This window comes from Bufo bufo, chromosome 9 (genome assembly GCF_905171765.1).
Source record: "Bufo bufo chromosome 9, aBufBuf1.1, whole genome shotgun sequence".
In the NCBI taxonomy this organism is placed as follows: domain Eukaryota; kingdom Metazoa; phylum Chordata; class Amphibia; order Anura; family Bufonidae; genus Bufo; species Bufo bufo.
This window is the reverse complement of record NC_053397.1, coordinates 162,888,754-163,032,932: the sequence shown is the minus strand read 5'-3', so window position 1 is coordinate 163,032,932 and position 144,179 is coordinate 162,888,754. Positions and strand designations below refer to the sequence as shown.

At 45.3% G+C, this 144,179-nt stretch overlaps 1 long non-coding RNA gene across 1 annotated transcript; it reads left to right on the top strand.

The window, feature by feature from the left end:
• Positions 1-83,720: 83,720 nt before the first annotated feature.
• Positions 83,721-142,584, top strand: LOC120978655. Its single transcript, XR_005774154.1, has 3 exons — positions 83,721-83,818; positions 83,918-84,021; positions 142,502-142,584. It is a non-coding gene; the product is annotated as an uncharacterized LOC120978655 (long non-coding RNA).
• Positions 142,585-144,179: the final 1,595 nt, after the last annotated feature.

Here is a 144,179-nt window from a genome sequence, read left to right as displayed (position 1 = left end):
ACCCCTTCCTCTGTAAACCCCACCCCTTCCTCTTACACCTTACACCAGAACTACTACGTTTAGCTGTTGTGGTTCTGGTGATTATAGTGTACCTTGAATATAGAGAAGAAAAAGAATCATCACAAATGTATGTATGAAATAAAATACAATGTCTATCATCTAAAAGTTATTTAAAAAAATAAACTATGCACATTCCTAGTTTGACACAAATATTTAGTATTTTGCAGATGTATAAAAAAATATATAAAAAATCTGTAAAATACTAAGTATGTGTGTCAGAAGTTGCGCTTTTTTAATTTTAGAATAAAAGGGATACAGGCAGCCATTTTATTTAATACATTAGTGCTAATTTCTGTGTTGGTTGGAGGGGGGTGAGGGGCAGTATTACACAATCTGTATATGTATAAAAAAAATATATAAAGATTGTGTAATACTGCCCCTCACCCCCCCTCCAACAGCACAGAAATTAGCACAAATACATTAAATAAAATGGCTGTATCATTATTCTAAAAATTAAAAAAGCACAACTTCTAATACAAATGTATTTTACAGATTACTTTTTTTTTTTTTTTAAAAACAATGTGCAGCTAGAGATAGTACAGTATTAACCCCCTTACCTCATAAAACAACTAAGTAATTAATTTTTTGTGAATTACTGTAATTTAAGTACTTACAGTTTTTGAAGACAGCAGGCTCAGGGATCAGTGCATTGGTGGCCGGGGCATGGCCTCAGTGTTCACGGTGACCGTGTGCAGGATCCGTTCTGCACTTGTAGGAGATAAGGCTCACCCTAGCGCTGGCCGGCCCGTGACTCCACCTCCCTGTGACGTCACGACGGCAACGCGCGGACGCAAAAGGCAGGGGAGGTCGGGAGGAAGTCAGGAGGAGGAGGAAGTAAGTCTTTCAACTCCTTCACTATGCGGCGCCGGCGATGCAGCTCACATAGTGAAGGATCGGATTGGACAAGGGGCAAATATTTTTTTTTGCATATTGTGTAACTATTACTAAGCAAACAAGGCATTTTGCCGCCCCATTGGCAAGTGCTGCCCTAGGCGAATGCCTTGTTTTCCTCGTGATAGATACACCCCTGACCCCAGGCACCTCATTGACCACCATCACCAATGTCTATGCTTAGACAACCTCTTTGCCAAGCCAAGCATGCATATGTATTGGAGGATCAAAAGAGACAGCTGTTGGCCCAACGAGCATTCGTTCAACAACTATATTGTGTGTATAACCTGCTTCATTTACTAATTTAGCATATACTAAATGTCTGCTTGTGCATTTGAAATTTGGTGGTGGGAAGTCAAACAGAAAATACTCGTAACACATGATCTGGTTTGGGAAAAAAAACATTCAGTTAAAATCTTTGTTTTGAAAAATAGGCTTTATATAGTACTTTATCTTGTGCTTTATGTAATCTATTTTCTACAAGCTCCATATGAAATGTGAATTTTATTTTAGGGATAAAAAAATGTTAAATTATTTTGTAAATGACTATATAATTTACAAGCGCTTTCTACTTTTTGTGTCATTCATACAGAATTAAAGTTAGCAAAATCATGTGCAGTAACCATATGAAGTAATTCTGGTCATAGCTCAGTCATTTGCTATGCAAACCTCCTACTTTCTCATTCACAAACATAATAGGTTTGTGAAATTTACAGCAAAGAGGACCTATAACCTGGGTATGTGTATGTGTTTAATTTAAAGAGGAGCTGTCGTCTCTCTTGACATGTCTGTTTTCGTAACTACTTGCATTCCACATGCAATACCAATTCTGGCGCATCTTTTTACAGAACTTTATATTGTGCTGTTCCTTTATTGTTCCTACTAGACATTTATGAATGGATTGCCAGCAATCTGCAATAACAGTCCATATGAGTGTTGGTGGTGTGTCAGTCTGACACTGACAGCACTACTTATATAGTGTCAGGGTGTGCAGGGACACATTCCCAACCCGTAACACATAGTTAGACTCTATTGTAGACTGTTAGCCTTTCATTCATAAACTTCAAGTAGAAATACTAGAGGAATGATACAGCCAGAAACATAAATAAAGTGAGCAAAGGATATGGCTAATAGATCCTGGATATTTTTCCCAGACATGGAATTATAAAATGTATACAGTATGTGTCTGTAGATGGAATTTGCTAGTAAAGAAGGTCCTGTGACTACAGCAGCCTTGACGCTGATTCAGAAGTGTGTAGGAGTGTACTAACAAAGGAAAGGGGAGGAGTGGAAAATTTTATGTGACCTAGCAGGCTTGGAGAAACAGTGACCGTGACCAGGCTGCAGCTCCTCTGTATCTGTAACATGTCTAGACTGGCCAGACATCTAGCTTCCTTGCTCCATGTCCTCCATCCGGCACATTGGGTGTCCTGCTTTTCTAAAGGTACCTTTACACAAGCCAGTTATCATGCAAATTATCATTAAATTGAGCGAAACTGCACGACTATGGAGCAGTGGAAAAGCAATGAACGATAGAGCGACAACCGACAATCGTAGATTTCTCGTTGGTTCGATAATTTGTGTGCGCACAAAAATCATCATTGACGTTGATGAATTCATACATTTAAACAGGAATTGTGTACTACACAGATGATTAATTTGTCCACAACACCATGCAACATAAATCAACAGTCTGCTTTACAAACAATGGAATATGCAATTAAAATTACGATTTTGTGAAGATAATCAGCACATCTAAAGGGTCATTGTTGAAACGTTCACTACACCAAGAAACGGCTCATTTTTCACACAATCGTACCAATCACCGCCTCATGTAAAGATACCTTAAGGCTCCACGCTCGGACAGCAGCATTGTGCTTTCTGAGTATGTGTGAGATTGTGAAACAGCTCTCAATGATCAATGTTTGTGTATAATTAAAGGGGTTCTGCAGTTTGTTTAAACTGATGATCTATCCTCTGGATAGATCATCAGCATCTGGTCGGCGGGGGTCCGACAACCCGGTACCCCCGCCGATCAGCTGTTTGAGAAGGCAGCGGCGCTCCAGCAGCGCCGCGGCCTTCTCACTGTTTACCGCAGGCCCAGTGACGTCATGACTAGTATCAACTGGCCGGGGCGCGGCTAAGCTCTGTTCACTTGAATGGAGCTTAGCCGCGCCCAGACCACTGACACTAGTCGTGACGTCACTGGGCTGCTGCCTTCTTAAACAGCTGCTCGGCGGGGGTCCCGGGTGTCGGACCACCGCCGATCAGATGCTGATGATCTATCTAGAGGATAGATCATCAGTTTAAACAAACTGCAGAACCCCTTTAAGTATTAGGATTGCCATTCTGCGTTTCGGCCAACAGAGGCCGCTGTTTCCCAGCTACAGCTCACTGACTGCTCGGATTGCAATATGCATGAGAGGTGTGGTTAACAAGCTTCAGGGAAGCAGGAAGTCATCACCATTTTAGAGAGCAGACAAGGACACACAGAGGAAAGTGAATCGATCGCCTTCTGTTGCTACTGGAACTGCAGTCAAGGGAAGCAGATCTCCTCCAACACCCGGATCCTGTACTGAAGGAGGATTTCTGCTGCAGATATCGCTGGTGGGAACTGAGGAGCGAAGCAGTGATGCCACTATGCCGCACACGTATGGAAAGGAGATTGTTCATCTAACAGCGACTGCTGTGCGACGCTGTTCCCCCGGTTACAGACGGGGTCGCGGGCGCCGTGCTCTTCTGTGATCGGTGGCCAGTGCTTCCAAGTTACCACCGCAGTCTGGGACACTCTATCTGGGTGAGTGATGTTGCTTCTGAGGATTCCGCTCCACAGCTTCCATTCAGCCCTGGACACAGCATGAGTTCGGCTGGTTTCATGTGTCACTGCTCTAAGGGCGGTATGCATCACTCCCTGGGCTGGGCTGAGTTGGGTCAGGTGACCTCGTTGACCAACCCTGGCTCTCCTACACATACTTAAAGGGCTCAGCCCTTTTCCCAAATGCCTCAGTGTCAAGGTCCTAGTCTGTTGCTGAAGAGCTTGATAACCACTTACGTTCCTGATCTATACTTCGTCCCTGGACTCCGCTTATCGTCTGATCCTTGCCTGCTTGCTTTGTCTCTCCCATTGCCAACCCGGATTGCCTGACCTGTACTTGTGCCGCCTGCCTTGACCTTCTGCCTGTCTGACTACTAGAGATGGCCTTGCGGTTCACCCGGCAGTTGGTTCGCGGCAAACCTTGTGCGTCCGTGATTTGCCGAACATGCGAACATATGGAGATATTCGCGTCCGTCATATTCTTTTACATTGTGAAGAACTTTCACCCATGACACATCCATCAGGTGGTACAGGACAGCCAATTTAGACGTTTCAGCACATGGACATACCCCCTACCTTATGAATAGACCCGATCTGGCCGCCATTTTACATTCAGGCTTTTGTCAGTGTAGGGAAAGGTTGCTGTGTGGAGCAGGGACAGACTGTTAGGGACAAAAACGCTATCAAATAGGTCCACAAAAGTCCTTTTAAGGACTGGTATAGGTGTACTATTGATAGGTGTGCAGTACAGAGGGGTGTAATACACTTATAATATACTTTCTAACATAGAAAGCATATTATAGTGGATTTGTATTGTGCAGCAGTGGTGAGCGGTTCTGCAGTGATACTGAAGCTACACAGAGTGACAAACACAATTAGAAAAAAAAAAATTATAACTGGTGTGCTATACCAGTCGTACCCCAAAAAAACGGATAGAAACGGGGTGTTATATAACAATAATATACTTTCTATATAGTGCATTTGGGTACTGCAGCATTTGTTTGCGGTTTTGCTGTGTTCCCTCTGCTACACACAGTGACAAACGGTATTGGAAAAAAACATTATAACTGGTCTGATATACCAGTCGCCCCCCAAAAAAACTAGATGAAGCGGGGTGTTATATACCAATATACTTTCTTTATATTGCATTTGGGTACTGTATAGTGCATTTGCGCATGCGCGTACGTGAAAATTATATTGCCGATATTTCGCATTGAAAAAAATAATGAATAGAGATCGCAAATTCGAATAATACAGCTGGTATGTCACTGTCCATGTTGTGGGACTATTTGTGCACTTCTAGTAATTATTTCTTGGCTGAAAATATGAGCTGAAGGTTTTTCAGGTTCGCCTGCCATTAAAATGAATGGGACCCGCTGCGAACTTGCGGTTCGCGAACATTTGATCGCGTTCGCGAACTGTCCCGGCAGATGTTCATCCATCACTACTGACTACGCCTCTGCCTCATCCTTCGGTTCCTGCTTTGTTGCTCCTAGTAACGACCCTGCCTGTCTACCACGCCTGTACTGCTGGTACCTATCTCAGGTATCTTCTGGTCTGCCTGGACCAGCTGATATTGACTCTGGGACTGCTCTGGAGTGGAACCTGGCATCTACTCTAATGGCCCAAGTCTAGCCTCACCATCAGAGGCTCTAGCAAAGACCAGGTAGATGCTTAGTCATGCCCCTGCAGGGTACAGCCAGTCGGTAGCACAGTGGGTTCACATCCGCTGATCCGTGACAGTACACTCAGGCCATGGACCCTGATGGTCATCCCAAGGCTGTCGTTCATAATCTGTTATAGGAATTAAAGCGCCAGAGCGAACGGCAGGATATCTTGATGCAGTTCATGCAAAATGTTGCTGCTCATCTGGATGCCATCTCTTCTCCAGCCACTGCAGGGTCGCCAGTCACTGCTACACCTGCTACGACTACACTGGTGAATCCGGATCGGAGTGCCGCTGGTGTGCAACTCCCTCTGCCAACCCCCTATGGTGGTGATCCAAAGACCTGTCGTGGATTCCTAAATCAGTGCCTGATCCACTTTGAGTTAAATGTGCAGAGGTTTCCCACTGAGCGGTCCAAGGTTGCCTTCATTGTGTCCCTGCTGTCTGATGAGGCCCTTGCCTGGGCAAATCCTATTTGAGAACATAGAGATCTCCAGAGACCAATAATCTGCAGTCTTTCCTGGCTACCTTCCGGATGGTCTTTGAGGAGCCCGGCCGCTCGTTCTCTGCTGCTTCAGCTCTGCTGCATCTATGACAAGGTTCCTCGTCTGTGGGTCAGTACGCCATCCAGTTTAGTACCTTGGCTGCCGAACTTGCATGGAACAATGAGGCTCAACTGGCGGTGTTCTGGGAGGGCCTTTCTGACCGTATTAAGGATGAACTAGTTGGTCGCGACCGCCCATCTACTCTGAATGACCTGATCACATTGGCTACAAGGATTCATATGCGTTCCAGGGAACGTTCTAAGCAGTTCGCAAACAACAGAAGACCTCCTCGTTTGGCTCAATCCTTCCAGAGGCCGGTCCTTCCTCTAGTGTCCACCCCACCTGAAGAGTCCATGCAAATCGAGCGCTTTAGACTGTCTGAACAGGAACGCCTACGTCGCAAAGCAGAGAACCTGTGTCTGCATTGTGGAGGCAAGAGCCACTTTGTGCGTAATTGTCCACATAAGCCGGGAAACAACAATGTCTAAGGTCAGTTGGAGAGGTGGTCCTAGACAAGGAGAAGTCATATCCGAAACTTTCAGTTTCGGTGACTCTCTCTCTCACAAGGGAGTCACACTGTCTGTGCCTGCATTCTTGGACTCTGGGTCAGCCAGTAAATTCATTCAGCAAGCCCTGGTCCATCCGTATTGACTTCCCACCATTCATCTAGAAAGGCCTTTGTCAGTGGCCTCCGTAAATGGATTGCCACTCCCTGAACCGGTACTCTGTGTTACTATACCCCTTAAGTTACAGATTTGGGTTCTGCATTCTGAGTTGATCTCCTTCTATGTGCTGCCAGCCTCAGTGAATCCAGTTATCCTTGGGCTACCCTGGCTGCGTCTGCACACTCCAGTTGTGGACTGGCACTCCGGTCAGATAATGCATTGGGGATCATCTTGTCACTCCACCTGCTTAGAGGAGGTCCAACCTGCTTCCATGCCTTCTGTACCTGTAGACCTGCCTGGACTTCCACAGGAGTATGCCAGTTTTGTGGACGTCTTTAGTAAGAAAGACGCCGAGACCCTGCCTCCTCATCGTCCATATGACTGTCCGATTGACCTTCTGCCTGGTGCTACACCTCCTTGTGGTCGAGTCTACCCACTCTCACTTCCAGAGACTCAGGCGATTGTCTGACTACATCAAGGAGAATCTGGAGAGGGGGTTTATCCAGAAATCCACTTCACCTGCCGGTGCCGGGTTCTTCTTAGTGCAGAAGAAAAATGGTTCCTTACGGCCCTGTATCGACTATCAAGGTCTGAATAAGGTCACGATCAAAAATCTATACCCTCTTCTGCTAATCTCCGAACTATTTGACAGGATCTGGGGGGCTAAGGTCTTTACCAAACTCGACCTGCGCGGTGCATATAACCTTATCCGCATTCGAAAGGGCGACGAGTGGAAGACCGGTTTCAACACTTGTGATGGACATTACGAGCATCTCGTCCTGCCCTTTGGTCTGTGCTGTCGGGGGGTAATAATTCAATTAAGAATTATTAATTATGGTCATAAAAATAATTAACCATAAAAAAATTAAATTTATAAAATTTGTCATAAATTCTTAAAATCATGACCTGGTGAATTGTAGTCAACCTAATTGATACAATTCACATCTGAGTCCGACTATTTCCTCAGATAAATAAGTTCTTTTTGACGTGAGATGATGTTAATGATAAAATGTAGTTCTGCATTATACAATAATATACAGGTATTATAAAAATATGCAGATTTATTGGTTACAAGGTTATAAACATATATAAGTAAATAAACACAATGATACATGCAAATGAATATATATAGCGTTAATATAAAGCATTACAAGCTTAACAATACATGTGAGTGGAAATAACTTGTCACATTATAACCAAGCTATTATTAGGTTAGGATATCAAAATAGGAACATAAGTTATATACATTACTTCTTTTCAGAGAAAACCTCATGATATCAAGATGGGCATGTCTAATCCTAGACATCATTATAGAATGCTAAATACATTCTGCCCCCCCCTAACCAACTACACATCACATGACTTCAAGATGGGCAAATCCATTCAAGGATATAACTTAGAAGAGACAACTGTATCCTTCCGCCCCATCCTGGACTATTTTCACATATATAACTTTGTTAAGACTATTAGGACAAATAACAGGGATCTAGGATCTTAAATGGGAAGGATTTGAAATAAGTCTTTCCTGTGGGAATCCATCACTTAGCTTGGCGAAGAATGTTCTATCAATATATATACACTCACCTAAAGAATTATTAGGAACACCATACTAATACGGTGTTGGACCCCCTTTTGCCTTCAGAACTGCCTTAATTCTACGTGGCATTGATTCCACAAGGTGCTGATAGCATTCTTTAGAAATGTTGGCCCATATTGATAGGATAGCATCTTGCAGTTGATGGAGATTTGAGGGATGCACATCCAGGGCACGAAGCTCGCGTTCCACCACATCCCAAAGATGCTCTATTGGGTTGAGATCTGGTGACTGTGGGGGCCATTTTAGTACAGTGAACTCATTGTCATGTTCAAGAAACCAATTTGAAATGATTCGAGCTTTGTGACATGGTGCATTATCCTGCTGGAAGTAGCCATCAGAGGATGGGTACATGGTGGTCATGAAGGATTGGACATGGTTAGAAACAATGCTCAGGTAGCCCGCGGCATTTAAACGATGAACAATTGGCACTAAGGGGCCGAAAGTGTGCCCAGAAAACATCCCCCACACCATTACACCACCACCACCACCAGCCTGCACAGTGGTAACAAGGCATGATGGATACATGTTCTCATTCTGTTTACGCCAAATTTGGACTCTACCATTTGAATGTCTCAACAGAAATCGAGACTCATCAGACCAGGCAACATTTTTCCAGTCTTCAACAGTCCAATTTTGGTGAGCTCGTGCAAATTGTAGCCTCTTTTTCCTATTTGTAGTGGAGATGAGTGGTACCCTGTGGGATCTTCTGCTGTTGTAGCCCATCCGCCTCAAGGTTGTGCGTGTTGTGGCTTCACAAATGCTTTGCTGCATACCTCGGTTGTAACGAGTTGTTATTTCCGTCAACGTTGCTCTTCTATCAGCTTGAATCAGTCGGCCCATTCTCCTATGACCTCTAGCATCCACAAGGCATTTTCGCCCACAGGACTGCCGCATACTGGATGTTTTTCCCTTTTCACACCATTCTTTGTAAACCCTAGAAATGGTTGTGCGTGAAAATCCCAGTAACTGAGCAGATTGCGAAATACTCAGACCGGCCCGTCTGGCACCAACAACCATGCCATGCTGAAAATTGCTTAAATCACCTTTCTTTCCCATTCTGACATTCAGTTTGTAGTTCAGGAGATTGTCTTGACCAGGACCACACCCCTAAATGCATTGAAGCAACTGCCATGTGATTGGTTGACTAGATAATTGCATTAATGAGAAATAGAACAGGTGTTCCTAATAATTCTTTAGGTGAGTGTATATATAAGCAATTATTTAATGCTTTGCTAGATTATGAGTCTAGATTCTTCTGCAGGTAGAATGAAGCCTCACAATATCCTAAGACTACATCTCAATATGGAGATGATCAATTAATTTAATTATTTATTTATTCGCCAATCTAGATGGTATAATTTCACCCACACTATCAAATTAGTCTTATTAAAATGACATATAATTTTCTGTGTCTCTTACCAAGTCCTAGTAGGAATCTCACTTCTGCTCCTAGGAAAGCTGAGTGGTCCATCATAGCGCATCTCATCATGGCTTTAATCTTGATAGTCCCCTCTAGAGAGCTTTACTTCTCTTCTCCTCCTTTTTCTCTCTTTTTTTTCCCTCTCTTCTGTGTATGGCTTATGATCACAAACTTATCAGTTAGACACACATTCCTAGTTTGGAACTTTCCAATCATTGTCGGATGGGCGTGACCTTTGATAAAAAAATGTGACATCATAACCTTACCCAGAATGCACTTTTGCTACTGTTGTAATGTCACCTACTCATACCTAGGTGGCACTGCTGTATAAGCTATTTGCATCATAGTATAAAGGGTTAACTTATGTAAGTCTGAATATACATTTTGACTTTAGAAGCTTTAATTCAAAGCTATAGGGATTAATTCTGACACTTGTAGCAATTAGAGACAGACCTCTAGGCGTCTCTCTGAACGTTTCTCACACTGTTAATTTATGGATCATAAATGGCCTTGTTTTCTCACAGAGATATCAGTACCTCCTCTGTCATACCAAAGATGTGATTAATTGTTACAAAACACACATCTTCACAGACACACTCTTTTTGAGATAGATATTCTGCTAATGAGAAATATATATATAATATACTGGATACATGTTGTCTTCGTAACATATAACAATATAATATAACCAAATATATATATATATATATATATATATATATATATATGTCCTACTGATTGTCTTATGCTAAGGACTAGCTAAGGCTCATTAAATGAATACATACATATTATATATTTTGCTTCATTAATAAATGCCTAATTGTATAGGTAATTATCACCAGCTGCATAGAGCTTATCTTTATCTCCCGTCATAAATTTAAAAGTATACAAGGAGGCGTCTTCTCAGACTGGTACATTCATGAAAAGAATAATACAAAAAAAACAGAAACCTTTGTGTGACCTTACTTCGGCCTACTCAAGACATACAAAATTGCAACTATAGTCGAGCATGGCTTTTAAAGGCAATGAACATCCATCTTGACTAGAATGAATTGGATATCAATGCATTTACCTATGAAAAGGCACAACAGTGCAATGCTCCTGCGGTATTTCAAGAGTTTGTTAATGATATCTTCCGGGACCTGCTCTATATATGCGTGATCGTGTACCTGGACAATATACTGATTTATTCTCAAGATTTAGTCACTCACTGAAGCATGTACATTTAGTCTTACAGTGGTTGAGGGAAAATCGACTCTATGTCAAACTCGAGAAATGCACCTTTGAAAAGACTACTGTACCGTTTCTCGGATACATCATCTCAGATGCAGGATTACAGATGGATCCTGAGAAATTGAAGGCGGTAATGTACTGGCCACGCCCACAGGGTCTTCGTGCTATACAGCTCTTCCTGGGATTTGCCAATTTTTACTGGCAGTTCATTCCGAATTTTTCATCCCTTACGTCTCTGATCTCCGCTCTTACTAAGAAAGGGGTGAATGCCAAAGACTGGACTCCTGAGGCAGAGGCCGCTGTCGCCCAATTAAAGAGCTCCTTTGCCCCTGCACATGGTTAGCGACATCCCGATGTCTCCCGCCAATTCTTTTTAGAAGTGGATGCCTCCTCCATAGTTGCTGGTGCTGTTTTACTGCAAAAAAGATTGCAAGGGCAAGATAAAGTCCTGATCAAAAGTTTAAGACCACTTGAAAAATGGCAAAAAATCATATTTAGCATGGCTGGATCTTAACAAGGTGAGACAAAACATTTTTTGAGCATTCAATTTATTAAAAACAACGAATTAACTGAAACAGGCTGTTTTTCAGCTGATCAAAAGTTTAGGACCACACCTCCAAGAAAAAACTAAACCCCCCCAAAACAGAAATCCAACTTCCAAACATGAACTCAGTAATGAGTAGCTCTGCTGTTATTGTTTATCACTTCCAAAATTCGTTTCGGCATGCTTGATGCAAGCGGTTCCATGAGGTGAGTGGGAACATTTCTCCAAGTGGTGAAGACGGCCGCACGAAGGCCATCTACTGTCTTGAATAGAGTTGAGCGAACACCTGGATGCTCGGGTTCGACGAGTTCGGCCGAACTTTCGAAAAATGTTCGGGTTCGGGATCCGAACTCGACCCGAACTTCATCCCGAACCCGAACCCCATAGAAGTCAATGGGGACCCGAACTTTTGGGCACTAAAAAGGCTGTAAAACACACCCGGAAAGGGCTAGAGGGCTGCAAAAGGCAGCAAAATGTAGTTAAATCCCCTGCAAACAAATGTAGATAGGGAAATGATGAGTTAACATAAAATAAATAAAAATTAAACAATATTAATTGGAGTGAGGTCCCATAGCACAGAATCAGGCTTCAAGTCACCCACCAATGGAGAAGGTCACTTACTATTATTTTGACCACAGCACCCAGACAAAGGAGAGAGGTCCCACAGCAGAGAACCAGGCATCATATCACCCACCACAGGAGTAGGCCACCATTTAGTTACTTTGACCCCTACACCCAGACGGAGGAGAGAGGTTACACAGCAGAGAATCAGGCATTTAGATCACCCACCACAGGAGTAGGCCACCATTGAATCAGACCCCGGCAACCATGTCAGATGGCACAAGCATAAGCTTTATATCAATCAGCACAGGAGAAGGCGACTTTGACAGACTTTGACCCCTACACCCGGACGGAGGAGAGAGGTTTCAAAGCAGAGAATCAGGCATTTAGATCACCCACCACAGGAGTAGGCCCCAATTTAATGGGACCCCGGCAACCATGTCAGATGGCACAACCATCAGCTTCATATCAATCAGCACAGGAGAAGGCGACTTTGAAAGACTTTGACCCCTACACCCAGACGGAGGAGAGAGGTTTCACAGCAGAGAATCAGGCATTTAGATCACCCACCACAGGAGTAGGCCCCCATTGAATCAGACCCTGGCAACCATGTCAGATGGCACAACCATCAGCTTTATATCAATCAGCACAGGAGAAGGCGACTTTGAAAGACTTTGACCCCTACACCCAGATGGAGGAGAGAGGTTTCACAGCAGAGAATCAGGCATCATATCAACCACCACAGGAGAAGCCACCATTTAGTTACTTTGACCCCTGCACCCAGGAAGAGGAGAGAGGCACCACAGCACATATTCTGGCATCATATCAGCCACCACAGGAGAAGCCACCATTGAGTTACTTTGACCCCCGCACCCAGGAAGAGGAGAGAGGCACCACAGCACATATTCTGGCATCATATCAGCCACCACAGGAGAAGCCACCATTGAGTTACTTTGACCCCCGCACCCAGGAAGAGGAGAGAGGCACCACAGCACAAATTCTGGCATCATATCAGCCACCACAGGAGAAGCCACCATTGAGTTACTTTGACCCCTGCACCCAGGAAGAGGAGAGAGGCCCCACAGCACATATTCTGGCATCATATCAGCCACCACAGGAGAAGCCACCATTTAGTTACTTTGACCCCTTCACCCAAACAGAGGAGAGAGGTTCCACATCAGAGAATCAGGCATCATATCAACCACCACAGGAGTAGGCCACAATTTAATGGGACCCCGGCAACCATGTCAGATGGCACAACCATCAGCTTCATATCAATCAGCACAGGAGAAGGCGACTTTGAAAGACTTTGACCCCTACACCCAGACGGAGGAGAGAGGTTTCACAGCAGAGAATCAGGCATTTAGATCACCCACCACAGGAGTAGGCCCCCATTGAATCAGACCCTGGCAACCATGTCAGATGGCACAACCATCAGCTTTATATCAATCAGCACAGGAGAAGGCGACTTTGAAAGACTTTGACCCCTACACCCAGATGGAGGAGAGAGGTTTCACAGCAGAGAATCAGGCATCATATCAACCACCACAGGAGAAGCCACCATTTAGTTACTTTGACCCCTGCACCCAGGAAGAGGAGAGAGGCACCACAGCACATATTCTGGCATCATATCAGCCACCACAGGAGAAGCCACCATTGAGTTACTTTGACCCCCGCACCCAGGAAGAGGAGAGAGGCACCACAGCACATATTCTGGCATCATATCAGCCACCACAGGAGAAGCCACCATTGAGTTACTTTGACCCCTGCACCCAGGAAGAGGAGAGAGGCCCCACAGCACATATTCTGGCATCATACTAACCACCACAGGAGAAGCCACCATTGAGTTACTTTGACCCCTGCACCCAGGAAGAGGAGAGAGGCCCCACAGCACATATTCTGGCATCATATCAGCCACCACAGGAGAAGCCACCATTCAGTTACTTTGACCCCCGCACCCAGGAAGAGGAGAGAGGCACCACAGCACATATTCTGGCATCATATCAGCCACCACAGGAGAAGCCACCATTTAGTTACTTTGACCCCTTCACCCAAACAGAGGAGAGAGGTTCCACATCAGAGAATCAGGCATCATATCAACCACCACAGGAGTAGGCCACAATTTAGTTTATTTGACCCCTGCACCCAGGAAGAGGAGAGAGGCCCCACAGCACATATTCTGGCATCATATCACACACCACAGGAGAAGGCCTCTTTCAGTGATTTAGGCCTTTGGACCCAGACAGAGGAGAGAGGTCAGAGATTAGCTTCATATCCCCCAGCACAGCAGAAGACCGCTTTATTTGACTTAGGCCTCAGCACCCAGACAGAAGACAGAGGTAGCATGGCAGAGGTTATGGCTTCATGTCACCCGTTAGTTTAACCGGCCACTTTCATCTGGTTAGGCCCCGGCGCCCAGACAGAGAAGAGTTTCATTCAACTGTGGGTTTCATAAAATTTGTATCAAATAAAGAAGTGGCCCGTAGCACAACAAGACATGTTTTAGGCAGTTAATAAGGACTACTCTGCACAAGGGAGGGACAGGTCCTGTGGGATCCATGCCTGGTTCATCTTTATGAAGGTCAGCTTGTCCACGTTGGCTGTGGACAGGCGGCTGCGCTTGTCAGTAATGACGCCCCCTGCCGTGCTGAATACGCGTTCAGATAAAACGCTGGCCGCCGGGCAGGAAAGCACCTCCAAGGCATAACATGCTAACTCTGGCCACGTGGACAATTTCGAAACCCAGTAGTTGAATGGGGCCGAACCATCCGTCAGGATGTGGAGGGGTGTGCAGACATACTGTTCAACCATGTTAGTGAAATGCTGCCTCCTGCTAACACGTTCCGTATCAGGTGTCGGTGCAGATAGCTGTGGCGTGGAGACAAAACTTTTCCAAATTTCTGCCATGCTAACCCTGCCCTCAGATGAGCTGGCCGTGACACAGCTGCGTTGGCGACCTCTTGCCACTCCTCTGCCTTCACCTTCCACCTGTTCCCCTGTGACATGTGGGAATGCTCTCAAGAGCGCCTCTATCAGCGTGCGCTTGTACTCGCGCATCTTACGGTCGCGCTCCAGTTCAGGAATTAAAGTGGGCACATTGTCTTTATACCGGGGATCCAGCAGGGTGGCCACCCAGTAGTCTGCACACGTTAAAACGTGGGCAACTCTGCTGTCGTTGCGCAGGCATTGGAGCATATATTCGCTCATGTGGGCCAGACTACCCATGGGTAAGGACAAGCTGTCCTCTGTGGGAGGCGTATCGTCATCGTCCACCGTATCCCCCCAGCCACGCACCAGTGATGGGCCTGGGCTGCCACCCCGCTGTGAACTTGCGTCATCCTCGTCCCCCTCCACCTCCTCCTCCTCCTCGTCCTCCAGTACAGTGCCTTGGCTGGCGACTTGTGAACCTGTCCTCTGCTGCTTAAACAAACCTCCCTCTGAGCCACTTCGAACAGACTGGCCCGAAAGTGTTAGAAACGAGCCCTCATCCTCCTCCTCCTCCTCCACCTGGGCCAACTCCTCTAACATCATTGCCCTAAGTGTTTTCTCAAGGAGACATAGAAGTGGTATTGTAACGCTGATAACAGTGTCATCGCCACTGGCCATGTTGGTGGAGTACTCGAAACAGCGCAGCAGGGCACACAGGTCTCGCATGGAGGCCCAATCATTGGTGGTGAAGTGGTGCTGTTCGGCAGTACGACTGACGCGAGCGTGCTGCAGCTGAAACTCCACTATGGCCTGCTGCTGCTCGCACAGTCTCTCCAGCATGTGCAAGGTGGAGTTCCACCGGGTGGGCACGTCGCATATGAGGCGGTGAGCGGGAAGGCCGAAGTTCCGCTGTAGCGCAGACAGGCGAGCAGCGGCAGGATGTGAACGGCGGAAGCGCGCACAGACGGCCCGCACTTTATGCAGCAGCTCTGACATGTTGGGGTAGTGGTGAATGAACCTCTGCACCACCAAGTTCAGCACATGCGCCAGGCAAGGGATGTGCGTCAAACCGGCTAGTCCCAGAGCTGCCACGAGATTTCGCCCATTATCGCATACCACCAGGCCTGGCTTGAGGCCCACCGGCAGAAACCACTCGTCGGTCTGTTGTTCAATACCCCGCCACAACTCCTGTGCGGTGTGGGGCCTGTCCCCCAAACATATGAGTTTCAGAATGGCCTGCTGACGTTTACCCCGGGCTGTGCTGAAGTTGGTGGTGAAGGTGTGTGGCTGACCGGATGAGCTGGTGGAAGCAGTGGAGGAGGAAGCCGAGTAGGAGGAGGAGGCTACAGGAGGCAGAGAATGATGCCCTGCGATCCTAGGGGGCGGAAGGACGTGCGCCAAGGAACTGTCCGCCGGGGGCCCAGCCGCCACTACATTCATCCAGTGTGCAGTTAGTGAGATATAGCGTCCCTGGCCGTGCTTACTGGTCCACGTATCTGTGGTTAGGTGGACCTTGCCACAAATGGCGTTGCGCAGTGCACACTTGATTTTATCGGACACTTGCATGTGCAGGGAAGGCACGGCTGTCTTGGAGAAGTAGTGGCGGCTGGGAACCACATACTGCGGGACAGCCATGGCCATCAGCTGTTTGAAGCTGTCTGTGTCCACCAGCCGGAATGACAGCATTTCAAAGGCCAGCAGTTTAGAAATGCTGGCGTTCAGGCCAAGGGCTCGAGGGTGACTCGGGGGGAATTTGCGCTTCCTCTCTAAGGTTTGAGATATTGAGAGCTGAACGCTGCTGTGTGATATAGTGGAGACGCTAGTTGACGGTGGCGGTGGTGGTGGTGTCGGTGGCACATCCTCTGTTTGCTGCTCGGCGGGTGGCAACATTCCTCTCGAGGCGGAAGCCGAGGCAGCAGCGGTAGAGGGAGCAGGGGGAGCCTCAGCGAGTGCCTGGTTTTTAAGGTGTGTACCCCACTGCAGTTCATGCTTTGCATGTAGATGCCTGGTCATGCAGGTTGTGCTGAGGTTCAGAACGTTAATGCCTCGCCTCAGGCTCTGATGGCAGAGCGTGCAAGTCACTCGGGTCTTGTCGGTAGGACATTGTTTAAAGAAGTGCCATGCCAGGGAACTCTTTGAAGCTGCCTTTGTGGGGCTGGGTCCCTGTTGGCGATGTCCAGTAGCAGGCGAACTCTGGGGGCGGCGGCTCGTCTGCTTTGGCCCCCTGCTCCCTCTTTGGCTTCGCTGTTGTCTCGGTCTCACCACTACCTCTTCCTCTGAATTGTGAAAGTCATCGCCACGACCTTCAGTCCATGTGGGGTCTAAGACCTCATCGTCCTCTGCATCGTCTTCCACCCAGTCTCCCTCCCTGACCTCCTCCTGTTCAGTCTGCACACTGCAAAAAGACGCGGCAGTGGGCACCTGTGTTTCGTCATCATCAGAGAGTCGGTGACTCTGCTGTGGTGGTATTCCCATGTCCTCTTCATCTGGAGACATAAGTGGTTGTGCGTCAGTGCATGGTATGTCTTCCTCCACTGGGGAAGGGCTAGGTGGACGCCCCTGGGAAACCCTGGAAGCAGAGTCTTCAAACAGAAGAAGAGACTGCTGCATAACTTGTGGCTCAGACCGTTTCCCTGATATGCTTGGGGGTGATGTGACAGACTGATGGGCTTGGTTTTCAGATGCCACCTGTGCGCTTTCCGCAGAAGACTGGGTGGAAGACCATGTGGTGAACGTGCTGGAAGCACTGTCGGCCACCCAATCGATTAATGCCTGTACCTGCTCAGGCCTTACCATCCTAAGAGCGTCATTGGGCCCCACGAGATATTGCGGTACATTCTGCCGGCTAGTTGAGGGAGTTCGTTCCCTACTGTGTGCGCCTGGGGCCGAACGGCCACGTCCTCTACCAGCAACAGAGGCTCCACGGACACCACCACGACCGCGTCCTCGTCCCTTAATAGTATTTTTCTTCATTGTTGCGATTCAACTCGCACCACAATGAAATATATTATTTTTTATAAGCAAAATCCCCTCACTGGAATACTTTCAGTCTTTTGACTGTATGGATTACAGATGGAATGACTGTTATATGTGAGTACCGCTTTCTTTGACAGATTCTAGTATGGGTACATATATGTTTTCCCAACCCCAGCACATTAGTTTGCTAATTCCAGATGTATGAAACGCAGGCCTAACTGTATCTAGTATATTGAACGCCAGATAAACTAACTTGGCCTTTTTTAAATAAATAAAAAATTCCCTCACTGGAATACTTTCAGTCTTTTGACTGTATGGATTACAGATGGAATGACTGCTATATGTGAGTACCGCTTTCTTTGACAGATTCTAGTATGGGTACATATATGTTTTCCCAACCCCAGCACATTAGTTTGCTAATTCCAGATGTATGAAACGCAGGCCTAACTGTATCTAGTATATTGAACGCCAGATAAACTAACTTGGCCTTTTTTAAATAAAAAAAATTCCCTCACTGGAATACTTTCAGTCTTTTGACTGTATGGATTACAGATGGAATGACTGTTATATGTGAGTACCGCTTTCTTTGACAGATTCTAGTATGGGTACATATATGTTTTCCCAACCCCAGCACATTAGTTTGCTAATTCCAGATGTATGAAACGCAGGCCTAACTGTATCTAGTATATTGAACGCCAGATAAACTAACTTGGCCTTTTTTAAATAAAAAAAATTCCCTCACTGGAATACTTTCAGTCTTTTGACTGTATGGATTACAGATGGAATGACTGTTATATGTGAGTACCGCTTTCTTTGACAGATTCTAGTATGGGTACATATATGTTTTCCCAACCCCAGCACATTAGTTTGCTAATTCCAGATGTATGAAACGCAGGCCTAACTGTATCTAGTATATTGAACGCCAGATAAACTAACTTGGCCTTTTTTAAATAAAAAAAAAATTCCCTCACTGGAATACTTTCAGTCTTTTGACTGTATGGATTACAGATGGAATGACTGTTATATGTGAGTACCGCTTTCTTTGACAGATTCTAGTATGGGTACATATATGTTTTCCCAACCCCAGCACATTAGTTTGCTAATTCCAGATGTATGAAACGCAGGCCTAACTGTATCTAGTATATTGAACGCCAGATAAACTAACTTGGCCTTTTTTAAATAAAAAAAATTCCCTCACTGGAATACTTTCAGTCTTTTGACTGTATGGATTACAGATGGAATGACTGTTATATGTGAGTACCGCTTTCTTTGACAGATTCTAGTATGGGTACATATATGTTTTCCCAACCCCAGCACATTAGTTTGCTAATTCCAGATGTATGAAACGCAGGCCTAACTGTATCTAGTATATTGAACGCCAGATAAACTAACTTGGCCTTTTTTAAATAAAAAAAAAATTCCCTCACTGGAATACTTTCAGTCTTTTGACTGTATGGATTACAGATGGAATGACTGTTATATGTGAGTACCGCTTTCTTTGACAGATTCTAGTATGGGTACATATATGTTTTCCCAACCCCAGCACATTAGTTTGCTAATTCCAGATGTATGAAACGCAGGCCTGTCATGGTCTTACCTGCTTGCTGCTCTCCTTCGTTTGACATGTGCTGGCGGCCATCTTGGGTCCTGGGTTTCTTGTAGCCTTCCACCCTGCGGCTCCTCCTTCCCCTGGGAGGAGCTGGATGCCTAGCTCATATATATAGGAGGTCTGTGGCTTCAGTTCCTTGCTTGGTCCTCTTGTGTTCACATGCTTCTAAGACTGCTGCTGCTTCTGGTTCCTGATCCTGGCTTCGTCTGACTACCCTGCTGGTTCCTGATCCTGGCTTCGTCTGACTACCCTGCTGGTTCCTGATCCTGGCTTCGTCTGACTACCCTGCTGGTTCCTGATCCTGGCTTCGTCTGACTACCCTTCTGGTTCCTGACCTCTGGCTTCGCAAAGACTCTGCTCGGTTTCACCATCCGTTTGGACTTTTGCTTTACAGCTTTATTTTCAATAAAGCCTTCTTATTTTCATTTATCTCTTGTTGTACGTCTGGTTCATGGTTCCGTGACATTAGGACCAAGCCATGAATTCTGACGGTACAGGGCCATCCTCGCTACCCACGCTGGTTGCCAGACTTGATCAGCAGGATCACCTGTTGGGTCGGTTCGCTGTGGCGTTGCAAACCCTGCTTGAACGCACGGCTCATTTCGCTCCCGTTGCCGATGGGTCGGTTGTCGCTCCTGGGCTCGCTCCTACTGCCGCTCCGGTTGTTGCGCCAGAGTCTACCCCGACACCTGTTGTTGCGCCTGCGGTGTTTCGGGGTATGACCGGTTCTGCCCCTCTTCCACAGCGCTTTGGGGGAGAGCCAACTCAGTGCCGAGGTTTCCTTAACCAGGTGGGCATTTATTTCGAGTTGCTGCCACATGCCTTTCCTACTGAGAGATCAAAGGTGGGCTTCTTGATCTCGCTGCTCTCGGACAAGGCCTTGGCCTGGGCCAGCCCTTTATGGGAGAACAACAATCCGGTGGTTGCCGAGTTTTCCGGTTTTGTTGCTTCTCTTCGGAAGGTATTCGATGTGCCGGCTCGTGCTGCCTCTGCTGCGAAGCTCCTTATGTCCATCAGACAGGGTTCACGATCCGTAGCTGAATACGCCATTGAGTTTCGTACCCTGGCAGCAGAGGTGGGCTGGAATAATGAGGCTCTGGTCGCTGCTTTCTCTCATGGTCTCTCGGATGCCTTGAAGGATGAGGTTGCAGCTAAGGACCTACCAGTTGAGCTCGAGTCTCTTATTTCTTTCCTGATTTTGATTGACACCAGACTCAGGGAGAGACCTTCCTTTAAGGAGAACCTGCGGAGGTCTTCTAACAGATTGGTGCCTACGTTTGCTGTCCCACCCGTGCCTCCCTCTCCTCCCACGCCTCCTGGGGATGACTTGTCTGGGGGTGAACCCATGCAGCTGGGGTTTGCTCGCCTGTCAGAGGGGGAGAGGGCACTCCGGAGACGCGAGGGCCGATGCATGTACTGTGGTCTCGGTGGGCATTTTCGGTTGGCATGTCCGAACCGTCCGGGAAACGCTCGTACCCTGAGATCCTGTCGGGGGCAGATCTTGGGTGGAGTCTCCTCGTCCCCGGTTTCCCGTGTTGACAAACCACTGATCACTGTTGTCCTCTCCTGGGTCGGGGGCTCGGTGACGACCCAGGCGTTGGTGGACTCTGGTGCTGGTGGTTTGTTCATTGATAGTGTGTTCGCTGCCGCCAATTCCATTCCTCTGCAGGCTCGAGGTTCCCCACTGGCTCTTGAGGCGATAGACGGCAGACCCCTTCTGCCGCCACACGTGACTCATGAGACCCTTCCAGTGGGGATAGCCATTGGTGCCGTTCACAGAGAGTCGGTCTGCCTCCAGGTTATTTCGTCTCCACACTACTCGGTGGTCTTGGGGTACCCCTGGCTCCAGAAGCATAATCCGACTTTCGATTGGAGATCGGTCGAGATCCTCTCGTGGTCACCGCAGTGTGGGGCTAGTTGCATCCATGGGTCTGTCAAGTTGCTGTGTACTTCCTCGGACTCTCTGTTGCCTCCTGAATACGAGGAGTACCGGGATGTATTCGATAAGGTGCGCGCGGTTGCCCTACCTCCGCACCGCCCATACGATTGTGCCATAGAGTTACAATCTGGTGCCGTTCCTCCTCGTGGCAAAGTCTATCCACTGTCGGTAGCGGAGAATGAGGCCATGGAGGAGTACGTGAGGGAGGCGCTTTCACGCGGACACATTCGCAAATCTTCGTCCCCGGCAGGGGCTGGATTTTTCTTTGTGAAAAAGAAGGGCGGTGAGTTGAGGCCTTGCATCGATTACAGGGGTCTCAATCGCATCACGATCAAGAACGCTTACCCGATACCCTTGATTTCCGAGCTGTTCGATCGCCTTAAAGGGGCCACGGTCTTTACCAAACTCGACCTGAGGGCGGCATATAACCTGGTAAGGATCAAGGCGGGCGATGAGTGGAAGACCGCGTTTAACACCAGGACCGGTCATTACGAATCCTTGGTTATGCCCTTTGGGTTGTGCAATGCGCCCGCAGTCTTTCAGGAATTCATCAACGATGTTTTCCGTGACCTGTTGCAGCAGTGTGTGGTAGTCTATTTGGATGACATCTTGGTATATTCTGAATCCATGGAGGCCCACATTCTGGATGTCAGACGAGTGTTGCAACGGTTACGAGAGAACAAGCTGTTCGGGAAGCTTGAGAAATGCGAATTTCACCGATCCCAGGTAACCTTCTTAGGTTACATCATTTCCGCTGAGGGGTTCTCCATGGATCCTGAGAAGGTTTCGGCTGTCTTACAGTGGCCCCAGCCCAGTGGTCTTCGTTCCCTGCAGCGCTTTTTGGGCTTCGCCAATTATTATCGGAAGTTCATCAGGGACTTTTCCATGCTGGCCAAGCCTCTCACGGATCTGACCAGGAAGGGCAGTAATTCCCAGGTCTGGCCGCTCGAGGCCATCCGAGCTTTTGAGGCCCTAAAGTCCGCCTTTGTGTCGGCTCCGATTCTGTCGCATCCCAACCCTGGGTTGCCCTTTGTCCTCGAGGTGGACGCGTCTGAGACGGGAGTAGGCGCCCTTCTGTCTCAGCGTAGAACACCAGAGGGTCCTCTGCTTCCTTGTGGGTTTTACTCCCGGAAACTGTCTTCCGCGGAGTGCAACTATCAGATTGGTGACAGGGAGTTATTGGCCATCGTGCAGGCCCTTAAAGAATGGAGGCACTTGCTCGAGGGTTCGGTGGTTCCGGTTCTCATCCTGACGGACCACAAGAATCTGACCTACCTTCCTCAGGCCAAGAGATTGACACCACGTCAGGCCAGATGGGCTCTGTTCTTGTCACGTTTTAATTACGTGGTCTCCTACCTACCCGGTTCCAAGAACATCAGGGCGGATGCCTTATCACGGCAGTACTCCGAGCTGTCCAGGGAGGAGTCGATTCCGACTTCGGTCATACCTCCGAATCAGATCCTGGCCGCCATTCGCACCAGCCTGACCTCTCCCCTGGGTGAGCAGATTTTGGCGGCTCAATCTGGTGCTCCCTCTGGGAGACCCAACGGCAGATGTTTTGTGCCTGAGGAGTTGCGCACTCGGTTGTTGCGAACCTACCATAACTCCAAGACCGCGGGGCATCCTGGAAAGAATCAGCTGTCCTGGGCTGTTTCACGTCTGTTCTGGTGGCCTTCCCTACGTTCCGACATCGCCGCATATGTAGCGGCATGCTCCGTTTGTGCCCAGAGTAAGTCCCCTCGGCACCTTCCGTTGGGCCTTCTGCAACCCATAGCCACCGGGGAGCGCCCATGGTCACACCTGGGGATGGATTTCATTGTGGACCTCCCTGCATCCCGAGGCCATACGGTCATTCTCATGATTGTGGATCGGTTTTCCAAAATGTGCCACTGTGTTCCTCTCAAGAAGTTACCCTCTGCACAAGAGTTGGCCACGATTTTTGCCAGGGAGGTCTTCCGGTTGCACGGTTTGCCTAAGGAGATTGTGTCGGATCGGGGGAGTCAGTTTGTGTCCAGGTTCTGGCGCGCCTTTTGCTCCCAGTTGGGGATTCATCTCTCCTTCTCCTCGGCCTACCACCCTCAGTCCAATGGGGCCGCAGAACGATCCAATCAGGCCTTGGAGCAATTCCTTCGTTGCTATGTCTCCGATCACCAAGACAATTGGGTTGACCTCCTGCCTTGGGCTGAGTTTGCCAGGAACACGGCGGTGAACTCTTCCTCTGGGACGTCTCCCTTCATGGCCAATTATGGGTTCCAACCTGCCGTGTTACCGGAGGTATTCTCTCGCCAGGATATTCCGGCTGTGGAGGATCACCTTTCCGTCCTACGTGCTTCTTGGGTACAGATCCAGAAGTCCCTTGAGGTCTCTGCGCAGCGCCAGAGATTCCAGGCTGATCGCAGACGAGCGCCTGCTCCTTCCTACCAGGTCGGAGACCGTGTATGGTTGTCCACCCGCAACCTCAACCTTCGAGTGCCCACTCCCAAGCTGGCGCCTCGCTTTGTTGGTCCCTTCCGAGTGCTTCGCAGGGTAAACCCGGTAGCCTATGCCCTTGCGCTTCCTCCTGGCATGCGGATCTCCAACGTGTTTCATGTCTCCCTGTTGAAGCCACTGGTGTGTAATCGTTTCACTTCCTCGGTTCCTCGGCCTCGTCCGGTCCAAGTGGGCAATCGTGAGGAATATGAGGTGAGCAATATCCTGGACTCACGCCTGGTCCGCGGTCGGTTGCAGTTTTTGGTCCATTGGCGTGGTTATGGTCCAGAGGAGCGTTCCTGGGTTCCCTCCGCAGATGTCCATGCTCCTGCCTTGCTCCGAGCCTTCCACGCACGCTTCCCTCAGAAACCGTTTTGTGCTCCGCGGAGGAGGGGCCCTTGAGGGGGAGGTACTGTCATGGTCTTACCTGCTTGCTGCTCTCCTTCGTTTGACATGTGCTGGCGGCCATCTTGGGTCCTGGGTTTCTTGTAGCCTTCCACCCTGCGGCTCCTCCTTCCCCTGGGAGGAGCTGGATGCCTAGCTCATATATATAGGAGGTCTGTGGCTTCAGTTCCTTGCTTGGTCCTCTTGTGTTCACATGCTTCTAAGACTGCTGCTGCTTCTGGTTCCTGATCCTGGCTTCGTCTGACTACCCTGCTGGTTCCTGATCCTGGCTTCGTCTGACTACCCTGCTGGTTCCTGATCCTGGCTTCGTCTGACTACCCTGCTGGTTCCTGATCCTGGCTTCGTCTGACTACCCTTCTGGTTCCTGACCTCTGGCTTCGCAAAGACTCTGCTCGGTTTCACCATCCGTTTGGACTTTTGCTTTACAGCTTTATTTTCAATAAAGCCTTCTTATTTTCATTTATCTCTTGTTGTACGTCTGGTTCATGGTTCCGTGACAAGGCCTAACTGTATCTAGTATATTGAACGCCAGATAAACTAACTTGGCCTTTTTTAAATAAAAAAAATTCCCTCACTGGAATACTTTCAGTCTTTTGACTGTATGGATTACAGATGGAATGACTGTTATATGTGAGTACCGCTTTCTTTGACAGATTCTAGTATGGGTACATATATGTTTTCCCAACCCCAGCACATTAGTTTGCTAATTCCAGATGTATGAAACGCAGGCCTAACTGTATCTAGTATATTGAACGCCAGATAAACTAACTTGGCCTTTTTTAAATAAAAAAAAAATTCCCTCACTGGAATACTTTCAGTCTTTTGACTGTATGGATTACAGATGGAATGACTGTTATATGTGAGTACCGCTTTCTTTGACAGATTCTAGTATGGGTACATATATGTTTTCCCAACCCCAGCACATTAGTTTGCTAATTCCAGATGTATGAAACGCAGGCCTAACTGTATCTAGTATATTGAACGCCAGATAAACTAACTTGGCCTTTTTTAAATAAAAAAAATTCCCTCACTGGAATACTTTCAGTCTTTTGACTGTATGGATTACAGATGGAATGACTGTTATATGTGAGTACCGCTTTCTTTGACAGATTCTAGTATGGGTACATATATGTTTTCCCAACCCCAGCACATTAGTTTGCTAATTCCAGATGTATGAAACGCAGGCCTAACTGTATCTAGTATATTGAACGCCAGATAAACTAACTTGGCCTTTTTTAAATAAAAAAAATTCCCTCACTGGAATACTTTCAGTCTTTTGACTGTATGGATTACAGATGGAATGACTGTTATATGTGAGTACCGCTTTCTTTGACAGATTCTAGTATGGGTACATATATGTTTTCCCAACCCCAGCACATTAGTTTGCTAATTCCAGATGTATGAAACGCAGGCCTAACTGTATCTAGTATATTGAACGCCAGATAAACTAACTTGGCCTTTTTTAAATAAAAAAAATTCCCTCACTGGAATACTTTCAGTCTTTTGACTGTATGGATTACAGATGGAATGACTGTTATATGTGAGTACCGCTTTCTTTGACAGATTCTAGTATGGGTACATATATGTTTTCCCAACCCCAGCACATTAGTTTGCTAATTCCAGATGTATGAAACGCAGGCCTAACTGTATCTAGTATATTGAACGCCAGATAAACTAACTTGGCCTTTTTTAAATAAAAAAAATTCCCTCACTGGAATACTTTCAGTCTTTTGACTGTATGGATTACAGATGGAATGACTGTTATATGTGAGTACCGCTTTCTTTGACAGATTCTAGTATGGGTACATATATGTTTTCCCAACCCCAGCACATTAGTTTGCTAATTCCAGATGTATGAAACGCAGGCCTAACTGTATCTAGTATATTGAACGCCAGATAAACTAACTTGGCCTTTTTTAAATAAAAAAAAAATTCCCTCACTGGAATACTTTCAGTCTTTTGACTGTATGGATTACAGATGGAATGACTGTTATATGTGAGTACCGCTTTCTTTGACAGATTCTAGTATGGGTACATATATGTTTTCCCAACCCCAGCACATTAGTTTGCTAATTCCAGATGTATGAAACGCAGGCCTAACTGTATCTAGTATATTGAACGCCAGATAAACTAACTTGGCCTTTTTTAAATAAAAAAAATTCCCTCACTGGAATACTTTCAGTCTTTTGACTGTATGGATTACAGATGGAATGACTGTTATATGTGAGTACCGCTTTCTTTGACAGATTCTAGTATGGGTACATATATGTTTTCCCAACCCCAGCACATTAGTTTGCTAATTCCAGATGTATGAAACGCAGGCCTAACTGTATCTAGTATATTGAACGCCAGATAAACTAACTTGGCCTTTTTTAAATAAAAAAAAAATTCCCTCACTGGAATACTTTCAGTCTTTTGACTGTATGGATTACAGATGGAATGACTGTTATATGTGAGTACCGCTTTCTTTGACAGATTCTAGTATGGGTACATATATGTTTTCCCAACCCCAGCACATTAGTTTGCTAATTCCAGATGTATGAAACGCAGGCCTAACTGTATCTAGTATATTGAACGCCAGATAAACTAACTTGGCCTTTTTTAAATAAAAAAAATTCCCTCACTGGAATACTTTCAGTCTTTTGACTGTATGGATTACAGATGGAATGACTGTTATATGTGAGTACCGCTTTCTTTGACAGATTCTAGTATGGGTACATATATGTTTTCCCAACCCCAGCACATTAGTTTGCTAATTCCAGATGTATGAAACGCAGGCCTAACTGTATCTAGTATATTGAACGCCAGATAAACTAACTTGGCCTTTTTTAAATAAAAAAAAAATTCCCTCACTGGAATACTTTCAGTCTTTTGACTGTATGGATTACAGATGGAATGACTGTTATATGTGAGTACCGCTTTCTTTGACAGATTCTAGTATGGGTACATATATGTTTTCCCAACCCCAGCACATTAGTTTGCTAATTCCAGATGTATGAAACGCAGGCCTAACTGTATCTAGTATATTGAACGCCAGATAAACTAACTTGGCCTTTTTTAAATAAAAAAAATTCCCTCACTGGAATACTTTCAGTCTTTTGACTGTATGGATTACAGATGGAATGACTGTTATATGTGAGTACCGCTTTCTTTGACAGATTCTAGTATGGGTACATATATGTTTTCCCAACCCCAGCACATTAGTTTGCTAATTCCAGATGTATGAAACGCAGGCCTAACTGTATCTAGTATATTGAACGCCAGATAAACTAACTTGGCCTTTTTTAAATAAAAAAAAAATTCCCTCACTGGAATACTTTCAGTCTTTTGACTGTATGGATTACAGATGGAATGACTGTTATATGTGAGTACCGCTTTCTTTGACAGATTCTAGTATGGGTACATATATGTTTTCCCAACCCCAGCACATTCGTTTGCTAATTCCAGATGTATGAAACGCAGGCCTAACTGTATCTAGTATATTGAACGCCAGATAAACTAACTTGGCCTTTTTTAAATAAAAAAAATTCCCTCACTGGAATACTTTCAGTCTTTTGACTGTATGGATTACAGATGGAATGACTGTTATATGTGAGTACCGCTTTCTTTGACAGATTCTAGTATGGGTACATATATGTTTTCCCAACCCCAGCACATTAGTTTGCTAATTCCAGATGTATGAAACGCAGGCCTAACTGTATCTAGTATATTGAACGCCAGATAAACTAACTTGGCCTTTTTTAAATAAAAAAAATTCCCTCACTGGAATACTTTCAGTCTTTTGACTGTATGGATTACAGATGGAATGACTGTTATATGTGAGTACCGCTTTCTTTGACAGATTCTAGTATGGGTACATATATGTTTTCCCAACCCCAGCACATTAGTTTGCTAATTCCAGATGTATGAAACGCAGGCCTAACTGTATCTAGTATATTGAACGCCAGATAAACTAACTTGGCCTTTTTTAAATAAAAAAAATTCCCTCACTGGAATACTTTCAGTCTTTTGACTGTATGGATTACAGATGGAATGACTGTTATATGTGAGTACCGCTTTCTTTGACAGATTCTAGTATGGGTACATATATGTTTTCCCAACCCCAGCACATTAGTTTGCTAATTCCAGATGTATGAAACGCAGGCCTAACTGTATCTAGTATATTGAACGCCAGATAAACTAACTTGGCCTTTTTTAAATAAAAAAAAAATTCCCTCACTGGAATACTTTATGGCTTTTCACTGTATGGATTACAGGTGGACTGGTATTAGTAGGGGTGACACAAGCACACCCAAGTCCCTGATGTAGGATTTCTATGGCACAGACCACTATTACAAGTGATTAATGGACGTTGGGAGAGATTGTGCTGCAGCACTAGTCCCAAGATGGCCGCCGCCTATCAGCCCAGTAACATGTGCCACAAAATGGTCTGCACAACCTTTAAAAAAAATAGCCTTGGACTGTGCTGCTAAATCGCTATTGGTCTGAATCCCAGGTGTAGATGTCTGACTTGTTTGGAGCTTTGGAATGCACACTGTGGCAGCTTCTGCTGCAGCACTACAAGTCGCAAAATGGCGGCCGGCGGTCAGCCTAGGTACATGTGGATGGAAAAATCACTCTGGCCACTCTAAAAATAGCCAATCCCTATCAAAAAAGCAGCTCAGCTGCAGTTGTTCAGATGAATCACAGGTGGAGGAGAGAAATTTGCTTCCAGTTATTCAATTATCCCTGCCTATTCTCGCCCTAGCATCAGCTGCGTCTATCCCTGTTCTATTCACATCGGGAGTGAGCACGTCCCGACGTGCGCACAAGCTTATAAAGAGGCTGAGTCACATGCTGCACTTGGCCAATCACAGCCTTGCCAATAGTAGACATGGCTGCGATGGCATCTTAGGGCAAGTAGTATGATGCATGTTGATTGGCTGCTTTGCAGCCTTTCAAAATGCGCCAAAATACATGCCGAACGACGAACCCGAACCCGAACTTTTACGAAAAAGTTCGGGTTCGGGTCCGTGTCACGAACACCCCAAAATTCGGTACGGACCCGAACTATGCTCGAACTGTTCGCTCAACACTAGTCTTGAACTGTTGTCCATTTTTGTAAACTTCCCTTGCCATCCATCCCCAAAGGTTCTCAATTGTATTTAGATCAGGGGAACATGCAGGATGGGCCAAAAGAGTGATGTTATTCTCCTGGAAGAAGTCCCTTGTCCTGCGGGCATTGTGTACTGTAGCGTTGTCCTGTTGAAAAACCCAGTGTTTACCACACAGACGAGGGCCCTCAGTCATGAGGAATGCTCTCTGCAACATCTGGACATAGCCAGCGGCCGTTTGACACCCCTGCACTTCCTGAAGCTCCATTGTTCCACTGAAGGAAAAAGCACCCCAGACCATTATGGCGCCCCCTCCGCTGTGGCGCGTAAAAAGCATCTCAGGTGGGATCTGCTTGTCATGCCAGTAACGTTGGAAACCATCAGGACCATCAAGGTTACATTTTGTCTCATCAGAGAATAAAACTTTCTTCCACCTTTGAATGTCCCATGTTTGGTGCTCTCTTGCAAAGTCCAAACGAGCAGTTCTGTGGCGTTCAAGGAGACAAGGTCTTTGAAGATTTTTTTTGTTTTTGAAGCCCTTCAGTCTCAGATGCTGTCTGATGGTTATGGAGCTGCAGTCAGCACCAGTAAGGGCCTTAATTTGGGTTGAGGATCGTCCCGTGTCTTGACGGACAGCCAATTGGATCCTCCGGCTCAGTAATGATGAAATTTTTTGGGGTCTTCCACTTGACTTTTTTGTTCCATAACCCTCAGGATCATTTAAGAAATTCCAAATTACTGTCTTACTGTGTCCCACCTCAGCAGCGATGGCGCGCTGTGAGAGACCCTGCTTATGCAGTTCAACAACCCGACCACGTTCAAAAAGGGAGAGTTTTTTTGCCTTTGCCTTCACAACGTGTGACTACCTGACAGAAAATGACAATGAATCCACATCTTTGCACAGATTTGACCTTTTAAAGGCATGTGGTCCTAAAATTTGGATCAGCCGAAAAACAGCCTGTTTCAGTTTAATCGTTATTTTTGATTAATTGGATGGTCAAAAAATGTTTTGTCTCACTCTCATTTCTTCTTGTTGCATGTTGAAGCTCTACTTGGAACCTTGTTAAGATCCAACAATGTAAAATATGATTTTTTGCCATTTTTCAAGTGGTCTTAAACTTTTGATCAGGACTGTATTTACTTGTGGATTTCTCCAAACTCTTCTCCCCCACTGAGAGGAATTACTGTACAGGAGACAGAGAGCTCCTGGCCATAAAACTCGCCTTGGAGGAGTGGCATTATCTATTGAAGGGAGCCCAGCATCCAGTAATAATTTTCACCGACCGCAAGAATCTTACGTATCTGCAGACAGCCCAGTGAGTTGCACTTCCACCCGGCCAAGAAGAACATCAAGGCGGATGCTCTGTCTCAATCATTTGACTTTTCTGACCAGCAGGAGGAGCTCCAATACTTGATAGATCCTGCTCGCTTGATCAAAGTGGCTAGTGTCCTGGTAAGAGACATTCCTCCCGGGAAGACATTCGTGCCATCTGCCAAAAGGAAACGTGTCCTAACGTGGGGGCACAACTCCAAACTGGCCGGTCATCTCGGAATCCACAAGACCACAGAACTAGTGTCTCACCACTACTGTTGGCCCACATTGTCCAAGGATGTGCGTGACTATGTCTCTGCTTGCACCGTCTGTGCTCAGAACAAAATCTCCAGGAGCAGACCAGGCCTGTTGTTACCACTACCTGTCCCTGATGCTCCATGGCAACACATTGCCATGGACTTTATTACAGATATGCCCTCTTAAGCTGGATGTTTCATTATTTGGGTGGTCGTGGACCGCTTCTCCAAGATGGTGCACTTCGTTCCTTTGATTGGATTGCTCTCGGCTGCGGAACTTGCTAAACTGTTCGGTAAACATATCTTCCGTCTGCATGGTTTACCTGGGCACATTCTTTCTGATCAAGGAGTCCAGTTTACATCCAAGCTCTGGAGAGCTCTCTGCCAACTGCTAGAAATTGACTGGACTTCTCTTCCGGATATCACACTCAAACCAACGGGCAAGTAGAGCCGGTCAATCAGATATTGGAGAACTATCTTCGCCATTTTGTTTCAGCCCAACACGACAATTAGGTAAAACTGCTACCTTGGGCAGAGTTCTATAACAACCACACGAGTGAGTCTACTGGATCCTCTCCATTCTTTGTCATTTTTGGTCAACATCCTTGTACTCCTCTTCCTGTTCCTGCATCTTCCGGGGTACCAGCTGCGGATTCCTTTTTTAGACCTTTTTTGAAGATTTGGCGTGACACCAAGATCTGCATCAACAAAACTGTGACCCGCATGAAGACAAATGCAGACAAGAGAAGAAGGAGACCACCTCAGTTCTCGTGTGTGGATAAGGTATGGCTTTCCTCCAAAAACATCCGCTTAAGGATCTCCAGTTTTAAGTTTGCTCACAGGTTCCTTGGACCCTTTGAACTATGAAGGAGAATCAACGAAGTGACATACAAGCTATGTCTACCTCCCTCTCTGCGTATTCCCAATGCCTTCCATGTCTCCTTACTGAAACCAGTGGTCCTTAATCGTTTCTCATTGGCTCCTTCTACTCCAACTCCAGTATCAGAGACTGGAAGGGATTTGGTCCTGAGAAGAGATCTTGGGAGCCGTAGGAGAACATTCATGATCCGGATCTGATAATAGCTTTCTTTGTCATCGTGGAGTCAAGAAGAGGGGGCGTAAGGAGTGGGTACTGTAACAGCGACTGTTGTGCGATGCTGTTCCCCTGCTTACCGACGCGGTCCCGGGCGCTGTGCTCTTTGGTGATCGGTGGCCAGTGCTTCCAAGTTACCTCTGCAGTCTGGGACTCTGTGTGAGTGATGTTGCTTCTGAGGATTCTGCTACACAGCTTCCATTTAGCCCTGGACACAGCATGAGTTTGGCTGGTTTCATGTGTCACTGTTCTAAGGGCGGTACGCATCACTCCCTGGACTGGGCTTGGTTAGGTCAGGTGACCTCGTTGACCAACCCTGGCTCTCCTACACATACTTAAGAGGCTCAGCCCTTTTCCCAAATGCCTCAGTGTCAAGGTCCTAGTCTGTTGCTGAAGAGCTTGATAACCACTTATGTTCCTGATCTATACTTAGTCCCTAGACTCCACTTATCGTCTGATCCCTGCCTGCTTGCTTTGTCTCTCCCGTTGCCAACCCGGATTGCGTGACCTGCACCTGTGCCGCCTGCCCTGACCTTCTGCCTGTCTGACTACGCCTCTGCCTCATCCTTCGGTTCCTGCTTTGTTGCTCCTGGTAATGGCCCTGCTTGTCTACCACGCCTGTACTGCTGGTATCTATCAGGTATCTTCTGGTCCGCCTGGACCAGCTGCTACTGACTCTGGGACTACTCTGGAGTGGCACCTGGCAACTACCCTACTAGCCCAAGTCTATCCTCACCATTAGAGGCTCTAGCAAAGACCAGGTAGTTGCTTAGTTATTCCCTTCCAGGGTACAGCCAGTCAGTAGCACAGTGGGTTCACATCCGCTGATCCGTGACAGTTCAGTTCACAATCATCAGCGGACACAAAGCAGACCCGGGGCGGTAAGACAGACCGTGCACGCAGCTTGTTCTAGTATTGGCATCTGGAAGATTAAAGACTATGAATCAGCATGTAGTTAGTTAGTTAGGGTTACGTGTAAAACTGCCGCCAGGATTGTGGACTATTCGCCATAAGGATTTATTAACTATAAGTCATTGTTCGCACCGTAGATCACAAACCAACTTCACCGTAAATTTAATCCGGTTCAGTGTTGATCGTGAGTAATACCGGCATGTGCCACAGAACTAGTTGTGGGGAAAGGTTAAGGAATCAATATATAGTTCAGTAGGATTGTAAGCTTTTGTGCTGCACCACGGGCTAACCCACACAATTGTTCCTGCCTTTAGGGTAATAACAGGTATGGCGAGGCAGTGGTATTTGGGCCCGCCATAGGCAAAATATAGTAATTGTGTTCCCCATCAAACATCAGGGGGCGACGTGCTGTGCAGCACAAGGGTCTCAGCACCGGCCGAGTGTATGTAAATTTACTTTCTGCTCTTTGCATGTGGGGTTATGTTTGATATCACTCTTCAGTAAAGTAAAGTTTGTTATACGAGAGCTGATGTCAGAGTCATTCTCCTTGTCCGTGACTTCGCTGTATCCTGGGGAGCCCCCCCCCCCCCCCCGGTACACGGCTTACACATGAGCTACAGCCACAGACTGACTGACTGATGCTGGCTCTCGACCCCCAGTCAGTCCCTAGAGCCGGCTGACATCTCTCTCTGTGATTGGTCTGGTTCACTCTCTGCTTAGCCGATCGAGTGGTGAGTGAATAGCTTGCGTTATCACACTCAGCCAATCACATAGTGGGATGTGACTCTAGTGACTGATTGAAGGTTGGAGAAGCAAGTCGGGCCTGCTTGCAGCTCACTCACTGTAAGGGAAGGGCTCAGCATCCTGAAGAGTCCCCACCGGCATTTCCATTTTATCCAGAAGCCAGGAAACAAAAGCAGCAAGTCAGTGGTAATCACTCTGCCCCCTCTTTTCTTTTCTTTTTCTGGCACCATTACTGCAAGAGGGGGAACAGCTTAGCAGGGTTGGTGGGCATGGTGTAACACCATTGAGTGGTGTTTCCACTCCTGCACCAGGCTACTATCTCTAATGGGCTAACCTGAATGTCATCTGTGTATTTCTGTCCAGGTCCTCTATATGGTGCAATGATAATATCTTTATGCAACTGTTTTATTACATGTAATGTGCCTGGTTCACCAGCAGGTGGCAGTGCAGATGGCAGAGCTATAGTTAGAGAGAATGGAACTTACCATTCAATTCTCCCCCCTTTGGGCATAAGTGGGCCAGTCCTGCTTCCTGCCGGAAGAGTGGGGCAGAAGTTTCCAGTGAGAGCTAGTGAGTTCTAGACAGGAGAGGAGTGTGAGCAGGGGCACGCTCAGGAGTGCCTACGCCAGCCAGAGCACCCTAAGCTCTGCTGGCCATGAAGAAAGATGTCTGAAAGCCATAGGGACCAGAGGAATAGTTCTTTGGCCACAACAAGAGAAATCAGCAAAAGGAAGAGTTTTTCGGCTGAAGATAAGTTTTACTGAGTGTCAGGAGGGGAATAACAGTCAACGGCACCCCATACAAGGATACCAGAACAGTTCTAAAGTACAGTAACCAGAATTAAGCAGAATTTAGTGCAGCTTAAATAAGTAAAGCAGAGTATTAAGCAAGCCTGCCAGTACAGCAGAGAGAGAGAAAGCAATCAGAGTTATTGAGAAACCCTGCCAGTTTATGCTAAAGCCTGCTGGAACCAACACAAAACCTGCAAATCGTTTGGATGAAAGTTTATTCGAGTAAAGATGCTGTTCAACTACATTCAAGGTCTAGACTGAATCTTTCTTTCAAATCCATCAATTATTTCACCTTTTTATTGCTTCGGGGTCCAGCAGTATCCAGGTAGGAGTACCGTGACACACATAAAGAAACATTTAGGCTGCACTATACCACTCGGCATTCCTACTAAACCTGGGTCGCGATGGAGGGCCCTGGGGGTCGGCGCACATTGCAATGGCTTAACAGGGAAAGGTGTGACCTAGGATGTCCTGTTTTTTGGGGTAATGCAAGTGGCCACGCTAAACATGACTGTCAATGAAGTAACTTCCTGTTGCTGAATTAAGATTAGTGAGAGTTCTGCAGGACAAATGGATCATGAAAGGGGCATGCTTCATGCATGTAAGGAGGATAAGCCCTCTATCATTTATAAATGTCACAGGGGCCTGATGAGATACACCCAAAATTATTAAAAGAGCTTAGTGGTGAGCTGGCAAAACCGTTAACAGATTTATTTAACCAATCATTAGTAACAGGAGTCGTCCCGGAAGATTGGAAATTGGCAAATGTCGTGCCCATTCACAAGAAAGGTAGTAGGGAGGAATCGAGCAACTATAGACCAGTGAGTCTGACATCAATAGTAGGCAAATTAATGGAAACCCTATTAAAGGATAGGATTGTGGAACATCTAAAATCCCATGGATTGCAAGATGAAAAACAACATGGGTTTACTTCTGGGAGATCATGTCAAACAAATCTTATAGATTTTTTTGACTGGGTGACTAAAATAATAGACGGTGGAGGTGCAGTAGACATCGCATATCTAGATTTTAGTAAGGCTTTTGACACTGTCCCACATAGAAGACTTATCAATAAACTGCAGTCATTGAGCATGGACTCCCATATTGTTGAGTGGATTAGGCAGTGGCTGAGTGACAGACAACAGAGGGTTGTAGTCAATGGAGAACATTCAAAACAAGGTCATGTTACCAGTGGGGTTCCACAGGGATCTGTACTGGGACCAATTTAATATCTTCATAAGTGATATTGCAAAAGGCCTCGATGGTAAGGTTTGTCTTTTTGCTGATGACACAAAGATATGTAACAGGGTTGATGTTCCTGGAGGGAAACGCCAAATGGAAAAGGATTTAGGAAAACTAGAAGAATGGTCAGAACTCTGGCAACTGAAATTTAATGTGGATAAGTGCAAGATAATGCACCTGGGGCGTAAAAACCCAAGGGCAGAATATAGAATATTTGACACAGTCCTGACCTCAGTATCTGAGGAAAGGGATTTAGGAGTAATTATTTCAGAAGACTTAAAGGTGGGAAGACAATGTAATAGAGCAGCACGAAATGCCAGCAGAATGCTTGGATGTATAGGGAGAGGTATAAGCAGTAGAAAGAGTGAAGTGCTTATGCCGCTGTACAGAACACTGGTGAGACCTCACTTCAGAGAAGAGCTACTAAACTAGTACATGGATTGCAGGATAAAACTTACCAGGAAAGGTTAAAGGACCTTAATATGTATAGCTTGGAAGAAAGAAGAGACAGAGGGGATATGATAGAAACTTTTAAATACATAAAGGGAATCAACTCGGTAAAGGAGGAGAGCATATTTAAAAGAAGAAAAACTACCACAAGAGGACACAGTTTTAAATTAGAGGGGCAAAGGTTTAAAAGTAATATAAGGAAGTATTACTTTACTGGGAGAGTAGTGGATGCATGGAATAGCCTTCCTGCAGAAGTGGTAGCTGCAAATACAGTGAAGGGGTTTAAGCATGCATGGGATAGGCATAAGGCTATCCTTCATATAAGATAGGGCCAGGGACTATTCATAGGATTCAGATATATTGGGCAGACTAGATGGGCCAAATGGTTCTTATCTACCGACACATTCTATGTTTCTATGTTTCTATGTCATCTAGTATGGCTGCTCTCTGTAGCAGTGTGGTTTGTGTGCTTTTATTTGGTGAAGGGGAAGGGGTAAGAGGGAACAGCTCTGAGAAGCTAGTGATAAGAAGCTGGTTTGAGTGATAATGAACTCCTGTTGGCACAGTCAGGGGTAAATAGAGTAGAATAGTTTTATCTTTGGCAGTTTCAGTCTAGTGCGTGAAATACTGTACCTGATCCGAGTGGTATACAGTTTCCTCAAGTGAAGTGCCTGGAAATGTACAGAAACTGTCAAATAAAGCAAGAGTTGAAGGTCATTTAAAAGGATTGTCCTGGTGTTTAAACGTTTTCTTACTACCGCACAACTATATACGGATGTAGCAGAGTTTATAGTCTGAGTCATAACACAATAACTAGATGTGAAAACTCACCAAGTGTATGTGTTAACTCTGCTGCATATGCATAGACTTGTATAAGATGCTCTGATGCAGCAGAGTTAACAATCTCAGTGATAACGCATTAACTAGATGTGATAACTCACAAAGTGAAACGGTTAACTCTGCTACATCCGTACCTTGTGGAGGTAAGTATAAAAGCGTTTTGTTACATTGCGATCTGCCGCCGGCACCCCATGGTTTTGCAGATCTCTTGACCACGCTGTAATGATACTGCAAGCCCCATTTACAGTAACATAACATTACAATAACCATTAATGAAGAAAGAGACAAAAGTTTGGACAAATAGGCCACAGTGCTTCATTAAGTGCTTATAAGTGCTTTGAATCCAGAGGAAACACAACAGGCTGGCTTTGAGAGCTCCATTTAGATAAGCAGGCATATAACGTGAGTTTGCGTGTCGCATGTTTGATTTAAGTGTGTGTTTGTATAAGTGTGCCACTTTAGATTTAGTGACTTCAGATTCAGGGACCTCTGTGGGGGACTGCAGTAAATCAGTTTCTTATTACTGCATTATATTGTATTTTCGCTTTCTTTGTGTAATCCCCATCTAGTATGTGTTCCATTATTGACAGCGCAGTCCAGTGCACATCTTGTCTGATGTATACAGTCCTAGAACAGCCGTTCGTGGGTGTATATCATTATTCAAAATGTGAGCAAATTACCCGTTTGGAATCGCAAATTGAGTATTTAAGCAGGGGAGTTTCAACACTGAGAGGCGTTAACAATTTGGAAAAGTGTTTGCTACTCACTGAGCAAGCACTCTATGGGGTAGATAAGGGGGAGGGTGAAAGTGAGGAGGCTGAGTAAAGTGAGGTAGCTAGCTGGGTAACAGTTAGAAAGCGGGGTAGAGGGAAGAGTGCCAGGGAGGCTATCCCTGATCTGTCACGCCCCAACAAGTTTTCACGATTGGCAGATGAGGGGGATATCAGTCCAGGGAGAGCACTGCTGCAGCCGGACACTTCCTCTGCCAGTCAGGGGAATGTAAGCTCCAGTAAGCAGGGAACCAGGAGAGCAGGGCAGGCCAGACAGGTGCTGGTAGTAGGAGACTCTATTATTAGGGGTACAGAAAGGGCAATCTGTCACAAAGACCGCGATCGCCGAACAGTGTGTTGTCTTCCTGGCGCTAGAGTTCGACACATCACGGATCGGGTTGACAGATTACTGGATGGGGCTGGAGAAGATCAAGCAGTATCAGTACCAATAACAAAGTTAGAGAAAGGTGGAGAGTCCTTAAAAATTATTTTTAGATTTAGGTCAAAAGCTTAGGGCAAGGACCTCAAAGGTAGTGTTTTCCGAAATACTGCCTGTACCACGGGCCACACAAAAAAAAGCAGCGGGAGATTAGGGAGGTTAACAAGTGGCTCAAGAACTGGCATAGGAAAGAGGCGTTTGGGTTCCTGGAGAACTGGGCCGACTTCTCTGTCAGCTACAGGCTCTATCGTAGGGATGGGCTGCACCGCAATGGGGAAGGGGCAGCTGTGTTGGGGGGAAAGATGGCTAGAAGGTTGGAGGAGTGTTTAAACTAGGGACTGGGGGGAGGGTAATTACGTTATAGGATGCGAAGATAGTGCAGATAGAGACCGGGGGCAAGGTAGTGGGACTGGGTGAGGAATGGAAGGTGGGACTAGAACAGTTCAGAAGGAAAGGTGTAGGGTAAAAAATATACATAAACCTTTTAATTGTATGTATACTAATGTCAGAAGCCTGACTAATAAAACTGGGGAACTGGTATTAGTGATGTGTGAGGAGGACTATGACATAGTGGGAAGAACTGAGACATGGCTGGATGATGGCTATGACTGGGCAGTTAATGTACAAGGTTACAGTCTGTTTAGAAAGGATCGTCAAAACCGGAGAGGGGGAGGGGTTTGCCCTTATGTAAAGTCTTGTCTAAAGCCCACACTCCGAGAAGATATAAGTGAGGGACATGAACATGTGGAGTCACTGTGGGTAGAAATACATGGAGGCAAAAATAATAATAAATTACTAATAGGAGTTTATTATAAACCACCTAATATACCAGAGTCCACAGAAAATCTACTACTAAATGAGATAGACAAGGCGGCAAATCATAATGAGGTGGTTATTATGGGGGACTTCGACTACCCAGATATAGACTGGGAAACTGAAAGTTGTACATCTTAACAAGGAAACAGGTTCTTGGCAATAACCAAAGACAATTACTTTTCCCAACTGGTTCAGAACCCAACTAGAGGGACGGCCATACTGGGCTTAGTATTAACCAATAGACCTGACAGAACAACAGATGTGCAGGTTGGGAGACACTTGGGAAATAGTGACCATAAAGTAATAACCTTCCAATTATCCTTCAAACTAGCGTTTCTACAGGGAGGAACAAAAATACCAAACTTCAAAAAAGCTAAATTTAGCCAACTAAGAGAGGCCATAGGCATAACTAACTGGGACAAAGTCCTCAAAAATAAAAATACAGCCACAAAATAGGATATTTTTAAAAGCATCCTAAAATCTAATTGTGAGAGGTATATACCTTTATAGGAATAAAGGGTTAAGGAACCAAAAGAAACCAATGTGGATAAATAGAACTGTAAAGAAAGCAATAAATGACAAATAGAAAGCATTTAAATCACTAAAACAGTAGGGTAGCAAGGAAGCACTGAAAAACTGTAAGGAATTTTTTTTTTTGTAAAAAACTAATAAAAGCCGCCAAACTAGAGACTGAAAAATTAATTGCCAAAGAGAGCAAAACTAACCCTAAAATGTTCTTCAATTATATAAATGGTAAAAAGTATAAAACTGAAGGTGTCGGCCCTCTACAGAGCAATGAGGGGAAAGTTGCAGAGAGCGACGAGGAGAAAGCAAAGCTATTAAATATTTTTTTCTCCACTGTATTCACTGAGGAAAATAAACTGTCAGATGAAATGTAGAATGTAAAAGTAAATTCCCCATTAAAAGGGCCCTGTCTGACCCAGGGAGAAGTACAACAGCGACTTAAAAAGATTAAAATAGACAAATCGCCAGGACCAGATAGCATACACCCCCGTATCCTAAGAGAATTAAGTAATGTCATAGCCAGACCCTTATTTCTGATATTTACAGACTCTATACTGACGGAGTGTTCCACATGATTAGCACATAGCAAATGTGGTGCCAATATTGAAAAAGGGTGCAAAAATAGACCCCGGAAACTATAGGCCGGTAAGTTTAACATCTGTTGTGGGTAAACAGTTTTAAGGTTTTCTAAGAGATGCTATCTTGGAGGATCTCAATGAAAACAAGCAAATAACATCATATCAGCATGGCTTCATGAGGGATCGGTCATGTCAAACTAATTTAATAAGTTTCTATGAGGAGGTAAGTTCTAGAATTGACAGTGGTGAATCAATGGATGTCGTATATCTGGACTTCTCCAAAGCATTTGACACTGTACCACATAAAAGGTTAGTATAAAAAATGAGAATGCTCGGACTGGGAGAAAACGTCTGTATGTGGGTAAGTAACTGGCTCAATGATAGAAAACAAAGGGTGGTTATTAATGGTACACACTCAGATTGGGTCACTGAACTAGCAGAGTACCTCAGGGGTCAGTATTGGGCCCTATCCTCTTCAATATATTTATTCATGATCTTGTAGAAGGCTTGCACAGTAAAATATCCCTTTTTCCAGATGACACTAAACTGTGTAAAGTAATTAACACTGAAGAGGACACTATACAGCTACAGATGGTTCTGGATAGATTGGAGGTTTGGGCAGAGAAGTGGCAGATGAGGTTTAACACTGACAAATGTAAAGTTATGCACATGGGAAGGAATAATGCAAATCACCCGTACATACTAAATGGTAAAACACTGGGTAACACTGACATGGAAAAGGACCTAGAAATTTTAATGAACAGCAAACTAAGCAGTAAAAACCAGTGTCAGGCAGCTGCTGCCAAGGCCAATAAGATAATGGGTTGCATCAAAGGGGCATAGATACCCGTGATGAGAACATAGTCCTACCACTTTACATATCACTAGTCAGACCACACATGGAGTACTGTGTACAGTTCTGGGCTCCAGTGAACAAGGCAGACATAGCAGAGCTGTAGAGGGTTCAGAGGAGGGCAACTAAAGTAATAACTGGAGTGGGGCAACTACAGTACCCTGAAAGATTATCAACATTAGGGTTATTCACTTTAGAAAAAAGACGACTCAGGGGGATCTAATTACTATGTATAAATATATCAGGGGACAGTACAGAGATCTATCCCATCATCTATTTATCCCCAGGACTGTGACTGTGACGAGGGGACATCCTCTGCATCTGGAGGAAAGAAGGTTTGTACACAAACATAGAAGAGGATTCTTTACGGTAAGAGCAGTGAGACTATGGAACTCTCTGCCTGAGGAGGTGGTGATGGTGAGTACAATAAAGGAATTCAAGAGGGGCCTGGATGTATTTCTGGAGTGTAATAATATTACAGGCTATAGCTACTAGAGAGGGGTCGTTTATCCAGGGAGTTATTCCGATTGCCTGATTGGAGTCGTGAAGGAATGTTTTCCCCCTTAAGTGGGGAAAATTGGCTTCTACCTCACAGGGTTTTTTCTTTGCTTTCCTCTGGGTCAACTTGCAGGATAACAGGCCGAACTGAACAAATGTCTTTTTTCGGCCTTATATACTATGTTACTAATGATACAATTATTCACATAGCTCGGCCGTCTTGACTCGAGCTAAATAACCAATTAGCTGAACTAAAGTAAACCTACCACCCAGCCTTACAGCTGGGTGACCCTTCCCTCTAATAAAGCACTTGACAATGCAAAGTACGGAGGTGGTGAGGGATCTTCAGTTTCCAACTGCAACCAAGACTTGAGCCAGCTTGTCTTGCTCTTTTATAGCTCAAATTTCCGCATGCTCCAGGTCCAGCAGCAAATCAGCGTAGGGGTCAGCACAGTGACACTCTTCCAGTAAAAACACTTGTGGTGAGCTTGTGCTAACCAGGCACAGTTTAACCCCTAAAACTCATATATGAAAGAAAAGTGCATTAGTAAACTAATATTATTAAAATACCATTATTTCCAGCGCCACAATCTCATGGGCCTTTAAAGTCCAAAATGCCCAGGGGTCCCCCACTAGACAACTGCGGTCACAGAAAGTATCCCAGAGATCATGCTGGCTATGAAATTGTGAGTCTGCAGTCTGTGACAGGAAGGGGTTAATTCACTTTTTTTATTAAAACAATAAAATAAAAAGTAACATATTTTCCTCTTTTTTGTTCATAAAAAAAATAAAATACATTGGTTTTAGCAATAGTATAGCAGACTTTGTGTGTGTAAAATATACAAAGTACACATTTTTTCCTCTCATTCCTGCTTGCTTGGGGCAGAGCTGAAATAGGAGATACAAAGCACAGCAAGCAGCTTGTTCATGCTCGCTCCTGAGGCTGTCACTGTAGCAGAATCAGTTTCAGCCTCTGGGATAGAGGAGCAGAGCAGATCGTGACATCCAATGGTAAGTTGCTTGCCACGATCTGTTCTGTGTGAGGTGAAAAAAGTTCCCCCTCCATGTCATCATCATCCAGTTTCCTCTTCCCCGTAATGCCTGAAATTTCTTGTTCAAAACCTTGCCCTGTCAGCTGCGCTCCAGAGACTGCTACTGTAATAGAAATCATAGCAGCCTCTGGAATAGTGGAGCAGAGCAAACCGTGACATCCAATGCAAATTGGCTTGTCAAGATCTGCTATGTGAAAAAAGTTCCCTCTCCATTTTATCACTATCAAGTTTACCCTTTTAAGTAATGCCTGACATTTATTTTCCCAATCCCTGTCCCAATCATGTCCATATAATACATAGCCCCCTCCCCCCAGTAATCATGTACATATAATACATTGCGTTTTCACCCAGTAATCATGTCCATTACCTCCACATAGCACAGCTAATGGGGTGTAGCGCATGCCCTGTAGCTGTGCTATTGATCCGTGCAGCTTGGATGAGAGTTCAGGCAAGGTGGTCGTGGCTGGAAGTGAATGCACATGCGCAGTAGTTGGTGCGTGCTCACTCCTGTGAAACCCAGCCACCGCAGCTGCCAGAGCATAGTGTAGTTGTGTCCCTGCGCGGCCACCGCTCAGAGTGCAGCGGGCCGCCCCCTGGGGCCCTAAAGGATTACCCGAGTACCCAGGTGTAGGAATGGCCGCGTGTTATAGGGTGGCCTAAAATGTCCCGTAATGTTGTATGAGTGTCACGATGCTCCTACCTGGATACAGCTGGAACCCCCGGCGTTGACTTCGAAGCAGACAAATAGGGTGGAATAGTTGAGTAATTTGAAGAAACAATTGAGTCCAGACCTTGTGATGAAGTTGAATAGCAGCTTTACTTTGGTAACCGTTTATCAGAAACATTCTTCAAACTTTGTCTTGGTCCCAGCAGGCTTTAGCATTAAAACTCTGGCAGGCAAACTCAACTCTGCAACATATTTTGCTCTCTGGCTCTGCTGTACTGACAGGCTGTGCAAAAATGAGAAAAAAGAACAAAAATGCGTATGGTCCCCTTAAAGGATAACTGTCACATTTAGACCCTAATTTCAATTTTCATATATGTAGTTACTAATAACATGATGTTCTAGAATCAGTTACTATTAGACTGACTTACCCCACATTTAATAAGATTCAGCCCTTAGCAACCAGTCTGCATAAAACTGCAATTTCACTATTCAGTTAAGATGGCCGCCACTGCCCTCACCCTGAGGCTAATCCCGCCTGCCCTCACTAGCCAGTAACAATAGCCCCCCAAAAGTGTCAGTAAACAGAGCCCTCCCCCTAAAGGGTTAATCTCCTGCAGCACAAAGGGGTCCTCTTACCACATGTTGCTTTCATTTATACACTGAGCAGATGGCAGATCTCCCTTCCCTGGTCTGCGCTGCTTCAATTCTGCTGAGTGAGGGAGCGTCTGCCAAGCGCAGGGACAGGGAGAAGTGCACACAGCCCAGGCACTGTTATCAGCTGCTGGGGAGGACCTGGCTTTAATCATTTACTTACAGTCCCTGGCTGTCAGTAATGTGACCTTGCACACTGCGTGCTCCGTCCTTCAATAGATAGACGGACCATGCCTAGCAACCCTATTTTAAGCACAGGTAAAAGTAGGCAGTACAGGGGACAAAACTGTGGAATTAAGGGGTAATTGAATACACAGTGAAAAGTTGAAATAGGGCCACCAAGGTGATATTAATCACCACAATCCAATACTCCAAAAAAAAAAAAAAAAATACGACAGTTATCCTTTAAGAACTCCGGTGGAATCAGAGAGGGAAAGAAGAAAGATACGCAGGGGCGCCAGGAAAGCGGTGTAAGCAAACGGATAGGTTAAATTAAGTCAGAATGGTATCAATTGAATCAAATCAACCACCAGCAGAATTATGAAGACTAGTGATCAAACATAATATATTAGGCTTATTGATTGATAATAGTGTGGCAAAGGGATATTAATAAAATCATATTAAAAAGTAAAAATTAAAATTAAAATACAATGAGAAATTGTTGCATCAAGTGGGGGACTTACTTCACCAGGGAGGGAGGTATAGGATAAGCATAATACATCTATACCTACTCCTGCCCCGCCGAGATCGCTTGTCAGTAGAGATGTCCCAAACTATTCGCCGGAGAACATAGCTTGTTCGCGTTCGCCGCGGCGGGCGAACATATGCGATGTTCGGTCCGCCCCCTATACATCATTATTGAGCAAACTTTGACCCTGTACCTCACAGTCATCAGACACATTCCAGCCAATCAGCATAACCTCCCTCCCAGACCCTCCCACCTCCTATCAAAAAGCAAGGACAGCATCCATCTTAGATTCATTCTGAAGCTGCAGTGTCACAAATTTGACTAATTTGTAATCGCAATGCGATTAATACAGGTTATATTAATCGCATTGTGAATTCAACTTAGAGCTGGGTTCCTAATGGTTGTATTGCTAGAATATAACGAAGATTGAGAATATAGTGCTATATTCGTTATAATCGTCAATTCTAGCAATGCAACCATTAGGAACTCAGATCTAAATTGTAATCGCAATGCGATTAAGGCCGAGTTCACATGGGCGAGATTTCCGCGCGGGTGCAATGCGTGAGGTGAACGCATTGCACCCGCACTGAATCGGGACCCATTCACTTCTATGGGGCTGTGCACATGAGCAGTGATTTTCACGCATCACTTATGCGTTGCATGAAAATCGCAGCATGCTCTATATTGTGCGTTTTTCACTCAACGCAGGCCCCATAGAAGTGAATGGGGCTGAGTGAAAATCGCAAGCATCCGCAAGCAAGTGCGGATGCGATTTTCACGCATGGTTGCTAGGTGACAGTCTATTCACTGTATTATTTTCCCTTATAACATGCTTATAAGGGAAAATAATAGCATTCTTTAATACAGAATGCTTAGTAGGTGGTCAATTGAGGGTTAAAAAATAAAAAAATAATTAACTCACCTTCTCTTCTTGATCGCGTAGCTGCCGGTCTCTTCTTACTTCTTTAATCAAGAGCTGCCGGCTAAAGGACCTGTGCCGACGTCAGATCACATGGTCCAATCAGACCAGTAAGAAGAGACCGGCAGATACGCGATCAAGAGGAGAAGGTGAGTTAATTTTTTATTTTTTAACCCTCAATTGACAACCAACTAAGCATTCTGTATTAAAGAATGCTATTATTTTCCCTTATAACCATGTTATAAGGGAAAATAATAACATCTACACAACACCGAACCCAAACCTGAACTTCTGTGAAGAAGTTCGGGTCTGGGTACCACAGTCAGTTTTTTATCACGCGCGTGCAAAACGCATTGCACCCGCACGATAAAAACTGAACAACGGAACGCAATCGCAGTCAAAACTGACTGCAATTGGGTACCTACTCGCGCGGGTTTGCCGCAACGCATCCGGACCTTATCCGGACACGCTCGTGTGAACTCAGCCTAATACAGGTTATATTAATCACACTCCGCGTCAACTACGTAATTTTCCATGGGAGTTTTGCCATGGATCCCCCTCCGGCATGCCACAGTCCAGGTGTTAGTCCCCTTGAAACAACTTTTCCATCACTATTGTGGCCAGAAAGAGTCCCGGTGGGTTTTAAAATTCGCCTGCCTATTGAAGTCTATGGCGGTTCGCCCGTTCGCGAACATTTGCGGAAATTCGCGTTCGCCGTTCGCAAATGGAAAATTTTATGTTCGCGATATCTCTACTTGTCAGATGGTGTAGAATCACCTCCACATCCCAAAAGAATGATCACCAGGGCTCCAGTTGGAAGACTTTTTATTTATTCAAAGCTCAACGCGTTTCGGGATATGCTGAAAAAGGGGAAAAAAAGGAAAAAATTGAAGGCTCAACACCTAGACGGGTAGATAGCGGTGGATGCACTGTTCGCTGGGTCACCTACCCAGTAGAGATAAGTAATAGAATAAAGGAAAAGAGCAGGCACAACCACCTTCTGGGGTATAAATCAACAGTTTACTTCAATAATAAAATCAGCAATTAATAATAAAAATCAATACTAAAATCCCATATCAGCAATCACATTCAATCAATATACACAGCATTCATCATGGTAACAATATCATCAGTATGAGGATGCAGCAGTAATAGCAGCAAAGATAAATAGCAGCAAGAATAAATTAGCAGCAATATGTCCAGTGGTAGCAACAAAGTATCTCAGTCCATATGGATATGGATCATATCAAAAAAAGGGGGATATATACTGGGTCTCCTTAGATGAATTGCAGGAAGTCCCACTCCTACATGTGTGGCGTTACAATACGAGGATCCCCATCAGAAGTCTGGTGGACAGCCCAATATATGTAAATAGTGATATTTGTCACTAAGAGCTCTTACCGCTTAATGTCTTCTTGCGTGTCTTGTGAATAATCTTAGCAGACAGCTGCCTACTCACGTGTATGCTCGGGCACGATCCAGGAAGCGGAGAGTGAAAGTTGTTTGCAGGGACGCTGATTTCACGAGGTCAGGAGCGTTTCACTGCGTAGCTTGGTGGGCGTGTCTCTGTAAGTCAGGTGATCTTGACAACCAGATCAGATGGTCTGGTCAGGTGATCCACAGGTCCTATACGTTATAGAGAACTGTGTAGGATTTCTTCTTTTGTGCGCACAATATCTTTATACCTTAGGTCCGGACCGGTGACAGAAAATATAGAAGCCGCAGTTCGCTGGTGGCTAGACGCGTTTCGAGGCAACTTGCCTCTTTCTCAGTAGCTCCGGAACTGCGATCCTCCGATCATTTATATAGGGCTTCTTGATTAGGCTTCAAATAAAACACGGATTCAATCTCATCATGGCCCAATGGGAACATGAGGTGATTGAGCCGCGGCTGGGGGCCAACCTGGTCCTATGGCGGAGATATATTGATGATATCCTTTTTATCTGGAATGGGAGAGAAAATGAATTAACAGAATTTATACTAGAACTCAATCGAAACGATAAAAATCTGACTTTTACTGCTAATATTAGTAAAAAACTGATTGCATTTCTCGACCTATGTATTTCAGTAAGGGAATCACAATTGATTTGCAATCAACAAACAAACCTGTAACACGAAACAGTTATATTTTACATACGAGTTGTCACCTCCCAAGATAGTTAGCAAATGTACCAGTCAGCCAATTTAGACGTCTCAAACGTAATTGTACACTGGAAAGACACTTTGAAGAGGAGGCTGAACAAATGAGAAAAAACTTTGACGCGAAGCAATATCCGCCGATTTTACTACAAAATGCTCTGAACAAAGTAAAACCGATGGATAGAGCCTCCTTTTTCAAAGAAAAAATGGATACAGGGCAGACGGAAGTAGGAGAAGATAAAATTAGACTCATCCTCCCCTTTAATTCCCAATACAAGAAGATTGAGAATTTGATTAAAACTCATTGGCACCTTTTACGTGAAGATAAAACAATTGGTCCTCTTTTACCCACATACCCTGAGATTACCTACACCAAAGTCCCCTCTTTAGCGCTTAAAATAGCTCCAACTATTAAATATAAAAAGAACGCTAACTCAGGAACCATAGCCAAATGGGCGGGTTTACAAGGGTTTTTTAGATGTGGAAGCTGTTCCAATTGCAAAATCACAAACAACCATAAAAAAATAGATCAGATTGGATCGACGAGTAACAACTTTAAATGGGAAATCAAGGAATTTCTCACATGTAACACCACTGATGTGATTTATTTATTTCAGTGTACATGTGATAAACAATAGATAGGGAGGACGAAAAGAACACTGAAGAAAAGAATCTCAGAGCATATTGCTAATATACGTAAGGGCTATGAGAAACACACTGTATCGAGGCATTTTAAGACACATCATGGTCAAGACCCTAGTACATTACGGTATATAGCTCTGGAAAAAGTACAACCAAATTGGAGAGGAGGAAACCACATTATGCGTATGTCTCGTATTGAATCGAGAAGGATTTTTGAATTTGGTACATTGGCTCCAAGGGGCCTTAACGCAGATCTAGAGGTATTTGGTTTTCTCTAATTGGTAACCTGGCACCGACGGGACATCAGAGTCCGGCTGTTTCATTTCCAGCACTCTGATCTCCCCTTGCTCCCAGGTCCCAAAAATTCCAACTATCCTACTGTCAGATTAAAAACATTCCCTCTATCCTACTGTCAGATTAAATATTCAGTGGAATTTATTAAAAGAGAAAATGTGACAAAAAGTATTAAAAAGAGAAAAAAAGAATAAACATTATACACTCACCTAAAGAATTATTAGGAACACCTGTTCTATTTATCATTAATGCAATTATCTAGTCAACCAATCGCATGGCAGTTGCTTCAATGCATTTAGAGGTGTGGTCCTGGTCAAGACAATCTCCTGAACTCCAAACTGAATGTCAGAATGGGAAAGAAAGGTGATTTAAGCAATTTTGAGCGTGGCATGGTTGTTGGTGCCAGACGGGCCGGTCTGAGTATTTCACAATCTGCTCAGTTACTGGGATTTTCACACACAACCATTTCTAGGGTTTACAAAGAATGGTGTGAAAAGGGAAAAACATCTAGTATGCGGCAGTCCTGTGGGCGAAAATGCCTTGTTGGTGCTAGAGGTCAGAGGAGAATGGGCCGACTGATTCAAGCTGATAGAAGAGCAACGTTGACTGAAATAACAACTCGTTACAACCGAGGTATGCAGCAAAGCATTTGTGAAGCCACAACACGCACAACCTTGAGGCGGATGGGCTACAACAGCAGAAGACCCCACCGGGTACCACTCATCACCACTACAAATAGGAAAAAGAGGCTACAATTTGCACAAGCTCACCAAAATTGGACTGTTGAAGACTGGAAAAATGTTGCCTGGTCTGATGAGTCTCGATTTCTGTTGAGACATTCAAATGGTAGAGTCCGAATTTGGCGTAAACATAATGGGAACATGTATCCATCATGCCTTGTTACCACTGTGCAGGCTGGTGGTGGTGGTGTAATGGTGTGGGGGATGTTTTCTGGGCACACTTCAGGCCCCTTAGAGCCAATTGGGCATCGTTAAAATGCCACGGGCTACCTGAGCATTGTTTCTGACCATGTCCATCCCTTCATGACCACCATGTACCCATCCTCTAATGGCTACTTCCAGCAGGATAATGCACCATGTCACAAAGCTCGAATCATTTCAAATTGGTTTCTTGAACATGACAATGAGTTCGCTGTACTAAAATGGCCTCCACAGTCACCAGATCTCAACCCAATAGAGCATCTTTGGGATGTGGTGGAACGGGAGTTTCATGCCCTGGATGTGCATCCTTCAAATCTCCATCAACTGCAAGATGCTATCCTATCAATATGGGCCAACATTTCTAAAGAATGCTATCAGCACCTTGTTGAATCAATGCCACGTAGAATTAAGGCAGTTCTGAAGGCAATAATAATTCTTTAGGTGAGTGTATATTAGAAAATAACGCAGAGAAAACGCAATAAAATCGAAATAGGCTGGGAATGATTGATATATATTTTTTATCTATATAGTATCAATGGGAGTTTTATTATTATTTTTGTTTTATATATATGTAGTCATATGTCTATATATTATATTTTATCTCATTTGTAACTATGTTTGCATTGGACTTTGACCCATATCACACATGGAATGCATTTTTACACACATGGAATTGGATCCGTGATTTATTTGAAGCCTAATCAAGAAGCCCTATATAAATGATCAGAGGATCGCTGTTACGGAGCTACTGAGGAAGAGGCAAGTAGCCTCGAAACGCGTCTAGCCACCAGCGAACTGCGGCTTCTATATTTTCTGTCACCGGTCCGGACCTAAGGTATAAAGATATTGTGCGCACAAAAGAAGAAATCCTACACAGTTCTCTATAACGTATAGGACCTGTGGATCACCTGACTTACAGAGACACGCCCACCAAGCTACGCAGTGGAACGCTCCTGACCTCGTGAAATCAGCGTCCCTGCAAACAACTTTCACTCTCCGCTTCCTGGATCGTGCCCGAGCATACACGTGAGTAGGCAGCTGTCTGCCAAGATTATTCACAAGACACGCCAGAAGACATTAAGCGGTAAGAGCTCTTAGTGACAAATATCACTATTTACATATATTGGGCTGTCCACCAGACTTCTGATGGGGATCCTCGTATTATAACGCCACACATGTAGGAGTGGGACTTCCTGCAATTTATCTAAAGAGACCCAGTATATATCCCCCTTTTTTTGATATGATCCATATCCATATGGACTGAGATACTCTGAGATACCACTGGACATATTGCTGCTAATTTATTCTTGCTGCTATTTATCTTTGCTGCTATTACTGCTGCAACCTCATACTGATGATATTGTTACCATGATGAATGCTGTGTATATTGATTGAATGTGATTGCTGATATGGGATTTTAGTATTGATTTTTATTATTAATTGCTGATTTTATTATTGAAGTAAACTGTTGATTTATACCCCAGAAGGTGGTTGTGCCTGCTCTTTTCTTTTATTCTATTGCGTTTCGGGATATATCCCCCTTTCTCAAGAGCCAGATAAAATAGAATATAGTATACTAAAAGTGAGCATGATGCCATATATATACACACATACAAATGTATCAATTAATCAATCAAATGGCCATTTTTGCCGGGGACCAGAAGTGAACGTGACGTCACTTCCGGTTTTGCGAACCATAATGTATATTAAATGGTAATAAGAATACAGTATACATATCAAAAAAAAGATAAATACAAAGGTCATGGATATTCTAAATGGACAAGTGTGACAATATCAGAAAAATTAGTGTGCCTCCGGCTTTCCGAATACCCGATGCGTTCCATGGTGGAACGCACTTGTGGAGTTCCGAGGCGCGGCTAAGTACGCAGTTGGATCGCGGAGAAGAGGTGTTTGAAAGGCTGGTGACATACGTGTGCTGTGTTCCACCATGAATCGCACATCACAGTGGGGGAGAAAGAGCCGGCTGCGTTCCACAGTGGAGCTCACGGTCAGCGGGAGACAATTGCAAACCATTCGATAGTATACATAGGAGGGAAGGAGAATAAGAACATATATCAAAAACATATACATACATATATCTTGGTAAATACAGTCCTGATCAAAAGTTTAAGACCACTTGAAAAATGGCAAAAAATCATATTTAGCATGGCTGGATCTTAACAAGGTTCCAAGTAGAGCTTCAACATGCAACAAGAAGAAATGGGAGTGAGACAAAACATTTTTTTGAGCATTCAATTTAATGAAAACAACGAATAAACTGAAACAGGCTGTTTTTCAGCTGATCAAAAGTTTAGAACCACACCTCCAAAAAAAAACTAAACCCCCCCAAAACAGAAATCCAACTTCCAAACATGAACTCAGTAATGAGTAGCTCCGCCGTTATTACTTTAAAAATTTGTTTCGGCATGCTTGATGCAAGCGGTTTCCATGAGATGAGTGGGAACATTTCTCCAAGTGGTGAAGACGGCCGCACGAAGGCCATCTACTGTCTGGAACTGTTGTCCATTTTTGTAAACTTCCCTTGCCATCCATCCCCAAAGGTTCTCAATTGGATTTAGATCAGGGGAACACGCAGGATGGGCCAAAAGAGTGATGTTATTCTCCTGGAAGAAGTCCCTTGTCCTGCGGGCATTGTGTACTGTAGCGTTGTCCTGTTGAAAAACCAAGTCGTTACCACACAGACGAGGGCCCTCAGTCATGAGGGATGCTCTCTGCAACATCTGGACATAGCCAGCGGCCGTTTGACGCCCCTGCACTTCCTGAAGCTCCATTGTTCCACTGAAGGAAAAAGCACCCCAGACCATTATGGTGCCCCCTCCACTGTGGCGCATAGAAAACATCTCAGGTGGGATCTGCTTGTCATGCCAGTAACGTTGGAAACCATCAGGACCATCAAGGTTACATTTTTTCTCATCAGAGAATAAAACTTTCTTCCACCTTTGAATGTCCCATGTTTGGTGCTCGTTTGCAAAGTCCAAACGAGCAGTTCTGTGGTGTTCAAGGAGACGAGGTCTTTGAAGACGTTTTTTGTTTTTGAAGCCCTTCAGTCTCAGATGCTGTCTGATGGTTATGGGGCTGCAGTCAGCACCAGTAAGGGCCTTAATTTGGGTCGAGGATCGTCCCGTGTCTTGACGGACAGCCAATTGGATCCTCCGGCTCAGTGCTGATGAAATTTTTTTGGGTCTTCCACTTGACTTTTTTGTTCCATAACCATCAGGATCATTTAAGAAATTCCAAATGACTGTCTTACTGAGTCCCACCTCAGCAGCAATGGCGTGCTGTGAGAGACCCTCCTTATGCAGTTCAACAACCCGAGCACGTTCAAAAAGGGAGTTTTTTTGTTTTTGCCATCACAACGTGTGACTACCTGACAGAAAATGACAATGAATCCACATCTTTGCACAGATCTGGCCTTTTAAAGGCATGTCGTCCGAAAATTTGGATCAGCCGAAAAACAGCCTGTTTCAGTTTAATCGTTATTTTCAATTAATTGAATGCTCAAAAAATGTTTTGTCTCACTCTCATTTCTTATTGTTGCATGTTGAAGCTCTACATGGAACCTTGTTAAGATCCAACAATGTAAAATATGATTTTTTGCCATTTTTCAAGTGGTCTTAAACTTTTGATCAGGACTGTATAAATATAAGCATAATGGTTCGTTAGCCTATATAGAAGATCTCAATAGAATAAAATGAAAATTCATTACTTAAATAGTTGGGTGATGATATATATAGGTAAAGTTAGCCTGGGGGTACAATCATACAATAAATATATAAATGATAAATAATAATAATAATAATAATAAAAATAATAATAATAAGCTTATTATAAACAGCTTATTATCAAACAATGAATTGATATCAAAATACAGTAATGTAATAGATATATAGATATAAAAATGTAAAGATATGTAAAAATATACTGTATATTATAAACAGCTTATTATCAACAAATGAATTGATATAAAAATATAATGATGTAATAAATATATAGATATAAAAATATATATAGAAAAATAAATATATATATATATATATATATATGTATGTATTTATTATATTTGTGGTCAGGACCTAAACGAGTGGAAGATGCCCAACCACCACCCCCCTACCTAATTGGCCTGAGGTGTGCCTTGGCCTCACTAGGTCGGTATGCCTGAAAAAGAGGGCATACCCTGAATGTGATGGTTGAATGACTGAATGAAGAATGGGAATGGGTGGACAGGGGATGTCCGAATGCCGACGTGCTGCCTGGGAGAGCCAGACTGCTTAAGACAGGTACCGGCCCCTCCCACAAATCCAGGCTAGCCTGCGGCCAGCCTTAACACTTGTGGTCAGGACCTAAACGAGTGGAAGATGCCCAACCACCACCCCCCTACCTAATTGGCCTGAGGTGTGCCTTGGCCTCACTAGGTCGGTATGCCTGAAAAAGGGGGCAAAACCCACCAGTGAGGGAAGGATTGGCCTGAGGTGCTACTCTGCCAATGTACTGAATGCTTGGACCAGCTCCGCTTGTGGCTCCGGGATATACCGTACAAAGCACCCTGAGCGCCAGCGCCCCAAGTGTTTAATGATATGCACAGGGACTCCATGCTTGGACGCTGCGGATGCCTCACCGATGCGGAAAGAATGCCCCGAGAATTGAGCCGGATTCAATCCTACACTGGTCAACAGGATGCGAATATGTTTGATGAACTGGCTGGACGTCAGTGGACCAACAGGGAATGGAAGTAATGGGTCGGTGGGGCTGTGAAGACTAAGGGCCAGCAAGAGGTTGTCCAAGACTGTCACTGGACACCATGCGTTTGCGGTCTGGAAGAACTTAACTACATGGCCGGGACCTACCTGCCTTGTTTTGTTGTGAGGCAACTGCGAATGAGTTACTGCCCATCCTGACTAAATCTCCCTTGCGGAGAGCCACCGCCCCTTGTCTGGCCTGTGTCACTTCACCTGGTCTTAAAAACCCGTAAAACGCCAAGTACATCGCCGCCTTGATCACCAGGCTGGGAAGGACTCCGAATGGTGACAATGTGAGAACTTCCGTCAGGCTACGAAACGTGTCCCCCTTAATAGGTCGACGGACCGACTTGACCGTGACCTGGCTTTTTTGAATGCCTCTGAGGATGGCCTTGATCGGGTGAGCTGAAAATATAGAGGGTCTGTCTGGCTCTTGAAGTGCCAAAAAAATGCTGCACCCCAGCCAAATATAGCCTAATGGTGTTGTAGGATAAAGCCAATACCGAATGACAATAAGACACGAAAGCCACCATATACTTGACCTGACCTGTGTCACCTCTAGGATATGCCAACTTAAAGTTCGAAAAAACCACCCACACTCGGCGGTACGACCGCAACGTACTGGCCGACAAAGACTTGGTAATGAGTGAACTGGCGACCACCATCAGAGAGTCTAATCCAAGACCAGCAGCCGCCAGTCCAATACCGGGGTGCCCACTGAGTCTGCTTCTGGGTTCTGTAAGAAAAAGCGAGAAAAATCAAAACGAGATAAAGCATCAGCTGCAACGTTGCTGACCCCGACCAAAAACAGGGCATGAAAATGAAACCCCTGTTCCAGAGCTATCCAGGTCAATCTACGCATGAAAGACATGATGAGTAACAATTTAGATCTGCCCTTGTTAATGATCTCTGCGGTCGCCATGTTGTCAGTGTGGAAAACCACCGTGTGACCCGACCACCTATGCCCCCAGACTATAGCAGCTGCTACGATAGGATAGATCTCGAACAATGCCGACATCTGAGAAAACCCCGGCAACTGTAGCACGTGTGTGGGCCATGAGCCGGCAAACCAATGTGAGCCAAATATGGCCGCAAAACCTACCGAGGCAGCCGCGTCTGAAAATACGTGTGGAGAATCAGAAGTGGCCCTCGGAATAAACATGGAAATGCCGTTCCACCCACTGAGAAATCTGTCCCACATGAACAGATCTGCTCGGGCGTTCGCATTAAGATGCACTGATGCGTCCAAATCACTGGTCTGTTGTAATAAGACTAGAAATCTTGAAATTAATGATCTACCCTGAGGAATGATCCTCATGGCAAAGTATAACATGCCCAACAGAGACTGCAATTCTCTCTTGGTGCAAACCTGAGACATGAGCAAGGAACGGACACCTGATTTGATTCTGTCGAGTTTGTCTTGTGGCAGACTGGCTGACATGGCACGTGAATCCAGAGAGATCCCCAAGAACGTGACAACCTGCGCAGGCCCTTCTGTTTTGTGTTCGGCCACTGGAATGTTTAACTCCTTGAAGACCTGCAAGAGAACCTGCAAGTCAACAGGTGCCTGTGAGGGTTCTTCGATCAACAGAAAATCATCCAGGTAGTGAATGACATTCTGGCAACCCTGTTCCAACAAAATCCATTCCAGTGCCTGCGCTAACCTGTCAAACAGACTGGGGCTGCTCTAGGAACCAAACGTCAACTTGGTGGAGAAATAGTACACATCTCTCCATTTGATGCCATGCCACTGCCAGAGAGATGGGCTAATGGGCAGCAGTTTGAACGCATCAGAGACATCTGCTTTGGACAGCCAAGCCCCCATGCCTGTCTGAAGAATGACCTGGATAGCCTGGTCTACGGAAGTATACTTCAAGGAAATTCCTCGGACGGAATCAACGAGTTGAGACTAGGAACGTGGGAAGAATGTGGAGCAGACAAATCATAAATCAAACGAAATTTATTGGAATATTTTCCCTGCACCACCCCCACCGGGCTCACCCTCCAAGTGCAGAAAGGAGGGGACTGGAAAGGACAATGATGAAACCCTTGTCCAGCTCAACTGCCAAGAGTGAATCCACCAGACCAGCATGTTTAGAAGCCGACTGCAAGTTGGGGCATTCATGAGTCTGCTGGGGCAAGGTGATGAGCCCAGTGTGAAACCCCCGTGAAAACCCTTCCACCAGGAATGTACGGAACGGCTGAACCGGATGAAGCCGCAGCAGCTGGTCTAGTGCCTCCACATTCACCCGGCTCAGTCACGCCGGCTTCAATGTGCAGACCGTGACCGGATGTGCCCTAAAACATGTGGCACAGACATGCAGGAGCCTGCACTGGCTGAAGTTGCAGATGGCGTAGACCACGACAAACAACAAAACAAACACCACAAAACAACAACAACAAAAAAAAAAAAAAAACGAAGAAAGAAAAAGAGAAGAGAAAAAAAAAAAAACAACCTGTTAACCCTACGACCTGCTGCCCGTAAGCTGACAAACAAGATGACGGAATCTAAGCCCCTCCCCTTCCCCCCCCAGCAGCGTGAAACGATTGAACGAAAAGCCTTCGAGGCTGACAGGGAGTATGATAGTCGTTTCCACTGACGTATGAAGCGAGCCCGAGTTTGTGTGAATCTGTGACGTGGCAGATTAATTAAAAACGAATACTGCGGGCTAAAGAACCTACAGACGTGGTAGGTGATGTATGTAAGTATAGGATTTGTGGAAAACAGACCGTATGACGTATGACACTAGTCTACGAGATGAAACGGGGTGTGTATGTCGTGCGAGCGTGTAGCTGTATTGGCGGATGTACCTATGCTAGAGGTGTATGGATGAAGCTTGGTGGATAAAGGTTTTTTTTTTTTATCCCAAAAAATTCTTTATTTTTATTTTTTTTCTTTATTTGAACAACCCACTTGTACCCTTTTTTTTTTTTTTTGTCAAACTGCCTGATGTGCGAACTATGGGTCTAAGGTATGTATGTAGTGTATGTGATGAGTGTCAAACATGTGCACAAGCAGCAACCTTGTAAGTAATCAACTCAGTAATGGCACCAGGACCCAGCTGCCAGAGTTTAACCTGCTGAGCCCAGATGACTCGCAGCCCCTGTATGAACTTAGATACAGGTTATGCTGAGACAGGCAATGAGCTCCAACTATGTGACAATGCTGCCCATTGGTGCCAAAACTTGAATTGCATGTGCCTGAACGCAGTGAGGAGCAGCGATCCTCCGGCACACTTCCCCCTCTCTACACACCCTCCTACCCTCCTCCACGTTGCCACGCTCCCCAAACAAACCAGTTATCTTGGAAAACGACCTGAACAGCTTGCAGACTGAAGGGAAAGGTACACCCGGCTTCTCTGAGATCCGACTCGTGCAGGACGCTTGCTGATGACGTCACACCCGGAAGTAGCAGACGTCCGAATGCCGACGTGCTGCCTGGGAGAGCCAGACTGCTTAAGACAGGTACCGGCCCCTCCCACAAATCCAGGCTAGCCTGCGGCCAGCCTTAACACATATACACACTGCTCAAAAAAATAAAGGGAACACAAAAATAACACATCCTAGATCTGAGTTAATTAAATATTCTTCTGAAATACTTTGTTCTTTACATAGTTGAATGTGCTGACAACAAAATCACACAAAAATAAAAAAATGGAAATCAAATTTTTCAACCCATGGAGGTCTGGATTTGGAGTCACGCTCAAAATTAAAGTGGAAAAACACACTACAGGCTGATCCAACTTTGATGTAATGTCCTTAAAAGAAGTCAAAATGAGGCTCAGTAGTGTGTGTGGCCTCCACGTGCCTATATGACCTCCCTACAACACCTGTGCATGCTCCTGATGAGGTGGCGGACGGTCTCCTGAGGGATCTCCTCCCAGACCTGGACTAAAGCATCTGCCAACTCCTGGACAGTCTGTGGTGCAACGTGACGTTGGTGAATAGAGCGAGACATGATGTCCCAGATGTGCTCAATTGGATTCAGGTTTGGGGAACGGGCGGGCCAGTCCATAGCATCAATGTCTTCGTCTTGCAGGAACTGCTGACACACTCCAGCCACATGAGGTTTAGCATTGCCTTGCATTAGGAGGAACCCAGGGCTAACCGCACCAGCATATGGTCTCACAAGGGGTCTGAGGATCTCATCTCGGTACCTAATGGCAGTCAGGCTACCTCTGGCGAGCACATGGAGGGCTGTGCGGCCCTCTAAAGAAATGCCACCCCACACCATTACTGACCCAATGCCAAACCGGTCATGCTGGAGGATGTTGCAGGCAGCAGAACGTTCTACACGGCGTCTCCAGACTCTGTCACGTCTGTCACATGTGCTCAGTGTGAACCTGCTTTCATCTGTGAAGAGCACAGGGCGCCAGTGGTGAATTTGCCAATCTTGGTGTTCTCTGGCAAATGCCAAACGTCCTGCATGGTGTTGGGCTGTAAGCACAACCCCCACCTGTGGACGTCGGGCCCTCATATCACCCTCATGGAGTCTGTTTCTGACCGTTTGAGCAGACAGATGGACATTTGTGGCCTGCTGGAGGTCATTTTGCAGGGCTCTGGCAGTGCTCCTCCTGTTCCTCCTTGCACAAAGGCGGAGGTAGCGGTCCTGCTGCTGGGTTGTTGCCCTCCTATGGCCTCCTCAACGTCTCCTGATGTACTGGCCTGTCTCCTGGTAGCGCCTCCATGCTCTGGACACTACGCTGACAGACACAGCAAACCTTCTTGCCACAGCTCGCATTGATGTGCCATCCTGGATAAGCTGCACTACTTGAGCCACTTGTGTGGGTTGTAGACTCTGTAAAAGCACCGCCAGCATTCAAAAGTGAGCAAAACATCAGCCAGGAAGCATAGGAACTGAGAATTGGTCTGTGGTCACCACCTGCAGAACCACTCCTTTATTGGGGGTGTCTTGCTAATTGCCTATAATTTCCACCTGTTGTCTATGCCATTTGCACAACAGCATGTGAAATTGATTGTCACTCAGTGTTGCTTCCTAAGTGGACAGTTTGATTTCATAGAAGTGTGATTGACTTGGAGTTACATTGTGTTGTTTAAGTGTTCCCTTTATTTTTTTGAGCAGTGTATATATAGGGTGTGAATAAAGGGTTCACTGCTTTTATCCTTGGAGTGCCGCTCATTTTTCTGAATTTATATATATATATATACCCCAAATAAATATAACGCAGCACTCCTTGGATAAAAAAGTGAAAAAATTTGATATTTATTCAACACATGTTGATACAGGCAATGTTTCAGCTCTCTCACAGAGCCATTATCAAGCCAAGTGTCACTTGGCTTGATAATGGCTCTGTGAGAGAGCTGAAACGTTGCCTGTATCAACATGTGTTGAATAAATATCAAATTTTTTCACTTTTTTATCCAAGGAGTGCTGCGTTATATTTATTTGGATTGTGTTTGAACCCCAGGACCAAGGGGATAACGCTGGCACCTGAACTGCTTGAAGCTAGGAGTGCTGCCCTGTGATTTTCTGGATATATATATATATATATATATACACTCACCTAAAGAATTATTAGGAACACCATACTAATACGGTGTTGGACCCCTTAAGCACTGCCTTAATTCTACGTGGCATTGATTCAACAAGGTGCTGATAGCATTCTTTAGAAATGTTGGCCCATATTGATAGGATAGCATCTTGCAGTTGATGGAGATTTGAGGGATGCACATCCAGGGCACAAAGCTCCCGTTCCACCACATCCCAAAGATGCTCTATTGGGTTGAGATCTGGTGACTGTGGGGGCCATTTTAGTACAGTGAGCTCATTGTCATGTTCAAGAAACCAATTTGAAATGATTCGAGCTTTGTGACATGGTGCATTATCCTGCTGGAAGTAGCCATCAGAGGATGGGTACCTTTGTGGTCATGAAGGGATGGATATGGTCAGAAACAATGCTCAGGTAGCCCGTGGCATTTTAACGATGCCCAATTGGCACTAAGGGGCCTAAAGTGTGCCCAGAAAACATCCCCCACACCATTACACCACCACCACCAGCCTGCACAGTGGTAACAAGGCATGATGGATACATGTTCTCATTCTGTTTACGCCAAATTCCGACTCTACCATTTGAATGTCTCAACAGAAATTGAGACTCATCAGACCAGGCAACATTTTTCCAGTCTTCAACAGTCCAATTTTGTTGAGCTCGTGCAAATTGTAGCCTCTTTTTCCTATTTGTAGTGGAGATGAGTGGTACCCGGTGGGGTCTTCTGCTGTTGTAGCCCATCCGCCTCAAGGTTGTGCGTGTTGTGGCTTCACAAATGCTTTGCTGCATGCCACGGTTGTAACGAGTGGTTATTTCAGTCAACGTTGCTCTTCTATCAGCTTGAATCAGTCGGCCCATTCTCCTCTTACCTCTAGCATCAACAAGGCATTTTCGCCCACAGAACTGCCGCATACTGGATGTTTTTCCCTTTTCACACCATTCTTTGTAAACCCTAGAAATGGTTGTGCGTGAAAATCCCAGTAACTGAGCAGATTGTGAAATACTCAGACCGGCCCGTCTGGCACCAACAACCATGCCACGCTCAAAATTGCTTAAATCACCTTTCTTTCCCATTCTGACATTCTGTTTGGAGTTCAGGAGATTGTCTTGACCAGGACCACCTCCATAAATGCATTAAAGCAACTGCCATGTGATTGGTTGACTAGATAATTGCATTAATGAGAAATAGAACAGGTGTTCCTAATAATTCTTTAGGTGAGTGTATATATACAGTACAGACCAAAAGTTTGGACACACCTCATTCAAAGAGTTTTCTTTATTTTCATGACTATGAAAATTGTAGATTCACACTGAAGGCATCAAAACTATGAATTGCCACATGTGGAATTATATACATAACAAACAAGTGTGAAACAACTGAAAATATGTCATATTCTAGGTTCTTCAAAGTAGCCACCTTTTGCTTTGATTACTGCTTTGCACACTCTTGGCATTCTCTTGATGAGCTTCAAGAGGTAGTCCCCTGAAATGGTTTTCACTTTATAAGTGTGCCCTGTCAGGTTTAATAAGTGGAATTTCTTGCCTTATAAATGGGGTTGGGACCATCAGTTGCATTGGAGAGAAGTCAGGTGGATACACAGTCCTACTGAATAGACTGTTAGAATTTGTTTTATGGCAAGAAAAAAGCAGCTAAGTAAAGAAAAACGAGTGGCCATCTTTACTTTAAGAAATGAAGGTCAGTCAGTCAGCCGAAAAATTGGGAAAACTTTGAAAGTAAGGGCTATTTAACCATGAAGGAGAGTGATGGGGTGCTGCGCCAGATGACCTGTCCTCCACAGTCACCGGACCTGAACCCAATCGAGATGGTTTGGGGTAAGCTGGACCGCATAGTGAAGGCAAAAGGGTCAACAAGTGCTAAGCATCTCTGGGAACTCCTTCAAGACTGTTGGAAGACCATTTCAGGGGACTACCTCTTGAAGCTCATCAAGAGAATGCCAAGAGTGTACAAAGCAGTAATCAAAGCAAAAGGTGGCTACTTTGAAGAACCTAGAATATGACATATTTTCAGTTGTTTCACACTTGTTTGTTATGTATATAATTCCACATGTGTTAATTCATAGTTTTGATGCCTTCATAGTCATGAAAATAAAGAAAACTTTTTGAATGAGAAGGTGTGTCCAAACTTTTGGCCTGTACTGTATATATATATATATATATATATATATATATATATATGGGTGTACTATATCAATAGTGATAAATGGTAGTGAAGGGGCCTATTCTGTTATGGATCCATCGAAGAACAGGGCAAATCATTTGCGTCTGTATTGTCAGTAACGGAGATGGATAAGAGGAATCATTAGTAATTACTATGCTCTAAGGATTCATTGAGGCCAAAAGGAATGAGGGAGTTAAAATGAAAGATCCAATACATCTCTTTTCAGCATAATTGTTGAAAGGATTTAGGGATCCTTTCTATGGGGGTTAAAGTGAGGACGGACGCATCACCAGAGTGGGCTTGTGCAAAGTGTCTGGAGACACTATGTTTTGTGTATTTCTTTATAATGTTAGAACGGTGAGACTTTATTCAGTCCCTTAGGTTCTGGGAGGTGCGGCCCACATATTGGAGTCCACATGGACACTGTAGCATGTATACTATGTTGGATGTACTGCAGTCCATGTGGCTACGGAGTGGTATTTTTTCACCAGAAGTGGTAATGGTCACTTCCTCCAACCCATTGTTTATTATAAGGCAGCATTTACAGCGTGTGCCCACATCTAAATAAGCCCCTGGGTTCGGCAATGGTGGTGGTAATGATATTAGTTGATGGGTTGAGCTTGGGGCAGGAGGGTGCCAACATCTCCTTTAGAGACCTTGCTCTACGAAAGGTGAGGTGGGGTTGTGTTACAACAGCTTCACCTAGAATAGGGTCTCTCTGTAGGATGGACCAATGGCAGTTTAATATTCCCTTGATTTTATGATGAGCTGAATTATAGCGGGTTACGAAGTTATATTTGTGTTTATTGTCATCCATTGTTTGTGATGTGATGTACGAATCTTTACTTTTGAGATTTTTTTTGTTGTTTTCAGACAGACAGATTGATTTTCCTTTTCTATTTTTTTTTATAGAGTCTTGGATTAACCCTTTAGGGCAGTGACGGTGAACCTTTTCCAGACAGAGTGCCCAAACTGCAACCCAAAACCCACTTATTTATCTCAAAGTGCCAACACAGCAATTTAACCTGAATACTACAGTCCAATATTGTATATCTTCCATGTACTTTATCATTTAGCGAAAACAGCCTGTCTACATTCAGTGAGCTGCCTGTGCTGTTCATAGTGCACCCTGCGCTGATGAATGGCAGGAGATGTCTAAGGCATATTGGTAAACCATAAACTTTTTCCAGGGTGCGGGTGCCCACAGAGAGGGCTCTGAGTGCCACCTCTGGCACCTGTGCCTTAGGTTCGCCACCACTGCTTTAGGGTAACCTTTTTCTAGAAATCTCGTTTGTAGGATTTCTAGTTGTTCCCGCATAATCTGGTTATTGGAACAGTTCCTCCTTATCCTTCTCATTTGGCTATGGGATATTCCGTTTCCATTTATGGTAATGGCAACTTTTGTAGTCAGAGAGCAAAAAATGTAGCAGAGTTGAGTTTGCCAGCCAGAGTTTTAATGCTAAAGCCTGCTGGGACCAAGACAAAGTTTGAAGATTGTTTCTGATAAACGTTCACCAAAGTAAAGCTGCTATTCAACTTCATCACAAGGTCAAATTCCTCAACTATTTCCCCCTATTTGTCTGCTTTGAAGCCAACGCCTGGGGTTCCAGCTGTATCCAGGTAGGAGCACCGTGACACTCATACAACATTAAGGGACATTTTAGGCCACCCTATACCACTCGGCCATTCCTACACCTGGGTACTCGGGTCATCCTTTAGGGCCCCAGGGGTCGGCCTGCTGCACTCTAAGCAGTGGCCGCGCAGGCACACAACTACACTATGCTCTGGCAGCTGCGGTGGCTGAGTATCACAGGAGTGAGCATGCACCAACTACTGCACATGTGCATTCACTCCCAGCCACGACCACCTTGTCTGAACTCTCATCTAAGCTGCACGGATCAATAGCACAGCTACAGGGCATGCGCTACACCCCATTAGCTGTGCAGGGCCGGACTGGCCTACTGGGATACCGGGAAATTTCCCGGCAGTCCGCCGGCCCTGGGGCCGCTTTAAGATGTGCCTGCACTTTTTCGGCGGCCGGCGGGCCGAATCCGAAAGCTAGCCTCTGATGTAGTGGTGGCCGGTGGGTGGAGCTGAGCAGGCTGGCCAGGGAGCGGCACTGCTCCCTGCCTCCCTCCGACCACCTGGTGTCGCTGTGAGCGGCAGCCCGTGATCCTCCTGGTTCGGCCTGGCTGGCTGTCCTGTGTGTGGCCGCCCCTCTCTTCCTGCAAGTGGCCTCAGGCTCCCGCCGCCTCACCAGATTCAATATGCCGGGCCCAGGCCGCAGACCGGAAGCAGAGCCCGACCCCTGTGTATGCCGCCGTCACCGATGTAAACAGCCTTGGGGGTAAGAAGGGCCCAGGCTGTGCCCACATGTGACTGTGCAGGCTGTCAGGGTTATGTAGTGTATATTATTTACATACAGTCTTATAAATTATAAGACTGTATGTACACTAATATACACTACATAACCCTGACAGCCTGCACAGTCACATGTGGGCACAGCCCTGGCATCCAATACATATCACAGAGAGTTATACTGTGCATTATAAGCTATACTGCACAGTATAGCTCTCTGTGACATGTATTGGATGCCAGGGCTGTGCCCACATGTGACTGTGCAGGCTGTCAGGGTTATGTAGTGTATATTAGTGTACATACAGTCATCAGTTTACAGGAATCCCTGCCCCTGCCTTTACCTCCAGAGCTGATCTGCCCAGCCGATGTCACTCTTGGAGATTCCCTTGCTGCTCTCTGTACAGGAGGGGACAGTGATCACACAGCTCTCTGCATCCAGCAGGCTGCTCAGCCTCCACACAGGCAGCTCCCAGCAGTCTACTGTGCCTTCATACATAGAAGCCTGGAGGTCACTTCCAGGTAGCTGAAACTCCATGCATGATGGTCAGAGTGGCTGTGAGAAGCTTGGAGACCACCACCTCCAGGCAGCTGCACTTCAACAACTTTTCCAGGAGAATCCAGCAACTCTGTGACAGCAGGAAGGGGTTGCCAGTCACTCACTTGTCCCTGTGCAGCCTGCAGCTCCAGTCCTTCTCCTGGTGCTGCTGCTAACATACATTCAAGGGGGACAGAAGGGGAAGGGGGGTGAGGAAGAGGGGGAAGGCCAGGTACTTACAGGAGGATTATATCTGAGTATAAACTAAAGGGGTTGTTCGGGTTCAGAGCTGAACCCGGACATACCTCCATTTTCACACAGGCAGCCCCCCTGACTTGAGCATTGGAGCAGTTCATGCTTCGATGCTCTCCTTTGCCCTGCGCTAAATCGCGCAGGGCAAAGGCATTTTTTGAAGATCTGGTGACGTATTGGGGCTCTCCATGGGGCTGCCAGGAAGCCCAGTGACATCACAGTCACTAATGGCCTTGATTAGGGATAAGCGAACCCGAACTGTATAGTTCGGGTTCGTACCGAATTTTGGGGGTGTCCGTGACACGGACCCGAACCCGAACATTTTCGTAAAAGTCCGGGTTCGGTGTTCGGCGCTTTCTTGGCGCTTTTTGAAAGGCTGCAAAGCAGCCAATCAACAAGCGTCATACTACTTGCCCCAAGAGGCCATCACAGCCTTGCCTACTATTGGCATGGCTGTGATTGGCCAGTGCAGCATGTGACCCAGCCTCTATATAAGCTTGGGTCACGTAGCGCTGCACGTCACTCTGCTGATCAAGCATAGGGAGAGGTTGCTGCTGCGACGTTAGGGCGAGATTAGGCAGATTAACTCCTCCAAAAGACTTAATTCAGTGATCGATCTCCAGCTGTGGATCATTGAAGTGCTGATATTTTATTGCTCACTTTTTTTAGGCTGCCCAGAGCGTTTTTATATCACTTTTTTCTGGGGTGATCGGCGGCCATTTTGTGGCTTGTGGTGCGCCAGCACAAGCTACCACCAAGTGCATTTAACCATCAATAGTGTGGTTATTTTTTGCTATATCCTACATCAGCTGCAGGCTGAGCCTGTGTCACCCAAGTGCATTTAACCATCAACAGTGTGGTTATTTTTTGGCCATATACTACATCAGGGGCAGGCTGAGCCTGTGTCACCCAAGTGCATTTAACCATCAACAGTGTGGTTATTTTTTGCTATATCCTACATCAGCTGCAGGCTGAGCCTGTGTCACCCAAGTGCATTTAAACCATCAACAGTGTGGTTATTTTTTGGCCATATACTACATCAGGTGCAGGCTGAGCCTGTGTCACCCAAGTGCATTTAACCATCAATAGTGTGGTTATTTTTTGGCCATATACTACATCAGGGGCAAGTTGAGCCTGTCACCCAGCGCCTAAAAAATAGCCCTGACATTTATATTCCTCCAAATCAGTACTGTTTTAGCTGGTCAAGTTATTTGTAGTGACCATAAAAGCACAGTTTTTGTTCTGGGTTGAAAAACTATTCCCAAATTTGCAATTCTCAAATTAGTAGTTTCTGCTATATCAGGCCTACTTTAAATCTATCCCAAAAAGGGTATATTAGATTCAAGGTGCTGATAGTGTCATTCTGAAAAACTTAACACACACGCTACAGTGCAGATACAAGTCTAATTCTGTGATTAAAGGTATACCTGTCACACAGCGCCTAAAAAATAGCCCTGACATTTATATTCCTCTAAATCAGTACTGTTTTAGCTGGTCAAATTATTTGTAGTGACCGTAAAAGCACAGTTTTTGTTCTGGGTTGAAAAACTATTCCCAAATTTGCCATTTTCAAAATTGTGGTGAACGGGAACAATGAGGAAAACATCTAGTAAGGGACGCGGACGCGGACGTGGACATGGTCGTGGTGGTGTTAGTGGACCCTCTGGTGCTGGGAGAGGACGTGGCCGTTCTGCCACAGCCACATGTCCTAGTGTACCAACTACCTCAGGTCCCAGTAGCCGCCAGAATTTACAGGGATATTTGGTGGGGCCCAATGCGTTCTAAGGATGGTAAGGCCGGAGCAGGTACAGGCATTAGTCAATTGGGTGGCCGACAGTGCATCCAGCACGTTCACATTATCTCCCACCCAGTCTTCTGCAGAAAGCGCACAGATGGCGCATGAAAACCAAGCCCATCAGTCTGTCACATCACCCCCATGCATATCAGGGAAACTGTCTGAGCCTCAAGTTATGCAGCAGTCTCTTATGCTGTTTGAAGACTCTGCTGCCAGGGTTTCCCAAGGGCATCCACCTAGCCCTTCCCCAGGGTTGGAAGAGATAGAATGCACTAACGCACAACCACTTATGTTTCCTGATGATGAGGACATGGGAATACCACCTAAACACGGCTCTGATGATGACGAAAAACAGGTGCCAACTGCTGCGTCTTTCTGCAGTGTGCAGACTGAACAGGAGGTCAGGGATCAAGACTGGGTGGAAGTCGATGCAGGGGACGATGAGGTCCTTGACCCCACATGGAATGAAGGTCGTGCCACTGACTTTCACAGTTCGGAGGAAGAGGCAGTGGTGAGACCGAGCCAACAGCGTAGCAAAAGAGGGAGCAGTGGGCAAAATCAGAACACCCGCCGCCAAGAGACTCCGCCTGCTACTGACCGCCGCCATCTGGGACCGAGCACCCCAAAGGCAGCTTCAAGGAGTTCCCTGGCATGGCACTTCTTCAAACAATGTGCTGACGACAAGACCCGAGTGGTTTTGCACGCTGTGCCATCAGAGCCTGAAGCGAGGCATTAACGTTCTGAACCTTAGCACAACCTGCATGACCAGGCACCTGCATGCAAAGCATGAACTGCAGTGGAGTAAACACCTTAAAAACAAGGAAGTCACTCAGGCTCCCCCTGCTACCTCTTCTGCTGCTGCCGCCTCGGCCTCTTCTGCTGCTGCAGCCTCGGCCTCTTCCTCTGCCTCTGGAGGAACGTTGGCACCTGCCGCCCCAGCAAACATGGGATGTACCACCAACACCACCACCTGCGTCACCAAGCATCTCAACCATGTCACACGGCAGCGTTCAGCTCTCCATCTCACAAACATTTGAGAGAAAGCGTAAATTCCCACCTAGCCACCCTCGATCCCTGGCCCTGAATGCCAGCATTTCTAAACTACTGGCCTATGAAATGCTGTCATTTAGGCTGGTGGACACAGACAGCTTCAAACAGCTCATGTCGCTTGCTGTCCCACAGTATGTTGTTCCCAGCCGCCACTACTTCTCCAAGAGAGCCGTGCCTTTCCTGCACAACCAAGTGTCCGATAAAATCAAGTATGCACTGCGGTCCACAGGTACGTGGACCAGTAAGCACGGCCAGGGACGCTATATCTCCCTAACTGCACACTGGGTAAATGTAGTGGCGGCTGGGCCCCAGGCGGAGAGCTGTTTGGCGCACGTCCTTCCGCCGCCAAGGATCGCAGGGCAACATTCTTTGCCTCCTGTCTCCTCCTCCTCCTACTCAGCTTCCTCCTCCTCTTCTTCCACCTGCTCATCCAGTCAGCCACACACCTTCACCACCAACTTCAGCACAGCCCGGGGTAAACGTCAGCAGGCCGTTCTGAAACTCATATGTTTGGGGGACAGGCCCCACACCGCACAGGAGTTGTGGCGGGGTATAGAACAACAGACCGACGAGTGGTTGCTGCCGGTGAGCCTCAAGCCCGGCCTGGTGGTGTGCGATAATGGGCGAAATCTCGTTGCAGCTCTGGGACTAGCCGGTTTGACGCACATCCCTTGCCTGGCGCATGTGCTGAATTTGGTGGTGCAGAAGTTCATTCGCAACTACCCCGACATGTCAGAGCTGCTGCATAAAGTGCGGGCCGTCTGTTCGCGCTTCCGGCGGTCACACCCTGCCGCTGCTCGCCTGTCTGTGCTACAGCGTAACTTCGGCCTTCCCGCTCACCGCCTCATATGCGACGTGCCCACCAGGTGGAACTCCACCTTGCACATGCTGGACAGACTGTGCGAGCAGCAGCAGGCCATAGTGGAGTTTCAGCTGCAGCACGCACGGGTCAGTCGCACTGCGGAACAGCACCACTTCACCACCAATGACTGCGCCTCCATGCGAGACCTGTGTGCCCTGTTGCGCTGTTTCGAGTACTCCACCAACATGGCCAGTGGCGATGACGCCGTTATCAGCGTTACAATACCACTTCTCTGTCTCCTTGAGAAAACACTTAGGGCGATGATGGAAGAGGAGGTGGCCCAGGAGCAGGAAGAGGAGGAAGAGGGGTCATTTTTAGAACTTTCAGGCCAGTCTCTTCGAAGTGACTCAGAGGGAGGTTTTTTGCAACAGCAGAGGCCAGGTACAAATGTGGCCAGACAGGGCCCACTACTGGAGGACGAGGAGGACGAGGATGAGGAGGAGGTGGAGGAGGATGAGGATGAAGCATGTTCACAGCGGGGTGGCACCCAAGCAGCTCGGGCCCATCACTGGTGCGTGGCTGGGGGGAAACACAGGACGATGACGATACGCCTCCCACAGAGGACAGCTTGTCCTTACCTCTGGGCAGCCTGGCACACATGAGCGACTACATGCTGCAGTGCCTGCGCAACGACAGCAGAGTTGCCCACATTTTAACGTGTGCGGACTACTGGGTTGCCACCCTGCTGGATCCCCGGTACAAAGACAATGTGCCCACCTTACTTCCTACACTGGAGCGTGATAGGAAGATGCGCGAGTACAAGCGCACGTTGGTAGAGCGCGCTACTGAGAGCATTCCCAAATGTCACAGGGGAACCAGTGGAAGCCCAAGGCAAAGGCAGAGGAGGAGCAAGAGGTCGCCAACGCAGCTGTGTCACGGCCAGCTCCTCTGAGGGCAGGGTTAGCATGGCAGAGATGTGGAAAAGTTTTGTCACCACGCCACAGCTAACTGCACCACCACCTGATACGGAACGTGTTAGCAGGAGGCAACATTTCACTAACAAGGTGGAACAGTACCTGTGCACACCCCTCCACGTACTGACTGATGGTTCGGCCCCATTCAACTTCTGGGTCTCCAAATTGTCCACGTGGCCAGAGCTAGCCTTTTATGCCTTGGAGGTGCTGGCCTGCCCGGCGGCCAGCGTTTTGTCTGAACGTGTATTCAGCACGGCAGGGGGCGTCATTACAGACAAACGCAGCCGCCTGTCTACAGCCAATGTGGACAAGCTGACGTTCATAAAAAGGAACCAGGCATGGATCCCACAGGACCTGTCCATCCCTTGTGCAGATTAGACATTAACTACCTCCCCTTAACAATATATTATTGTACTCCAGGGCACTTCCTCATTCAATCCTATTTTTATTTTCATTTTACCTTTATATTGCGGGGCAACCCAAAGTTGAAATGAACCTCTCCTCTGTCTGGGTGCCGGGGCCTAAATATGTGACAGTGGCCTGTTCCAGTGGTGGGTGACATGAAGCCTGATTCTCTGCTATAACATGAAGACTGATTCTGTGCTGACATGAAGCCAGATTCTCTGTTACGGGACCTCTCTCCTCTGCCTGGGTACCTGGGCCTAAATATGTGACAGTGGCCTGTTCCAGTGGTGGGTGACGTGAAGCCTGATTCTCTGCTATGACATGAAGACTGATTCTCTGCTGACATGAAGCCTGAATCTCTGTTACGGGACCTCTCTCCTCTGTCTGGGTGCCAGGGCCTAAATGTGTGACAGTGGCCTCTTCCAGTGGTGGGTGACGTGAAGCCTGATTCTCTGCTATGACATGAAGACTGATTCTGTGCTGACATGAAGCCAGATTCTCTGTTACGGGACCTCTCTCCTCTGTCTGGGTGCCAGGGCCTAAATGTGTGACAGTGGCCTGTTCCAGTGGTGGGTGACGTGAAGCCTGATTCTCTGCTATGACATGAAGACTGATTCTGTGCTGACATGAAGCCAGATTCTCTGTTACGGGACCTCTCTCCTCTGTCTGGGTGCCGGGGCCACAAAGGAATATTATGTAAAATTAAGCAACTTATGTAATGAAGGACTGCAACAAAAGATTTTAACAGAGGAGGAATACAAATATATATTAAACACCGAACAAAGACTGACGGTGTTTTATTGCATCCCGAAATTACACAAAAATCATACAGACCCACCAGGACGACCTATCATATCGGGAATTAATTTACTCACCGTTAATCTGTCGCAGTATGTCGATAGACTATTACAACCGGTGGTGAAAAAAATTAGATCCTATGTTAAGGATACCACTCAGGTTATGAAAAAGATAGAAAAAATAAAATGGGACCCAAATTGGATTATAGGTACACTGGACCTATATACGGTAATCCATCATGATCATGGGATCCACGCTATGAGAGAACAATTATGCAAAGATGGTCAATTACCTATTAAACAAATAGAATTTTTGGCGGAGACGGTAAGATTTATACTAGATCATAACTATTTTTTGTTTGACACAGACTTCTATGTGCAAACACAGGGCACGGCCATGGGCACCAGGTTTGCCCCCAGCTATGCCAACTTGTTTATGGCTCAGTGGGAACAGGATGTCATCACCCCAAGGCTGGGGACAGACCTGGTGCTCTGGGACCGTTACATAGACGACGTGCTGTTTATATGGAATAAAGATCAAAAAATCATTGGACTCCTTTTTGGAAGACATTAACGATAATTTATTGAACTTACGGTTCTCAGCGACCACAAGCATGTCCTCTATCGAATTCTTAGATCTACAAATTAATATAGAAGATCAAAAATTAGTATGTAGCCACTTATCATAAACCGACATCAAAGAATAGTCACATACTATATAATAGTTGCCATTTGCCACAATGGCTACTAAATATACCGTCAGGACAATTCAGACGCATTAAAAGAAACTGTACAAAACAAGACACCTTTGAAGAAGAAGCAGCTATCTTAAAGGATCAATTTTTAGAGAAAAAGTATCCCGTAGACCTATTAGAATCCTCGCTAGATACAATACGCAAACTGGATCGAAATACTTTTTTCTCAGAAAAAACAGAAATTCTAAAGTCCACAGCACAAGAAACAGTTAGAATAATATTACCATTCAACTCACAATATAAAAAGATTAAACATATAATCAATAAACATTGGCACCACATTACCAAAGATAGAACAATAGGACATGTATTGCCTAATAAAACCGCAAATTATCTTTACTAAGGCACCAAATTTGGGCCTATTAGTTGCCCCCCACAATTAATAACAAAACCTCAAAAATACCAACCATCCAAAAATGATAGGTATGTTAGGCTTCTATAGATGTGGCAGCCAAAATCTTTAGATATAGCAGCAATATATGACAGTCAAAAAGTTCCCAATATGTTGAAATATAGATGAGGAGGAAAAATGCCAGTGTGTATGACACTTATATCCGTATGTCACGTAGAATGTAGTCACATAAGTCCTCACTAGTATGTGTACAAACTAGTGAGGACTTATGTGACTTGTACACATACTAGTGAGGACTTATGTGACTTGTACACATACTAGTGAGGACTTATGTGACTTGTACACATACTAGTGAGGACTTATGGGACTTGTACACATACTAGTGAGGACTTATGGGACTTGTACACATACTAGTGAGGACTTATGTGACTTGTACACATACTAGTGAGGACTTATGTGACTTGTACACATACTAGTGAGGACTTATGTGACTTGTACACATACTAGTGAGGACTTATGTGACTACATTCTACGTGACATACGGATATAAGTGTCATACACACTGGGCATTTTTCCTCCTCATCTATATTTCAACATATTGGGAACTTTTTGACTGTCATATATTGCTGCTATATCTAAAGATTTTGGCTGCTACAACTGTACTATTTATCGATTGCTATTACATATTTTATCACTGACTGCTGTGATTTTATCATTGTTATCCATTGATTATTTGCTGTGTACTTTTATCCATTGATTATTTGCTGTGCTATATTGCTGTATACTACTATTTTAAGATTGCCATTTTTACTATATGTGTGTTTTATCTTTTGGGTTATTACACCCATGTGCTGAATAAATCTCGAGGATACACTCCAGAAAGTGGTTGTGCCTATTCATCTTTTGTTTTTTATTCTATAACTTTCATACTGGGTAGGTGACCCAGAGAATAGAGCACCCACTGTTATCTTCCATTAAAGTGTTTTGAGCCTTCCATTTTTTCTCCTTCTATAGATGTGGTTCTTGTATGGGATGCAAATTCACTACATCCCCTAAAAAAACAAGTGAAGTGAAATCAACAAGCAACAATCATATACATAAAATTAGGGAATTCATAACATGCAACACAGAGATTGTAATATATATTATACAATGCCCATGCAAAAAACAATACGTGGGCAGGACTAAAAGAACTTTAAAAAACGTATAGCTGAACATATCACAAATATTAAAAAAGGATATGATAAGCATGCCCTATCACTCCACTTTAAAACGGCACATAATCAGGACCCAAGAGGGATAAATTATGTGGCCCTAGAAAAAGTGAACATACAGTGGAGAGGAGGGGACCATATAGGAAAAATGTCTAGGATGGAGTCCAGAAAGATTTTTGAGTTGATTCCCTTCTCCCACAAGGATTAAATGCAGAGATGGAGGTATTTGGTTTTTTATAAAAAGAGGACAATTGAAAATTACCTGTGTCCCTCATTGTTACAACTCATATGACCAAATAGACCCATATTCCACTTACCACAAATATTCCTTTAATTATTGTAAATGAAATATCTCTTAAAAGAAAGAAAATAAATAAACTACTTTTATTATTACATTTTTTATTACGCATGCACGTATATTTTTATATATTTTTTTTATATATATATATATATTTTTTTAATATATATTTTTATATATTTATATGTCTTAAATAAAACTTAAAATAATTTTTAAATAAATGTCTATTTGTGAAAGTATAAAAAATTATATATATAAGAAACTATTTGTCGGCTACACACTATGTATCTTCATATCGCTACTGCCTAAAAGCTCCTGATATAATATAGATTAAGATCCCCACAAACCAAAATCAAATAAAACTGTAGGAAAATATGCATATCATCTGTTGTTATTAGGTATTTAAAAACACCAGCATACATAGTAAGGTGTGATTTAAATAAACAGATTGACTGGTGATATATATACTCCAAGATCGCTCTAATTACGCATGGTCTGGACGTAGACATATACATAGCTATAGAGATCCATGTGTCCACACCCTGTGGAAACAACTCATTATCAACCAGCCAAAATACAACCCACACATAGAGAACGTAGCACTATTAACCCTATGTTTGAACCAGACAAATTTAGCTTTTAACTATAAGTTTCTATATATATATATACATGTCTACAATATATGGTATTACCCTACCATGTAAATATAAAACACCACGGCAAAGAGGTATGAACACTTTAGGAGCATAGTTCATTGCACTGAAAGAATGCGCAACTGGTGATTAAAAATAACGCATTTGAAAACCGCAGTAAAAACCGCATTGGAAATGTGCAATGAAATAAATGTGAATGAATAAACAGTATTTGAACATTTAGATATATACTTTTTGCTTTTAGATATACTCCCATATGTACATATTGAGGATTTTATAATATAAATGCATGATTAGAATAGTCTAAAATATAAGGGTTTTTAAAATATAGTTTTTATAATTATTATTAGGGTGATTTTTACCATAGGTTGATAAAGACTCTGAAAAAACTGTACGTTTGGCAATTACTACTATTATGGCCCAGTTTTATACTATACACACATATATTTCTGCAACACTGTGACTAAGAGGTTAAATGATCAACCCAGATGGGCATCAACGTTCAGGTGCTGCTTTAAGTGACGTAACAGCCATAAATGAACCAATGGATATAGCCCTATATAAAGAGACAAACATCAGATGAGACTTGACCACTGAGGAAGGAGTCGTGTTAACTCCGAAAACGCGTATGGTGTAGACAAGTCTCAACAAAAGGAAAGAAACCGCAACATAAGAAAGGAAACCGCAATATAATTTGCGCATCTTAACTACAAGTTTGCAGCCAATTTGGAAAGAAACGAAAGTCCTGCCGTGCGAAAAAGACACAAAGCAAAGGCGAATCTCAAGTAGGGCCATATTCACATTGACCCTAGTTCACCAAACGGACTGTTTCTCCCCTTTTGTGCAAGCTTATTTCATGCAGTGTACAACTCACGATAAAGTAGATTGGAGTTATAATCATCTGCGCTGACAACTCGTGGGACGCCACGCTAAGCGCAACTATCCGAACACTTTACCACCTCTACAAACAGTGAGTACTTGCCATATTGTATCACAGTGCAATAGTGGAGCTATACCTGGAGACGAAGTTACCTCTACAAAAAGGAATGCTTGTACTTATACGCTAAGGACAGTCCATTGTTCCTATATTGAAGGACTAACGCATTTATTTATTTTTTCCTGTTTGGAAGGAATCGCATATTGCGGACCAATATAGTGACTGTTTTCTTATCCTGTATTTCAGCGATCCTACTAGAGACATTCACTATTAACCATCTGATGCATGACGTCAATAACCCTTAGTATTATCACATTCTATCTGTATTGATATATATTTATTCATTGATATATACACTGCTCAAAAAAATAAAGGGAACACAAAAATAACACATCCTAGATCTGAATTAATTAAATATTCTTCTGAAATACTTTGTTCGTTACATAGTTGAATGTGCTGACAACAAAATCACACCAAAAAAAAAATGGAAATCAAATTTTTCAACCCATGGAGGTCTGGATTTGGAGTCACCCTCAAAATTAAAGTGGAAAAACACACTACAGGTGATCCAACTTTGATGTAATGTCCTTAAAACAAGTCAAAATGAGGCTCAGTAGTGTGTGTGGCCTCCACGTGCCTGTATGACCTCCCTACAACGCCTGTGCATGCTCCTGATGAGGTGGCGGACGGTCTCCTGAGGGATCTCCTCCCAGAACTGGACTAAAGCATCTGCCAACTCTGGACAGTCTGTGGTGCAACGTGGACGTTGGTGGATAGAGCGAGACATGATGTCCCAGATGTGCTCATTGGATTCAGGTCTGGGGAACTGGCGGGCCAGTCCATAGCATCAATGCCTTCGTCTTGCAGGAACTGCTGACACACTGCAACCACATGAGGTCTAGCATTGTCTTGCATTAGGAGGAACTCAGGGCCATCCGCACCAGCATATGGTCTCACAAGGGGTCGGAGGATCTCATCTCGGTACCTAATGGCAGTCAGGCTACTCTGGCGAGCACATGGAGGGCTGTGCGCCCTCCAAGAATGCCACCCCACACCATTACTGACCAATGCCAAACCGGTCATGCTGGAACCTGTTGCAGGCAGCAGAACATTCTCCACGGCGTCTCCAGACTCTGTCACGTCTGTCACATGTGCTCAGTGTGAACCTGCTTTCATCTGTGAAGAGCACAGGGCGCCAGTGGCGAATTTGCCAATCTTGGTGTTCTCTGGCAAATGCCAAACGTCCTGCACGGTGTTGGACTGTAAGCACAACCCCCACCTGTGGACGTTGGGCCCTCATATCACCCTCATGGAGTCTGTTTCTGACCGTTTGAGCAGACAGATGCACATTTGTGGCCTGCTGGATGTCATTTTGCAGGGCTCTGGCAGTGCTCCTCCTGTTCCTCCTTGCACAAAGGCGGAGGTAGCGTCCCTGCTGCTGGGTTGTTGCCCTCCTACGGCCTCCTCCACGTCTCCTGATGTACTGGCCTGTCTCCTGGTAGCGCCTTCATGCTCTGGACACTACGCTGACAGACACAGCAAACCTTCTTGCCACAGCTCACATTGATGTGCCATCCTGGATAAGCTGCAATTACCTGAGCCACTTCTGTGGGTTGTAGACTCCGTCTCATGCTACTACTAGAGTGAAAGCACCGCCAGCATTCAAAAGTGACCAAAACATCAGCCAGGAAGCATAGGAACTGAGAAATGGTCTGTGGTCACCACCTGCAGAACCATTCCTTTATAGGGGGTGTCTTGCTAATTGCCTATAATTTCCACCTGTTGTCTATCCCATTTGCACAACAGCATGTGAAATTGATTGTCACTCAGTGTTGCTTCCTAAGTGGACAGTTTGATTTCACAGAAGTGTGATTGACTTGGAGGTACATTGTGTTGTTTAAGTGTTCCTTTATTTTTTGAGCAGTGTATTTATTCATTTATTTATTCACAGTATAGATTTACGTATTTTAGGTGTATTATTAATTTATCAGGTACCGTATGTATATTTAATAAATTGTTTTAACATAATACTGTGTAGTGGTCGATGTGAACTAGATGTAGGTATGCCCCTCTTATTCTATTTAATATTTTATCTCCTTTTAAGGTTTGGGGTAACCTTTTTAGGGGGAGCACCCTTTTTCATAGCAACTTGGAGGGTGAGCCATTCCGATATATCCTACAAGGACTGATCTGTGCTGACATGAAGCCAGATTCTCTGTTACGGGACCTCCCTCCTCTGTCTGGGTGCCAGGCCTAAATGTGTGACAGCGGCCTCTTCCAGTGGTGGGTGATGTGAAGCCTGATTCTCTGCTATGACATGAAGACTGATTCTGTGCTGACATGAAGCCAGATTCTCTGTTACGGGACCTCTCTCCTCTGTCTGGGTGCCAGGGCCTAAATGTGTGGACAGTGGCCTCTTCCAGTGGTGGGTGACGGAAGCCTGATTCTTTGCTATGACATGAAGATTGATTCTGTGCTGACATGAAGCCAGATTCTCTGTTACGGGACCTTTCTTCTCTGTCTGGGTGCCGGGGCCTAAATATGTGACAGTGGCCTGTTCCAGTGGTGGGTGACGTGAAGCCTGAATTCTCTGCTATGACATGAGGACTGATTCTGTGCTGACATGAAGCCAGATTCTCTGTTACGGGGACCTCTCTCCTCTGTCTGGGTGCCGGGGCCTAAATATGTGACAGTGGCCTGTTCAGTGGTGGGTGACGTGAAGCCTGATTCTCTGCTATGACATGAAGACTGATTCTGTGCTGACATGAAGGCAGATTCTCTGTTACGGGACCTCTCTCCTCTGTCTGGGTGCCGGGGCCTAAATATGTGACAGTGGCCTGTTCCAGTGGTGGGTGACGTGAAGCCTGATTCTCTGCTATGACATGAAGACTGATTCTGTGCTGACATGAAGCAGATTCTCTGTTACAGGACCTCTCTCCTCTGTCTGGGTGCCAGGGCCTAAAGTGTGACAGTGGCCTCTTCCAGTGGTGGGTGACGTGAAGCCTGATCTCTGCTATGACATGAAGACTGATTCTGTGCTGACATGAAGCCAGATTCTCTGTTACGGGACCTCTCTCCTCTGTCTGGGTGCCAGGGGCCTAAATGTGTGACAGTGGCCTCTTCCAGTGGTGGGTGACGTGAAGCCTGATCTCTGCTATGACATGAAGACTGATTCTGTGCTGACATGAAGCCAGATTCTCAGTTACGGGACGTCTCTCCTCTGTCTGGGTGCCGGGGCCTAAATATGTGACAGTGGCCTGTTCCAGTGGTGGGTGACGTGAAGCCTGATTTCTCTGCTATAACATGAAGACTGATTCTGTGCTGACATGAAGCCTGATTCTCTGTTACGGGACCTCTCCTCCTCTGCCCTGGGTGCCTGGGCCTAAATATGTGACAGTGGCCTGTTCCAGTGGTGGGTGACGTGAAGCCTGATTCTCTGCTATGACATGAAGACTGATTCTCTGCTGACATGAAGCCAGATTCTCTGTTACGGGACCTCTCTCCTCTGTCTGGGTTTCGGGGCCTAAATATGTGACAGTGGCCTGTTCCAGTGTGGGTGACGTGAAGCCTGATTCTCTGCTATGACATGAAGACTGATTCTCTGCTGACATGAAGCCAGATTCTCTGCTATGGCATGAAGAGACTGATTCTCTGCTGACATGAAGCCAGATTCTCTGCTATAGCATGAAGAGACTGATTCTCTGCTGACGTGAAGCCAGATTCTCTGCTATGGGACTCTGTCCAATTGATAATTGGTTAATTTTTATTTTATTTTATTTTAATTCATTTCCCTATCCACATTTGTTTGCAGGGGATTTACCTACATGTTGCTGCCTTTTGCAGCCCTCTAGCTCTTTCCTGGGCTGTTTTACAGCCTTTTTAGTGCCGAAAAGTTCGGGTCCCCATTGACTTCAAACTGTAATATGAACAAGTGGGGTTCTACAAAAGAGCTATTGTGGGGCAAAGTTCATATTCGTGTTTACACACGTGTTTTAAAATGAATGCTTTTCCCCTTTTATAAACAAGTAATAATGACGCAATGCTGTGGGGCTGGTATGCAACTTTTTCCAGGGCTGGTTTTTATCCCCAGTCCGGCCCTGTAGCTGTGCTATGTGGAGCTGTGCATGATTACTGTGTGAGAACACAATGTATTATATGTACATAATTACTGGGGGGAGGGGGCTATGTAATTATATGGACATGATTGGGACAGGGATTGGGAAAATAAATGTCTGGCATTACTATGCTGATTTGCTGCTGGACCTGGAGCATGCAGAAATTTGAGCTATAAAAGAGCAAGACAAGCTGGCTCAAGTCTTGGTTGCAGTGGAAAACTGAAGATCCCTCACCACCTCCCTACTTTGCATTGTCAACGTGCTTTATTAGAGGGAAGGGTTGGTCACCCAGCTGTAAGGCTGGGTGGTAGGTTTACTTTAGTTCAGCTAATTGGTTATTTAGAAAAAGACACAAAAGCAATGGGCACTCTGCAACCAGCATTCTGCCCTGCTCTATGCTGGATGAGGCATTGGTGTACATTTTTGCTCAAAGCGTAATAAGCCACTCACCGACGTCAAGGTCCCCTCTATGGGAGTGGTACCCTAACACTAGTTCCTACCTGTTTGTGGGCCATGACAGCCACACAAATTCCAGGGAATGCAGTTACAGCATGCACGCCAAGCACACTCTGCTTTAAAACCCCGTCCGTGCCATTACAGCTTTCATCGATCCAGGGATGCAAGTACCAACCATCATGCTGAGTCCCACTTATACTTCTCCTGAGCCAAATGGCTACTGTAGGTTGCTATATAAGCAGACTCAGTTTATTACTGACTTAAAACCAGCCTCCAGGGACAGATTGACTGGTCAGGTGTGCATGACTGCATGGGAGATCGCCACGCCTCCAATATATACTACAAAGAAAAAATGGTGGGGGATTCAATCAGCACAACCCTATATGTAGGTGCACATCGCTAGTGGCGAAATACATTACAAAGAAAAAGACACAAATGCAATGGCACTCTGCAACCAGCATTCTGCCCTGCCTCTAGGCTGGATGAGGGCATTGGTGTACATTTTTGCCAAAGCGTAATAAGCCACTCACCACGTCAAGGTCGCCTCTATTGAGTGGTCCCTAACACTAGTTCCTACCTTTTGTGGGCCATGACAGCCACACAAAGTCCAGGGAATGCAGGTGCAGCATGCACTCCAACACACTCTGCTTTTAACCCCGTCCGGTGCCATTACAGCTTTCATCGAATCAGGGATGCAAGGACCAACATGCATGCTGAGCCCACTATATACTTCTCCTGGAGCCAAATGGCTTCTCCTGGAGCCAAATGGGGTTAAAAGCAGAGTGTGCTTGCGTGCATGCTGCACCTGCATTCCCTGGACCTTGTGTGGCTGTCATGGCCCACAAACAGGTAGGAACTAGTGTTAGGGACCACTCCATAGAGGGCGACCTTGACGTGGTGAGTGGCTTATTACGCTTTGGCCAAAATGTACACCAATGCCTCATCCAGCATAGAGGCAGGGCAGAATGCTGGTTGCAGAGGGCCATTGCATTGTGTCTTTTTCTTTGTATATGTATTTCGCCATAGCAATGTGCACCTACATATAGGGTTGTGCTGATTGAATCCCCCACATTTTTTATTGGTTATTTAGCTCGATGGTCGAGCTATGTGAATGATTGTATCATTAGTAACAAAGTCACATAGTAACATAGTATATAAGGCCAAAAAAAGACGTTGTCCATCCAGTTCGGCTGGTATCCTGCAAGTTGATTCCAGAGGAAGGCAAAAAATCCCCTGATGTAGTACATAGCCAATTTTCCCCACTTAAGGGGGAAAAATTCCTTCCCGACTCCAAGCAGGCAATCAGAATAACTCCCTGATCAACACCCCTTTCTAGTAGATATAGCCTGTAATTCTATTACACTCCAGAAATACATCCAAGCCCCTCTTGAATTCTTTTATTGTACTCACCATCACCACCTCCTCAGGCAGAGAGGTTCCATAGTCTCACTGCTCTTACCGTAAAGAATCCTTTTCTATGTTTGTGTACAAACCTTCTTTCCTCCAGACGCAGAGGATGTCCCCTCGTCACAGTCACAGTCCTGGGGATAAATAGATGATGGGAGAGATCTCTGGACTGATCCCTGATATATTTATACATAGCAATTAGATCTCCTCCTCAGTCGTCTTTTTTCCTAAAGTGAATAACCCTAATTTTGATAATCTTTCAGGGTACTGTAGTTGCCCTATTCCAGTTATTACTTTAGTTGCCCTCCTCTGAACCTCGACAGCTTCTGCTATGTCTGCCTTGGTTCACAGGAGCCCAAACTGTACAGCAGTACTCCATGTGTGGTCTGACTAGTGATTTGTAAAGTGGTAGGACTATGTTCTCATCATGGGCATCTAGCCCCTTTTGATGCAGACCCATTTATCTTATTGCCTTGGCAGCTGCTGCCTGACATTGGTTCTACAGCTTAGTTTGCTGTTTATAAAAATTCCTAGATCCTTTTCCATGTCAGTGTTACCCAGTATTTACCATTTAGTATGTACGGGGTGACTTGCATTATTCCTTCCCATGTGCATAACCTTAATTTGTCAGTGTTAAACCTCATCTGCCACTTATCTGCCCAAGCCTCCAATCTATCCAGATCCATCTGTAGTTGTATATTGTCCTCTTCAGTGTTAATTACTTTACACAGTTTAGTGTCATCTGCAAAATTTTATATTTTACTGTGCAAGCCTTCTACAAGATCATTAATAAATATATTGAAGAGTATAGGCCCAATACTGACCTCAAGAGTACTCCGCTAGGGACAGTGACCCAATCTGAGTGTGTACCGTAAATAACCACCCTCTGTTTTCTATCATTGTGCCAGTTACTTACCCACATACAGACATTTTCTCCCAGTCCGAGCATTCTCATTTATATACTAACCTTTTACAGTATGTGGTACAGTGTCAAATGCTTTGAGAAGTCCAGATATGACATCCATTGATTCACCACTGTCAAGTCTAGAACTTACCTCCTCATAGAAACTGATTAAATTAGTTTGACATGACCGATCCTCATGAAGCCATGCTGATATGCATTATTTGCTTATTTTCATTGAGATCCTCCAAGATAGCATCTCTTAGAAAACCTTCAAACTGTTTACTCTCAACAGAATGTTAAACTTATTGGCCTATAGTTTTCCAGGCTCTGTTTTTGCACGCTTTTTTGAATATTGTCACGCCACATTTGCTATTTCTAATCCTGTGGAACACTCCCTGTCAGTATAGAGTCTGCAATATCAGAAATAAGGGTCTGGATATGACATTACTTAATTCTCTTAGGATACGGGGGTGTATGCTATCTGGTCCTGGGCGATTGTCTATTTTTAATCTTTTTAAGTCGATGTTGTACTTTTTCCTGGTCAGACAGGACACTTTAATGGGGAATTTACTTTTACATTCTGCATTTCATCTGACAGTTTTATTTTCCTCAGTGAATACAGTGGAGAAAAAAAATATTTAATAGCTTTGCTTTCCTCCTCGTCACTCGTTGCAACTTCCCCCTCATTGCTCTGTAGAGGGCCGACACCTTCACCTTCAGTCTTTCAGTGCTTCCTCCTACCCTCCTGTTTAGTGATTTTAAGATGCTTTCTTTTTGTCATTTATTGCTTTCTTTACAGTTCTACTGATCCACATTGGTTTCTTCTCTTGTCTTAACCCTTTATTCCTATAAGGGTATGTACCTCTCACAATTAGATTTTAGGATGCTTTTAAAAATATCCCATTTTTGTGGTGGTACTTTTATTTTTGAGGACTTTGTCCCAGTTAGTTACCTCTATTTTTGTTCCTCTCTGTAGAAACGCTCGTTGAAGGTTATTGGAAATCTTTTACTTTATGGTCACTATTTCCCAGGTGTCCCCCAACCTGGCACATCTGTTGTTCTGTCAGGTCTATTGGTTAATACTAAGGTCCAGTATGGCCGTCCATCCATTCTTGCTGTAAAAGTTTTTAACGTTTGTTTTTCTTTGGGGGGGGCCCCCTTAAGGGCTGTTATTAATACAAAGTGAGGTACCTAAAAGGGTCATAAAGTCAATCACTCAGTAACTCTGCTTCTTTTTTTTGGCCGTGCCTGGGCATCTCCTTTCTGTATTTTTTCCTTTGGGGTGGGGGATCCCCTTTAGGGCTTTATCAATACAAAGTGAGGTAAGCTGGGTACAGGCCATGACAACCTACCATCTCATGTCTATGGGGATCGCTTGTATTATTGTAATCCTATGTGATTCTTTTCACTGAGATAAGCGGCACCAGAAGTACCTGGAGTACCCTTTTATACCTTTTTATATGTAAAATATCCCACATTATATCATAAAAATCCTCCGGGGGAGATTCACATTGTAACTGTGGCATCTATAGGACAAAATGGCCCTCTGTGGCGACATTAAAGGGGTTATCCAACCCTTATTAACCCCCCCCCCCCCTCAATGCCTCGGTCGAGTACTGGGAAAGCCTTTTATAGCTTGAGCTATATGTCTTTCCACAGATAATAAACTTCTTCCCGCCGGAGCTGAATCACCTGCCCTTCTGCCAGTGCCCACCAATCCTTGACGACCACTAAGGAAGCTACAACTGTCTCACCCAAGGAACTCCATCCCTTCTATGTTTCAGGTATGCTTTGGCAGTCGTCTGACATATGTTTCTTTTTCTCCTTTTCTAGTCTGTTGCTAGGACAGCCTTTTATAGCTTGAGCTATATGTCTTTCCACAGATATTAAACTTATTTTTGGGAAGATTCCTGCTGGAGCTGAATCACCTTTACCCCGACATAAGAACATCTTTGATCAGCTATATATTTCCCCTTTGATATATCAGGTATGTTAAGTGATAGTTTTTAAATCAAGTGAGAAGCTGTGACATGAAAGTCATAGGCCGTAACTGTAATGTAAGGTCAGGGCCAGATGGGGTGGATTTGCATCTGGATAGCCACTGCAAAATCACTGGCGGCTAACCTACTGCAATATACAGAAGGTCATACTAATATAACCCACATATAAATATCACATAGCAGAAGTTACTTGTGCTGAAGATTTTTATTCTTAAAAATGTCAATAGTTGTTGAAAAATGGCTTGTTGCTTTCTATAGTTGCAATGCAAAGATTGGTATAAGCGATTATCGCAGCACTAAATTGATGCTTCTAGCCACGGGAAAATGTAGCCTTATAGTGTATTTGCCAAATGATATATTTTTTTTATTCTAAAATACAATTTTTCTGTATGTTACACAGGCAACCCCATTTCTTCAGAGCAGACCAATTTACTTTTAGGATGAGTAAGAGAACTATTACAAGCTTTTTTAATATCATTGCACCAAAAAGTGCAAAAGTTAGGCAGGAGGATAGTAACAACAAGACAACTAATAACACAGAATTCAGTAGCCAAGGATATGTTTTTGAGACAGATCATGACGAGGTAATTGTTGATTCAAAATCTTGTAGCCTTTCACAGGAGTCAGAGGTTGAAGAGGTGATTAGCAGCATCCCATCACTAACGTGGCTGTCATATCAAATATGAAGGATATTGGCCATTGTAACACTCTAAACAGACTCACATCTGATAAAAAACGAGACTTTCAAAATGAAATATGGATTCCTAGTTAACATATAATTTTCCATCTAAAAATTCAGGAAAGAAGCCCAGGTTTCAGCATTCTTGGTTCGAAAAGTGGGAATGTCCCCTTGACGTCAAGCCTGACTGGAAAATAGCGCGGACGGAGGATAAAAGAACGTTTTTCATACTTTTGCCTCATCAGAATGCAGTAAGAAAATCATAATTCGAAACTCACTGCCGGCTACTTGAAGGTACTGCTGGCAGTTTGGGATGGGTTTTGCCGCTGACAGGTTCCCTTTACGTCAGGGTAAAGGTGATCCAGTCAGTGTCCAGCTTGACAAGTCCATGAAGGAACAAGCTAAGAAAAATATAAAAAAAATAATGCCAATTATAGAGACCATTATCTTTTGTGGTCGTTAAGGATTGGCTTTACGTGGTCATAGGGATTTTGAATCATTCGAGCTACTGTAAGTAAAACTCCCCCTCATAATGAGGGAAATTTAAGGCATTATTATGCTTTCGCGCAAATACAGGTGATTCAGCTCTAACAGAGCATCTGATGTCATGTGTAAAAAATGCAATTATATTAGCTGGAAAACACAAAATTAAATGTTGTCTGCTTGCAATAAAGTGCTTTTAAAAAAAAAATAGTAGACAGGGTAAATGCAACAAAATGTTTTTCGGTTCTGACAGATGAAACAGCTAATATCAGTGGGACAAAGCAGTTCTCTTTGGCAGTGCATTTTATAGAAAATGACGTTGTAGAAGAGATCCTTCACTTTGTTCCTGTTGTAAATACAAGTGGAAGACACTTAGCAGTAACCATTCTACATAGCCTTTCTGCATTTGGCATTGAGATAAACTACCTTCGAGGTCAAGGATATGATGGTGCTAGCAGCATGGCAGGAAAATTCCAAGGTGCACAGGCATATATTAATCAACAGCATCCAACAGCTCTTATCACTGTGGTTCTCACTGTCGCAATCTGGCAATTTCTGACTCCTGTCATGAACCAGAAGTGAGAAATTCTCTATCAGTGGTTGGAAAACTGCATGATTTTTTTAACACACCAAAAAAACATCAAGTTATGGTAAACAACATTGAAGTGCATTGCTCTGAAAGCAAAAAAAAACAAGGCTACTGCAAATGTGTGCTACCAGATGGGTAGAAAGACACAACTCTGTAAATGTTCTTGTTGAATTGATGGATGCTGTTATACCATCTCTTGAAGAAATTTCGTTGTGGTCTGATAAAGATGCCTCATCTAAAGCTGACATGCTACATACTAAAGTATACAGCCCAAGCTTCCTCATTACAATTCATGTTGTAAATCATCTTTTTGGGGTAACAAAAAATTTAAGTGAGTATCTACAGAGTGCAAATATGAATTTACAGAAGGCTCTAAAACATGTGGATAGTGTTCTGCAAGTTCTTCAAAACTACAGTGTAGTGTCCCAGTAGGTAAATGTGGGCGCTACACAAGGGTCAATTGGGCCACGTTGTTCTCCACCTCCTGTGGAACAGTGGCATGGTATTTTACATCACATTTTAATGTGTATTGCTATGCTTTTATGTGAATGTTTCCCTGTTTATCAGTGTATCAGGCCTGTTAGGGTGTAATTCCTCCTCCAAGACAGTAGAGGGAGCTAGGGAACCCCTAATATATATAGTCAGGTCCTGTTCATGGAAAGTAGTGTAGAGTCAGAAGTGAGTGTGGACTTTAACTAGGCAGCAGCTAAAGGGAGCTTCTGACATGCAACTAGACAGCCCAGGCTTCTAGATGCTTCCAGGAGGCTAGTGAGTGCAGTCTTGCCTGCCTGAGGTTCTTGAGCCAGAGTTAGCTCAGAATTTGTTACCAGGGGAAGAGTTACCTCCTGAGAAACCTGCAGTTCCTACCAAGTACAGTACAGAGCAGAGCAGAAGTGTTTTCAGCCAGACAAGAGAGCTGAAGGGCAAAATGATCTATCTAATGCAAGGAGACATATACCTGAGGAAGTTTCTTTACCAAGGATAAAGCCACCAGTAGGGCGTATGGGCCTTGGGATCAAGACAGACAGGAGTTCTGAGGAATAGTGCACAGGATTTCTGAGGAAAAGGTGCAGCCTGATCTGTGAGTGTGTTTAACCCTCTGAGTATCTTGCAAGAACATTGTTGCCTGCCATTATTGGGAAAGCCTGCTCGAAACTGCTTCTGTCATATGAAACTGAACCTAAAGAACTGTATATAGTTAACAGTTTCCAGTAAAGAAAGTTTTGGTTCACTGCAAACTGTGTTCCTCAATTCATACTACTATAAATCGGTGTGCCACCGTTACCGGCACTGATGTCATGAATCTTAAAGGGATCTTGCCACCGGCACATTAATCCTGCAACACCCAGGGCACCTCACCTACCACCGGCCTGGTCCCTATACACAGAGAGTGCCCCAGAGGACCCCTGTGCCAGCCTCTCCATCACTGCTGTACGCATGCCCAGGGTCTCCTATAAACTGTGAGTAACCAAGAGCAACCCTCGTTTGCCTATTAACCGTGACCTCACTATCGCAATACCCTGCAGGGCTGCGTACTGCAACAGTCTTTCTGCAGATAGTGAATTTAAAGCTATTTATGACAAAGTTTCTAAGAAGGTGTCTGAGCTCGGTGGAGAAATAAAAATTCCCAGATGTTCTTCCCAAAAAAAGTCACAATACCGTTGTAAAATTCCTGCTGAAAACCCTGAGGAGTATTACAGAAGATCCATATTTCTTCCCTTCTTGGCAAGTATGCAGTCACAAATTAAATTAAGATTTACCAAGCATTCTGATATATTAAACAAGTTTTCATGTTTAATGGCTTATAAAGAAGACCAGAGTGAAGAGGCTTACCTGCAGTTATCCAAATTTTATGCACAGTCCAATAACAATGAAAGTGTATTGTTATCAGAATACCGGCTCTGGATGAATACTGTGAACAGTCAGTCTTTTTCTTCAGTGTTGGAGGCTTACAAGACCTGCTGTGATTTGCCGTTCTACCCGCATATTAAGGACTTGTTTAAGATCTTTATTACTCTGCCTCTAGCAACTAGTACAAGTTAATGATCATTTTCTGCTATGAAGAGCCTAAAATACTACTTAAGAAATATCATAGGAAATGAACGACTTAATGGCCTTGCTTTACTGAACATCCACCACCACCTAAGTGTTTCTTGTAAGGAAGTCCTTCATGTAGCTGGCCAGCTAAGACCTGTCCTAGGTTGCTAGTATAGCTTATATGTGTATACAGCTAGACCTGCCAATAGCCTTAATACAGTTCCTATGTTTATGTGTTAAAGCAGAGTTATTTACTGTGACATCATGTTTTGGATGTCATATAACTGTTAAAGTTTGTGTTACAGAAACAGAAAAAGATAATATGCCTATAAGATTCATTTTGTAATGTAAGGTAAGCTCAGTGACACAGCAAGAAACATCAGAAAGCATAGTGTTAATCTGTTGTTTGCTGGGCAGAAGTCTAGACTAATCACAGCCAGCTTCTCACACACAAGAGTTTTCACCAATCATAGCCAGACACACACACAGCCTGTCTGGAATTCCCCTAGCGCCTGCTGCTAGAATCATTATTCACCAGAGACCAGGAGCTGAAGAGACATTCACTCCCCTGAGAGCTGTGTTTTTATGGGAACAAGAGGCCAAAATAGTTCCACCAGTTGCAAACTGTGAACTACTAAACAAACCATTACAATTGCAACCATACCAGATCATACTCAACCAATCTACAAATAGTTACTGCAAACTGCAAACCAAGTTTAGCCAGTAGAACTGATAAATCTCAGATATACCTCTCAGAGAGATCATAAAGTGCTTAAATAACTTAAAATGACAGTACATATACTAAGAGTAATATATCCACCATTCTATGTTGAATGACAAGATTGAACAGTTGAACCACCATCTTATGCATACCGCCATTTTATGAATCTTTATGCAACACGTGTTTTGTACATGGACCTATCTGCTGCGGAGGCGGCAGTGTTATATACAGTATAAGAAAAATTGAAGTTAATAAAGAAGTTATTTCAAGCCCTTGGTGTGCTCTTTAAACCTACTGTCTTCCATAGAACGGCGCTAGAGGAATTACAGAGTAATAGACAGTCTGGTTGGACTAAAAGTCAGAGATATCCAAAATTCTTCTAATGCCACAGGGCAAAAGGCACTTCATAGTGCTGCGCCTGCACAGTGGAACTATTCCCCTCAGAGGGCGAAGCGATAGCGTTCCTCAACTTGCAACAGTAAAGAGTGCATTAGAGCAGCGGAGCGCCAACATATACCGCCGCGCAGCAATTGTTCTCGTGAGTGAGGAAAGCAAAGACATCTCAGCGGAGCTACCATAATGTGTCATAGAATGTGTGCATTAGTCAAACTGCAGTCGACTCTTAAAGTGGCAGAACGGGCAAAGGCAAATAGTCAGAGAAAGAACGCCAAGCCCTCCTGTGATCCCTAGAGAGAGGAAAAAGAACGCATGGTGGGGAGGTCAAAGTCCAGAGCTAGAGTGCCTGCACCGCTATTCCACGGAGAGGACCACGTACTGCAGTCAGTTAGTTTCCCTCCACTAGGCTTAAAGCCTACAGCAGCGTCTCCAAGCCAGCGCATCGCAGTCATCACAGATCATCGCAAGTCTGCACAGAGCATCGCAACTCAGCGCAGAGCATCGCAAGTCTGCACAGAGCATTGCAAGTCAGCACAGAGCATCGCTTCACATCAAGAAAAAGACAAGTCTCCTTTAAGACAGACATTTGTTCCAGCAACCTTCAGATCGCAGTATCCTGCTCTTCAGAATAAGGTCAGAGCTTTCCTTTTATTACTTATCATTGCATATAGGCTTTGGCATAAAGAGACATTTTTTGTGTTCCAGAAATAAGAGACTTTAAATAAAAACAAAGGACAGTTTTGTATTACATGGACTCTATTGCATTTAAAGTGAAAGTAATGTATTGCCAACATTTATCGCTGTTACATTTATGTTTCAAATGCTTTATTGAAAAGTAAAGTACCATTGAGTAAAGGCATCTTGACATAGCAATGTGATATACATTTTAAATATACATAACATGTAAAAAAAAGAAAATTTAAAATAGTAAGAACAATATCAATCGTCAAATGGAGATCTTATAGTGCAAAAGCGTTTGACATACGACCACATATAGTCAACATATTTAGAATATCCTTATACATTATTTGCCATCATTATAATGATATGCTTCGTTGTATGTTAGCGGAGTAGGAGGATGAAACCCAGGGTTCCCAAAAGTTTTTCAAATGCTTCAAGGTATCCATACGGATCGGCTGAAAGTTTTTCATACAACAGAATCCTCTTAATTCTATCTAAGACTGCTTGATAGCTTAATGAACTAGTCTTCCACTTGTACGCTATATGGATTCTGGCGGCCATTAAGATATAATGAGACAGCCTAAACTTGGCAAATGTCAACCAAGGGGGTTTATCTCCTAGGAGGCAATAAATAGGGTTTGGTTGGTAGTTTACAATCTAGAACTGATGAAAGCAAATCTACATACTTTAGACCATAATAACTGGACATGAGGGCACGTCCACCAGATATGATAGACTGTTCCGTTCTCAGCACATCCCCTAAAGCATAGTGGCGAAACCTCTGGATAAATGTGGTGTAACCTATAAGGAACTAAATGAGTTCTATGAAGGACTTTCACAGAGGTTTCTGCCAGTGTGGTTTGCCAAGAACTTTTGGTTATAGTTTGGGAACGAAAGAACCAATCTGAAAGAGGGTATCGCTGTTACATTTAAAGTGAAAGTCATTTATTTCTGCATTTGTCAATATTGCATTTAAAGTGAAAGGACTCTTAATATTCGTATTGATTGTCAGTATTGAATTTAAAGTAAAATGTCTGAGCCTAGTATTACCATGCCACTGTTAGAGGATACAAAGATAGATAGAGTAGAAGTTGAAGAGCAAGGGAACCTGTCTGAGGTAGAAGAGTCTGATGCAGCATTAGTCTTGCCTCAAACAAATATAGCCCAAGCAGATGAACTAAGACATTCATCACGTGTCAGAAAACTGACCTCAAAGATGCTGGAAAATTTTGAGCAAGGAGAAAAGGAGAAAAAGTTTGCCCGGATGTATGACAGGTGGAAATCATACATTAAAGATATTTGTAGAAGTAAAAGTATAAAAGGGAACTTGAGTGTAGAGATGTCCCGAACTATTCGCCGGCGAACATCGCTTGTTCGCCACGGCGGGCGAACATATGCGATGTTCGGTCCGCCCCTTATACGTCATCATTGAGCAAAACTTTGACCCTTTACCTCACAGTCAGCAGACACATTCCAGCCAATCAGCATACCCTCCCTCCCAGACCCTCCCACCTCCTCTAAAAAAGCAAGGACGGCAGCACTCTTAGATTCATTCTGAAGCTGCAGTGTTAGTTAAAGCAGGGAGAGGTGCTGCTGCTGCTGCTGAATTAATAGGGAAATCGTTAGCTAGGCTAGTGTATTTTTTTATTCTGTTTATTTGGAGCAGATTCACAAAAAGACAAAAGTAAGGGTTATGTACCCACATATCATACAGCGACATATTTCCCTCATGCTCCCAAACAGGAGCAGAGGGGACAAATAAATCCCTATACATGCGAATCTGACTGCATTTTTTCAGTTTAGATTTAAATAAATAAGACAGTAATCAAAGAACCGGGAAGGAAAGGAAAGTGGGGAGGGAGGGGAGAATAGGGGGGAAAAGAAAGGCAGGGCTACACTGCCAGGGGACCCAAGGTATTACCTAGAGATGATTTAAGGTACCAGGAGGTGTACTGAAAGGTGTGACCAACTCCTTAATTTCTTCGAACTAAAGTGTGCAACAATAAAAGTGCGCCATTTGCTGAAGAATTTGAAGCTGAACACTCCATGTGTCTCGTCGCCTCTATCCTTTCAAAGCCCAACAGTACCTTCAACTCGGAGACCACAGCGGGAATGTCTGGCATGGTATCCATAAGCCATCGTTGAAGCAAAACCCTTTTGGCTATCAGTAATATAGAATGTAAGATTATCGGGATCTGAGTTGGACTGCCAGGCTGTCCCCCCTCAATACGTACATAATGAAACATCAGAGCCTGGGGCTCCATAGGTAACTCTAATAACCAGTGTTTTTTGACATAATCGACCACGGTGGCCCAAAAGTGAGCTACCTTGGCACATGTCCATATACCATGCCAGAAATCCGTTGCCACTACCTTGGACAATGGGTAATGCGATCCGGGAATTGAGGCGAGGCCGGGAAATTAAAACCATAAATGGCATGATGCATCATTCTAAAATATGTTTCACGCCATGTTTCACTTATTACACACTGGCGGACCTTGCTCCAACCTTCCAGAATCTTTTCCCCGATCTCATCATCCATGGTGATGCGTTCCCACTTCTTAAAAAGGGTGGATACTTTGCCTTTGTGAAGTTGCCAGAAAGAGCCCTATAGAATCTTGAGAAGGATACTGTTTTAGGGGAGAAACTGAGGACCTTGTCAAATGAGTTTGTAATCGCCTCCTTTGACAGGTCCCGTAACCTATGCGAACAGAAACCAGAATCTGCATTATGAGCAGGAAATGGGAATCCGGCAGGGCATACTTTTCCTTTAATTCCTTTGGGGTCAGCCATCGACTCTTCCCTCGGTGCATCAGATGTTCTGCCCCTTGTCAATTCTCTAGAAACCCACAACTCGGGTAGTCCAGAGCTAAACCCTGAAGGGAACTCAGGATGACCCCACAGCGGCATCCATTTAGAGATTGCATGAGGCAAATTTACAGTTTTCCTAATCGCCTTCCAGGCTGCTATCGTATCTCTCAATAAAAGCGATGTTTTTAATATCCTTGGGTAGCGAGGCCAGGTTAGAATGTAGGCACGCCACTAAATTCCAAGGAGTAACTAGGTTTTGTTCCAGTTCTCTATTTGAGAAGTGATCGGTATTGTGTACCCAATCCGAAACATGTCGCATAAGGCAGGATAAATTGTATCCCCGTATGTTCGGGAATTTCACTCCTCCCTCCGGCTTCCATAACATGAGCTTTGAAAGAGAGATACGAGGGCGCCTACCGGACCACAGAAACGTGGTAAACGCCTTATTCAGGGCAGTGACATCAGTGTGTTTCAATATAATCGGGAGCGTTTGGAGGGGGTATAGCAACTTAGAGAAGCTTATCATTTTGATGAGCTGACATCTACCCAGGAGAGACAAGGGAAGCGAATGCCAACTCTGTAATTCAGATATGATTTTCGCAATGAGGGGAGGATAATTCAGTTGGTATAGTGACCCAGGGAGCTTACCAATTTTCACCCCTAGGTAAGTGATATGTCTCTTAACAGCTGTTAGGGGAAAAACCCGAATCCACCCAGAACTGGGGGGGATTCGTGGCGTGCAACTCCAGGATCTCACTCTTAGATGAATTTATTTTATAACCCGAGAAGGACCCAAAAAGATGTAGGAACTCCATTAAGGGGCCTAGATGCCGCTTAGGCGTATCCATAAAGATCAAAAGATCGTCAGCATATAGAGCCAACTTGACCTCCTTCTTACCTATAGTGATTCCCGAGTACAGTTCAGAATCTTCCAAAAATCTAGCTACAGGTTCAATAGCCAAGTCAAAGAGGAGGGGGGAGAGCGGACACCCCTGCCTGGTTCCTCTCTGAAGGGGGAAAACGGGGGATAAAAAACCTCCTATATGAATGCGCGCCGCTGGGCTGGAATAGAGTCCCTTTAGGAAAGTACGAATATCCCCGCATATCTTGAATCTGTCGAACACCACCCCCAGCCAGTCCCATCTCAGTGAATCAAAAGCTTTTTCCGCGTCCAAAGCCAACAAAATAGGGGTCGTGGCTGGCTGGGGACGGCGCCGGACCCAATCCAAGGCTGCCAAGACCTTTCTGATGTTGGCCACCCCCGACCTCCCCTTTATGAAACCCACCTGTGAAGGGCCTATCAGGGCGGGCATTAGGAGGCTCAGTCTATCCGCAAGGATTTTGGTCAAAATCTTAAGGTCTTGGTTAATGAGCGAGATCGGGCGGTATGAACCTGGATCCTGCGGGTCTTTGTTGGGCTTTAGTATCAGTTTAATGTAGGCAACATTTACGTGGGCGGGAAGCTACCCGTGTGTAGGAGGTGGTTAAAGTATTCTACTAGCGTGGGGGCAAGATTATCTTGTAGCATTTTATAAAATTCCCCTGAAAACCCATCAGGCCTGGCGCTTTCCCATTATGTAAGGATCGTATTATATGTAATACTTCCTCAACTGAGATTTCAGCATTTAGAGTCCCTCGCTGTTTCCTCCGTCAGGGACGGCAATTTGATGTCCGATAAAAATCATTTGCCCTTCCCTGGTTCACCCGGAGTGTCTCTGTAGAGTCGCTCATAATACTTTCCTAGCAGGTCATTAATCAACTTAGGATTCGTTTGAACCACTCCATCCTCCCCTTTCAGAGCTGTGATAACTGTAGGGGCTCTCCTACCTTTGGCCAGCATTTTACCCGATTTATTCCCAAATCTAAAAGATCCGCCTGAAATTCTGATCGGTGTATGGCTTCCCGCCTATCCACCCACAATTCAAAGGTGCTTCTAGCTGCCATCCAAGCCTCCTTGTACTGAGTGGATGCCACCTGGAGAAACCTAGTGTATGCTTGTTGAAGGGGCCGAGCTAGCCTCCTGGTATTGTTTTGCGATCACCTTTCGTAGATTGCTGACATAACTGAGAATTCGGCCCCTCAGGACCTCTTTAGCAGTCTCCCAATGGGTCGAAACATCTGATGCACCTCGAGGATTGTCCCCCTGAAATTCCCACCACCAACCTTGGAGTATATCCTTAAAGTTGTCATCTTTGGCCAGGAATGAAGGAAAACGCCACAGAAAATCTGTTCCTCTAGGGTAAGTATCCTGCAGGCAAATGGAAATAGGTGAGTGATCAGATATAAGCAGGTCATGGATTTCAGCGGAAACCACCTTAGAGGACATATGCAAGGGTATAAAGAGGTAATCGATCCGAGACCAAACATTGTGTGCTTGCGAAAAATGCGTGTACTCCCTATCATCAGGGTGCAGAGAGCGCCAGGTATCATAAAACCCTGTAGAGCTAAAGGGGCAGTATAACCTTGTCGGAAAGCCTCTGTGTACCAACCATCCCCTCAACCCTCTTCCGATCTTCCAGAACAGATGCTACTGAGTTAAAATCGCCACCCACAATTCCATTGTGGGTTCCGTCTGCGTGCAGTCTGTTCTCAAGAAGAGCGTAAAAGGGCGCATTCGCGTCATTTGGAGCATAAACATTGTGAATACTATAAGATGTCCCCTCACTTTCAACCAGTAGCCTATGCCATCTGCCCTCATTGTCATAAGATTCTGATAGTACTTTCCTTTGAAATTCCTATGGAGCAGTGTGAGTACTCCTGCCTTGCGTTCCCTGGCCGAGGATCCGTACACAGAACCTACCCAAAAAATTTTCAATCGAAAGAAATCCTTGTCCTCCAAATGCGGTCTCTTGTAGGAGAGCCACGTCAGGCTGAAGACGTTTCAGGTGGCGCAAAATTTTTGAAAGCTTTTGTGGGGACATTCCAGGAGATGATTCGCATTTCAGCTCTGATATTCACGGATCCCCGGACAGAGAAAGCTAAGGGGGAGAGGGGGGGAGAGGAACGGAGGAGGAGAGGGGAAAGAACAAAAAAACAATGCAAATATCACAAAGAACACTGCCTAAGGATATAGCAGCAGGTAAAACCCGCTAGGCAGAACTAGGCTAGATGGTATCAGCCTTCTATAAACCTATGTGTTGACTTCTCTTTTTTCCGCCATGGCAGAACTCCCATATACCTGGCCTAAGCAATAACAATCAGTAAGGCTGGACAGGCAAAAGCTCAAAATTTGAACATAAAACATTAAATCTCTGGTAAGATAAATCTCTGATCTGGGGCAACCAGATACCTCCCACGTAACTGCCCATCAGGGTTGAGCCCCGCTAGGGATTAATTAATGCCTATCAACGTCCCCTTCTAGAGTGTCTTCCTGAGCCATTCCGTGAGCGATCATTCCCTCGGCAAGTCGTTGGTTCTGGTGACCTCCTCGGAGTGAGCCGCTGAGGAGATAGGGTGACATCACGCAGTTCTGAGTCCAGAATTCCCTCCAAGGCTTCCTCAGCCTCAGCAGGGGATCTGAAAGTGACAGTCCCTCCATGTGCTCGATGGACCTTCAGAACCGCAGGAAAAAGGAGCTGGAAGCTAATGTCTTTTTGATAGAGTGCGGTGCAAATAGGGCTGAACGCCTTACGTTTTTTTGCGACATCCATGGCCAGCTATGGCCAGCTGTTTATAATCCAGAGGGACCGCGCTACTCAGGGGGGACCCATCTCCCTGAAGACTCTGGGAGCCCTCCTCCTGGAATATCAGCGGCTGGCTATCCGCCATCTTAGCGACGTTCTGTGAGGCTGCTTGCTGCGCACCTGTTGTTTTCTGTCCACTCCGGAGGAGGTATCTATCACGGTCGGCGTGACTATCACATACGTGACACAGAGGGAGGGAACAAGGAAGGCCCTGCACAAGTGAGAGGAAAGGTGGTGACCCCTGACTCACCTAGCGGCTGGCACCTGGCTGCCCTGACGTCCCTAGACGGGTTCCTCACCCGTACGCCGATCACGTGCCTAAAGCCCTGGCTTTCCCTAAGCTGAGCCCTAGATGGTGAACAGGGCGGTGGGAACACTAGTCCACACCACTAGTTTTAAAGGAAAACACCAAGGGAAGGACAGACAATACAAACTCAACATATAATCCCAGGTGGGCGACAACAGGAGACAACAAGAAGTCCAACAGGGATCCGGAGGGTAGCACTCTGGAACGACAACCAGGATTCACAACTCCAGTGGGTCAGTATAGATGTCCAGGCAGGAAGCTCTATAACTGGCAACTAGAGAAGTGTGAGGGGAGAATATAAGGAGGTTGGGAGTGGCAGACAAGAAACAGCTGAGGAGGAGAAGCTACGGATCCCTGATTGAGACAAAAAGGATAGCAAGGCAAACACAGAAAACAATCACTAAGAAACAACGTGATCTTTAGATATAGAGCGCGCAGCCACCCGCTGCGACCTCCTGACCCCGGGTATAACGGAGTCAGACGTGGCTCTTGATACCCTCATGACAGTACCCCCCCTTTCACGAGGGGCCTCCGGACACTCAGGACCAGGTCCTCTCAGGATGAGAGGCATGGAAAGCCTGAATTAACCTGTTGGCGTTTACCTCTGACGCTGGAACCCACATTCTTTCCTCGGGACCGTAACCCCTCCAATGCACCAGATACTGAAGAGAGCGGCGGACCCGACGAGAATCAACAATTCTGGCTATTTGAAACTCCAGATTACCATCCACAATAACCGGAGGAGGTGGCAGCGGTGATGGTTCTAGAGGTGGAACATACTTCTTGAGTAACGATTTATGGAAGACGTTATGGATCTTAAAAGTCTGAGGTAGCTCCAGGCGAAAAGCCACAGGGTTAATGACGGCTACTATTTTATAAGGACCAATGAACCTAGGGCCCAGTTTCCAAGAGGGAACCTTCAACTTAATATTTCTAGTAGACAACCACACATAGTCATTCACCCCTAGGTCCGGACCTGGCGACCGTTTCTTATCGGCCATGCATTTATATTTACCACTCATCTTTTTCAAGTTAACTTGCACCTTCTGCCATACCGATGAAAGAGATGAAGAAAACCTTTCCTCTTCGGGAACCCCAGAAGACCCCCCCTCTTTGAAAGTACAAAATTGGGGATGAAAACCGTATGCACCAAGGAATGGTGACTTGCCAGTGGACTCCTGATAATGATTATTTATGGCAAACTCAGCTAACGGTAAATATGATGACCACAACTCTTGGTTTTCAGACACAAAACACCTTAAATATGTTTCTAGGTTTTGGTTGGTACGCTCAGTCTGTCCATTCGACTGAGGATGGAAAGCTGAGGAAAAGGACAAGTGTACCCCCAAACGGGAACAAAAAGCTTTCCAAAACTTAGAAATAAACTGGGTTCCCCGATCCGAAACCACATCGGAAGGGACCCCGTGAAGCTTCACGATTTCACTGATAAACACCTGAGCAAGAGTTTTAGCATTAGGAAGTGCGGGTAGCGCAATAAAGTGTACCATTTTGCTAAACCTGTCTACTACTACCAAAATAACTGTTTTACCCGCAGACAACGGTAAGTCAGTGATGAAATCCATTGACAGATGTGTCCATGGCCTATTGGGGATAAAAAGTGGCAATAAAGACCCTGCTGGACGTGTATGAGAGACTTTCGCGCGTGCACAAGTAGAGCAAGTAGACACGAAATCCATTACATCCTGACGCAACCTTGGCCACCAAAAACGACGAGATAATAGCTCCAAGGTTGCTTTACTACCCGGGTGCCCAGCAAGTGCCGAATTATGATGTTCTTTTAATAATTCAAGACGCAGGTTTAACGGTACAAACAATTTCTCTGAGGGGCAAGAGGCCGGGACGTCCCCCTGGGCCTCTAACACCTTTTCCTCTAGAACAGAGTGTACAGCAGAGACAACCACTCCTCTTTGTAAAATAGGTACCGGATCACTAAACTTACCCCCTCCAGGGAAACTACGAGATAACGCGTCTGCCTTGGTATTTTTTGCCCCAGGACGATAGGTGATTACAAAGTTAAATCTGGTAAAGAATAGCGACCACCTAGCTTGTCTAGGGGTGAGACGCTTAGCCGATTCTAGGTACAGAAGGTTTTTGTGATCCGTAATCACCGTGACGGGGTGGATTGCTCCCTCTAAGAAGTGACGCCACTCTTCAAGCGCCAGTTTAATCGCCAACAGTTCCCTATTTCCAACATCATAGTTCTTCTCTGCAGAAGATAATTTTTTGGAAAAGAAAGCGCAAGGGCGCCATTTGCCAGGAGACGGACCCTGAGACAATACAGCCCCCACTCCCACCTCTGACGCATCTACCTCAACAATAAAAGGCTGGGAGACATCAGGTTGAATTAGAACAGGTGCCGAGTTAAACCTCTCTTTTAGAGAGGAAAATGCATTTTTAGCGGCGTCAGACCATTTGGAAAAATCAGTCCCCTTCCTAGTCATGTCGGTAAGGGGTTTAACGATCACTGAATAATTTTTAATGAACTTTCTATAGAAATTTGAGAAACCCAAAAACCATTGTAGGGCTTTAAGGTTCTCAGGAAGATCCCAATCTAAAATTGCCTGGACCTTCCCAGGATCCATACGGAAACCTGAAGCAGATAATAGATATCCAGGAACTGTATTTCCTGAACGGCGAAGACACATTTTTCAATTTTCGCATATAATTTATTCGTCCGTAGGACCTGCAGTACTTGCCTGACATGCACCTCATGTGTTTTCAGATCAGCCGAATAAATTAAGATATCATCTAGGTATATGACTACAAACCTGCCGATGAGATGACTAAAAATATCATTAACGAAATGTTGGAAGACAGCGGGGGCATTGGTCAGACCGAAAGGCATAACTAGATTTTCATAATGCCCCTCAGGGGTGTTAAAAGCTGTCTTCCACTCATCCCCTTCCCTGATACGAATCAGATTGTAGGCCCCCCTAAGATCAAGTTTGGAGAACCACCTAGCACCCGCAATCTGATTAAAAAGGTCAGGAATGAGAGGAAGAGGGTATGGGTCTCGGATGGTTATCTGGTTTAGCTCACGGAAATCTAGGCAAGGACGCAGGCCCCATCTTTCTTTTTAACAAAGAAAAACCCTGCAGCCACGGGTGAAGAAGAGGGTCTGATGTGTCCCTTAGCCAGACTCTCGGAGATATAATCTTTCATGGCTTGTCTCTCGGGACCCGAAAGATTATACAACCTGGACTTGGGTAATTTTGCACCGGGAATCAGGTTAACCGGGCAATCATAAGGACGATGAGGTGGTAGCTTCTGACAACCCTTTTCAGAAAAAACGTCCTCAAAGTCCGAAATAAATGTAGGTAGGGAAGCTATGGAGGCGATTAAGCAATTGTTATTTAAGCAATTCTCTCTGCAATGCTCACTCCACTCCAATATCTCCCTGGCCTGCCAATCCACCACTGGATTGTGCGCTACCAACCAGGGAAGACCCAATACCACAGGAGAGGGAAGGCCCTCCAGAACGTAACATGAAAGACACTCATTATGGTGGTCCCCTACCCGAAGGTGTAAATTATGAACAATGTGGGTGAGGTTTCTCTGAGACAGAGGAGCCGAATCTATAGCGAATACGGGAATAGGTCTCTGCAGCGTACAGAGAGACAAACCCATAGTGCGGGCAAAATGGGCATCAATCAAATTTACCCCTGCTCCACTGTCTAGAAAAAAAGAAATAGACTCCGTCTTAACACCAAAAACAATAACCGCTGGTAACACAAATTGAGATGTTCGTATGGAGGAAACGTATACCCCCCGGCTGACATCCTCCGCACAGCCTGGGGTTAGTAGTTTTCCGACGGTCTTTTGTTTTTGAGAAAGGAGGGACAGACATTAATGAAATGACCCTTCCCCCCACAGAAAAAACAAGCCCTCCCCCTACGGCGAACCTCAGGAGGACGGACCTGACGAGAAGTTCCGCCTAGCTGCATAGGCTCATCTAAGTCAGTACAGACTAATTGTTGCTTGGGAGAGGTAACCAATTGCTCAGGAATTTTCGATCTCTCCCTAAGACGCCTATCTATTCTGATAGAGAGGGACATAACAGCATCAAGGGAAAAGGGGGTCTCATACAGCGCCAGTGCATCCTTAACCCTTTCAGATAACCCAGAGCAGAACTGACTCCTGAGAGCCGGGTCGTTCCACTGAGTATCCGTAGCCCACCTACGGAACTCTGAGCAATATTCCTCTGCTGACCGATCTCCCTGTAGGAGTCTCCGTAACTTCGACTCAGCCAGGGCGACTCGGTCAGGGTCATCATATATTAGACCCAAAGCCCCAAAAAATCCCTCCACTGACCGGAGAGCCTGGGAACCAGGGGGTAACGAGAACGCCCAGGATTGTGGGTCCCCCTGAAGCAGGGAAATGACAATCCCTACCCGCTGTTCTTCATTACCTGAGGAGTAAGGGCGCAACTTAAAGTATAATTTGCAGGCCTCACGGAACGTCGCAAATTTGTCCCTTCCCCCAGAAAATCTGTCAGGAAGAACAACCTTGGGTTCTGTAACAACCTGGTTACCCATAGCAACCGCTGGGGGTGCGGTCTGCTGCATTTGCTGCTGTTGTTGGAGGACAGACGACTTCAATCCTGCCACCTCCAAAGACAGGCCTTGAAGCTGTTTTGCCAAGGCAGCAATAGGATCCATATTGGATTCTAAGTAGAGAAAAAAAAACAACAAAAAAAATTTATTTTTTTTTTAATTTATTTTTTTTTCTCAAAAAGTAAAGGCCAGTTATAATATCACGGTCGGCGTGACTATCACATACGTGACACAGAGGGAGGGAACAAGGAAGGCCCTGCCCAAGTGAGAGGAAAGGTGGTGACCCCTGACTCACCTAGCGGCTGGCACCTGGCTGCCCTGACGTCCCTAGACGGGTTCCTCACCCGTACGCCGATCACGTGCCTAAAGCCCTGGCTTTCCCTAAGCTGAGCCCTAGATAGTGAACAGGGCGGTGGGAACACTAGTCCGCACCACTAGCTCTAAAGGAAAACACCAAGGGAAGGACAGACAATACAAACTCAACATATAATCCCAGGTGGGCGACAACAGGAGACAACAAGAAGCCCAACAGGGATCCGGAGGGTAGCACTCTGGAACGACAACCAGGATTCACAACTCCAGTGGGTCAGTATAGATGTCCAGGCAGGAAGCTCTATAACTGGCAACTAGAGAAGTGTGAGGGGAGAATATAAGGAGGTTGGGAGTGGCAGACAAGAAACAGCTGAGGAGGAGAAGCTACGGATCCCTGATTGAGACAAAAAGGATAGCAAGGCAAACACAGAAAACAATCACTAAGAAACAACGTGATCTTTAGATATAGAGCGCGCAGCCACCCGCTGCGACCTCCTGACCCCAGGTATAACGGAGTCAGACGTGGCTCTTGATACCCTCGTGACAGTATCGTTCCATCTGCACCTTGGTGCAGGTAAGTGGTGCCAGCCGGACTTCCCTCAGGGCTGAAATTCACCTCCCCGCGCTACTAAATGAAAGCGGTGGTCGGCGGTAAGCGGGAGCTCCGTGCGCTGCTTCCTCACATGGCGGCGCCGCAACCGCAAGTCCCCCTGCTAGCTAGGCCAGTGTTCTGTGTCCACTCCAGTCCTCAAAGACTCATCTGCTGTAAGGACAGCGTCCTGACAGCACCCCAAAAAGCCTTTAGGGCTGGTACATCAGTCTGCTTTTATTTTTTTTCTTATATATATATATATATATATATATATATATATATTGCAGTTGCCTGCCGGTGTGTGAGAGGCCACAGGCCCACAGACTGTACTGTGTGCCCACCACTCATATAGGGTTGCACAGTACCTTGCAGATAAAAAAGTCATTACATTTTTCCTCTGTAATATAATTGCAGTTGCCGGCCAGTGAGTGTCAGGCCCACAGACTGTACTGTGCCCACTGCCCACCACTCATATAGGGTGGCACAGTACCTTACAGATAAAAAAGTCATTTAATTTTTCCTCTGTAATATAATTGCAGTTGCCTGCCAGTGAGTGTCAGGCCCACTGACTGTACTGTGCCCACTGCCCACCACTCATATAGGGTGGCACAGCACCTTGCTGTTAAAAAATTCATGTAATTGTTCCTTTGTATTATAATTGCAGTTGCCTGCCAGTGAGTGTCAGGCCCACAGACTGTACTGTGCCCACTGCCCACCACTCATATACTGTGGCACAGTACCTTACAGATAAAAAAGTCATTTAATTTTTCCTCTGTAATATAATTGCAGTTGCCTGCCAGTGAGTGTCAGGCCCACTGACTGTACTGTGCCCACTGCCCACCACTCATATAGGGTGGCACAGCATCTTGCTGTTAAAAAATTCATTTAATTTTTTCTTCTGTAATATAATTTCAGTTTCCTGCCAGTGAGTGTCAGGCCCACAGACTGTACTGTGCCCACTGCCCCACCACTCATATAGGGTGGCACAGCACCTTGCTGTTAAAAAATTCATTTAATTTCTACCCTTTAATATAATTGCAGTTGCCTACCAGTGAGTGTCAGGCCAACAGACTGTACTGTGCCCACTGCCCACCACTCATATAGGGTGGCACAGCACCTTGCTGTTAAAAAATTCATGTAATTGTTCCTCTGTATTAGAATTGCAGTTGCCTGCCAGTGAGTGTCAGGCCCACAGACTGTACTGTGCCCAGTGCCCACCACTCATATAGGGTGGCACAGTACCTTACAGATAAAAAAGTCATTTAATTTTTCCTCTGTAATATAATTGCAGTTGCCTGCCAGTGAGTGTCAGGCCCACTGACTGTACTGTGCCCACTGCCCACCACTCATATAGGGTGGCACAGCACCTTGCTGTTAAAAAATTCATTTAATTTTTCCTCTGTAATATAATTGCAGTTGCCTGCCAGTGAGTGTCAGTCCCACAGACTGTACTGTGCCCACTGCCCACCACTCATATAGGGTGGCACAGCACCTTGCTGTTAAAAAATTCATTTAATGTTTCATCTGTAATATAATTGCAGTTGCCTGCCAGTGAGTGTCAGGCCCACTGACTGCACTGTGCCCACTGCCCACCACTCCTATAGGGTGGCACAGTACCTTGCAGATAAAAAAGTAATTGCATTTTTTCTCTGTAATATAATTGCAGTTGCCTGCCAGTGAGTGTCAGGCCCACTGACTGCACTGTGCCCACTGCCCACCACTCATATAGGGTGGCACAGTACCTTGCAGATAAAAAAGTCATTTAATGACCTTCAATGAGATCAGTGAGGACGAGGAACGGGACATGAGTAGCTTGGCATCCAACCTTGTGCAAATGGGGTCTTTCATGCTATCATGCCTGTTGAGGGACCCTCGTATAAAAAGGCTGAAGGAGAATGACCTGTACTGGGTGGCCACGCTACTAGACCCCTGGTATAAGCAGAAAGTGGCTGAAATGTTTCCGAATTACCGGAAGTCGGAAAGGATGCAGCAGTTCCAAAACAAGTTAAAAAGTATGCTTTACACAGCGTATAAGGGTGATGTCACAGCACAACGGGAATCTAACAGGGGAAGAGGTGAAAGTAATCCTCCTCAAAACCATGACCACGCCGGCAAGGACAGGACGCTTTACAGACGCGTTGTTGATGGAGGACATGCAGAGCTTTTTAACCACCTCAGCCCCTATAGCTTAAACACCCTTAATGACCAGGCCACTTTTTACACTTCTGACCTACACTATTTTGACCGTTTATTGCTCGGTCATGCAACTTACCACCCAAATGAAATTTACCTCCTTTTCTTCTCACTAATAGAGATTTCATTTGGTGGTATTTCATTGCTGCTGACATTTTTACTTTTTTTGTTATTAATCGAAATTTTATGATTTTTTTGCAAAAAAATGACATTTTTCAATTTCAGTAGTAAAATTTTGCAAAAAAAAACGACATCCATATATAAATTTTTCTCTAAATTTATTGTTCTACATGTCTTTGATAAAAAAAAAATGTTTGGGTAAAAAAAAAATGGTTTGGTTAAAAGTTATAGCGTTTACAAACTATGGTACAAAAATGTGAATTTCCGCTTTTTGAAGCAGCTCTGACTTTCTGAGCACCTGTCATGTTTCCTGAGGTTCTACAATGCCCAGACAGTACAAACACCCCACAAATGACCCCATTTCGGGAAGTAGACACCCTAAGGTATTCGCTGATGGGCATAGTGAGTTCATAGAACTTTTTATTTTTTGTCACAAGTTAGTGGAAAAATGTTTTTTTTTTTTTTCTTACAAAGTCTCATATTCCATTAACTTGTGACAAAAAATAAAAACTTCCATGAACTCACTATGCCCATCAGCGAATACCTTGGGGTGTCTTCTTTCCAAAATGGGGTCACTTGTGGGGTAGTTATACTGCCCTGGCATTCTAGGGGCCCAAATGTGTGGTAAGTAGTTTGAAATCAAAATGTGTAAAAAATGGCCGGTGAAATCCGAAAGGTGCTCTTTGGAATGTGGGCCCCTTTGCCCACCTAGGCTGCAAAAAAGTGTCACACATCTGGTATCTCCGTACTCAGGAGAAGTTGGGCAATGTGTTTTGGGGTGTCATTTTACATATACCCATGCTGGGTGAGATAAATATCTTGGTCAAATGCCAACTTTGTATAAAAAAATGGGAAAAGTTGTCTTTTGCCAAGATATTTCTCTCACCCAGCATGGGTATATGTAAAATGACATTTCAAACTTCTTACCACACATTTGGGCCCCTAGAATGCCAGAGCAGTATAACTACCCCACAAGTGACCCCATTTTGGAAAGAAGACACCCCAAGGTATTCGCTGATGGGCATAGTGAGTTCATGGAAGTTTTTTTTTTTTTGTCACAAGTTAGTGGAATATGAGACTTGTAAGAAAAAAATAAAAAATCATCATTTTCCGCTAACTTGTGACAAAAAATAAAAAATTCTAGGAACTCGCCATGCCCCTCATGGAATACCTTGGGGTGTCTTCTTTCTAAAATGGGGTCACTTGTCGGGTAGTTATACTGCCCTGGCATTCTAGGGGCCCAAATGTGTGGTAAGAAGTTTGAAATCAAAATGTGTAAAAAATGACCGGTGAAATCCGAAAGGTGCTCTTTAGAATGTGGGCCGCTTTGCCCACCTAGGCTGCAAAAAAGTGTCACACATGTGGTATCTCCGTACTCAGGAGAAGTTGAACAATGTGTTTTGGGGTGTCATTTTACATATACCCATGCTGGGTGAGAGAAATATCTCGGCAAAAGACAACTTTTCCCATTTTTTTATACAAAGTTGGCATTTGACCAAGATATTTATCCCTCCCAGCATGGGTATATGTAAAATGACACCCCAAAACACATTCCCCAACTTCTCCTGAGTACGTTGATACCACATGTGTGACACTTTTTTGCAGCCTAGATGCGCAAAGGTGCCCAAATTCCTTTTAGGAGGGCATTTTTAGACATTTGGATCCCAGACTTCGTCTCACGCTTTAGGGCCCCTAAAAAGCCAGGGCAGTATAAATACCCCTCATGTGACCCCACTTTGGAAAGAAGACACCCCAAGGTATTCAATGAGGGGCCTGGCGAGTTCATAGAAATATTTTTTTTTTGGCATAAGTTAGCGGAAATTGATTTTTTTTTTTTTGTTTTTTCTCACAAAGTCTCACTTTCCGCTAACTTGGGACAAAAATTTAAATCTTTCATGGACTCAATATGCCCCTCAGCGAATACCTTGGGGTGTCTTCTTTCCAAAATGGGGTCAGTTGTGGGGTATTTGTACTGCCCTGGCATTTGAGGGTCTCCGCAATCATTACATGTATGGCCAGCATTAGGAGTTTCTGCTATTCTCCTTATATTGAGCATACGGGTAATGAGATTTTTTTTTTCCGTTCAGCCTCTGGGCTGAAAGAAAAAAATGGACGGCACAGATTTCTTCATTCGCATCGATCAATGTGGATGAAAAAATCTCTGCCAAAAATAAAAGGAGGGGAAAGGCGTCTGCCAGGACATAGGAGCTCCGCCCAACCTCCATACCCACTTAGCTCGTATGCCCTGGCAAACCAGATTTCTCCATTCACATCAATCAATGTGGATGAATAAATCATTGCCGGGATTTTTTTAATTTTTTTTTATATACAAAGTGTATGCCAAAGCATATGAACACCGCCACCTCCTCAGCTCATATGCCTCGGCAAACGTATCTTTTACTGCAGAGGAGAAATCTCGTCTTGCAGCGCCGCATACACCGACTTGCGTGTAATCTGACAGCAGCGCAATGCTTCTGTCAGAATGCACATCAGTGCTGCAGCTAGTCGATCGGTTGGTCCACCTGGAAGGTAAAAAACAAACAAAAAAAAAACAGGTCGCAACGCAATAATTTTATTAACTTTGGAACAGAACATATAAACTTTTACTTTTTGAACTGAACATTAACCTTTTTGCTTACTGGTGTTTTTTTTTTTTTTGTTAGTTTTTTACCTTTATAGAACAAACCTCTCCTTCCCCATGGGTCAATGTGCAAAGCGCAAATCGCCCAAAGATGTGGCGAAGTGCGTTATGCACTTTGTCCCAGGTGAAAGGAGACGTTTGCAGCAGCTGTGAGTGAATGGGCCCTAATAGCCTTGTGTGCCTGTCCTGGTGAGATGTGATCCCTATGCTAGGTGTACCTGTGTGTGGTACTTCCGGAAACACTCCCCTAAGCATAGGGCAGGGTGGTCAGGACAGTCAGGACAGAAATAGCGGGTGTCACGCCTTATTCCACTCCTGCTACAGACACGACATCTTTTTCGGGGTGACGGTTGGGTTGAGGTACCGGCAACGACATTGGGGAAATGTCGCTCGTGTAGACGGCTAACTACACTGGTGGATGGGGCCACGGAACCTTCTGGATACAGGAGGTTCTCGATGATCTCTTCATGAAATTTGAGGAAGGATCGTGTTCTCCCAGCCTTACTGTAGAGAACAAAACTATTATACAGAGCCAATTGAATCAAATATACAGACACCTTCTTATACCAGCGTCTGGTTCTGCGGGACACTAAATACGGAGACAACATCTGGTCATTGAAGTCCACCCCTCCCATGTGAAGGTTATAGTCATGGACTGAGAGGGGCTTTTCAATGACACGGGTTCATCGCTCAATTTGGATTGTCGTGTCTGCGTGAATGGAGGAGAGCATGTAAACGTCACGCTTGTCTCTCCATTTCACTGCGAGCAGTTCTTCGTTACACAAGGCAGCCCTCTCCCCCTTGCAAGACGGGTGGTAACGAGCCGTTGGGGGAAGCCCGCGCGACTAGTTCGCGCGGTGCCACAGGCGCCAATCTGTTCTAGAAACAAATGCCTAAAGAGGGCCACACTTGTGTAGAAATTGTCCACATGAAGATGGTACCCCTTGCCGAATAAGGGTGACACCAAGTCCCAGACTGTCTTCCCACTGCTCCCCAGGTAGTAAGGGCAACCGACCGGCTCCAGGGTCTGATCTTTTCCCTCATAGACACGAAATTTGTGGGTATAGCCTGTGGCCCTTTCACAGAGCTTATACAATTTGACCCCATACCGGGCACGCTTGCTTGGGATGTATTGTTTGAAGCCAAGGCGCCCGGTAAAATGTATTAGGGACTCGTCTATGCAGATGTTTTGCTCTGGGGTATACAAATCTGCAAATTTCTGGTTGAAATGATCTATGAGGGGCCGAATTTTGTGGAGCCGGTAAAAAGCTGGGTGGCCTCTGGGACGGGAGGTGGTGTTGTCGCTAAAATGCAGGAAACGCAGTATGGTCTCAAATCGTGTCCTGGACATAGCAGCAGAGAACATGGGCATGTGATGAATTGGGTTCGTGGACCAATATGACCGCAATTCATGCTTTTTAGTTAGACCCATGTTGAGGAGATGGCCCAGAAAAATTGTAATTTCGGAAACTTGGACTGGTTTCCACCGGAAAGGCTGGGCATAAAAGCTTCCCGGGTTGGTGGTTATAAATTGTGTGGCATACCGATTTGTTTCTGCCACAACTAAGTCCTAAGAGCTCCGCAGTCAAGAACAGCTCAAAAAATCCCAGGGCCGAACCGATCTGAGCTGTCTCAACCCGAACTCCAGACTGGGCGGTGAAAGGGGGGAACTACAGGTGCAGCTGAAGTTGGGGACTGCCAATCAGGGTTTGCCAGCACCTCAGGGATTCTAGGGGCTCTACGGGCCCGTCTTTGCGGTGGCTGCGATGGGGGTAACTACTGCATGTGCCACCGTACCAGCTTCAACTGCCCTTCTGGTGCTTGCTACTTCACCATGTTGTACGGCAGTGCTGGTACTAGGTCCAGGAAGGGCTGCGCTGCTGGTGTATGCCTCACCACGTAATCCGACAGCGCCAGCCCCACTCTGCTGCTCTTGAAGCGGATCCTGCGCAACCTGTGGTCTAGCGACACGAGGCCGGGTACGCCTGGTGCTATCAGGGACCTCAGCCTCCTCGTCCGAACTTTGAGTCAGAGAGCCACTGCTTTCTACATGTTCATATTCTGACCCGCTAGATTCATCAGATGAGGGTTCCCACTCCTCATCCGACTGGGTCAGAATCCTGTAGGCCTCTTCAGAAGAATACCCCCTGTTTGACATTTGGGCAACTAAATTTAGGGGTATTCCCTGAGACTACCCAAGAAAAAAAGCAAGCCTGTCTTACAAATGGGAGGCTAGCGAAGTACCGGAGGCCGCTGCGGTTGATAAAAAATATCAAAACTGATTTTTTTATCGCCGCAGCGCGTGTAAAGTGAATGTGCAGTGATCAAAAAAAAATTATTTTTGGTCACTGCGGTGGGGCGGGCGTGGGTGAACGCACGTGTGGGCGACCGATCAGGCCTGATTGGGCAAACACTGCGTTTTGGGTGGAGGGCGAACTAAAGTGACACTAATACAATTATAGATCTGACTGTGATCAGTTTTGATCACTTACAGATACTATAAAAGTACAAATGCTGATTAGCGATACGCTAATCAGCGAATAAGTGACTGCGGTGCGGTGGGCTGGGCGCTAACTGATCCCTAAACTACCTAACCAAGGGGCCTAAACTATCCCTAAAACCTAACAGTCAATACCAGTGGAAAAAAAAGACAGTTTACACTGATCACTTTTTTCCTTTCACTAGTGATTGACAGGGGCGATCAAAGGGGTGATCAAAGGGTTAATTGGGGTGCAGGGGGTGATCTGGGGCTAAAGTGTAGTGTTGGTGCTACTCACAGTGATCTCTGCTCCTCTGCTGGATCCAACCGACGAAAAGGACCAGCAGAGGAGCAGACAAGCCATATAACAGATCATATTTACTAATATGATCTGTTATATGGCTTGTGATTCGAATTTTTAAAAATCAGCAACCTGCCAGCCACGATCATTGGCTGGCAGGTTGCTGACGAAATACTCCTCGAACTTTTGCCGGCCCGCGATGCGCATGCGCGGGCCGGCTCTGACCGAAATCTCGCGTCTCGCGAGATGACGCACGGATGCGTCCAGGAGGAATGAATCAACCACCTTCCGGACGCATCCGTGTGTTAGGTGGTCCGGAGGTGGTTAAGTCCTACCCATCGCCACAGCCCTTCGGGGGCCACCCTCAGAGAACGACTCAACCGACAGGTAGAAGACTACCTCGCCTTAACTGCAGATATCGACACTCTGAGGAGCGATGAAACCCGTTGACTACTGGGTGTGCAGGCTTGATCTGTGGCCTGAGCTATCCCAATTTGCGATAGAACTTCTGGTCTGCTCCACTTCAAGTGTCCTGTCAGAAAGGGAAAGAGAAGAGAAGTCGCTTAGGTCAAAAAAGTCTAGATTACCTCACCTTTATTTAGATGAATGAGGCATGGATCCTGAAGGGACTGACAGTGGGGGATGCATTTGACTAAAAAAGGCCTGATGAGATGCCTTGGGCTATAAATGGTCCCCACGCTGCTGTATTTAATCTCTGCATGCCGGATGACTTGCGTGACTTCTCCGCTACCAACTAGGTTTCCAGCCGCAATGTTTTAGTACACTTTCTGCCTGGAAAACATAAATTTTTCCGGCCGCTGCTACAGCAGCGGCTGCAACAATACCAAGTTTTTCAGTCATGTGTACATGCCTAATTTTTCAGGCCTCTGGTGCTGCACTGTGGCTGCAAAAACAAAACAAAAAAAAAGGCACATACATGTGTCAATTACCCTTCGTGATCGTTACCTTGTTGTGGTGAAGGGGCTTGCGTATCACAATATAATACGTATAACACCTCTATGAGTGTGTTGGCAATGTTGACACACCACAGATGATAGGGTCGTTGCTTCATTGTGAACAGACCAAAAGCGATCGGCTGGATCATTAAAGCCTACTAGGCCAACAATGGGCCCACACTGCAGAATCATTGTTTTCTGGTCACTTAACTGTCACTGAACTACCTCAGCACGACCATAGGCTTTGAAAAACCGCCATCGCCTGCAATCTCCCGAACGTGCACACGAGCACAGTCATCACTACACCAAGATTGACGCATAGAGGAATACAATTTATGTCATGAGTGTGTCAACTATTGACAACTCTTTGCGGTTGTTTGCGGTGTGTTAAGAGGGGAGTTTGGTCTGTCAGAGTTTGGTCTGTCACTGTGAAGCGGGCGTAACCCTTACACTACCTGATCGATACAACATCATACCTGATCGTATACACACACTGGATGTTTTAAAGCACGTTATTCCAAACAATTTAGGAATGTTAGGTGATTTATGCCTTTTATGGATTAAAACCCGACTCTGCGTCAACTTCGTAATTTTCCATGGGAGTTTTGCCATGGATCCCCCTTCGGCATGCCACAGTCCAGGTGTTAGTCCCCTTGAAACAACTTTTCCATCACTATTCTGGCCAGAAAAAGTCCCTTTGGGTTTTAAAATTCATCTGCCTTTTGAAGTCTATGGCTGTTCACCCGGTTCGCCCGTTTGCGAACATTTGCGTAAATTCGCGTTCGCCGTTCGCGACATCTCTACTTGAGTGATATGGTAGAGACAGTAGAAGAATCTGAATAAGAGCTTATGGCAGCATATGTCAACCTGCGGTCATTTACAAAACCTTCCCAGGATATTGTAAGGAACATGGACACATGTACTGCAGTCACTAAAGATTTAGTAAAGCTCATGAGAGAGCTAACATCTGCAGCAAACTATGATGAAGTTAAAGCAAGAAGTAGAATGAACAAGCTTTTTATGAGAGACTATGCTAGGTCCTTAGGAGGAACCACAATCTGAAGTGTGACTTCCTTCGCTAGCAGAAGTGCCACCCACATATCAGAGTCCTGCAATACTTCAGCTAAAAGAAAGGAATTAGCTGAACAACTTGCTTTCAAGAAAGCAAAAATTTAGGTGGAAGCTGCCATTGAGGCGCAGCGTCAACTGATGGCTGAAAAGCAAGCTGAAAAAGATGCACAATGCCATCAGATGGAAGCTGAAATGGATGCACAATGCCATCAGATGGAAGCTGAAATGGAGGCACAGCGCCATCAAATGGAAGCTGAAATGGAGGCACAGCTGAATTGTAAAGTCTGGAAAGGCAGAAAGAAGTTAAGATCAAAGAAGCCAGACTCAGAATACATGAGGAGGATATGAGTCAGAGTAGTCATAGGTTCAAATCTGTACTAAGCGAAGAAAAAGACTTCTACTTTCCTTCATATGCCAAGGAGAATGGAAGGAAATCTCCAGCATGTAGTGAAGAAATAAGTTATTATCCTTCCATCCCTGCTCATAAAAACAAAGAGAGGCCTAGTCCAGTGTTAGGACAAAGGTGTGTGAATTTACCATCTATCTTTACCGGAAAAGATGAAGAAAAGGACTCACCTTATTCAGAACTTAGTGAGATAATAGAACTGGATGATTATATTACTAGATGTCAAGGTAATGCTCAGAAGAGTGTTACAACTATTGTCCCAACAGGACAACCGAGAAAGGTCCTCGCTAGACTTCCCGTGCCAGAACCCACTGTATTTTCAGGAGACGTACTGAAGTTCATAGAGTGGAAGGCAAGTTTTGAAATGATCATTGAGCATCATTGCTTCAGTCCAATCAACAAGTTATTCTACCTTCAGAGATATGTTGGTGGGGAAGCTAAGGAAGTTCTTGAAGGTAACTTCTATGGAAAAGACGAAGAAGCCTACAAACAAGCTTGGGAAAATTTGAATACAAGATATGGTTATCCTTTCTTAGTACAAAGAGCCTATAGAGAGAAACTGAATAACTGGCCTAAAATAGGTCCTAAAGAACACTTCAGACTCCAAAAGTATGGTGACTTCCTGGAAGCATGCAGCAATGCCATCCAACATGTTCAACGACTGGAAGTACTGAACGACTATCTAGAAAACCACAGGATGCTAACTAAGCTACCTGAAGAAGTGGCTTCTAGATGGAATCGCTATGTTACTAACAGTTAGATCTAGGTAAGAACTTCCCAAGTTTTAAAACGTTTTCTGAGTTTGTCAATGAGGAAGCACGAGTAGCATATAATCCAGTAACATCAGCTTACGTCTTAAAATCCTTAGAAGAAAGGCCTGCAAGAGAGATAAGACATGCAAGAGAAACTAACTTTGCAACCAACACAGCAGCTAAAGGTTCAGATACCTATGAGAGCAAGTCCAAAGTCACTACAGGGATCAGTAGAGAGACAGAACCAACAAATCTTCAGACTACCTTCAAGTGTATGTTCTGTGGAGAGAACCGCTCCATACATAAGTAAAAATGTGGGGGATTCAGTCAGCACAACGCTGTATGCAGGTGCACAATCGCTATGGTGAAATACATATACAAACGCAAAAACACAAATGCAATAGCACTCTGCAACCAGCACTCTGCCCTGCCTCTATGCTGGATGTTGAATGAGGCATTGGTGTACATTTTGGCCAAAGCGTAATAAGCCACTCACCACGTCAAGGTCGCCTCTATGAGTGGTCCCTAACACTAGTACCTACCTGTTATGGGCCATGATAGCCACACAAAGTCCAGGGAGCGCAGGTACAGCATGCATGCCAGCACACTCTGCTTTTAACCCCATCCGGTGCCATGACAGCTTTCATCGGATCCAGGGATGCAAGTAAAAACATGCATGCTGAGCCCACTATATACTTCTCCTGGAGCCAAATGGCTACTGGTAGGCGCTGTAAAAGCAGACTCAGTTTATACTGACTTTAAAACCAGCCTCCAGGGCAGACTAACTGGTCAGGTGTGCATGACTGCATGGAGATCGCCACGCCTCCAATATATACTACAAAGAAAAAATGTGGGGGATTCAGTCAGCACAACCCTGTATGCAGGTGCACATTGCTATGGCGAAATACATATACAAACGCAAAAACACAAATGCAATAGCACTCTGTAACCAGCACTCTGCCCTGCCTCTATGCTGGATGTTGAATGAGGCATTGGTGTACATTTTGTCCAAAGCGTAATAAGCCCACTCACCACGTCAAGGTCGCCTCTATGAGTGGTCCCTAACACTAGTTTCCAACAATGAAGGAGAAGTCCCCAGAAGAAAAGAAAAAATTTGTGCTGGATAACCAACTGTGTTTCGGTTGCCTAAGAAAAGGCCATGTTACTAAGGAGTGTAAGAAAAAGGCCACATGCAGCGTTTGAAAAAAGGACGCCATCCTACACCACTACATGAAGAACATCCAAAGAAAGATAAATCCTCAATACCTAAAGATACTGAGGAAGGAAAGAAAGTATCGGTATTCTCTTGCAGAGTGAGGGAAGGAGAAAGCAATGGCACATCAATGGTTGCACCAGTGTGCATATTAAATCCTAAAAGGAGAAACAAGAAGGTATACACCTATGCGCTACTGGATGCCCAGAGTGATGTCACCTTCATTGATCAAGAAATCTGCAAGAAATTACAAGTGGCTACAGAACCAGTGAAGCTCAAACTCACCATAATGATAGGGAAAGACACATTAGTGAACAGTCAAAGGGTCAAAGGACTGAGAGTTAGAGGACTTCAAACTGCACATTAGATCTACCTCCAGCTCAAAAAAAAACGATATACCTCTAGATCGAGATCACATACCTAACTGTGAAACAGCCAATGAATGGGAGCACCTATCTGTCATATCTCATGATATGTCCCCACTGAAGGAGTTTGGTGTTGGACTGTTGATAGGCTACGATTGTCCCGAAGCCTTGGTACCATGAAAGATAATCACAGGAGGAAAGGATGAATCCTACGCTGTTCAAACTGATATAGGATGGGGTGTTGTTGGAGGAAAACAGCAGATTGCAAACTCAAGACAGGCGACAGGTTTGTGTCATCGAATATCTGTGCAAGAGTTACCAACTGTAAGTCCAGCAAAAGTAATCAAGATCCTTGAATCCAACTTTGTAGACACAAGTTCTAAAGAAAAGAGTGTATCCCAAGAAGACATAAAGTTCGTACACACTCTAAAAGAAAATATTCAGCAGAATAAATAAGGTCGTCTTGAAATGCCCTTACCTTTTAGAGAACGACCTCGTCTGCCAAATAACAGAAATCTTGCCGTAGCAATATTGAAATGTTTGAAGAAAAAGATGGGAAGAGATCCCAAATTCTTGCAGGATTATTTGAAATTTATGGAAGGTATCCTCGAAGAAGGACATGCAGAGAAAGTTAATAACCAACCAAAGAAGGAGAAGTGTGGTACATCCCACATCAAGGTGTTTACCACTCAAAGAAACCATATAAGATTAGAGTAGTATTTTATTGCTCAGCAAAGTACAATGGTGTTGCACTGAATGATCATCTACTAAAAGGACCAGATCTTGCAAACACTCTGCCTGGAGTACTCTGTAGATTCATAAAAGTATCCCGTAGAGGTCATGTGTGACGTTGAAAAGATGTTCCACCAGTTTCATGTGAAGAATGAAGATAGAGACTTCCCGAGGTTTCTATGGTGGGAGGATGGAGATACAGATACAGAGCCATCAGAATACAGAATGAAAGTACACTTGTTTGGAGCAATATCATCTCCAGGTTGTGCCAATTATGGTATGAAGTACCTAGCTAATCAGAATGAAAAGGAATGCCCATCAGCAGCAATTTTCTGAAGAAAAACTTTTATGTAGATGATGGTCTCATAAGTCTAGAGTCTACAGAATCTGCAATCAAACTAGTGAAAGAAAGCCAAGAGTTATGTGCAAGAGCAAACCTGCCCCTTCACAAATTCATCTCAAACAACAGAGAGGTACTGGAATCCATCAGTGACTCTGAACGTGCAGCAACAATGAAGAATGTAGATCTCAATTATGATCATCTTCCAGTTCAGAACGTACTTGGATTGGGATGGAATGTAGAGAATAACAAGTTCTTCTTTGAAGTATCTATTGAAGAGAAAGTTGCAACTAGACGAACCACTCTTTCAGCAGTGGCTTCTATATTTGATCCATTAGGATTCTTGGCCCCAGTAATCCTCAGAGCAAAGAAATACTGCAAGAATTATGCCGACATAAGTTGGTATGGGATGAGCCCATACCTGAAAATTTGAGGCCAAGGTGGGAGAGTTGGATAAGAGACTTGCAAAACTTGAGAGAAGTTCGGATACCCATATGTTTTGTACCTCATGATTTTGGAGAGTACAAGAAAATAGAACTTCATCACTTTTCAGTTGCCAGTAGTTATGGTTATGGTCAGTGCTCCTACATCAGAGTAATAGGAGAAGAAAAGATACACTGTGCCCTGGTTATGGGGAAGGCCAGAGTTGCACCTACCAGTATTCAGTCAATACCAAGACTTGAACTGACAGCAGCTGTTGTTTCAGCATCAGTAAGCAAGTTTCTGAGATAAGAATTGGAATTGAAAATAGATGAAGAATATTTTTGGACAGACTCCCAAGTAGAGATGTCGCAAACATAAAATTTCCGTTCATGAACGGCGAACGCGAATTTCCGCAAATGTTCGCGAACGGGCGAACCGGGCAAACCGCCATAGACTTCAATAGGCAGGCGAATTTTAAAACCCACAGGGACTCTTTCTGGGCACAATAGTGATGGAAAAGTTGTTCAAGGGGACTAACACCTGGACTGTGGCATGCCGGAGGGGGATCCATGGCAAAACTCCCATGGAAAATTACGAAGTTGACGCAGAGTCGGGTTTTAATCCATAAAATGTGCTTTAACACATCCAGTGTGTGTATACGATCAGGGCCGTTTCTAGGGGCGGGCGGGACGGGCGGCCGCCCGGGGGCGCTGTCAGAAGGGGGGCGCCGGCAGGGGGCGCCCTGTGTGGTGTAAAAAAATAAAAAATAAAAATTGGTTATATATAATTGCCGGCCGGCGGCGCCCGTCATGCTGCGCCTCCTGAGCGGCTAAGCGCTTGCCGCTCCTCTAAAGAATCTCCTGCCTGCTGTCTCTGCTCTGTGCTCATGTTAATGTAGCGTGGCCGAGCTCTGGTCGGTCCGCGGTACTGGAGCTTCTGTTTCCCTGTACCCGGCCGGACTGACAGGAAGTGCTCACTTAGTGTGCACTTCCTTTCAGTCCGGCCGGGTACAGGAAACAAATGCTCCTGTACCGCGGACCGACCAGAGCTCGGCCACGCTACACTAGAGGTGACAATAGAATGGAAATTAGTGACAGGGGGGAGAATGGAAATTAGTGACGGGGGGGGGGAGAATGGAAATTAGTGACAGGGGGGGGGAGAATGGAAATTAGTGACAGGGGGGGGGGGGGAGAATGGAAATTAGTGACGGGGGGGGGGAGAATGGAAATTAGTGACGGGGGGGGGGAGAATGGAAATTAGTGACAGGGGGGGGGGAGAATGGAAATTAGTGACAGGGGGGGGGGGGAGAATGGAAATTAGTGACAGGGGGGGGGAGAATGGAAATTAGTGACAGGGGGGGGGGAATGGAAATTAGTGAAGGGGGGGGGGAGGGAAGGAATGTGTTGAATGAGGGGGGGGAGGAATGGAAATGAATGACAAGGGGGGGAATGGAAATGAGTGACAAGGGGGGGGGTGGAAATGAGTGACAAGGGGGGGGATTGGAAATGAGTGACAAGGGGGGGATGGAAAATGAATGACAAGGGGGGGGGAATGGAAATGAATGACAAGGGGGGGGAAGGAAAATGAGTGACAAGGGGGGGGAATGGAAAATGATGACAAGGGGGGGGATGGAAATGAATGACCAAGGGGGGGGATGGAATATGAGTGACAAGGGGGGGAACTGGAATGAATGACAAGGGGGGGGAATGGAAATGAGTGACAAGGGGGGGATGGAAATGAGTGACAAGGGGGGGGGGAAGGAAATGAGTGACAAGGGGGGGGAAATGTTAATGAAGTGACAAGGGGGGGGGAGAAGAGAGTGACAAGGGGGGGGATGGAAATGAGTGACAAGGGGGGAAAATGTTAATGAGTGACAAGGGGGGGGGGGGGGGGGGGTAGAAGAGAGTGACAAGGGAGTCCCCAGAGCCAGACTGCAGCCAGAGACCAGATCATCTTATTGTCCTGGTGGTAAGTAGACAATGCAATATGTTTATTATGTAATTGTTTAGTTATTAAATTAAATTTACCTCACATTTAGGGTCCATTCACACGTCCGTATGTGTTTTGCGGATCCACAAAACACAGACCAGCGGCAATGTGCGTTCCGCATTTTGCGGACCGCACATTGCGGCACTAAGAGAATATGCTATTCTTGTCCGCTATTGTGGACAAGAATAGGACATGTTTCTATTTTTTTCAGGATCGGAATTGCGGCCCCTAGAAATGTATGAGTCCGCAATTCCATTCCGCAAAAAGACAGCTACAAGAAGCTGGATTAACCGTAAGGGAAGCATAGCAGTTATTTTAATTTAAAAGTGAGAAAGGGTGGAAACATATGTGATGTCTGATAAGGGGGGGGGGGCGGCAATTTTTATCTTGCCTAGGGCGGCAAAAATCCTCGCACCGGCCCTGCCTCCTCTGACATCTCGCCTGACCTGTGCCCGAGTGCCGAGTCCTCTCACTCTTCAGACAGTGTGGCGGCACTTACTGACGTCACGCGCCTGCTCCTCCCACTAGGCGGCGCAGGCGTGTGACATACAGTGAGTGAGTGAGCGCCCGCACTGCCTGCCTGTTACCGCCCGCCCTGAGCCCCCCTGAGCAGTGCTGATGCCTGCTGTGAGGCGAGTGATGGTCTGGGGGGGCATTAATTACAATCGGGGGGGGGGCATTAATTGCAATGGGGGGGCATTAATTACAATGGGGGGGACATTAAGTACAATGGGGGGGGGAGCACTGTGGGAGACATGAAAATGGGGCCACTGTCACTGTGGGAGACATGAAAATGGGGGCCACTGTCACTGTGGGGACATTAAGTTTAATAAGGATCAGTATGGACATTATTTAGAATGGAGGCTGCTGTTGGTGTCATTACTCATTATAACTGTATAATGTCAGGCCTAGTCCTGAGCTGAGTTATATCACCCTGCCCATGCCCTGTATAATAATGTACCCAATCCCTGATACCCCTTAGTTATATTACCCGGCTGGGGTAATATAACTAAGGGGTATCAGGGTACATTATTATACAGGGCAGGGTAATATAACTCAGGACTAGGCCTATCAGACATTATACAGTTATAATGACACCCACAGCAGCCTCCATTCTAAATAATGTCCATAGTGATCCTTATTAAAAATAATGTCCCCCACAGGCAGGCAGTGCGGGCCGGCGGCGCTCACTCACTGTACGTCACGCGCCGCGTGACATACAGTAAGTGCGGTGAGCACCGCCGCCCGCACTGCCTGCCTGTTACCGCCCGCCCGGAGCAGTGCTGAGAAAGACACTCGCCCTGACACTCGCCCTGAGAGAAATTTTACCTAGAAACTGCACTGTATACGATCAGGTATGATGTTGTATTGATCAGGTAGTGTAAGGGTTACGCCCCCGCTTCACAGTGACAGACCAAACTCCCCGTTTAACGCATCGCAAACAACCGCAAACAGTCCATTTGCACAACCGCAAACTCCCCATTGGCACAAGGTTGGATACAAGCTAGCCATGTCCTGTTCGTTGTCCTCACTGACGTCATTGAAGGTCTCTTCCTCCACCCAGCCACGTACAACACCAAGAGTCCCGAAAGGTGACAACAAGCCCCCTGGGATGCCTGCTGTGGTTGGTCTTCCACCTCCTCAAAGCCACCTTCCTCCTCTGACTCCTCTTCTTCAGACTCCTCTCTCTGCGTTGCCGCAGGTCAGCAATCGACGACGACAAGGCTGCTTCTGGTGGTGATGGTGACCACAACTCTTCCTCTTCATGCTCATCTACGGCCTGATCCCGCACTTTTCGCAGGGCACGCTCCAGAAAAAAAGCATATGGGATGAGGTCGATGATGTTGCCTTGGGTTTGACTGACCAGGTTTGTCACCTCCGCAAAAGGACGCATGAGCCTACAGCCATTATGCATAAGCGTTCAGTAACGCGGCAAAAAATACCCAGCTCTGCAGAGGCTGTCCTCTTTTTTTTTTAATTAAAAAAATCTGTTCTTACCAGTTTAATCTCTGTTTTGTCCCCTATCAGGGGCCGGTGTATGGAATAGATTTTTAGGAACCGGGAGATGGAAAAAGATGGTTGGTAGGTCCTATTCCTTCCAATTTGGGGGACTGCGCGTGCGCCGTGCAATGTACTTGTGCCACCCTATATGAGTGGTGTGTTAAGTAGTACTATTCTTATCAGTTTAATCCCTGTTACATCCCCTATCAGGGGACGTGTATCGAATAGATTTTAGACAACCGCAAAGAGTTGTCAATAGTTGACACACTCATGACATAAATTTTATTCCTCTACGCGTCAAATCTTGGTGTAGTGATGACTGTGCTCGTGTGCACGTTTGGGAGATTGCAGGCGATGGCGGTTTTTCAAAGCCTATGGTCGTGCTGAGGTAGTTCAGTGACAGTTAAGTGACCTAGAAAACAATGATTCTGCAGTGTGGGCCCATTGTTGGCCTAGTAGGCTTTAATGATCACCTTAGATGATCACAAAGAAAATTAATGTTTTTTTCTATGAAAAATTATCCAGCCGATCGCTTTTGGTCTGTTCACAATGAAGCAACGACCTTATCATCTGGGGTGTGCCAACATTGCCAACACACTCATAGAGGTGTTATACGTATTATATTGTGATACGTAAGCCCCTTCACCACAACAAGGTAACGATCATGAAGGGGAATTGACACATGTATGTGCCTTTTTTTTGTTTTGTTTTTGCAGCCACAGTGCAGCACCAGAGGCCAGAAAAATTAGGTATTGTTGCAGCCACAAATTGATGTTTTCCAGGCAGAAAATGTATTAAAACATTGCGGCTTGAACCCTAGTTGATGGCGGAGAAGTCACGCAAGTCATCCGGCATGCAGAGATTAAATACAGCAGCGTGGGGACCATTTTTAGCCCAAGGCATCTCATCAGGCCTTTTTTAGTCAAATGCATCCCCCACTGTCAGTCCCTTCGGGATCCACGTCTCATTCCATCTTAATAAAGGTGAGGTAATCTAGACTTTTTTGACCTAAGCGACTTCTCTTCTCAGTGACAATACCTCCTGCTGCGCTGAAGGTCCTTTCTGACAGACACTTGAAGCGGGGCAGGCCAGAAGTTCTATCGCAAATTGGGATAGCTCAGGCCACAGGTCAAGCCTGCACACCCAGTAGTCAAGGGGTTCAGCGCTCCTCAGAGTGTCGATATCTGCAGTTAAGGCGAGGTAGTCTGCTACCTGTCGGTCGAGTCGTTCTCTGAGGGTGGACCCCGAAGGGATGTGGCGATGCGTAGGACTTAAAAAGCTCTGCATGTCCTCCATCAACAACACGTCTGTAAAGCGTCCTGTCCTTGCCGGCATGGTCGTGGTAGGAGAGGATTACTTTCACCTCTTCCCCTGTTAGATTCCCGTTGTGCTGTGACATCACCCTTATACGTTGTGTAAAGCATACTTTTTAACTTGTTTTGGAACTGCTGCATCCTTTCCGATTTCCAGTAATTCGGTAACATTTCAGCCACTTTCTGCTTATACCGGGGGTCTAGTAGCGTGGCCACCCAGTACAGGTCGTTCTCCTTCAGCCTTTTTATACGAGTGTCCCTAAACAGGCATGACAGCATGAAAGACCCCATTTGCACAAGGTTGGATACCGAGCTACTCATGTCCCGTTCCTCGTCCTCACTGATCTCATTGAAGGTCTGTTCTTCCCCCCAGCCACGTACAACACCACGGGTCCCAGATAGGTGACAACGAGCACCCTGGGATGCCTGCTATGGTTGGTCTTCCTCCTCCTCAAAGCCACATTCCTCCTCTGACTCCTCTTCCTGCGTTGCCGCAGGTCCAGCAAGCAATGATGATAAGGCTGTTTCTGGTGGTGATGGTGACCACAACTCTTCCTATACCTATTCACGCTCATCTGCGGCCTGATCCAGCACTCTTCGCAGGGCACGCTCCAGGAGGAAAAAATGGGATGAGGTCGCTGATGGTGCCTTCGGTGTGCGACTCTGACTAGGTTTGTCACCTCCTCAAAAGGACGCATGAGCCTACAGGCATTGCGCATGAGCATCCAGTAACGTGGCAAAAAATACCCAGCTCCGCAGAGGCTGTCCTAGCACCCCAGTCATACAAATACTCGTTGACGGCTTTTTCTTGTTGGAGCAGGCGGTCGAACATTAGAAGTGTTGAATTCAACGTGTCGGGCTGTCGCAAATCAAGCGCCTCACTGGCATGTTGTTTCGCCGGCTGAATATCAGAAAAGTGCGCCATGTCAGTGTAGGAACGCCTCAAATGGCCACACACCTTCCTGGCCTGCTTGAGGACGTCCTGTAAGCCTGGGGACTTATACACAAAGCGTTGTACGATCAGATTCAACACATGCGCCATGCATGGCACATGTGTCAACTTGCCCAAATTCAATGCCGCCAACAGATTGCTTCCGTTTGTCACACACCACTTTGCCGATCTCCAGTTGGTGCGGGGTCAGCCACTGATCCACCTGTGCGTTCAGGGCGGACAGGAGTGTTGGTCCGGTGTGACTCTCTGCTTTCAGGCAAGTCAACCCCAAGACGGCGTGACACTGTCGTATCCGGGATGTGGAAAAGCCCCTGGGGAGCTGGGGGGGTGCAGCTGATGTGGAGCAAGACGCAGCAGCAGAAGAGGACTCAGCCCAGAGGTTAGCGAAGAGGATGGAGTAGGAGGAGTAGAGGACGGTGGCAGCAGGCCTGCCTGCAAGTCATGGCGGTGTCACCCAACTCCGCTGCAGAACCACGGTTTCCATGCTTGGCAGCCGTCAGCAGGTTTACCCAATGCGCAGTGTACGTGATATACCTGCCCTGACCGTGCTTTGCAGACCAGGTATCAGTGGTCAGATGGACCCTTGCCCCAACACTGTGTGCCAGAGATCCCATGACTTCATTTTCCACAATAGAGTACAGGTTGGGGATTGCCTTTTGTGAAAAAAAAATTTGGCCGGGTACCTTCCACTGCGGTGTCAAAATAGCTACAAATTTTTTTAAGGCCCCAGACTCCACCAGCTTGTATGATAAAAGCTGGCGGGCTAAGAGTTCCGACAAGCCAGCTGTCAGACTCTGGGCAAGGGGGTAACTCTGTGACATTGGCTTCTTACACTCAAACATTTCCTTGACAGATACCTGACTGTGGGCAGATGAGCAGGAACTGCTGAAGGTGAGAGGCGGAAGTGGCGGGTGGTTGAGAGGGGGCAAGGAGGACAGCAGTGGTTGACGTGGCTGAAGATGCTGGACCAGGAGGGGATGGTGGCTTTGAGTTTGTGTGCTGCTTGTACTCATGTGTTGATCGCATAGGCGTTTGTGATTTGAGATCATGTGCCTTCGCAAAGCAGTTGTACCTAGGTGGGTGTTGGACTTCCCACAACTCAGTTTCTTTTGGCACAGGTTGCAAATGGCATCGCTGTTATCAGAGGCAGACACACAAAAAAATGCCACACCTGCTGAGCTTTGCAATGACGGCATTCTGGTGGTGGCAACAGCATGCGTTGATTGGCGTGCGGTCTGGCTGACCCCGGGTGCCGATACATGCTGTCTGACTGTGCCCACTAGCTCCTTGCGATGACCTCCCCCTGCTTCCAACTCGTCTCCTCCTCTCTCTGTCTCCCCATCTGAACTTTCCCCTGTTCTTCTTCTCTTCTAGCGGGCACCCACGTCACATCCACGGACACATCGTCATCATCAACCGCTTCACTTGTATCTGACAACTCAGCAAAGGAAGCAGCAGCGGGTACAACATCATCATCATCATCATCATCATCATCACACCGTACGTCCATGTGTGTAATGCTGGGAGTCCTGTGTAAGCCAGTCAACTATGCACTCAGAATGGCCTCTGAACACTGGGCATTATTCTAGGGCCAAAGGAAATCACAGCACCACGACCACAACGGCCCCTGTGGGGTGGCCTGCCTCTGCCTGTCATTTTTTTTTAGATTAGTAGTACTATGCGTGCAAGGTTCTGTGCCACCCTATATGAGTGGTGGGCCGTGGGCACAGTACAGTCTGTGGGCCTGACACACACTGGCAGGCAACTGCAATTATATTACAGAGAAAAATTTTATGAATTTTTTATCTGCAAGGTGCTGTGCCACCCTATATGAGTGGTGGGCAGTGGGCACAGTACAGTCTGTGGGCCTGACACTCACTGGCAGGCAACTGCAATTATATTACAGAGAAAAATTAAATGACTTTTTTATCTGCAAGGTGCTGTGCAACCCTTTATGAGTGGTGGACAGTGGGCACAGTACAGTCTGTGGGCCTGACACTCACTGGCAGGCAACTGCATTTATATTACAGAGGAAAAATTAAATGACTTTTTATCTGCAAGGTACTGTGCCACCCAATATGAGTGGTGGGCACTGGCAGTGGGCACAGTACGGTCAGTGGGCCTGACACTCACTGGAAGGCAACTGCAATTATATTACAGAGGAAAAATGTAATGACTTTTTTATCTGCAAGGTACTGTGCCACCCGATATGAGTGGTGTGCACACATTACAGTCTGTGGGCCTGTGACCTCTCACACACGGGCAGGCAACTGCAATATACAGTTGCAAGAAAAGTATGTGAACCCTTTGGAATTATATGGATTTCTGCACAAATTGGTCATAAAATGTGATCTGATCTTCATCTAAGTCACAACAATAGACAATCACAGTCTGCTTAAACTAATAACACACAAAGAATTAAATGTTACGTTGTTTTTATTGAACACACCATGTAAACATTCACAGTGCAGGTGGAAAAAGTATGTGAACCCCTAGACTAATGACATCTCCAAGCGCTAATTGGAGTGAGATGCCAGGCCAACTTGTCACAGTCGTTACCTCTGGCTGTGACTTCTGTCTATGCTCTCGCTGCAGCTCCGTTCCTGTGTGTCATTTGTGGTTCTGTATGGGTTAACTCCCCTGTGTTCCTATTAGGAGTTAATCCTCTCTGTCTGCTCCATGGGTGTGGCTTCTCTGCTGCACCCATGGAACCTGTATATAAGGCTGAGGTTTCCTCAGTTCTGTGTCAGCTCTCCTGGTGTGTGTTGTCTTGTCATGCTCCTGGTTTGTACTCTCTCTCCCATGCTGCTGACCATGGGATCCGTGTCTGTCTGTGCTCTGTGGGTTTCCCTACTTGTTCCTTGACGTCCTTTATCCTGTCTTTCTGTTATCTGTTCTGCCAGTTATGTTTTACTTACTCGGTGTGTATTCATATGTCTCGGTTCAGCAAGCGCCTAGCTGCAGAGTGCTATGCGCAAGGCCACACAGTATACCTTTGGTGGAGCAAGTCCTTCTCTGCTCATTGTCACTCCTGTTTCCTTGCTATGTATTTCTGCTTGTGTTATTAGTTGCCCTGTTTTGTATTTCCCTGTCTGTTATGTTTGCCTATGTGCCGTCGGTACCTTCTGGTACCTGTTGTCCATTCGTTCCTGCTGTCACTGTCTAGTTCACGCTCCAGAGTGGACCCTGGCAACTTCCTGCGGCAAAGTCTAACCCTACCATCTAGGGCTCTAGTGAATACCAGGAATTGCTTAGTCACGCCCCTCTGAGTATTACTAGACAGTGGCGCAGTGGGGGTTTTCTCCCACTGTGCTGACAGGTACATAGAGCTCATGTTTTGTCTGTGCTGCCTTCCCTGGTTTTTGTTTGTGCAATAAACTCTTGTGTGTCTGTACCTGATTTCCGTTTATTGCTTGACGACGCGGTGGTCTCTCCTGGGACCTCCAACTCGTGACACAACTGGAGTCCAATCAATGAGGTGAGATTGGAGGTGTTGGTTACAGCTGCCCTGCCCTATAAAAAACACACACCAGTTCAGGATTTGCTTTTCACAAGAAGCATTGCCTGATGTGAATAATGCCTCGCACAAAAGAGCTCTCAAAAGACCTACGATTAAGAATTGTTGACTTGCATAAGGTGGAGAGGGTTATAAAAGTATCTCCAAAAGTCTTGCTGTTCATCAGTCCACGGTAAGACAAATTGCCTATAAATGGAGAAGTTCAGCACTGCTGCTACTATCCCTAGGAGTGGCCATCCTGTAAAGATGACTGTAAGAGCACAGCCCAGACTGCTCAATGAGGTGAAGAAAAATCCTAAAGTGTCAGCTAAAGACTTACAAAAGTCTCTGGCATATGCTAACATCCCTATTAGCGAATCTACGATACGTAAAACACTAAACAAGAATGGATTTCATGGGAGGATACCACAGAGGAAGTCACTGCTGTCCAAAAAAAACATTGCTGCACGTTTACAGTTTGCACAAGAGCACCTGGATGTTCCACAGCAGTACTGGCAACATATTCTGTGGCCAGATGAAACCAAAGTTGAGTTGTTTGGAAGAAACACACAACACTATGTGTGGAGAAAAGAGGCACAGCACACCAACATCAAAACCTCATCCCAACTGTGAAGTATGGTGGTGGGGGCATCATGGTTTGGGGCTGATTTGCTGCGTCAGGGCCTGGACGGATTGCTATCATCAAAGGAAAAATTAATTCCCAAGTTTATCAAGACATTTTGCAGGAGAACTTAAGGCCATCTGTCCACCAGCTGAAGCTCAACAGAAGATAGGTGTTGCAACAGGACAACAACCCAAAGCATAGAAGTAAATCAACAACAGAATGGCTTAAACAAAAGAAAATACACCTTCTGGAGTGGCCCAGTTAGAGTCCTGACCTCAACCCGATTGAGATGCTGTGTCATGACCTCAAGAAAGCGATTCACACCAGACATCCCAAAAAAAATGCTGAACTGAAACAGTTCTGTAAAGCGGAATGGTCAAGAATTACTCCTGACTGTTGTGCACGTCTGATCTGCAACTACAGGAAACGTTTGGTTGAAGTTATTGCTGCCAAAGGAGGTTCAACCAGTTATTAAATCCAAGGGTTCACATACCTTTTCCATCTGCACTGTGAATGTTTACATGGTGTGTTCAATAAAAACATGGTAACATTTAATTCTTTGTGTGTTATTAGTTTAAGCAGAATGTGATTGTCTATTGTTGTGACTTAGATGAAGATCAGATCACATTTTATGACCATTTTGTGCAGAAATCCATATCATTCCAAAGGGTTCACATACTTTTTCTTGCAACTGTATATATATATAAAAAAAAAAAAAAAAAGCAGACTGATGTACCAGCCCTAAAAAGGGCTTTTTGGGGTGCTGTCAGGATGCTGTCCTTACAGCAGATGAGTCCTTTGAGGACTAGAGTGGACACAGAACTCTGGCCTAGCTAACGATTTCCCTATTAATTCAGCAGCAGCAGAACTCTCCCTGCTCTAACTAACACTGCAGCTTCAGAATGAATCTAAGATGGAGGCTGTCCTTGCTTTTTTGATGAGGTGGGAGGGTCTGGGAGGGAGGGTATGCTGATTGGCTGGAATGTGTCTGCTGACTGTGAGGTATAGGGTCAAAGTTTGCTCAATAATGACGTATAGGGGGCAGATCGAACATCGCATATGTTCGCCCGCCGCGGCGAACGCGAACAAGCGATGTTCGCCGGGAACTGTTCGCCGGCGAATAGTTTGGGACATCTCTACTCACAAGTTGTCCTAGGATACATAAACAACGAACCTCGAAGATTCCATATAGAGTTGAGAAAATTTGGGAAATAACAAATCCGGAACATTGGCATCACATTGACACAAAGCATAACCCAGCAGATCATGCTTCAAGAGGCCTGAATGTGACTGAATAGAATAATTCTAATTGGTTCACAGGTCCAGAGTAGTGTTGAGCGAACAGTTCGAGCATAGTTCGGGTCCGTACCGATTTTGGGTGTTCGTGACACGAACCCGAACCCGAACTTTTACGAAAAAGTTCGGGTTCGGGTCCGTCGTTCGGCATGTATTTTGGCGCATTTTGAAAGGCTGCAAAGCAGCCAATCAACATGCATCATACTACTTGCCCTAAGATGCCATCGCAGCCATGCCTACTATTGGCAAGGCTGTGATTGGCCAAGTGCAGCATGTGACTCAGCCTCTTTATAAGCTTGTGCGCACGTCGGGACGTGCTCACTCCCGATGTGAATAGAACAGGGATAGACGCAGCTGATGCTAGGGCGAGAATAGGCAGGGATAATTGAATAACTGGAAGCAAATTTCTCTCCTCCACCTATGATTCATCTGAACAACTGCAGCTGAGCTGCTTTTTTGATAGGGATTGGCTATTTTTAGAGTGGCCAGAGTGATTTTTCCATCCACATGTACCTGGGCTGACCGCCGGCCGCCATTTTGCGACTTGTAGTGCTGCAGCAGAAGCTGCCACAGTGTGCATTCCAAAGCTCCAAACAAGTCAGACATCTACACCTGGGATTCAGACCAATAGCGATTTAGCAGCACAGTCCAAGGCTATTTTTTTTAAAGGTTGTGCAGACCATTTTGTGGCACATGTTACTGGGCTGATAGGCGGCGGCCATCTTGGGACTAGTGCTGCAGCACAATCTCTCCCAACGTCCATTAATCACTTGTAATAGTGGTCTGTGCCATAGAAATCCTACATCTGGGACTTGGGTGTGCTTGTGTCACCCCTACTAATACCAGTCCACCTGTAATCCATACAGTGAAAAGCCATAAAGTATTCCAGTGAGGGAATTTTTTTTTTATTTAAAAAAGGCCAAGTTAGTTTATCTGGCGTTCAATATACTAGATACAGTTAGGCCTGCGTTTCATACATCTGGAATTAGCAAACTAATGTGCTGGGGTTGGGAAAACATATATGTACCCATACTAGAATCTGTCAAAGAAAGCGGGTACTCACATATAACAGTCATTCCATCTGTAATCCATACAGTCAAAAGACTGAAAGTATTCCAGTGAGGGAATTTTTTTTATTTAAAAAAGGCCAAGTTAGTTTATCTGGCGTTCAATATACTAGATACAGTTAGGCCTGCGTTTCATACATCTGGAATTAGCAAACTAATGTGCTGGGGTTGGGAAAACATATATGTACCCATACTAGAATCTGTCAAAGAAAGCGGTACTCACATATAACAGTCATTCCATCTGTAATCCCATACAGTCAAAAGACTGAAAGTATTCCAGTGAGGGAATTTTTTTTTTATTTAAAAAAGGCCAAGTTAGTGTATCTGGCGTTCAATATACTAGATACAGTTAGGCCTGCGTTTCATACATCTGGAATTAGAAAACTAATGTGCTGGGGTTGGGAAAACATATATGTACCCATACTAGAATCTGTCAAAGAAAGCGGTACTCACATATAACAGTCATTCCATCTGTAATCCATACAGTCAAAAGACTGAAAGTATTCCAGTGAGGGAATTTTTTTTATTTAAAAAAGGCCAAGTTAGTTTATCTGGCGTTCAATATACTAGATACAGTTAGGCCTGCGTTTCATACATCTGGAATTAGCAAACGAATGTGCTGGGGTTGGGAAAACATATATGTACCCATACTAGAATCTGTCAAAGAAAGCGGTACTCACATATAACAGTCATTCCATCTGTAATCCATACAGTCAAAAGACTGAAAGTATTCCAGTGAGGGAATTTTTTTTTTATTTAAAAAAGGCCAAGTTAGTTTATCTGGCGTTCAATATACTAGATACAGTTAGGCCTGCGTTTCATACATCTGGAATTAGCAAACTAATGTGCTGGGGTTGGGAAAACATATATGTACCCATACTAGAATCTGTCAAAGAAAGCGGTACTCACATATAACAGTCATTCCATCTGTAATCCATACAGTCAAAAGACTGAAAGTATTCCAGTGAGGGGATTTTGCTTATAAAAAATAATATATTTCATTGTGGTGCGAGTTGAATCGCAACAATGAAGAAAAATACTATTAAGGGACGAGGACGCGGTCGTGGTGGTGTCCGTGGAGCCTCTGTTGCTGGTAGAGGACGTGGCCGTTCGGCCCCAGGCGCACACAGTAGGGAACGAACTCCCTCAACTAGCCGGCAGAATGTACCGCAATATCTCGTGGGGCCCAATGCCGCTCTTAGGATGGTAAGGCCTGAGCAGGTACAGGCATTAATCGATTGGGTGGCCGACAGTGCTTCCAGCACGTTCACCACATGGTCTTCCACCCAGTCTTCTGCGGAAAGCGCACAGGTGGCACCTGAAAACCAAGCCCATCAGTCTGTCACATCACCCCCAAGCATATCAGGGAAACGGTCTGAGCCACAAGTTATGCAGCAGTCTCTTCTTCTGTGGAGGAAGACATACCATGCACTGACGCACAACCACTTATGTCTCCAGATGAAGAGGACATGGGAATACCACCACAGCAGAGTCACCGACTCTCTGATGATGACGAAACACAGGTGCCCACTGCCGCGTCTTTTTGCAGTGTGCAGACTGAACAGGAGGAGGTCAGGGAGGGAGACTGGGTGGAAGACGATGCAGAGGACGATGAGGTCTTAGACCCCACATGGACTGAAGGTCGTGGCGATGACTTTCACAGTTCAGAGGAAGAGGTAGTGGTGAGACCGAGACAACAGCGAAGCCAAAGAGGGAGCAGGGGGCCAAAGCAGACGAGCCGCCGCCCCCAGAGTTCGCCTGCTACTGGACATCGCCAACAGGGACCCAGCCCCACAAAGGCAGCTTCAAAGAGTTCCCTGGCATGGCACTTCTTTAAACAATGTCCTACCGACAAGACCCGAGTGACTTGCACGCTCTGCCATCAGAGCCTGAGGCGAGGCATTAACGTTCTGAACCTCAGCACAACCTGCATGACCAGGCATCTACATGCAAAGCATGAACTGCAGTGGGGTACACACCTTAAAAACCAGGCACTCGCTGAGGCTCCCCCTGCTCCCTCTACCGCTGCTGCCTCGGCTTCCGCCTCGAGAGGAATGTTGCCACCTGCCGAGCAGCAAACAGAGGATGTGCCACCGACACCACCACCACCGCCACCGTCAACTAGCGTCTCCACTATATCACACAGCAGCGTTCAGCTCTCAATATCTCAAACCTTAGAGAGGAAGCGCAAATTCCACCCGAGTCACCCTCGAGCCCTTGGCCTGAACGCCAGCATTTCTAAACTGCTGGCCTTTGAAATGCTGTCATTCCGGCTGGTGGACACAGACAGCTTCAAACAGCTGATGGCCATGGCTGTCCCGCAGTATGTGGTTCCCAGCCGCCACTACTTCTCCAAGACAGCCGTGCCTTCCCTGCACATGCAAGTGTCCGATAAAATCAAGTGTGCACTGCGCAACGCCATTTGTGGCAAGGTCCACCTAACCACAGATACGTGGACCAGTAAGCACGGCCAGGGACGCTATATCTCACTAACTGCACACTGGATGAATGTAGTGGCGGCTGGGCCCCCGGCGGACAGTTCCTTGGCGCACGTCCTTCCGCCCCCTAGGATCGCAGGGCATCATTCTCTGCCTCCTGTAGCCTCCTCCTCCTACTCGGCTTCCTCCTCCACTGCTTCCACCAGCTCATCCGGTCAGCCACACACCTTCACCACCAACTTCAGCACAGCCCGGGGGTAAACGTCAGCAGGCCATTCTGAAACTCATATGTTTGGGGGACAGGCCCCACAGCGCAAAGGAGTTGTGGCGGGGTATTGAACAACAGACCGACGAGTGGTTTCTGCCGGTGGGCCTCAAGCCAGGCCTGGTGGTATGCGATAATGGGCGAAATCTCGTGGCAGCTCTGGGACTAGCCGGTTTGACGCACATCCCTTGCCTGGCGCATGTGCTGAACTTGGTGGTGCAGAGGTTCATTCACCACTACCCCAACATGTCAGAGCTGCTGCATAAAGTGCGGGCCGTCTGTGCGCGCTTCCGCCGTTCACATCCTGCCGCTGCTCGCCTGTCTGCGCTACAGCGGAACTTCGGCCTTCCTGCTCACCGCCTCATATGCGACGTGCCCACCCGGTGGAACTCCACCTTGCACATGCTGGAGAGACTGTGCGAGCAGCAGCAGGCCATAGTGGAGTTTCAGCTGCAGCACGCTCGCGTCAGTCGTACTGCCGAACAGCACCACTTCACCACCAATGATTGGGCCTCCATGCGAGACCTGTGTGCCCTGCTGCGCTGTTTCGAGTACTCCACCAACATGGCCAGTGGCGATGACACTGTTATCAGCGTTACAATACCACTTCTATGTCTCCTTGAGAAAACACTTAGGGCAATGATGTTAGAGGAGGTGGCCCAGGTGGAGGAGGAGGAGGAGGATGAGGGCTCGTTTCTAACACTTTCGGGCCAGTCTGTTCGAAGTGGCTCAGAGGGAGGTTTGTTTAAGCAGCAGAGGACAGGTTCACAAGTCGCCAGCCAAGGCACTGTACTGGAGGACGAGGAGGATGAGGAGGAGGAGGTGGAGGGGGACGAGGATGACGCAAGTTCACAGCGGGGTGGCAGCCCAGGCCCATCACTGGTGCGTGGCTGGGGGGATACGGTGGACGATGACGATACGCCTCCCACAGAGGACAGCTTGTCCTTACCCATGGGTAGCCTGGCCCACATGAGCGAATATATGCTCCAATGCCTGCGCAACGACAGCAGAGTTGCCCACGTTTTAACGTGTGCATACTACTGGGTGGCCACCCTGCTGGATCCCCGGTATAAAGACAATGTGCCCACTTTAATTCCTGAACTGGAGCGCGACCGTAAGATGCGCGAGTACAAGCGCACGCTGATAGAGGCGCTCTCAAGAGCATTCCCACATGTCACAGGGGAACAGGTGGAAGGTGAAGGCAGAGGAGTGGCAAGAGGTCGCCAACGCAGCTGTGTCACGGCCAGCTCATCTGAGGGCAGGGTTAGCATGGCAGAAATGTGGAAAAGTTTTGTCTCCACGCCACAGCTATCTGCACCGACACCTGATACGGAACGTGTTAGCAGGAGGCAGCATTTCACTAACATGGTTGAACAGTATGTCTGCACACCCCTCCACATCCTGACGGATGGTTCGGCCCCATTCAACTACTGGGTTTCGAAATTGTCCACGTGGCCAGAGTTAGCATGTTATGCCTTGGAGGTGCTTTCCTGCCCGGCGGCCAGCGTTTTATCTGAACGCGTATTCAGCACGGCAGGGGGCGTCATTACTGACAAGCGCAGCCGCCTGTCCACAGCCAACGTGACCTTCATAAAGATGAACCAGGCATGGATCCCACAGGACCTGTCCCTCCCTTGTGCAGAGTAGTCCTTATTAACTGCCTAAAACATGTCTTGTTGTGCTACGGGCCACTTCTTTATTTGATACAAATTTTATGAAACCCACAGTTGAATGAAACTCTTCTCTGTCTGGGCGCCGGGGCCTAACCAGATGAAAGTGGCCGGTTAAACTAACGGATGACATGAAGCCATAACCTCTGCCATGCTACCTCTGTCTTCTGTCTGGGTGCTGAGGCCTAAGTCAAATAAAGCGGTCTTCTGCTGTGCTGGGGGATATGAAGCTAATCTCTGACCTCTCTCCTCTGTCTGGGTCCAAAGGCCTAAATCACTGAAAGAGGCCTTCTCCTGTGGTGGTTGATATGATGCCTGATTCTCTGATGTGGAACCTCTCTCCTCTGTTTGGGTGAAGGGGTCAAAGTAACTAAATGGTGGCTTCTCCTGTGGTGGCTGATATGATGCCAGAATATGTGCTGTGGTGCCTCTCTCCTCTTCCTGGGTGCAGGGGTCAAAGTAACTAAATGGTGGCTTCTCCTGTGGTGGCTGATATGATGCCAGAATATGTGCTGTGGGCCTCTCTCCTCTTCCTGGGTGCAGGGGTCAAAGTAACTCAATGGTGGCTTCTCCTGTGGTGGCTGATATGATGCCAGAATATGTGCTGTGGTGCCTCTCTCCTCTGTCTGGGTCCAAAGGCCTAAATCACTGAAAGAGGCCTTCTCCTGTGGTGTGTGATATGATGCCTGAATATGTGCTGTGGTGCCTCTCTCCTCTTCCTGGGTGCGGGGGTCAAAGTAACTCAATGGTGGCTTCTCCTGTGGTGGCTGATATGATGCCAGAATATGTGCTGTGGGGCCTCTCTCCTCTTCCTGGGTGCAGGGGTCAAAGTAACTCAATGGTGGCTTCTCCTGTGGTGGTTAGTATGATGCCAGAATATGTGCTGTGGGGCCTCTCTCCTCTTCCTGGGTGCAGGGGTCAAAGTAACTAAATGGTGGCTTCTCCTGTGGTGGCTGATATGATGCCAGAATATGTGCTGTGGGGCCTCTCTCCTCTTCCTGGGTGCAGGGGTCAAAGTAACTCAATGGTGGCTTCTCCTGTGGTGGCTGATATGATGCCAGAATATGTGCTGTGGTGCCTCTCTCCTCTGTCTGGGTCCAAAGGCCTAAATCACTGAAGAGGCCTTCTCCTGTGGTGTGTGATATGATGCCTGAATATGTGCTGTGGTGCCTCTCTCCTCTTCCTGGGTGCGGGGGTCAAAGTAACTCAATGGTGGCTTCTCCTGTGGTGGCTGATATGATGCCAGAATATGTGCTGTGGTGCCTCTCTCCTCTTCCTGGGTGCGGGGGTCAAAGTAACTCAATGGTGGCTTCTCCTGTGGTGGCTGATATGATGCCAGAATATGTGCTGTGGGGCCTCTCTCCTCTTCCTGGGTGCAGGGGTCAAAGTAACTCAATGGTGGCTTCTCCTGTGGTGGCTGATATGATGCCAGAATATGTGCTGTGGTGCCTCTCTCCTCTTCCTGGGTGCAGGGGTCAAAGTAACTCAATGGTGGCTTCTCCTGTGGTGGCTGATATGATGCCAGAATATGTGCTGTGGTGCCTCTCTCCTCTTCCTGGGTGCGGGGGTCAAAGTAACTCAATGGTGGCTTCTCCTGTGGTGGCTGATATGATGCCAGAATATGTGCTGTGGTGCCTCTCTCCTCTTCCTGGGTGCAGGGGTCAAAGTAACTAAATGGTGGCTTCTCCTGTGGTGGTTGATATGATGCCTGATTCTCTGCTGTGAAACCTCTCTCCTCCATCTGGGTGTAGGGGTCAAAGTCTTTCAAAGTCGCCTTCTCCTGTGCTGATTGATATAAAGCTGATGGTTGTGCCATCTGACATGGTTGCCAGGGTCTGATTCAATGGGGGCCTACTCCTGTGGTGGGTGATCTAAATGCCTGATTCTCTGCTGTGAAACCTCTCTCCTCCGTCTGGGTGTAGGGGTCAAAGTCTTTCAAAGTCGCCTTCTCCTGTGCTGATTGATATGAAGCTGATGGTTGTGCCATCTGACATGGTTGCCGGGGGTCCCATTAAATTGGGGCCTACTCCTGTGGTGGGTGATCTAAATGCCTGATTCTCTGCTTTGAAACCTCTCTCCTCCGTCCGGGTGTAGGGGTCAAAGTCTGTCAAAGTCGCCTTCTCCTGTGCTGATTGATATAAAGCTTATGCTTATGCCATCTGACATGGTTGCCGGGGTCTGATTCAATGGTGGCCTACTCCTGTGGTGGGTGATCTAAATGCCTGATTCTCTGCTGTGTAACCTCTCTCCTCCGTCTGGGTGTAGGGGTCAAAGTAACTAAATGGTGGCCTACTCCTGTGGTGGGTGATATGATGCCTGGTTCTCTGCTGTGGGACCTCTCTCCTTTGTCTGGGTGCTGTGGTCAAAATAATAGTAAGTGACCTTCTCCATTGGTGGGTGACTTGAAGCCTGATTCTGTGCTATGGGACCTCACTCCAATTAATATTGTTTAATTTTTATTTATTTTATGTTAACTCATCATTTCCCTATCTACATTTGTTTGCAGGGGATTTATCTACATTTTGCTGCCTTTTGCAGCCCTCTAGCCCTTTCCGGGTGTGCTTTACAGCCTTTTTAGTGCCCAAAAGTTCGGGTCCCCATTGACTTCTATGGGGTTCGGGTTCGGGATGAAGTTCGGGTCGAGTTCGGATCCCGAACCCGAACATTTTTCGAAAGTTCGGCCGAACTCGTCGAACCCGAACATCCAGGTGTTCGCTCAACTCTAGTCCAGAGTTATTTTGGGAAAAGGAAATCATGCCCAGTAAAGGTTACACAGAATTGTCTATGGGTGATCCAGAAGTAAAAGTTGTACAAACATTGAGCACTGCTGCCAAGTGTCGAGTTGACATACTTGAAAGACTAGCCACATGTTCAAAATGGAATACAGTCATAAACGTAGTAGCTCGAATTCAACGTTTGGCAAAGGGAATTAGAAAAAAGGAATTGTTAAATGTAGAAGAAAGAATGAAAGCTGAAGAAACAGTCATAAGACTCATTCAACAGAGATTCTACAGTGAAGAGTTGAAGAGACTTAATCAAGAACCTAAAAGGCTTCCAAACTAACACCCATTGTACAAGCTTAATCTTGTTCTGCAGGATGGTATACTGAAGGTGGGAGGGAGACTGGAAAATGCATCGTTACCTAGCAGAGTGAAGCATCCAGCAATTCTACCCAAAAACTCTACCTTCACAAGATTGATTATTGATCACTACCACAACATATCCTTGCATCAAGGAAGAAGCTTTACCCAAAGCTGTTTGAGACAAAGTGGTTACTCGATTGTGAAAGGAAGCAAAGTTATAGCAAAGTATATAAGTAAATGTGTAGTCTGCAGAAAGGCACGTAGACCTACAGAAGAACAAAGAATGGCAGATTTACCGGAAGATTGTGTAAACCCATCACCACCATTTCTTTATAGCGGAATGGATTGTTTTGTCCCATTCATCACCAAACAGAACAGCAAGGAGTACAAGAGATATAGACTAATATTTATATGTCTGAGTTCCAGAGCAATTCACCTGGAAATGTTAGAAGATATGTCAACCGACGCATTCATCAACGCCTTGAGATGTTTCATAGTCATTAGAGGTACAGTCAGAGAGCTTAGATCTGACCAAGGATCTAATTTTGTCGGAGCAAAGTATGAATTGCAGAAAGCTCTAAAAGAGATTGATAAAGAAAAAGTAACTGAGTATTTGTTAGAGAAATAGTGTGATTTTCATATGAATGCTCCACATGCAAGCCGTACAGGAGGAGTTTGGGAAAGACAAATCAGAACTGTGAGAAATGTGTTAAGTTCAGTGTTGAAAATGAAGAATAGATTCACTTAGGACCCTATTCTATGAAGTAATGTCTATTGTTAACAGTCGTCCACTCACAGTTAATAACATCAACGATCCAACAAGTTTGGACCCTTTAACTCCCAACCATCTACTTCACCTTAAGTCGGATTACATTCAGCCACCGCCTGGCAAGTTCACCAAAGAGGATTTATATGCTAAAAGGAGATGGCGAAAAGTTCAATATCTATCAGAACAGTTTTGGAATAGATGGAGGAAACAGTACTTAGACAATCTTATGCTAAGAAGTAAATGGCAAACACCCAGAAGAAATGTCCAAGTTGGTGACATAGTGTTAGTGAAAGAAGAAGATTTACCTAGAAGTCAATGGAAATTGGCCAAAGTTCTAGAAGTTCAAAAGGATGAATACAAACTAGTAAGAAGAGTGTTGTCACAAAGAGTCAAAACTTGACAAAAAAGGAAAACTTTTCACTACTCCACTCAAGTTGAAACGTCCTATACAGAAGTTAGGTGCTCTACTTGAGAGTGATAAAAGACACTTGAGAGGTGAGAACCTGATAGAAAATTCCTCAAATTCATGTTCTAGTCCTACCACTAAGAACATAGAATTATAGGTAATTTTGGTGGGAGTGTAGCTGGCCAGCTAAGACCTGTCCTAGGTTGCTAGTATAGCTTATATGTGTATACAGCTAGACCTGCCAATAGCCTTAATACAGTACCTATGTTTATGTGTTAAAGACAAAAGCAGAGTTATTTACTGTGACATCATGTTTTGGATGTCATATAACTTTTATAGTTTGTGTTCACAGAAGCAGAAAAAGATAATATGCCTTTAAGATTCATTTTGTAATGTAAGGTAAGCTCAGTGACACAGCAGAAACAACAGAAAGCATAGTGTTATTCTGTTGTTGCTGGGCAGAAGTCTAGACCAATCACAGCCATCCTCACACACAGCCTGTCTGGGAATTCCCCCAGCTCCTGCTGCTAGAATCATTATTCACCAGAGACAGGCGCTGAAGAGACATTCACTCTACTGAAAGCTGTGTTTTTATGGGAACAAGAGGCCAAAATAGTTCCACCAGTTGCAAACTGTGAACTACTTAACAAACCATACAAATTGCAACCATTCCAGATCATACTCAACCAATCTACAAATAGTTACTGCAAACTGCAAACCAAGTTTAGCCAGTAGAACTGTTACATCTCATATATACCTCTCAGAGAGATCATAAAGTGCTTAAATAACTTAAAGTGACAGTACAGATACTGAAGAGAGAAATATATACACCATTTTATGTTGAATGACAAGATTGAACAGTTGAACCACCATCTTATGCATACCGCCTGTGGCCTGTGGTTTTGGAGGGGCCTGGCTACCAGCCTCTTGCCCCAGGATTATGGGCCCTCTCATTAGCCCATGCAAAACTTAAACCCCATGGCGATTTGACTGTGTTTGCGGGATCTGAGCGCTCAGATCCTAGCCATATGGGGACCTGTGGGGTTTTGAGATGTGTGACAGAACCATCTGTCTGTGTAATTGTATTTTATGTTATGTGAGGGTACCCAGTTAGCTCATTTTATTGTATTCATGTTGTCTGAGTGCCATTCACCTAATAATATGCACTCAGACTTGAGCTGTCTGGGAATGTGTTAAATGTCTGTGTATTGAAAAGGGTGGGACATTGTATGTTTGAGTAAGTGATGTCTGTTCCATTGTCCCCACGTGTGTATTGGCCATTCCCCTTTGTCCTGAGAGATAATTGGATTACTTCTCGGGTTTTTCCAGGGCAGAGAGGAGGAAACCATGATGCATTGTGGGGATGTGTTGTAACATATTGATTGGTAGTATTTCAAACCCCTGTGGGCAGTACTATGTTTTTGGTTTGTAAATAAAAGAGGCTGTACGTGAAGTACAGGCAGTTCCTGTTTTACCCTTTATCATGTTGAGGCTGATGTTTGGGTAACTGATCGACGCGGGGGATTGCTATACGCTGGGAGATTTGCTATACTCCCCTGGCTATAACTACTAGCTCTTTTAAGAGCTGTTCCTGCTCTCTGGTTTTAGGAGAGGTTCCCCCACTGGAGCCTGGAGCCTTGTCATAGGTCCAGGGTGGGTAGGAGACGGTGAGACCTCAACCAAGCTTCGGCGGTTCGTGGGGTCTGCAGTGCGTACGGTGTCAAGTGGAGTGCTTGGAGTCCTCGGAAAGCACTAGGAGCATCTATTAAACGGAGGTACCCGGTCGGGGTGCTAGGCGTTCCGTTACACCGCCATTTAATGAATTTTTATTCAACACGTGCTTTGTACATGGACTATCTGTTGCGGAGGCGGCAGTGTTATATATATATAAAGTAAAGTTGAAGTTAATAAAGAAGTTATTTCAAGCCTTTGGTGTGCTCTTTAAACCTACTGTTTCCATAGAACAGCACTAGAGGAATTACAGTGTAATAGACAGTCTGGTTAGACTAAAAGTCAGAGATATCAAAATTCTTCTAATGCCATAGCACTAAAGGCACTTCATAGTGCTGTACCTGCTACACTTCAAGAGCTGATAAAGAAAACTAGACGGTTGGATTTTGTTCTTTAACCCCTTAAGGACTGGGCCATTTTTCACCTTAAGGACCAGACAGATTTTTGCAAATCTGACATGTGTCACTTTATGTGGTGATAACTTTAAAACGCATTTACTTATCAAAGCCATTCTGAGATTGTTTTCTCGTCACATATTTTACTTCATGACAGTGGTAAAATTGGGTCAAAAAAATTCATTTTTATTTATAAAAAAATACCAAATTTACCAAAAATTCGCAACTTTCCAAATTTCAATTTCTCTGCTTTTAAAACAGTAAGTGATACCTCCTAAAATTATTACTTTACAATCCCCAAATATCTACTTCATGTTTTGAATTCATTTTGTGAATGCCATTTTATTTTTTGGGGACGTTTGAAGGCTTATAAGTTTAGAAGAAAATCTTGAAATTTTTCAGAAAATTTCCAAAACCCACTTTTTAAGGACCAGTTCAGGTCTTGAGGCTTACATAATAGAAACCATCCAAAAATGACCCCATTTTAGAAACTACACCCCTCAAGGTATTCAAACTGATTTTACAAACTTTGTTAACGCTTTAGATGTTCCACAAGAATTTATGGGAAATGGAGATGAATTTCAGAATTTCACTTTTTTGGCAGATTTTCCATTTTAATAATTTTTTGTTCCACAAGTTTCAGAATTTCACTTTTTTGGCAGATTTTCCATTTAATAATTTTTTTCCGCTAACAAAGCAAGGATTAACAAGCCAAAGTAAAGTCAATATTTATTGCCCTGATTCAGTAGTTTACAGAAACACCCCATATGTGGTCAAAAACTGCTGTATGGCCACACGGCAGGGCGCAGAAGGAAAGGAATGCCATATGGTTTTTGGAGGGCAGATTTCACTGGGATAATTTTAACTTGCCATGTCACATTTGAAGACCCCCTGATGCACCCCTAGAGTAGAAACTACAAAAAAATGACCCCATTTTGGAAACTACGGGATAAGGTGGCAGTTTTGTTGGTACTATTTTAGGGTACAGATGATTTTTGTTTGCTCTATATTACACTTTTTGTGAGGCAAGGTAACCAAAAATAGCTGTCTTGCCACGGTTTGAAATTTTTGTTATCTAGAACGTTCATCTGTCAGGTTAGATCATGAGCTATTTTTATAGAGCAGGTTGTTACGGATGCGACAATACCAAATATTTATTTTACATAATAAGCATTTTTATACAGTAGGTTTTTATGGACGCAGCGATATCTAATATGTATACTTTTTTTTTTTACCTTTAACACAATAAAAGCATTTTTGAAACTAAAAAAATCATGTTTTAGTGTCTCCATAGTCTGAGAGCCATAGTTTTTTTATATTTTGGGCGATTGTCTTATGTAGGGCTCATTTTTTTTGCGGGATGAGGTGACAGTTAGATTAGTACTATTTTTGGGCGCATACACCTTTTTGATCGCTTGGTGTTGCACTTTTAGTGATGTAAGGTGACAAAAATAGCTTTTTTTTTGCACTGTTTTTATTTCTCATTTTTTATGGTGTCTATCGGACGGGGTTAGATCATGTGATATATTTATAGAGCCAGTTGTTACGGACACGGCGATACCTAATATATGCGGTTTTTCATTTTTTTTTCTTTTTTATTATAAAATCAGTGGAAAGGGGCGTTTTTTTTTTTTTTTTTTGAAACTTTATTTCTGTCCCACTCTGGGACTTCAACTTTTGGGGGTCTGATCTCCTCTGATCAGACCCCCAAAAGTTGAAGTGAGTAGTATTCAAAGAGGTTGCCTAGGAGACCCAGCCTGAGGCTGGATCTCCTCCGCACCCGTAGAAGGCAGGTCCCGTGCAGGGCATTGGGCAGCCTCTGCATGGCATCGGGCTGCCTTGTCACGCATGGAGCCCCCGCCAGAGCAGCACGGGGACTCGATGCGATCACTCACCCGCCGCAAAACTACTTCTATGTCGCGGTCAACGCGGACCGCGGCATAGAAGGAGGTAATCCGCCGGCATCGCTGTTTACAGCAATGCCAGCGGATACAGCAGGGGCCTGGCTACCAGGGACTGCCGGACCCTGCAGTGATCGTTCATCCTGCCGTGCATGTACGGCGGAATGCATTCTAGCAATGCATCCCCGCTGTACATGCACGGCATTCTGCGTTAAGAGGATAAGGTAAGTAAAAGTGTGACTGATATGTCGTCTATGTATTAGAATGTTATGTATTAGAAGTTTTATACGTGTCAGCTCCACAGTCTCGTATAACACAAATAGTCTTGTACGGTCAGTTAGTAAATTGACCTGCATTATAAGTATGCCTTTAATGCACAGAGATCTTAATATGTGAGATTCAACCTGCTTTAATGTTAAAGGGGTTGTCTCACTTCAGCAAATAGAATTTATTATGCATAGAAAGTCAATACAAGCCACTAGATAATGTCTTGGGATTGTCCATATTGTTCCTTTACTGGCTGGATTTATTTTTTCCATCACAGTATACACTGCTCATTTCCATGGTTACGAGTCGACCACCCTGATCAATAAAAGTCAGTGGCTGCGGCCTGCGCCTACACACTATAGGAAAAATCACTAGCCTATGTGCACTCCCACGGTCCTGGACACCAGGGAGGTCTATGCGTTTTGCTATATTGCTCAAGAACGGCCACCACTGATGAATTGTAGGTGGTTGTAAGTATGGAAACAAGCAGTATATTATGGTGATGGAAAATTAATAAATCCAGCAAAGGAGGCAATATGGATAATAATATATTAAGTGCCTTGTATTAACTTTCTCTACATGAAAAATGCCACTTGCTGAGTGAGATAACCCTTTTAACTACTTCCAAACATGAGTCCAATTAAATATACTAGTATGAGAAGAAAAATTAACCACCTACAAAAATTTGATAGTGGGCTTTGATAACGTATTCTGTAAATTTTTTGTAGCCTATCAGCTATATATGGATTATAACAGCTGTTTAAGTTAGTCTGTATGTGTATTGCATTATTGTTGGGTTGTTGGAGATAGTCCTTTATGCTCTTTTTTTTTTTGTGTATTTTTACATTTCTACCTTTTGGGTTGTGTTCCGGGTTTACAAACTCCAGTTAAGACATTGTTTTCCACTATAAACCGGATGCTATGATGTTTTAGCTTTCATTTGCAGAACTAATTTTATTTTGGCTGCAATCACCTGTAGAAGATTGAATAGCTTTGAATATCTATTGGTCATACGCCTCTGTTGCTTGAAGCCCCAATGGCTGGAAGACCACAGGAGCCACCAATGTTTCTTCTTGGTCCCCATTGGAGCACCAATATTTTGGATGACCCCCCAAATGATGTAAATGAGTAATAAATGCAGATTATTTTTGACCATTGTGAAGATGTAGCCAAGTCTGCTATGTGGAAACAACCTGCTATTAAAGACATGCATCCACCATTTTTGCTGCCTACCAGAGTTGTACTGCAGCCCAGCAGGACCAATCGGAATTGTAGCTGAAAGCTAGACAGTGTTCAGCAAGGTAGGCAAATGTATTGGAGGTGCCTCTTGGTGTTTCTGCATTTTGTTTTGACTTGATGCTCATGATGCTTTGCATTCCCTTCACAGATTACCTACTAGTCTGCCTATGTTAAAACACTGCTGCCAGCTGTCAAGGTCTACAAAGAGAAACTGTCAACAATTTCATGTTGCCCAATCTGAGGGCAGTAAGGTATTGACAGAGTCCCTGTATCCAGCATGCTATCACTTTTTGTTGTCTAGCCAGCAATTTTAAAATGATCCTTACCATCCATGAACTCACTAGTCCTGGATATGCATAATTGGCTCTTCCCCACCCACCAGCCACTGATTGACAGCTGGAAAACATTTGTCAGGCAGGTGGAAGGAGTCAAGATAAGCTTATGAATATCGAGGACTACTGGGCTCACGCTCATGAATATTCATGACTACACACTTGGCAGAGAGGATTATTTTATGAACACAATTGCACCTATGTGAATAAGGGCTGGTTCATATTTGCGTTGAATTCTGAACCGTTATGTGCCTATAGACACATATTAGAACAGAGAAAAACAGAATGCCCCTTCTCTTTTGCGTTCCGTCCTAGAATAACGTTATATTCCACAAAGAAACCTATAACAGAATTTCGAATGCGAACCAGCCCTAAGCTATACCTCAATTGATCCAGGGACTGTGCCACTACCATAAAATGCCTTCAGAAAGGGCAGCATGAAGTTAGTGCTTGCCTTTAAATTCTGATACGACTTATTTTTCATTTTCTGTTTGACTGGCTGCGTCTCTTTGTCAAGTAAAATCATATTGAACTATAACTTACATATGATCGATGAATACATACTGTTTCCGGTTTTAAAAATGTATGCTTTTTTATGCTACTTTTGTGTGGTTTAACCTAGTGGAAGATATACATCATGATGCCATAACTGAACAACAGCAAACAAAGAAAAAAATGGGCACAGCCCGTGAAATATCGTTATGGGAGTAAAATATATATCTATGAGAATGGTACAGACAGAGTGATTGGCTCCACTTTCTAAAGTGAAGTATGGACCCCTTTAGCTACTGCTGATCTGCTTCCAGCATCCACTGGTGGAATCCATTATATATATAAGATGGAAGAGTGTACAGTCTACGACCACTCAGGACCTTTGAAATGTTGTGTGGTTAGTAGTGCTGACAAAATGAGGACACTCGGAACTTCACAATGAACAAGAATTAAAGTTTTATTATTAGAACATGTTTTGTGTCTTAAAGGGGTTATCCCATGACTAATGTAAAAAATTAAAATGAAATTAATTAATAAAAAATTAAAGTATCACAATGCACA